The following is a 144,179-nucleotide window of genomic DNA, read 5'->3' as shown; positions in this document are numbered from 1 at the left end:
CATTGGCTACATGCCAATATTAACAAGATATTCAGAAATCTTATCAGACCATGCTCTTGGTGTTTGTTTTAAGTCATACAAGGCTTTCTTCAACCTGCAAACATGCTTGGAGTGACTCACATCCTCATAATCAGGTGGCTGCAACATATACACCTCTTCCTGCAAATCCCCATGCAAGAATGCATTCTTTACATCCATCTAATGTAAAGACCATTGCTTTGACGTAGCCACTGCTATCACAACTCTCATTGTTGCCATCTTGGCAACTGGGCTGAAAGTTTCCTCATAATCAATGCCATCTGTGTGCGCATATCCTTTGGCTAATACCAATCTACCCTTGTACCTGCTTATGCTTCCATCACTGTTATGTTTTACTTTGTACACCCACTTGCATCCAATGGCTTTCTTGCCTTCAGGCAATTGCACTGAATCCCAAGTCTCATTTCCATATAGTGCATCCATCTCCTCATCCATAGCTTTCTCCCAACACACATTTCCAACAGCCTCATCAATGCATGTGGGCTCTACAACCTGTACAACTTTTGCCATGTACGCATAGTGATGTGCCACATAACCATCATAGGTAGACCTCTGCACAGGATTCTTCACTCTCCCATATCTTCGCAGCTTTGCATTCATGGCTTCCATAGCCTTCTTTACACACCAGGTGTTCTCATAGCTGGTATCCCAAGATCCTCATCAAGGCTCATCACTGAGCCACTAGACTCTCCATCAACATGAGAATGCCCTACAGAAATGTCAGGCATACTAAGGGGCTCAACCACTTTCTCTTTGCCTTTATGTGATGTACTAATCACATTTGCAGGACTGGTATTATGACGCAGCCTGCCACTCCATGGTCTATCAACTGAACCACTAGATGAGGACTCTCCTGGTCCACTCAAAGACTGTGATTGTTGTTGCTGACTTGCATTCTGTGCAACCACATTTCCACTCACATCAGCCCCAATAGCTTCTTTTTCAGTAGCATACCAGCTGCTCATCTCATCAAAAACATCCCTGGTTACCCTCAACTCACGTGTAGCAGGATTATAACACCTATATCCCTTTTGCTCAAGGGAATATCCAATAAACACACATTTTTCAGCTTTTGGATCTAGCTTATTTCTTAGCTCATCTGGCACATGCACATATGCAATGCATCCAAAGACTTTCAGATAAGACAAATCAGGTTTTCTGCCAGTAAATCTCTCCTCTGGAATTACATCATGTATGGCTGTAGTTGGAGTCATGTTCATGATGTAAACTATTGTAAAAATAGCCTTAGCCCAATAGCTATGCGGCATATTCTTCTCTCCCATCAATGCTCGCGCAATCTCAGCAATGTGCCTGTTTTTTCACTCAGCAACTCCATTTTGCTGCGGAGTGTATCTGCATGTAAACTATCTCTGAATACCATTCTTCTGCAAAAATTTAGAGAACTCATTGGAGAAGTACTCTCCCCCTCCATCTGACCTTAGGCACTTTCCAATCCGTGCGATGAGCTTCAACAGTCTTTGTCAAAACAGAGATTAAAGTCTTGTTGGTACTCTCGGCTTGGCCATTTGCTTGCGGATAATAAGGAGTAGATTTATGATGGGATATCATGAAATTTGTTGTGAGCTCCTTAATCACTTCATTTATAAAATGTATACCATTTTCGCTCACAAGTTCAAAAGGACAACCAAAGCGTGTGATTATATTTTCAAAGAGGAACTTCATTGTTGTCCTTGCATCTGCCTTACGTGTCGCTTTTGCTTCAGCCCATTTGGTCATATAGTCAGTGACCACAATAATATAGCGAGATTGTGTGTTGCGGGTCGCTAGGCTAATTAGACCTACAAAGTCTAAACCCCACTTTTCAAATGGTTGGTTTACTTTGATTGGATGTAGGGGCATCTGATCTTTCCGCTGGGTTTCTTGTATCGTTGGCATTCATCACAACCCTTCACAAAAAGTGATGCATCTTGGAACATAGTGGGCCACCAATACCCCGATTGTAAGATCTTTCGCGCAGTTAAGTCTCCTGAGAAGTGACCACCGGCTACGCCCATATGTGCCTCTTGCAAAATGTATAGATACTCATCCTCTCGGGCACAATGCCTAAGAACGTCATCCTTTCCTCTTTTATAAAGAGTCCCGGCTATCAGGCAATAGGGTTTGCATTCCTTGATCAGTTTCGTGCTAGATCTTTATGAAGCTCCTTGGGTGAAAAGCCATTAACCAAAAAGTTAACAATATTCTCACTCCATTCAGGCATTGTCTCCACCATGAACAAGGAAGTGTTAGGTAAGTCATTATCAACTCCCGTAGGAGCCTCACCATTAGGTATGCGAGACAAATGATCAGCCCATGACATGTTTTTTGCCAAGTCTCACAACAACAGTGAAATCAAACTCAAGAAGAACCAATAGCCATCGTGTGATTCTTCCTGTGGAGCATGGTTTGTTTACCAGATACAACAATGCTTGATGATCCACATAGAAAACAAACTTGGTGGGGCAAGGAGGTAATAACAAAATTTCCTTACTGCATATATCATTGCCAACCCTTCTCTCTCCGTAGTGGTGTAGTTCATCTCAGCATCGTTCAACTGGCGACTGGCAAAGCTAATGGGGTAGTCTAGTTTGTGTTCTCCAGGTTGAGTTAACACACACCCAATAGCAAAGTTTGATGCATCAATATGCACATGGAAGATTAAATTCTAGTTAGGCATTCTCAAGATTGGAGCACTCGCCAAGGCCTTCTTTAATAGCTCATAGGCACGGTCACATTCTTCGGTCCAAATAAACTCGACGAGAAGCTTATACAATGGTCGAGCTATCTCGGCGAAGAATAGAATAAACCTTCGATAATAACCAACGTGGCCCATAAAGTGTTGGACTCCCTTATAGTTGGTGGGTGAGGGCAATTCCAGAATGACCTTGATTTTACTCTCGTCAGTGGAAATCCCATTTTTGGACACTATATGCCCTAAGATAACTCCGTGTTTAACACAGAATTGGCATTTGAAAGGATTTGATGAGATGCGATATAATCTACACCTTTCAAATATTTTTCGTAAACACATCAAGTGCTCATCCCAAGAGGAATGGACACAAAGATCATCTAAGAAAGCTTCACAAAAGTCCCTTAGATATTCCTTAAAGACCATGTTTATCAATCTTTGGAATGTTGCAGGTGCATTGGTCAAGCCAAAGGCCATGACAACACGAAAGGCAAACACTCCAAACTCCGTGATAAATGCTGTTTTAGCTTGGTCCTCTACTGCAATTGTGATTTGATTGTAACCAGAGTACCCATCTAAAAAGCTATATGCCTCCTTACCTGCAACTCTTTCAAGCACATGTTCAGAATACGGCAAGGGGTAATGATCCCTTCTGGTGGCTGCATTAACCTTTTTGAGATCAACGCACACTCTGAGTTTCCCATTCTTCTTTAGTACGATGACTATCGGAGAAACCCATTCTGAGTGCTCAATTGGGTATATGAATCCACATTTTATAAGCTTTTCAATTTCCTCTTGTACAATCTTTGCATACTTAGGATTCATTGGGTAGGGACGTTGCTGGACTGGTTTAGCAGTGCTAATCATTGGAATCGTGTGTTGCATCACAGAGGGTGGAACACCCTTCATATCATGATATGTCCAAGCAAATATGTCCTTGAATTCTTTAAGAAGCTTCTTAAGTGCAGCTTCTTCCGTCTTGGTGAGGTCTTGAGCAATAAAAACTGGTGAGGTCTTGGTGAGGTCTTGAGCAATAAAAACTGGTTTAGACTCCTCACCCGGATCTGCTAAGTCTATCTCCTTAACTACCGCAGGGCCATCGTAGACACCGCTACTCCCATTGGTAGGCGTTCGTTGGGCTTTTGTGTAGACCACTTTACGTTCCCCTGTGGTAAATGATTTGAAATGCTCGGGTGTGCGGGGTGTAAGTCTACTGGTTCTTGTTGTGCCCGATTTTTTTCTTTTAATTCTGCCTCCTTTTGTTGCTGAGCTAACTCTTGGTTTTGCCGCCTTCTTGCAGTACGACTTAGTTTTGGCTTCTCTTCGATTTCTAATTGGGTGATGTCATGAGGTTGCGGAATACACCACATGACACTTTGGAGGTATTGTCCCCAATTATCCGCTAACTTTCGATGATGAGCGTCAATAGCTCCTACATAACTAAGCCATTCTGCAGTGCATCTCTCTTTGTTTATTGCAGCTTGTACATTAGCTCGATAGCGTTGTCGCTTATGTCTCGTTTTCTTCTTACCAAGTTTTTTATTTTTGTTTCTTTCATATTCGGACTCACTTGGTCGATCTTCACTTGTGTCACTTTTAGATGAACTGCAGGAGGTCACCGTCCTAGGCCTTGAGCACCTTGCTTCCACACTTGGGTGAATATTTGATTTATCCCCCCCATTAGGCTCAGAGTCAATTTCTTCTTGAGATTCAGACGACTCAGAGTTGCATTGGTCAGAGCCTTCGCTACTACTGTCAGTGTCAAGGGAGTTTACCACTTTCTTGCCATCAAGAGTCAAGTGCATAACACCTATCATGTTTATTGGCACTAACAGTGACATATCTTGCCCCTCAGGTGTTACCCAACTTGTGCTTCTATTTCCCCATGTGTCTATGGTTGTCGCTAGGTGTACCCAATCCACGTTATCTGACTCAGCCATACCCGGTAGGACATCCATATAAGGAGAATCTTTCCCATCATCAGTCTCTTTTTTGCATGTATAGCAATACCTTAATGGGGCAGAGTGAATAGTGGTATCCGATCGATTATCGATGATAACCTTGCTTCCTAAAGGATGCACGCAACCATTCTCAAGATCAACCCGAATGACAGACCCGAATGACAGAGTCCTGGAATTGTAGGTAGACATGGTTTTTCGACCAGTCATGTACCATTTGTGCTTCCCTCATAAATAGGTTTCACATAAAAATACAGTTTCAAACAAAATTCCCATCTTTCCTCATCATTCCACATCATTATTCCTCATCATTTCTCATCATTCCACATCATTTCTCATCATCCCATATCATTCCATGTTATTTCTCATTGTCCCACAATTTTCTACATCAATTCACATCCACTCACATTATCCCACATCAATTCACATCCACTCACATTATCCCACATCAATTCACATCCATTCACATCATGCCACATCATCCACATCAATTCACATCCATTCAATTCCTTTCACATCAACCAGATTAAAAGTACAGTTACCCTACTTTTTATACTCACACAGGACTTTCTAAGTTTCAGCCATTACTTGGCTCAGTTATTAAAGACAACTTTTCTTGACTCAATTCAGTTAAGTCTAAATTTCCATTCTCTTTTGGATCCTCAATCCGTTCAAGAGTTTAGGATTCCTTTCCCAGGGAATCTAGGAATAAGTCAGTCATCCTCACAAGTATTCATATTCATCCAACTAAGCGTGTTTCTAGTCTTTTTCTTGGAAACCCTTTTCCCGTTTTTAGAATGTACCCCAAGATTCTATTTTTTGAGAATTTAGACATATACTTTGAAATTCCAGAAGTTAATTATATTCGTGATTTCTCTTTCTGATTAAAATTTTATCCATATTTTCACGATGCATTCCCTTTTCTCATTCTTATCTCAATTTTCCCAAAATAAAATATACTCAATATTCTTCTTTTTGAATAAAAGATTTATGCATACTACCTCATGGGATTTACAAAATCAATTATACCCATATTTGATAAACACTAACTCATTTTTATCTAAATGAATCATTTCCATAATTCTCATAAATTGAATGAATCTAGAAATTTGTGCATAACCTTCTTTATTTTTTAGGCAAATGAATAATGCTCAAAACTCCACTTTTAGCATAAAATTTATTATGCATAAATTCATTCTCTAATGATATAAATTTTTGCATAGCCTCCCTACATTTTTTACCATAACTTTCCAATATTTTTATGAATTGAGAATACTTAAAATTCCACTTTTAGTATAAAAATTAATTATGCATAAAAATTATTTTTTAAATAATAAAAATTCTGGATTAGTTTTTTCACATTTTCTATGAAATAATAGTACTCAAAGTTCCTCTTTTAGAATAAAAGTTATTTATGCCTAAACCTTCATTTTTTACTGATAAAATTTTGCCATAACTTCCCCGCATTTTTTATGAATTAAAATGGTTAAAATAACACTTTTAACATAAAAATTGGTTTATGCATAAACCTAAGTTTAAACATAAACATAATTACATTCAAGCACCTTATTTATTTAAGAAAAATACCCAAATATGATTTCCATATGAAAATAATTATAAGAATGTTAGCCCAAGCTCTCTTTCACTTTAGAATGAATAAATATGAACTTTCTTAACATAAAACAAGCATAAATGTACTAATCCTCATTTTAATTAGATTAAAAATCATAAAAATGCTTAATCTCTATCTCTAGCTTGTTAGGTCTAGAGATTTGGTTAAGAAAATGAGATTATGGCTAAGATCTATCCTTCCAAGAAGGATTAATCCATCAAGGTGAGTATTCTTATGAAAAGAGAGATTTAGAAATTAAAACATTACTTTTAAGCATAAAAGATTAGCATTAATCCATTTTAATAATATAATAAAAAAACATGGTTTTAAAGAAGAAACCATAGATTAAAATGCTTCCCAAGCATTAGAGTGGCTGGGAAGAAGATTACCATTTAGAAGAGAGTAAAACACCATTGTTTAGGCTTACCCTTGGTTTTTGGCTTGATTCTTAAGGGAAATAAAGAAGAAGCTTGGCAACCAAGTAAAACAGGGTAATCTCCAAGAGAAGAAGAGGATTAGTGAAGCCCCAAACTTCACAATGGAGAGGCAAGGTAGAGAAATAATAGAAAAATACTAAACTGAAAATTACACTAGCATAGAGTTACTCCAATATAAAAATACAAAGGAATGGGGGTCTATTTATAGGAGAGGGAGGCCACCAACCAAGTCCATCTAGAGGTTTCCAGCTCCAGTTTGATCCATTTTGGAAGACAAGTTTTAGACTAGTTTGGCTCACTTGTTTGATTTGGTTTGATGGAGGAGAGAGGAGAGATAAAAATATCTCATTTTTTTGAATTAAAAATGACCTCTTGATGTGATTTCTAGACGCCTCCTTCATGAACCCTTCTCCCCATTCTTCTGAGGTGTCAAAAATTTTATTTTTAAACTAAAAAATTCTATTTTTAAACTAATAAACCCAGTACTAGTCAACTCTTCATTGTATGTGAGAATTTACTCATTTTTGGGGATTTTTTGCTCATGTCCCCTTTTAGTGAAAAGTGCCTCCATCTCCTTTAGGGCATCCCTATAGTTCTTGTCAAAAAATTCTACATCCATCATGTATTCTCTACTCCCTCACTCAGGCAAGCTGCTAATCTTGGCCTGGAACGTGGCATCGAAGTCCGATTGCAATGCATTTATATTTATTTAAGAAACATACTTCGAAATGAAAACATTAAGAAATATATTTTGAAATGAAAACATACTGTAATGCGCACACACCTTGAAAACTAATTGTGACAAGAGTGCCATGGGAAGCTTTAACCACTTGGATCTATTGGCCCCCCGATGAGTGAGCGCTTTCTAGGCCCATGCACGATCAGCATCACTAAACTTTGACAACAACGATTGTGGATCGGCAAGACCCACACGCTGTATTATAAATATATCATGTGCCATTGTGTTCTTCGGTACACGAATAGTGGTGACCCTGAAAAATTTGCATGCATTATAAACAAGGTAAAAGATGAAATACACAATGTTTCTTCATTTCATATACACATTTTATAATGCACTTACTTGTTGATCATGCACAACACCAACAAGAACTCTGCCTCCTCTTCCTCAAGGAATCGGACCAGTCTGCAATTCACCTTGGGAATCCTCTCTTTTTCGACTCGATGGGTATTCACCCATTCTTGCCAAGCTTTGAGGCGATGGTTTCCATCCCAAACAATGAACATCTTGCCAACCATGTGTTTCCAGCCTTCGGTCTCCTCTAATATCATGTCAAATTCACCTGACAATGAAAGATCGTGGCACCAACTGCACTTTGACGGTCAAATGGAATGGGGGATTTGCCTAGGAATGCCTTTGAGAGACAATGAATGCCACCATTGGTACTTGCAAATCCTCATTCAGGCGGATTGTTGGGTTTGCGAGGCGACAAAACGGCACTCTAGGAAGGCGATTTTGGTTTTCGACCAAGTGGTCCTCCACCCAATTCGCAGAGACGTTTCGATCAACCACTTGGCCGAAACTCTCTCACCACAGACTCCTCTTCTTCTACAATCATGGCACTATTGGTGGCCACACAATTGTCGGTAGCCGTTGAAGAACCAACTTCCATAGTCAATTGTAATTGTGAGGTATTTTTCACCTCACTTGATGTGGCCACTTGTGATATGCCCACATCTTGTGAGAGAATGATCTCATCTTGCGATCTGGTGAACCCTTTCGATTGCAAACAAGTCCGTGGAGGCATTTTGTCTTGAATACGCATCCATATTACCATGAATAGTTCTTAAATTAGTCTTTTATCATTTAACATGTGATGTAATTATCTTAAATTAGTATTTAAACTTCATTAATTTTTTATTCCAATTACATGTGATGCTATTGGAATTGTTATGCTATCCATATGAAGTTTACCTGGAAAAGTTTGATGATTGAGAACTCTTCCTTCGGCGTTGAGGGCATAAGTGAGGATTGTTATTGCTTGAGGGCTTCCAACTGTTGAGACCGCTTCCAACCATAGAGGCGCCCTTGTTGAGAGAGAAAGGATGACTCTTTGTGGTGGGAGAGAGAGAGCTCGACTCTTTGTGAGAGGGGTTGAGAGAGAGAGAGAGAGAGAGAGAGAGAGACGACTGTTGAGAGGATGAGAGAGAGAGGGAGGACAGTTGTTGGGTGGTTGAGTGAGAGACAAGAGTGAGAGAGAGAGAGAGAGAGAGAGAGAGAGAAGGGTGAGTGAGAGAGGAGGGCGAGGGAGAGAGGGGGGAGAGAGGAGGGTGAGCAAGTGAGGAGCAAGAGAGGAGGGTGAGCGAGTGAGGAGCAAGAGAGGAGGGCGAGCGAGAGAGGAACAAGAGAGAAAAGGGTGAGCGAGCGAGAGAGGAGGGATTTTGAGGATGTTGAGGGCTCTTTTGTGAGCCCTCAACAGTGATTGTGCAATGGCTTAATATCCGTTGCACAATCGACCACGTGGCCATGCAACATGGCCTGCGTGGCCCACATTGTGTGGCCACCTGGCTGGCCTGGCCTGCATGCCCAGCTGCATGCGACCATGCGGCTGGCCTAGGTGGCCAGTTACATGGTCTATGTGGCCTTTGCCACGTGCCACACATGCGGCAAAGGCCACCCACAAGCCTCGTGCCTTTGCCACTCACGTGGTAAAGGCCATGCGACGGTGCCACGTGGATAGTCCACGTGGACTAGCCAGGTGTAATGCCCGAGTGCGAGCACTACACTTGGCCATGCCACGTGGACTAAACAGTCCACATGGGTTGTCCACGTGGTGGTAAAGGCCATGCGACGATGCCACCATGTGGATAGTCCACGTGTACTGTTTAGTCCACATGAACTGGCCAGGTGTAATGCCCGAGTGCGGGCATTACACTTGGCTACACCACGTGGACTAAACAGTCCACATGGGTTGTTTAGTCCACGTGGCAATGCCACGTGTAATGCTTGCGCTCGGGAATTACGCGATGTGGACTATTTAGGCCACGTGGACTAAACACTCCACATGGCACTATCACGTGTAATGCCTGACCTTGGGCATTACACGTGGTGATGCCCACGTGTACTTTGCTAGTCTACGTGGATTGCCAAGTGGACTTAGCAATCCACGTGGTGTGCCCACGTGTACTTTGCTAGTCTATGTGGTGAGCTATTGGCTTGCCACGTGGACTAGATAGACCACGTGGCATGCTACGATTGGCCACATGGCCTGCAAAGCACACGTGGCACCAATTAGTTGGTGCCACGTGTGCCAAGCATGGCGCCCACGTGGACTGGGCCGCCATACAGTCCACATAGGCACCACGTGTAGTGCACCGTGCACGTGGTGCCACGTGCATGCGCACTACACGTGGGTGTCACGTCCCGCACTTGGGCATCACACATGGTAGCCATGCGTGGCACGACCACATCACGCATGGCTATTTGATGCCTCCCGCACCCCCTTTGACACCCTCCCTTTGCACCCCCACCACCTCCTCTCGCGCGCCGAAATCAAGCACCCCCTCCACCTCCTCTCTCGGCCCACTCCACCTCCTCTCGTGCCTTCCTCTCAGTCCCCTCTGCCCTCCTCTTGCACCCTTCTCAAGTACCCACTCCACCTCCTCTTGCACCGTCCTTAAGCGCCCCCCCTCCACCCTCCTGAACCTCTATCAAGCGCTCCCTCCTCAAGCTCCCCCTCCTCAAGCCCACGCATTCCTGAAGCACCTCCTTAGCTTCTCCTAAAAGCCCACTTTTGTGTTTATTTACATGTCACCACGCCATCATTAGAGGAGCTTACCATGGAGTGTATCATCTTGCAAGAATACGTGGCGCTTGATGAGATGTACAAGAATGACTTAATCGATCCCAACTTATCCTAATCTAGAGAGATTTTAGAGAGTTTATTGTTAGAATTGAAGCAAATAATCAAAGGAAAGGTGGCAATGATAGATATGTTTGAGCTCAGAATATTAAGTGCAATTATTTATTGTAGGAAATACAGAGTTATAACGACGATGAGAATGAGCAATTAATTAAGAATACAGCCCAATCAATGGTTTCCCATCATAGAAACTTATGAGTGTGTTTTCTACTAAGTATTGAGGTTTGTAATAATATTGGCATTACTTCATAATGTAACTTCTTTGATGTAGAAATAATGTTGGCACTACTTCATAATGCCAACTTCTTTGACGTAGTAATAATGTTGACACTACTTCATAGTGCCAACTTCTTTAATGTATTTATCGAGTTTTTTAGATGGTTATGTTTTTTTGATGTTCATCTTGTAAACCATGATGAAGGAGATTATGGAGAGAAATAGGAGAGAGATGAGGAAGAGGGATGACTGGATGCTAATTTTGGGAAAAATAAAATTTTTAATATATATTTAGTTTTTGGATTTTTTTAAATTTATTTTTTAAAATAATAAAAATATAATTAAATTATAACGGTCTAATTAAAAATAGCCAACTTTTTTAAGGGTTTTAATCACCATTCAGTACTTGTGTACTCCCTACCTATTGTACCATTCTTTTTTGTTCTTGTGTACTTCATTTTTGCTCCTCTTTACAATGAGTTGCACAATCACATTCCCATCTTCTAAGAAAGAACTGAGTTTCAACAATGGACGTGTTGGTGAGTGCAAAGTTTTTACATAAGTAAGTAGCTCCCCACTCATTTTGTGTATTGCAAGCCCTAGTAAGTATTGGGACCCAAGAGTTGCACATCCCTCTTGAGGCAACCTCCAATCATGAGGGGGAGGAGTTCTACATACTTAAGGACTCTCTATCAGTTAACTGCTTGGCAATAGTTGATTCTTCATTGAAGTCAAACCTAGAACCAATAGCCATCTTAGACAACCCGCCCAGAGGTCTTCCAAACTCTAAAAAATGTGATAAATTCATGCAGTCCCTTTCAAGATAACAAGGATACCGATGCATCAGGTTCTAGTGTTGCAAGAGGACAAGGTAAGAGCATCATTAGGGGAAATCGGGACTCATTTTGGGGCCCTGTAAGATAATCCACATCACCCTATTTTTCGTGGCCCAAAAATTAAAAAAAGGAAGGATTTTCGACCCTTTTGTGTATTTTTATAGAGACAGATAATCAACACGGTGGTCCATACCTTTTTAAATGCTCAAGAACAAAGAGTAATGTCGTCCTATGGGTGCATAATAAATATCGAAGGAATAAAGGCGTAATATGTATCTATAGGTAAAGGAGCTCTCATTAATGCACTTTTTAAGCATGTTTATTTCCAATTTGGCAAAGGATTTCCCTTCTAGTGTCTTTTCCCTCCCATTTTAGACATTCAAGTGCATTTCTCATGAACTCAGGCTATTGTGCATTTCTCATGAACTCAGGCTATTGTGCATTTCTCATGAACTCAGGCTATTGTGAGCTCATCATTGTGCTACATTGTGACTTAGTTGCATCACGTTGATATGGGAGAGAAGAGGAAGCCATATCATATGCATATTGATCAAAGAAGAATATGCACTGTTAACCTATGACGGACATTGAGACGTACTATGTTTTACGTCATGTAATTAATTTAAATATTCTGAGTCATGGGCCGGGCTTGTCGCACCATATGTAAAGGATAAAGGGATTGGGTGATCGCCGATGAGAGGCGCACCTTGAATATCAGCAGGATAAGGGTTAGGATCCGTCGGCCATGTATGGGCGCCCATGTGTGAACGGCCAAGTCACCTATAAGAGTCAAATGTAACCCTAAAACCCTCATTCTCTATGTGTTGAATACAAGTGTGCTCTTGCCTTATCTTCTCGTTCCCCTTCTCCTACGTATGTGTGTGTGTGTGAGAGAGAGAGAGAGAGTGATCGAGCACTGTGTGGCAGCACGACGGCGGACGAGGCGATAGAGCGGCGACGGCGGCTCCTTCTTCACAGAGAGCGACGCGAGAATCCTTCAGACGGCGGTGGTTTGAGCGGTGAGTGACACACCTTTGCTTTCTGTTTGAGCTTGCTAGGTTTCTGGTTGTATGCTTGCAGCCATTCGTGGCTCGCATACGGTGTTTGGCAAGTCCCCAGCTCCGACTGGTGCGACAAAAGCGCACATTTTTGGCGCCGCTGCCGGGGAAATGCCTTGCACCAAGCTCCAGTTTGCAGCTCGGGCTACTGCGTGAAGTGAAATTTACATTGTGTAGGAAAGGCGATTGTGTGTATGTTTTTGGTGTTTTTTGTGTTCTGCAATTTTGGTTTTCTTGGTTATTTTCTTGTTCTGCGCCCTGTTGTCTAGCTTTCTACGCTGTGTGCGAGAAGGCGCCGTGGTCGAGCCCAAACCCTAGAAAACAAACCCTAGAAACTTTTTTTGTTTTTGTTAAAAAATAAATAAATAAATAAATAAGAAAAAATATTTCATCAAAAAAAATATCAATTTAAAAAAAGAAAAAAAAAGTTGAAAAGGAAAAAACCGTGTGAAGAGAAAGAAATTTTGAAAAGAAAAAACTCCCAGTTGACACCGACACCGACACCGGCCTCGGTCTCGGTCTTTTGATATATATATATATAGGAGAGTGAGGCTCCATAGCTTTCTTTCAAGTGAGAGCTTAAGGGAAGTGGAGTTCTATATGTAGCCCACCCCCCAAGGAGTGAAGTGAGCATGTGGGATAAAGCCTTCACCCTTCCCCCACAAGGAAACAGACTGTTTTGAGGACCACAGGAGCTCAGGATAGGCGAACACGGTGCTGTAAAGCACACTAGGACCCTTTAAACGATACGCTCATCTCGAGCTATTACACGCCCTAGTTCAGGCTTGACCATAAGTAAGGGGGTTAAAAACAGGTTAAAAACAATACAAAAACAAGTAAAAACAGGGTGCGGAACACCCGAGAAACCACTTGTGTGAGCTTCAAGGGTAGTTACCCACAACACATGCATCTACGCTCTGGTCGGGTGCTAGAGTCTGAGCCACTAGAAAGCGTTTCAGTTTACGCAGGCTCACACCATCCCTCCACGTTAGCAACTTGGCCTTCAGCTGGAACCCAAGGAAGTGCAACCCAAGATCCACGAATAGCGGCTAGTGACTCGTCCTCTGACTCAGAAGCCATGGAAGGGCACCCCACCAAGAACCCTGAGGAGGCAAGCCAAAACATACCAGTTTGGGCCCCACAACCCGGATCTAGCATGTTTAGTCATCTGATAGAGCTACACGCTCTGAACATGCGACAAGTGAAGTAAACGAAGAAGGAGGGGTAGTAGATTCGCCATTCACATCTCATGTAGACCCTACCCTCCCAAAGAGTGTCCATGTGGATATTCTACCCACTTCGTTTAATGAAGGCCTTACTGAGCTACCACCTTTCGATGCTCTTCCTAAAGTAGAGGTCCCTAGAAGTCGATCCATAAGAAGTGACATTGCGTCCACTTCAAGAGAACCGTTTGGCACTCCAAGTCTAGATGGGATATTTCTCAATGAAAATTGGGAATATGATCTACACACGGAGACTCTGACTGACCTATACACGAGTTACACATACCATGTAGGTTGGTTAGAAGTCATACGATCTACATCTAGCGCCACTAATCTAGAGGAGCAACAATAAATGATATATGAGGTTATTCATAGAATTATCCAATTTGAGAGGCAAAATAGGGGAGTGAACCTAGTTTCCACTGGCCCTATGAGATTTTTGGATACGGGCAAGGCCAAATAACCAACCCTATCACAATTGGAGACTCCCTCGGTGAGTCCCATAGACCCTTCGTATGTTGTTTCGCCTGGAGTCTCAATGCAGGTTGAGCCCACGAGCAGTAACTTTAGCTTCCCAACCTTGGCTCAACTTTCCATTAAGGAATCCACAATGCCTACTCCTATGAGCATGATGGAAAGTGCACCTATTACCAGTGTAGTTAGTACGACACCGCTACCTAGTGGAACAGTACCTACAATAGTGCGTGCCAGTGCCTATCGACCATATGTACCTATCGCTACTCATGCTCATGTAGCTCCTACACCTCTTAGTATGCCAATGGCGTATGCTCCACGACCGCCTTATCACAACCCTTATCCAAGAGGAGCTAGGCCTAGTCACATATCATATCCTACGTCACATATTATATCCTACGTCAGCTGCATACATACCAAGAGGAGCTAGGCCTAGTCACATATCATATCCTACGTCACATATCATATCCTACATCAGCTGCATACATACCAAGACCAACGCCAACTCCTATCAACCAGGCTATTCCAAAAGTGCCTCCACCAGCTATGCCTGCTCACCTAGGTGATCTCGCAGCGCTTGCTCAGACGATCGGACGATCCATTGCGGAAAACATGCGGGGCATGCCTGAGAGAGAACCTAGAAGCAAGGTGGTACAAGTGGCTAAGCTCACTCAGAACTTCAGTGGTGGTAATGAGGATGTTAGGAAGCACATTGAAGTTTTTGAACACGTGTGTGATTCCTTGGAAGAGCACAATGAGCTACATAAATGTAAAGCCTTAGGCTTAACCTTGAGTGGAAAAGCCAGAGATTGGTATCGAACTTTAAGGGTTGAAGAGCATACTCACTATCCCACTCTCAAGAGATTGTTCTTGAAAGAATACATACGTGAGGGTGTGCTTTGGGGAGTAGCATCTCAACTCCAAAAAGCTGAACGCGAGGAAGGGGAGTCAGTGAGAGACTTTATTAGTCGATTGAAGCATCTAAATTCTTGCTGCACTCCCGATGAGCGCTTCAATAACAACCAACTGCTCGATAGATTCATCCGAGGATTGCGCCATGAGGATATATACAATGACCTAGTCATTAGAGGTCTTACAACGTGGGAAGCAGTCATCACTGCCAATGCAATCCAGTTAGAAGACAACTTGATGATTGTAGGTACGGATCCAAAGGCAGAAAAATATGTGTTTATTGGGTACTCCCTTGAGCAAAAGGGATATAGATGCTATAATCCTGCTACACGTGAATTGAGGGTAAGCAAGGATGTTGTATTTGATGAGATGAGTAGTTGGTATGCTACTGAAAAAGATGCTGCTAGGACTGATGTAAGTGGAAACGTGATTGCACAGAATGCAAGTCAGCAATCACAGTCATTGAGTGGACCAAGAGAGTCCTCATCCACTGTATCTGTTGATAGACCATGGAGTGGTAGGCTACGTTATAATACCAGCCCTGAAAATATAGTTGGTACATCAAATAAAGGCAAAGAGAAAGTGGTTGAGCCTCTTGGTATGCCTGATATTTCTGCAAGGCATTCTCTTGTTGATGGAGATTCTAGTGGCTCGGAGATGAGCCTTGATGAAGAGCTTAGGATTCTAGCAATGAGGACACCTGGTGTGAAGAAGGCTATGGAAGCCATGAATGCAAAGTTACGAAGATTTGGAAGAGTCAAAAACCCTGTGCAGAGGTTGACTTATGATGGTTATATGGCACATCATTATGCTTATATGGCAAAAGTTGTGTAGGTTGTAGAACCTACATGTTTTGATGAGGCTATTGGAAATGTGTGTTGGGAGAAAGCTATGGATGAGGAGATGGATGCATTGTATGAAAATGAGACTTGGGATTTGGTGCCATTGCCTGAAGGCAAGAAAGCTATTAGCTGTAAGTGGGTGTATAAGGTGAAACATAACAATGGTGGTAGCATTAGCACCATGTACAAGGATAGATTGGTAGCCAAAGGATATGTGCACACACATGGGATTGATTATGAGGAGACATTTGCCCCAGTTGCAAAGATGATAACTGTGAGAGTTGTGATTTGGTGGCTGCACAGCTAAAGGCTAATTTTTACATCAAATGGATGTAAAAAATACGTTCTTGCATGGTGACTTGCAAGAAGAAGTATATATGGATCAGCCACCTGGTTTTGAGGATACAGCTCACCCAAAGTATGTATGTAAGCTTCGTAAGGCTTTGTACGAGCAAGCTCCACGAGCATGGCATGACAAGATTGCTAAGTATCTTGTCACTATTGGTTTTCATATGACAGATTCATATCACTCTTTGTATGTGCACAAGAGTGATAAGGGTATTATGATCATCACCATCTATGTAGATGATCTTAATGTAGAAAAAAGGAGGAGGATCACTACAGTGTCATATGAGAAATGGAAGGCATTTCATAATGTAGTAAAGGATCATGAGGATGATGGCAGTGCAAGAATGAAGAAGGCAGATGTGTGGAAATCCATAGACAAGATCTTCCATTTCTATAAGAAGAAACGTTGGGACAATACTAAACTTAACATCTTCGAAGCCACCATCGACAAATTTTGGAAATCGATGAAAGATACATGGAGCGAATTAAACGTCACGCATTATATGGTTGAATTCATTTTATTCATTCAGCAACAAGGACTCATTTCATTCATCACATGCATTGTAAGGTTAGAACTCATTTCATTCATAACTGTCTTTCTGCAGCACATAATATACAACCATCTACCATGGTTTGTGAAAGAGTATGGAACTCCATCAATATGGTGATGAACACAAGGAATGGAGAAGTCTCACTATCATGCAAGAAACACATACTTTTGCCACACTAGACATGCATGAGGGAAATTGAGAGCAAACAGTCCACATGAAGTATTTCAATGGTTCTACTGGAGGATTCTCCAAAAAATTTTACGAATAAGAAGTGAATTGGAGTGCATGAGGCCTTACAAAGCACATCGAGTAGCACAAAAAGCAAAAAGGCAACAAGTATACAGAGGGTCAAATGCAGCACAAAAACACTCAGAGTGGCAATCACAAAAAGTGTGCATCAATCAATGCTGGGTAGACCGCACAGAATGAAGCTGCTCTTTTGAAAAATTTTTGTACGTTAAAATAGCAAGAGGAAGTATGTACAAGCCTTTTTGTATCTGGATGAAGATAATACCAAGTTTGTCATCATCTTTTTCCTTGTCTATAACACGATTCTATTAACAAGACATGTTTATTACAAAAGACCATAACAACACAAGGACAGGGGGTAGTCATGTGTTGAAAGAGAACCCGTATCGCGTTGTTGTGGTCGCTCCACAAAAATCATGTTTAGTGAATAATGATACGAAAAAATCATGTTTAGTACCTCATGTTTGCATTCTCTTTTATAGCTAAAGAAGTTATGTTGCCATATACATAGGCAGTGATGTGTGTGAACACACTTAGGACCGCCGGGGCACTTTTTCCCTCTTTAGGAGGTTTTCTCCCCCGGCTTGTATATACGCCCATCCTTCTAGGGCTAACTAATCTTTTGTACATTGACACAATCTAATACACTTTGTGTTGTGTGCATTCTTGCTTCTTCTTCTCCAAGCTTTGTGTGCTTTCCTGCAACCCTAATTCCAACAATTGGTATCAGAGCAGGCATCGGCTCCCAGGGCTACGCCGCCAGCACCCTCCGACTCACGTTCTCCGATTGAGGTGAGTTTTCACGAGCGCTTGCAAGCCCGTAAGGCTAAGCCCGTAGGGCTTGGCGTCCTCAGAATTTGCATCTGAGGTCGTTTCGGGCTCCGTTTTTGCATTTCAAGTTCTGCACAGGTGTTCGTCATTTTTTGCAGAAATTTCGACAGTGCAGTTTTCCGCAAAACAAGCATATGTACTCTATTGTGGACCGTGCTACATAGCACGAGTTGTTTTCTGTTCAGTCTTTGCTTCATTACAGGTAGCTTTTGCATCAGTTTCAGTCAGTGGCCATGGCTGATAACAGCAATGATGTATTTCGCATGTTATCTGCTGATGACAAATTGGATGGAGACAGCAACTACCCACTTTGGGCATACATGATGCAGCATGTTTTGGTTGCAAAAGGAGTGTGGAACATTGTGCAGGGTATGGATGTACGTCCAGGTTCTGTGGATGTAGGATCTGTTGAGGATGTTGCAGGTTCTAGCAGCTCTACTGTTGCTGCTGTTTTACCCACTGCTGAACAAGCTCGTTGGGATGGTAAAGATGCGCAGGCTCATGCCTTGATTGCACTTTCTGTCAAACATAACATCACCCCACATATTCGTTCAGCTAAAACAGCAAAACAAGCTTGGGATATTCTAGCTGGTTTGTATGCAGGTCGTAACGAGGCAAAAATCGCTTACCTACGTAAAGAGCTAGAATTGAAGATTATGCAGGAAGATGATGACATGAATGTTTTTCTTGCTGAGATTAAAGATCTCAAAGAATAGTTGATTTTTGGAGGTGAGATTATTCCTGATCATTCTCTTGTACAGACTGTTCTTGATGCTTTACCTGAGACATATCAGACTTTTGCTTCCACGTGGAGACTTCTTAATGAGGACAGACCTGATGCTGTCAAGTATGATACTTTAGTCAACAAGCTCTTGCAAGAAGTGCAGTCCAGGCAAAACAGGGCCAGGCAGCCGTGCAGTTGATCAAGCATTTATGGATGCCAAGCAGAGCAGAGAAGAAGTGGTAAGGCAGCCCCTTCCACTGTTTCTTCTCCTATTAGTAGGTCTGCAACTTCTTCACCTTCCACAGATAGCAACAATAAGTCTGAGAAGGCTCTTAATAAAGGCAAGAAAAAGACTAGGTGCAACTATTGTAAGGCAAATGATTATGTCATTAAGAATTGCCCTAAGCTAAAGGCTAAAGAGGCAAAGAAGAAAGAGTCAAATGCAGCCACAATAGCGGATGCTTCTACAAATGCAGATTCTGCAAATGTTATGCAGGATACAGAATGGACGTTTAGCGTGTATTGCCAGTATGACCCTTCTGTGCATGATGCATGTTTGGCAGTTTCTGTTGACTCTCATGTTTGGTATTTTGACAGTGGTGCTACAAAGCACATTACCTCGCATCGTGATATGTTCACTTCTCTTGAGGCTGTCCCTAATGGGAATACTGTCACATGTGCCAATAATGCGTTGGTAAAATTATGCTTACGGCTGCAAATGGCAGCGCTTTCACACTTTCAGATGCTTTGTATGTGCCAGGGATAAAGAAGAATCTATTGTCTGTCTCTGCGCTTGCTAGACTTGGACTTGTAGTCAAATTTGTGGATGACAGATGTACTGTTCATGATTTGACTTCTGGTGATATGATTATTGTATCTCGCACCTTGTTTCGTGGGCTGTATAGGCTCAATTCTTATAACAAGAGTGTGGAAGATTCAGCAAATGCAGTTTCTGATGAAAAGGCAGTTTCAGATGCAAAACTATGGCATGCTCGTTTTGGTCATCTGAACTTTGCTAGTTTGCTGCGTTTGCAAAAATTTGATATGGTTGTTTCATTGCCCCCTCTTGAGGCACCATTGAAACATGTTTGTGAAGGCTGTATTTTGGGCAAAATGCAGCGTTCTACGTTTCCAAAGGATGGTTCTGTGCAGGCCACTCGCAAATTGCAGCTTGTACATAGTGATGTATGTGGGCCTATGCAAACTCCATCATTTGGTAAACACTTGTACTTCGTGACTTTCATTGATGATTACTCAAGGCATGCATGGGTATATCCACTGAAGGCAAAGTCCGAAGTGTTTTTGTGCTTCAAACAGTTTATGCTTATGGTTGAAAATGTATCCAATTGTACTGTGGGCACCCTCCGTTCTGATCGAGGGGGGGAGTACATGTCTAAAGAGTTTGATGCATTTCTGGCTAGTCGTGGGATAAAACACCAATGTACAGTGCCGTATACCCCTCAGCAAAATAGTGTTGCTGAGAGAAAAAACAGGTCACTTATGGAGATGGCACGATGTATGGTCAAGAGCCAAGCTTTGCCACATGCGTTTTGGCTTGAAGCTGTCATGTGTGCTGCATATGTACTCATCAATAGGTGTCCCACTAAGGCCTTGCAGTCTATTACTCCATATGAAGCTTGGCATGGCAGGAAACCTTCTATTGGTCACTTGCGTGTCTTTGGTTGCTTGGCCTATGCTTTAGTGCCTATGCAACAATGCAGAAAATTGGATGATAAGGCTGTCAAATGCATTTTTGTTGGTTACAATGCTGAAAGCAAGGGTTACAGATTGTATCATCCGCAGTTAAAGCGTATCTTGATTAGTCGAGATGTTGTTTTTGTGGAAGATGCTGTGCAGCCCTTGTTATCATGTACCAAAGAGACAGGTGTGAGCTCATGGGATGTATTTGATACGTTGTTGCCTCTCTTTACAGGTGGGAATTCAAATGTAAGTCCTAATGAGGCAAATACTCACCCTATGCAGATTTCAAACGACATCATAGATCAGCCTATTTCTGATGCAGATTTACAGGATGTAATTCATGAGGATAGGGCTGAAAATGAGCAGGCTAGAGGTATGCCTAAATGGCTGGTGCAAACCTTGCGTGATAGTAAGATTGATGCACCTATGACTAGTCGTACTCGTTCAGGTTTTCAGCATGCCTCTTATACATCAGATTGTTATGATTTGGTTGTGTCTAGTATGTGTGAAGAGGAAGAACCTCTTTCATTTGATGAGACACAAAATTCAAAAAATTGGTTGGCTGCAATGCAAAGTGAATATGATGCTATAATGAAGAATGGTACATGGTCTTTGTGTGATTTGCCTATTGGTAAAAAGGCTATTGGATGTAAGTGGGTTTTTAAGTTGAAACGAAAGCCAGATGGCAGTGTTGATCGCTATAAGGCTAGGCTTGTTGCAAAGGGTTATGCTCAAGAAAATGGCATTGATTTTGATGAGACCTTTGCTCCCACTTGTCGTATGACTACCATTTGTAGCATTTGTGCATTGGCAGCTCATAATGGTTGGAATGTACATCAGCTGGACATAAAGACTGCGTTCTTGAATGGAGATTTGCATGAGGAGGTGTATGTATCGCAGCCTCGTGGTTTTGTTCAAAGAGGGCAGGAAAACAAAGTGTGCAGGTTGAAAAAGGCTTTATATGGTTTAAAGCAAGCTCCACGAGCTTGGTATGAAAAGATACATGCATATTTGACTGCACATGGGTTTCAAAATAGTCCAACAGAAAGCACTTTGTATGTTAAACGTGTGGATGGTGTACATCTAATCATTGCTCTCTATGTCGATGACATGCTGCTCACAGGACCAAATGAGAGTCATATTGCTGATTTTAAGGCTGATTTGAATGCCTCTTTTGAGATGTCAAATTTGGGGCATTTGCATCATTATTTGGGAATACAGTTTAAGCAGTGTGATGGAGGTATTGCTTTGTGTCAAACAAAGTATATTGAGACATTGTTGTGGAGATTTGGCCTTGAAGACTGCAAGCCTATTGCTACTCCAATGGAGACAGGTTTGAAGTTGAGTCTTCATGATGCTGGAGATTACTTCGATGTCACACTCTATCAGACAGCTGTTGGTTGCCTCATTTATGTATGCATTACGAGGTCGGACATTCAGTTTGCAGTCTCACAGGTGAGCAGGTTTATGCATAGCCCAGGGTCTCAGCATCATTGGAAGGCAGTTAAACACATCTTTCGCTACTTGAGTGGCACCATACATCTTGGGTTGTTTTATCCCAAGGGGGGATCATTGCCGCCAGATTTACATGCCTTTTCGGACTCAGATTGGGCTGGTTGCTATGACACAAGAGTGTCCACAAGTGGTTTTTGTTTCATGCTCGGTAGCTCATGCATATCTTGGTTGAGCAAGAATCAACCTACTATGGCCACTTCTAGTTGTGAAGCTGAGTACAGGGCATCTTTCACAGCTACGGTTGAGTGTGTGTGGCTCAGACGGCTTATGGCTGATTTGGGTGTTGGACAGGATCCTGCCACCTCTATCTACACTGACAGTTAGAGCGCATTGGTGCAGTTGCGAGAAACCCAGTTTTTCATGCTCGCACAAAGCACATTGAGGTGCATTATCACTACGTCAGGGAGAGACTCTCAGCAGGAGAGATCAGCTTGGCCTATGTGCCAACACAGGACAACCTCGCCGATCTTTTCACAAAGGCGCTTCCTCGTGAGAAGTTCGAAGCTTTCCGCAAAGCTTTGGGCTTGCTCCCCTTTGTGGATTGATCTACTTCGGGCATGGCACTCCCCTATACATGAGTGCCAGCTCTCGTTCACACCATCACTCCCAGGGGGGATTTGTTGCCATATACATAGGCAGTGATGTGTGTGAACACACTTAGGACCGCCGGGGCACTTTTTCCCTCTTTAGGAGGTTTTTTCCCCCGGCTTGTATATACGCCCATCCTTCTAGGACTAACTAATCTTTTGTACATTGACACAATCTAATACACTTTGTGTTGTGTGCATTCTTGCTTCTTCTTCTCCAAGCTTTGTGTGCTTTCCTGCAACCCTAATTCCAACAAGTTAATCATTTTGTCCTTGTCTATAAGACGATGCCATTAAAAAGACATGTTTATTACACAAGACCACAACAATGCAATAGAGGGTAATCTTGTCTTAAAACATAAGATCTTGCATTCAAACATCTTCATTTACCAAAACATAAGATTTTGCATTCAAACATCTTCATTCAAACAAAACATACCTTCACAACCAAAAGGACCACAACAACGCAATATGGGGTGACAAAGGAGTGTGTGTAATCTTAACCAGGGCTCAAGCGTGTGTGCCCGTGTAATGTGTAAGTTTGTCTTTTAACCACTGGCTCAAGTATGTGTGCTCCTGTGAATTTATGATGAATATAAGTGGGGGATGATTGTAAATACTATTTGTTGATGTCATCATGATGATTGTTATTTGTTGATGTCATCATGATGATTGACAAAGCGAGAGAGAGAGAGAGAGAGAGAGAGAGAGAGAGAGAGAGAGTTATAATCTCTCTCTCTCTCTCTCTCTCTCTCTCTCTCTCTCTCTCTCTCTCTCTCTCTCTCTCTCTCTCTCTCTCTCTCTCTCTCTCTCGTAATATTTTGAGTGAGATGAAGGTAATCTTTTTCTTTGCCTATAACACGATTCTATTAACAAATCACTCACAAAATAGTGTTAGCATTGACTTTTACAACGCAGGAAGTTGATCATCATTATTTCCTTGTCTATGACACGGTGCTATTAACAAGAGATGTTTATTACAACAAAAAGACCACAACAAGAGATGACTCGTACAAGGAATGTATATTTCATTGATAAATTTCATACAGAGGTAAAAATTACAAAGCCCCTATGATGTTTGGGGTGATGGAAAATCAGAACTATCAGGAGGGGACTCCACATGACTGGGAGGAGGATGATCGAGACTATCGAAGAGGGTACTTCCCGTAACATCGCATCGAGGGGGGGCGAGAGTGCATCTTCGCGGGGCCGGTGGTGCAAAAGGATAAGGGGCGTCCCACGGCCGAATACTAACTTAGTTGATTATCTGTTCAATAAGCTCTCTTCGAAAAATGTCAAAGTTATCCTCCTCGAAGCATTCAGTGGGGGGTTCCGCAAAAAACAAAAAGAAAGGTCAAGGATTAATAACAGACATAAAACAAAAGATTGTTAGAAAGGTATTTAGAATGTGATGTACAAAACTATACCTCTGATGGTATTTCAAGCAGAGTGTGCATCAACAAAAAGGCATGGAATGCGACATGCCAACCACAAGATCTACCATCCAGTTGACGTGGAACCCTACATATAATATATCTTGTGTAGCTTACAAAATCATGCTGCAATGAATTTCCTCAAGGATCTACATCCCAAACAATATATATATATAAATACAATGTCCATATGATAACCAAAAAATTGAATTATCTTTATTGCATGAACTCACAGCATAACGTTAGCATGAGTGCCCACCGGTGGAGTTGACCAAGTAACATTTCCTGGTCGACAAGTGGTACATCACCAAACTCCAATGGGCACTACAAGCAGCAAAAGGATGGAGTGAGAATTATGTATAAGAAAAACAAACCCAAGGGCCAAACCATGAACAGTAGCAATGAAAGAAATTAAGCAACTTACTCCTTGTGGTATGAAAAGAAAACGATTTGCATAGATCGATGACGCAGGTGTAGAACCAGTCTCCACAGATATCGATCATGTTGGCGATCTCAAATGCAAGGACCATTGAGACCAAAGAATTCACCATGTACACCAATGACTTTTGATTTTCTGGTAGTCATAAAATGACAAGGCTGTAACCACAACCCGAACATGAAATTGGAGAAAATTACAATGGACCACACAAGCAAAAAGATACATTAGAATGCCACCAACCTAAGAATGAGGGATATCAAATCGTCATTAACCTCCCTAGAAGAGTCAGACATAATATTCACTTCGTCAGTGGTGTCGACAATGAAAAAATAGTCGCATTGCGAATCAAGACCCAGCCTTTGAAGTACGGCCTCAAGTATTCAAGGGCCTACGAGTTTGTTGCAACAAGAAGCTCAGAAGCCTACTCATGTTTCTCCCTTCGTTCTCAATCTCTTCTTTCCTGCACTCTTCTCCTTTCAGCTTCAGCCCTCCTCTCCTCCTCCAGTTGTCGCATGGTCTCTTGTATCTTCTCCTGCGCGCCTGCTCAGCCACATCCTGTGCATTTTGAAATTCTGATTGCCCAAGGGTTTTAGCCCTCATCTTTGAGCGAGTGTCTCGATTATGGGTGATTAGCACCTCCTCGACCCTGACCCTTTGCCTCAGAATAGGAGGGACCTCCAAGATCTGCCTCATTCTCCGATCAGGAATAACGACAGGCTAAAGAGTTTTGTCGTACCTAAAATGAAGACGCCGAAGAGAACCCATGTCCCTGTGCATGATGGTAACACGATGAGTGTGTGCTGCAAGGACATAGCTATCCTCAAAGAACTCCACAAGGAAGTCTTCTGCGAACTCTTGGAGGCAACCCACCATGTGCTTCTACACCTTGCAAATATCTCTCAGCATGCTGGCACAGTTCCTCTTTCGGATCTTGCGAGCTTAATTCTTAATATCTATGTTCTTGCCCTTTCCTATTCGTCTCGCCATGCCAGGATCGTTTGGTGAGGTACAACGGGCCGTGGAATTTGTTCCTTGCCATGACAGCTGAAACCATGAAAACACAAGATAACATATTATAAATGGCAACAATAATGATATGATGACGAGCAAGTTAAGAAAATGACATAGAAGAACCGAATACACGAAAAAAAGAAACAACCACAACAACGCGATGGAGGTCATCCTCTGACCAAGATTGGTTTGTATCGTGTTGTTGTGGTCATTTACCAAAACATAAGATTTTGCATTCAAACATCTTCATTCAAACCAAACATAACTTTGCACCCAAAACGACCACAACTTATGCGATATTGGGTATACTTGTGTGGGAAGGATGTCCTAGCATCACGTTGTGGTGGTAGTTCTGGGGGATGGATAGGACTTCTCGTCTTGCATTTCTTTTTGCTACGAAAACAACCAAAACAACGTGACACGACATATACTTGTTTACCAGTATAATGCCATCCCCTCACGTTATTGTGGTAGTTTTCATTAGATAGAACCGAATACATGAAAAGAAGAAACGACCACAACAATGCGATGGAGGTCATTCTCTGACCAAGATTGGTCTGTATCATAAGATTTTGCATTCAAACAAAACATACCTTTGCACCCAAAACGACCACAACTTACGCGATATAGATTATACTTGCAGGAAGGATGACCTAGCCTTGTGTTGTCATGGTAGTTTTGGGGGATGGAAAGGACTTCCCGTCTTGCATTTCTCTTTGCTATGAAAATGACCAAAACAACGCATTACAACACATAATTGCCGGTATAATGTCCTCCCCCCCTCGCGTTATTGTTGTAGTAGATAGAACCTACATGAAAATAAGAAACTACCACAACAATGCGATGGAGGTCATCCTCTAACAAAGATTGGTCTGTATTGTGTTGTTGTCGTCATTTACCGAAACATAAGATTTTGCATTCAAACAAAACATACCTTCACACCCCAAACAAACATCTTCATTCAAACAAAACATACCTTCACACCCCAAAGAGACCACAACAGCATGATACAAAGTATAATTGCCAGTGGGATGACCTCCCAACCCGTTGTTGTGGTTGTTTTGGTGGATACAATGTTTTCTAAGCTACCTACATTAGACGAGCACCTATGTTAAAGTCGTATATCAAAGAAGCATGAAAACAAGACACGACCACAACAAAGCGATGGTGGTCATCCTCTGACCAAGATTGGTATGTATCGCTTTATTGTGGTCATGTACCGAAACATAAGATTTTGCATTCAAACGTCTTCATTCAAACGAAACATACCTTCACATCCAAAATGACCACAACAACGCAATATGGGGTATACTTTCTAGCATCGCGTTGTGGTGGTAGTTTTGGGGGATGGAAAGGACTTCCCATCTTGCATTTCTCTTTGCTATAAAAAAGACCAAAACAACGTGATACGACACATACTTGCCGATAGAATGCCCTCCCCTCTCGTTATTGTGGTAGTTTTTGTAGATATAAGGGGCCTCACCTCTTAAACTATCTATCCCCCAAGCGACCCCACAACGGCGCGATATAGAGTATAATTGCCGATGGGATGACCTCCCAACAACACGTTGTGGTCGTTTTGAGATACAATGTTTTCTGAGCCACCCACATTAGACGGGCACCTATGCAAAGGTCGCATCTCTCAAAGAAACACGAAAACAACACAAAAATCAGAAGGCGGCCCCAATAATGAATACCGAGACGACAGAGAAATCCGAAAACTATGGCATTAGCCAAAAACCCAATGCACATCACTATAGTACCTCTGCGAGGTTGTGGAATCAGCCCCACGGAACAGCATAGTCGTAAGGACGAAGATGACGAGACGAAGACAACATCGTAGTCCTGAAGACGAAGACGAAGACGACGATGAAGACACATAAGCAACAGTGGTCCGAAGGCCCAGGTAAGAGAGAATGTCTACTACGCTCAGCTTTTTGTCATGTTCTTGTTTGCTTAAGCTTCGAGTAGCTTTCTACTAATCTTCCTATAAGTATGGCCACCGTCGCGTTTTGGTGGTCATTCTAAGTTGTAGCGTTGTTATATCTTGCTTTTTGCCATCGTTGAGGGTTATTTAGTTACTTGAAAAAATAACCATTACAACGCGATAAGATATATTTCTTCGCGTACGACTCGCTCCCATCACGTTGTTATGGTCGTTTCTGTTCTATCGCTATTTGCCGATAAATTCTTCACATTGTTTGACTTTGGTGCTCATGGACGGCTTGTTTGCTTCTATTGGTTTTTGGACGAATATAGGCTGGCCCTAGCAATTTCGCAATTGTGGAGGAGGAAGATGAAACTGTTGCTGAGACACCTAAAGTTAGGCTAATTGACTTTATCTACAAAGTCAAACAACACCATCACCAGCCAGAGATTATTAAAATGTTCAACGCCAAGTTTGTTCTTGCAGACATGCTGAGGTCCCTTGATTCCTAACTTGCTACTCAGTACCTTGAGTTCACAAATGTTACTTCTGCTGGTCAAGTGGAGTTTGAAGGTGTTCCATTCGTTCATGCCCTTGGCCTGAAGAAGTGGACAAAGGAAGTTGTACGAAAGCTTAGATGCCTTCTTTAGCAGGTTGCGAGGAGTAGAAATTCCCACTCCACAAAAGAAAATGGAGCTTTGTTTGCTTTTATGAGGGATTCATCATCTACCTCCATCTGCAACTACATGAGAACTCCGAGGATTTGCCTGGACCTCAAGGTGAAGGTTCTCTTCTCCAAGATGGAGCTCAAGAAGCTCCGAAAATAGAGGACGATATTGATTGGGAGGAGGAGAGGTGGGACCCCCAAAATGTTGACATTCAGGCTCTTTGCTGTGTGATACCATCATTCCTGTCAAGCAGGACACACTAGCATGCGGACGGGGATGTCGGGGATGTGCCCTTGTCAATTTTACCCTCATTTCCAATTGAAGGCAAGCATTATGTCCTCTTGTCAAACATTCAGGCTCTATTCAATTTGCGGCAACACTACTGCCTTGCCATCATTGCTCAGCATCTCGATGAAGATGAAGGGTTTATCAAGCATGGAGATGACAAATACCTCCAAATAGATAGAAAACCTGAGGAAAGGGAAGTCTTGTATGTGGGAGATACCCTTTGTCAAATGTTTCAAGATACGGTTGCTTATACGAGTACACTCTCCTCTCCGAAGAGACGAGTTTAGGGCTATCCAAGAGAGGCTGAACATTTCCCGTATGGTAGTAGATGCTGCAGCGGTGAGTTGCACGGTTGAAAACACAAGTGTCAATCTAAAGAAACCAGACATTGTTGTTGAAGATGAAAATCAGAAGATATGCATTGCTAGTAGCTCTATTGATTTATAGCAATTGAGTTTGGCAAGTTCTAATTATTTCTAAAATTTTGTCTTCTAGTTGTATGTGGAGTCGGATCCATTTATCCTTCACGCCTCTAGAGCTCGTCATGCGGTAGGACTAGGAAATGACTCCTCGTCTCACTAGGCAATTACCTGAAGTCCCTCAGATATCCCTAGGTGCTGGTCTACCATTCAAGGTTCTCGAAGGAGAACGCTACTATGGTGCTTAGTGTATTGAAGGTTCTTTCAAGGTATCTAGGGGGATATCCAATGAGGTGGAACGCAAACAAAGCTTTTCTTTTGGATTAGTAATTTGCTCTGCGGACCTTTGGGGACAGGGCCCCAGATACCCTTTTTTAAGAAGTAATTATTATTTAGCCTATGCAGCCTATACACTGGCTTATGGGCTGAAGGATCCCAGGATGCTTCCCCCTATGGAAAACAAGAGCTTCTCCGTTTCCAGCAACCTGTTTCAAGAGCGCTCCCTCAACCAACTAACAGAAGATCCCCCTCCCCCCACTGTAGAAGAGCTCGCTCCCCCACTGTTGAAGAGCTACCTTCCTACGCAAAAAAGACAAGGCTTGATGTATAAATGCAATCATAATAAATCATGTCTTCCTTTGTAATTTTTACTTTTCTTAAGTTTTCAATGTGTTGTACTCAAGGTCTCACTTTACTTTTTCTTTTTTATTACATTAAGATATTATTATAATCACATTTAGCATATCTCTTCCAATTTGCGAAACTAAAAATTGGAATACCATTATATACGGATAAAAAAATTTGTTACAAACTCTCCATCGAGGAGGAGTGATGAGCACATTGCATAAAACAACTGTGACCTAATACACATGTTGGACAAGCATCTCTCTGATACTTGATTTGTTGCTTCCGTGTCTGAATCCTTGGTTTCTTCCTTTCCAGCATGATATAAAATCGTTTGCTGATGATCCTCTTTGCTTTCTCTTCCATGACGACTGTAGAAAAATCCAACTCCCCTTCAAAATTGTTAGAGGATTCCATGCGTTTTGTGCATCTAGCATGTTATGAATCATAATAGATTGGATTTGTGAAGATGGCCTCTTGGGGTGCGTCGATATTTCAGTCGGAGGGTTGTTTGCTGGTGACGAGAGAGCAAAAAATTGAGAAATCATAGTGAGATGGTATTTTGTCGCACGAGGAGAGCGTGAGAAATTGGGTGTGTTCCCAAATGTATGCAATGGGCAGGAAAGGCAAATTTATTGCTTCAAACTTTAATGTTGACAGCATCTGACATACGGGAGGAAAAAGAAGAGAGAGAATGTCATTTTTCCTCTCTTTTTTGAAGAATTTCTACGTTACGTAGCCTTCACACTCAATAGTTGGGCGCCTTTTTTTCTTTTCTCTAAAAGGCCCAGTAATGAGTCCCATTTCCCCCCAATGCATGGCTTCGCAAACTTGATCACTGAATGGGACCTCCAGTTTCATCAAATTCGATCATCGTCCTTGAGATGTGGATTGAATTCGTTTTGTCCAATTGTGAGCCTCTAGGTGTTATATCCGTTGGACCCCCCTTTCCATTTCAAACCTCATCCTAAGCATGTCTTTTGCATACTCATGTGGCAATGAAACATGGAAATGGAGCATAAGGGAATGGTTGCACAAAACCCTCTGTCTGAAAGTTTGGATTTTCTTGCCCCATGGGGTTGGGTTGTGCGATTTTTAGTGCGATTTTCAACAGTACTTATCCTAGGTAGACCCGCTAGCTTTTGAGGCTATAGGATTACGATAGGGTCGCTTGAGGAACCCTTGGATTTGAGGCAATCCTTGTCATTAGCTCTTTACTCTCCAAAACTTCATAATTGCTACTATCACTGAGCCTCACAAAGGGCCAAATTTGGGGGGTGAAAAGTGTTGAAGCCCCTAAGAGAGGTAACCTTAAAGAGTTTGATGGCCCTTAAAGATAGGTAACAGTTGATGCAAACCCATGGAAAATTGGATCTGAGGAGGATCAAAGCCAAATGAACTCATGTGGTCTTTCTCTTAAATGCACTCTCAAGTCAGGGAAGTGGTGTGAATGGCGCTTGTCCTTTCAAAGCTTTTGCATTGATGATGGCACCATTTCTATGATGGAGTTGTTGGAATCCTCACTAGATTGCAGCTCATCACTATTTTAGAGGTTGGTGGACATACCGGATGGAGCACCCCAAGGCTCTCTATTCCCTCATTCTTCCATCCAATTCATTCAATTGTTACCGCATTCCCAAAGTAGAGTATATTGTCTCTCAAATCCATGTGCATGCCATCCAAGTCTTTTCGTCTTATGAACACATTTCTATGAGTAGGGACCATCTCTTGTATTCAATTTGTGAGGAAAGGAAACTTCTTCTCAACTCTTGTGTGACCTATGCCCAAGTGTACAGCATGTAAAAGGGAGTTGTAGACGTGCGACATTACGAGACAAGGGGCTAAGGTTCAAAGTTGTTTTATCCATGTAAAATCATCATTAGATGAGTAAAATATTAAACCCTAGCTTTATGGATAGGAGAAGATGAAGGAGTTACTCCCTCAAATCATGCCCAAGAGTTTCCTTGATGAACCAGTGTATACATGAAGCCTATTTAAGAGACAAACTGGTTAATACAAAATGTGCATGATTATGTTGATTATTCTTGTGATTCATCATTCATGCCATTAAGGAGTTGTTACAAGCTTCTATTAGCTTCACAATGTATTTACTCTTTAATTTGGTGGCTCATTCAAACTCCTTTCATTGCATCCTCAAAGTGCTAAGTTCTAATTGGAAAACACTTGATGTACTGTTTGGGACACAAAGCAAAAACTCCAAAATCTCTCTTCTTATAAAGTTTTTTGAGTTAAAAATGAATGTGGGGGATTCTCTTCCTACTCACCTAAATTACATGAAGATCATTTTAACCCAACTTGCAAGAATCAACAAACACATTGAAGATGATGAGATTACTGCAATGCTTCTAAAGAGCTTACCACAAGATGAGTATGATAACATTGTTACCACTTACCAACCTACTCTCTCCAAAACTAGGCTTCTCTACTCGAAGAACAGGTCTCTCAAGTCTCTTTCTTGAAAAAAACAAAAAAAAAGATCAAGCAAAGACAAGGTCACTATTACAAGGACGAAGCTAGCTTCAACCAACGAGACCATAAGAAGCATGGACCAAAGACATCCTTCGAAAGATCATTTCAGAGAAAAGAGTTTCTAAGAAGTCTTGTAACTTTTGTGAAAAATCTAACCATGAAGAGAAGAATTGTTTTGCCAAGAAAAAGGCCCAAAAGGCCTGACTTGCAAGGGAAGGAGATTCAAGTGGTGCTTAAACAAAGGAAGAAGGAGCCTCAATTGAGACCAACTACCTTGAAGATAGCTGGAATTTCTAGACAAAATAGGACCTAACCTCCTATAGTCATCCCTTTATCCTAAAGTAATTGTAAACATAACTTGGGTCTAGCATCTAGCATCTAGCATGGCATTGTAAACCTAACTCAAGTAAATCCTACGAACACACTAGTATGGTCATCATACCCATCATTGTAAACAATAACTAGGACTGGCATTGTCATCAACTTTAGTCATGGATAGAGTGTTGGATTAAAGACACCAAAATATCTTATATGACATTAGTCATGGATAGAGTGTTGGATTAAAGACACCAAAATATCTTATATGACATTACAAGACAAGGGGCTATGGTTCAAAGTTGTCTTATCCATGTAAAAGCACCAATAGATGAGTAAAGCATTAAACCCCATGAGTTATGGAGAGATTCTAGGCTTTATGGAGGGAGGTTTAGGAGATGTAGGATTTACTCCCTCAAATCATGCCCACGAGTTTCCTTGATGAATCAATTTATACATGAAGCCTATTTAAGAGACAAACTGGTTTATACATGAAGCCTATTTAAGAGGCAAACTGGTTTATACAAAGTGTGCATGATTATGCTAATCATCCTCATGATTAAATTAATCTATGTATTAATCTCTCTAGCTTACGTTCTCCATTATGCATAATTATGATGCTCCTTGATCACTATGAGCCTCCATGATGTTATTAGAGAGGTCCTGGGTTCAAGTCCCAGCTGGTGTTCCCCCAACGACACCCCACATGGCTTGAGCACCTTTGGAAAAATCGCTTTATGGGGCGAGCACACATGATGCATCTACGGACAGACAAAAAAAATTACTACTTGAAGGATCTACCATCCGGAAAAAACCAACCAACCCAGCCCTTGCAAACAATTGAAAGAACAGCTTATCCACGCAGGAGAACTGAAAGCCTGTCATGAGAACATATGTGGAGGAACAGCCAGAGCACCAAGCTAACATTTGAGCAAAAGCTAATGCCAATGCACTTTTTCAAGCCACTAAAAGCAGAAAAGAAAAACGGGACAAAAACTTAATTTTGCAAATGACTGAATTCATGACTAAGGCAAGCCTTTGAAATAAATAAAAGTTGAGTTTGTGCACTCCGGTAGCAAGGTAGTTGAAAAGGACCCTAAACTAGATGATATGGTTTCAGGGCTTGGAGACCCAGTACTGGCTGGCCGCGAAACACCGACTGATACTAGCTTGCCAAGTTCATGCCATGTTTCGAGCTGATATCCAGATGTCCATATTAGCACTTGACTTTAGACAAAACCTTAATCTTACAAGGTGAACAAGTCTGGGTGAGCACATGGTTAACTTTTCTTTGTACTCAACAATTATGTTGGCTCATCAGAGGTACTCAAATCTGACATCCACGCGTGTCTCAAACCCAAAAATAAAAGGTATCATGAAGGCCATGACTGAAAACCATAACAAGGGATCATATACGGTGGAGGCCTCTCACAATACCTCTGATTCTGCTCATCTTCTGTGATCATTGTTTAACACTGCTCCAGGTGAAAGATGCTAATGTGGGGAGTGAAGTCCTCGGTCCTCTTCAGTGTTCATTTGAAAACAGCAGCAGCAACGACTCTATGTGGGGAAGAACATAAACATGCACATTGCAACACCGTTAGGCATACTTCATGGCGCATGTCCCCACTGTGACATTTGCCTGTGCATGGGCCATATTTGAATTGATTGTTGACTGTCTCTCATTCCCCATGCTTTCACGCTTCCGAAAACAAGGCGTCAAAGCCTTCAGACGCTCTTTTTTGTTTACCTTCTTCACAGACAAATGTTCACTGTCATCATTGGCTAAGGGCTGAACCTTTCTATCAGCTTTCATCTTGTTGGAAGTTGATAGAAAGATCCCTGCACTTGCATTTGCACCACCGTTCAGCACATTACTGCCTTTAGCTCGATGATCGTGCCTTCCAGAAGAGTCTTCCTTAGCAGGTGTTCCCTTGGTCTTTCGAGACTTGGTCTTATCAAGGCAAACTGCATCACCTTCTGCATTGCTGGCCATCTGCTTACTTTCAAGGATTTGAACAACATGAACCCCCTCCTCTTCATCACTCATCAAGTCGGAGGAAACAGTCAATGGGTCTCTCACTTTGGCCTTCGTGTCATCAAAGAAACCACTGGCAACAGCAGTTTCCATATCCAAGAGGTCAAAGGCACTGCAAGCCGAAGGGGACTTGGGGTCTGAAAGCTTCTCTTTAGGTGACTCGGACAGAAATCGTCCACTGATAGGCCTCTTAGTGCAGTCATCATTTCTTATTACCACCTCCAGATCATTCCCTTTTTCAGGCTTCTGTGAACTTTCACTGCCACTGTGCTCTGTGTCGCACTGGATGGAGTTGCAGAGCCTAGTAGAACCACTCCCAGAACCCAAGTGGCTACGTCGCGTGGAAAATTTTGGTGCTTTGGCTCGTGTGGTTGGAATCTGCATTAACAGAAGCGCAACAGTAACCAAGATGTTTTCTTTGCTGCAAACAGAAGGCACCACACGATCTCAATCCTACCAACACAATTCCATGCAGAAAACTCATGCAAAAACACCAAGAGAATATGAAAAGAAGCTAGCACCAGGGCCACTGACCTTCTGTAATTCAGCTTTTGGTGGAGGTCCCTCTTGATAAAAGCTAGGCATAGGAGATGCCCTGAATGTCAGACTTTTACGAAGCAATTTGATTTCCTCTTCGTTTTCTTTCTGTATACCAAACTCGCGATCAAGATTGCAGGTTAAGTAATAAAACAGAAAATTACCAACATCCATAATAGAGAGAAGGCATATGCCCCAACATCCATAGGCAGAAAGACGAGCATGATTCCACACAAAGTAACTTCTGGTGTGCACCTTTGTTTTAGCTTGAATCTGACTCTTTTCCTCTTCCTTGGCATTCACCTTCTCTTGCAATTTTGAGTAGTACTGCATGAATTTTAGAAAAAAACAATACCCTTTTACTTAACCAGAAACTTGAGTTGACTGTGGTAACTTCAGTTGAATGTGCTTTAGGAAGGAAACCATGTCGTGTGAGAAAAAAATGCAGAATGAAAGTGAGATAAGCACCTCCTTTCTTTTCTCTGCTCGCACATCAGACTGGAAGTTGAAACCGCTTGTACTCGTAAATAGAGTAGCTTTTGCTTTGGGAGCTTGTGAGCTGGATTGTCTATGAAAAGTTAATTTATACTTCAAAACTGAGTCATCATGATGTGATTTCTCAGCTCAAAACATAAAGCATAGTCAGAATCTCTGCCTACTTAAAATCTGACAACATCTTTCAGTGAGCCCGCTGGATTGAGAGCTCCTTGTACAACTGAGGAGCACGCCTGTGTGGGCCCCCCTCTCGCTTTCTTTCTCCTGGCAGCCCTCTCTTCACCTCCCTCCTGCCCACTCTTCATCTGCCTCCTGCTGCTGCCTCCCTTTCTCCTGCAGCCCTCTCTTCGCCTCCCTCCTGCCCACTCTTCATCTGCCTCCTGTTTCACCTCCCTCCTTCCGCCTCCCTCCTCCTTGCATCCCACCTCCCTGCCTCCTCCTGCCCTCCACCGCCTCCCCTCTTCCTCACCTCCCACCACCTCTTCCTCCCACCCTTCACCTCCTCCCGCCTCTTCATCGCCTCCCGCATTCCCATCTCCCTTCTTTCCCGCCTCTCCTTTCTTTGCTTAGCAGTACATTTTCTTTTAATCTGTGTTCAAGTCAGCCCTTGATTGGCATTATGGATTCTGCCCAAGCCAATCCTTCCCCCACCCCCACAGGCTGGAGAACTATCAATTTTTCACAAGACGAGCTCCTCATCCTCCAAAGTAATGAAATTAAGACAATTCTCATTGAGAGATTATATGGCTCTCACCGCTCCAAAGCTAGAGATTGGCTTTTGGCAGCCCTCCCACTGGAACTGGCTGTGCACTCCCTCGACCTCGGGCCTCTAGATCCTACGGCCTAGCCGTGTATGCAACAAGCAGGGTACCCAGAGTCTCCCGCCTGCATGCAGGATCACACCAAGTCCACTCCCCCGGGTCCACTAGAGGCGCATGATGGGGCGGCTCTCCCAAATCCATAAACGCCAGTCTCTCTCCCTGGCCACCTTGGCTAGTGGTGGCATAGTCACCAGAAACGTGAAACGGGAACGGGAACGATCGAGGAATGGAAACAGGAAAACGAGTTTTTAGGGGTGGAAACGACCGTATCTTGTGACAAAATCACTTGGGAAATGAGAAACAGCCATGGAAACGGATGGGAACCTGAAACGAGAAACGCATTTCTAGGGATTGAAACGACCATTTCCTGTGACTATGAGCAATGGGTCTATGTGCCACTCATGTACAGGGAATCCAATCACCCTCACCCTCTGTACCGTGCATCCCCTAAAGTCCTCCAAGAGGGACTCTGATCCCACTAAACTACCATGAGATCCAATCGAAAAAGTAAGCAATGCGGAGCTCTCATCCGCGCCATGAACTACCAAGGTCCACGAGAATATCATGCTTGGTAAATACTCCCAAAAAACCACTATAGGGGAAGCGGGTCCGGGGGGGTCGGAGTCGGCCACTCTGGAGGAATGGTAGAGTCCATGTCGAAGTTGAGTCTACCTGTGCCCCGGATCCCAGAAATGCCTCTCTCCTGAGCCACTAGGGGGGAGCTGTGAAAGAAAGAGCAAACATAGATTGTAGGCAAAAGCACAAACTGAACAACTACAAAAAAAAGAAACCTTGAGGTCGTCCAAACTGATGCAGACACTCAAACATATGGAAAGGATGAGAATGAAGCGTTCCGAAGCATTTAAAAACTCAGATGCCATACAAGCACAAAACAAATGGAGAGAACAAAAGATTTTTGTTAATCATCGTTGGACAGATAGATGTAACGCAAGTCTTTTACAATGTATCTTTCCATTGTAATGACTTTTGTAATTCCTATGGTTCTGGCTTTCGTTTATACCTTAGCAAACGGTGTTTGCCATACTCTTCTGTGGACAGCTGATTATTGCTCAAAATGAACACGAGGGAAGCCCGTAGGTGCTTTGTCATGTCCCTGTGAAAATGGAACAGCACAAGTGTGGGCATGGTGGTTGGTGAGCAAGATAAATATTAAATGATTCATATTTGGGGTGCCCGAACAAATGGTATGATGTGTGGACATGAAGGGGGACCAAGGACATTAATATTTTTAATGTTTGAACCTTGGGGTGGCCCCTAGGCATAAGTGACCTTTAATAAGTTTGATAAACTTGAGAAAGGGGCCTAGGATATTTTTGGAGAGATGGCAACTCCACTTTTGGTACACGCCTCCCTCATCTCTCTCTCTCTCTTGCTTTTGGGGAAACGTGCAAGCTACATGCGTGGAAGAGAGGAGAAAGACTGTCGACTGTATAGTTGTGGGATGCTGGAATTGCTGTGAGCAGACCAGGCCGTACAGAACTGGCCGTACAGTCCACGTGGCTGTAGGCCGTACAGAGCAGGCGGCGGCTGTGGTTGCAGGCAGCGCTGGCAACCAAGGTACAGTCGGCTGGATTTGCTGCAGGTACAGGCGGCGCTAGCAAGTACGGACAGCAAGTACAGTCCGTACTTTTGGCTGCAGTACGACTGCAGGTATGGGGTTGTTGCGCACAGGCTAGTTCAGGCGATGCTGGCAGAGTACAGATAGCAGCAGGTACATGCGGTGGAATCTGCACGTACAGAACTGTACGGACAGGTACAGTAGGGTTTTACTGACCTGTACAGACAAGCACAGCCGGCTTCCGTACTGTTCAGTCCTGAACAGATTGCAGGCGGTGGCAGGCGGTGCTTTATCAGAGCATGGTTGGTACATCAGTCAGGTGGTTACAGGGAGGAAAGTACAGACAGTCTTTGTCAAGTACAGACTGGTACGATCAGTCCCACGGGTGCAAAACCACGCATTGAATTGGTAAGCTCTGAACTTGTCCATCTTTCTTTCTTTCCACTGGCTTATGTCTGCTGCCTGCAGAGTTGTGCTATCTGGCCCCTTGTGAGAGGAGGGGTATGGCAGTTTGAAGGGTGGAAACAGAGACTGGACAGTGGATGTATATTTGAACTGAGTTGTGGAATCATGTTCATGGAATATGCCAGATGTGTGCTCAAGGCTGCCCTGCTGAATTGTCTTGGTTGATCAGAGGGAAGCACAGTGTGTTGCTTTTGTAGGACACAGATCTGTGTGTGAATCCTCTGTGCTAAGAGGTTTTGAGGGCTGCCAGATTGGACATACAGGTTTATTCTCCTGGCTGGCTTTGTTGTACTCAGTTTTACATCTCATTGAATTTGAATAAAGAAATACCGAAAGGGGCGCCAAGCTTTGGGGCCAACAGGTGTCGATTTTGTTTCAGTTTTGGGGCATTCTAGCTCCAATTAATTTTGTTATTTATTTGGACTACAAGTGGAAGGGTGACTGCTAGTCTACCGCACTTTGGTTTCTACCAGAGGCCGGTTTCAAGGTTCCGTTAGGTGGAGAAGTATTATTGTGGGCTGCCCAAGGAAGTGCGTGACTATTGTATAAAGACTCGAGTAACAAATATGTCACAGATGATAGAGAATGCTATGACAGCAAATGCGTTACTCATTGGAGTCTCATCTGGATTCAAAGGAAGTAAAAGCTCAAGCAAGAAATCTGAAAAGTCAGGGCATGCTTCGCGTGATGCAAAAGGGTCTACAGAGAAGCGGTATAAGAAGTTGCCAATGCCCAAGAGAACTCCTGAGGAGAGACAGGCTTTGATGGATGCTCGGAAATGTTTTTACTGTACAGAGGAAGGACATATGTCTTTTAATTGTCCTAAGAGAAAGTCCCAAAAGGACTTTGACACCAAAGGGGAGCCCAAGTCAAAGAAACCAAAACCTTCTGTAGGATTAGTTCCTGATCTTGTTGGGGAACAGCCAAGTGGTGAAGAGACTGAGTTGTGCAGGGCATGGGGCAAAGTGAGAGATCAAAATGCCTTGATAGTCTTTGACACAGGTGCTAGAGCCAACTTTATTTCACCGGATTTGGCTGGCCGATTGGGGATCCGTGCAAAGGAGATGGGGCCTTTATATGAGGCTAACATGGCTTGTCCTGGGTATGCAGAACCCGTCACTCCTATTATTGGGAAGCTCAGGCTTCATTTGCACGGTTATGTGGACAGCGAAGAGTTTTTCATCATGCCACTTGATGGATGTGATGTTTTGTTGGGAATGCCATGGTGCCACAGAGTACATGCGGTGGTGGATACATACAATAGGAAGATTACTTTGACTCATAGAGGGAAAGAACATGTTTTGGATGTAAAGCTAAAAGGGGAATCTGTTCCTATTGTATCAGCTTCGGCAATTTCATCAGTAATGAAAAAGCATCTTTCCGCGTACTTGATTTATGTAAAGGATGCAAAAGATGATGAGTAATTTGTCTACGTTAGATAAGGACAGGACTGATTTCTTATGTGAGTTCCAAGATTGTTTTTCCGAGTCATTGCCAGGAGAACTTCCTCCGGAAAGGCCAGAAGATCATGCCATTGATCTAATTCCGGGCAGTACTCCACCAAATAGACCGCCGTACCGTGTTAGTGCAACCCAACAAGAAGAAATTATGAGTCAGGTACAAGAGCTGTTGAATAAAGGGTTGATACAGCCTAGCTCATCACCCTTTTGCTCACCTGTACTCTTAGTGCAAAAGAAAGATGGTTCTTGGCGCATGTGTATTGATTACAGGGCGCTGAACAAGAATACCATCAAGAATCGATTCCCCATTCCGAGGATCAATGACATTTTGGACCGCTTACAGGGCTCCACAGTTTTTAGTCGGATTGACTTGAAAAGCGGGTATCATCAGATACCTATTAGACCTGAGGATGTGCATAAGACAGCATTTCGAACCACGTTTGGGTTGTATGAGTTCTTGGTTATGCCCTTTGGTTTGACAAATGCACCTGCCACATTTAACAGAATGATGGACAGGATTTTCCAGCCTCATAGAGCGTTTGTGGGCACATTCTTTGATGATATGATTGTGCATTCACAAACTGAGGAGGAGCATAGAAGGCATTTGGCCATTGTGTTTGCAGAACTCCGGAACCATAGGCTGATTATTAATGGCAAGAAGAGTGAGTTCTTCTTGCAAGAGATACACTTCTTGGGGCATATTGTGTCTAAGCATGGAGTCCGTATGGATCCATCGAAGGTGGAAGCAATTCTTAATTGGCCAGATTTGAGGACCGTGCATGATGTACGCAGCTTTTTGGGATTGTGTTCCTATTACAGGTGGTACATACGGTATTTTGCAGAAATTGCTTCACCCCTTCATGCCTTAACAAAGAAGGCAACTCCGTTTAAATGGGCTGATCAGGAAATTACAGCCTTTAAAAAGCTTAAAGAAAAGCTTACTTCGGATCCAGTATTGGTATTACCGGATCTCCGAAAGGCTTTTGTTGTCCAGTGTGATGCATGTGGAAACAGCATTGGGGCAGTTCTCATGCAGGAAGGACATGTGATAGCCTATGAGAGTCGAATATTGCAGAATGCCGAGAAGCATTTACAGGTTTATGAGAAAGAGATGTTGGCTGTAATTCATGCTCTTTCTACATGGAAACACTATTTGCTCGGGACTGATTTCACTGTGCAGACAGATCATCAAACCTTGCGTTATTTCCTCACGCAAACTAAGCTTTCAGAGAAGCATATGCGATGGGCAAACTTTTTGTCTATGTTCCACTTCCAGATTGTGCATGTGGAAGGCAAAAAGAATGTTGTGGCAGATACTTTGTCACGCAAGCCACCCACAGGTCTCAGCAGTTTCACTTGCTTATCATCATGAGCTTGATGAAATGAAAGAGCAGTATGCCCATGATGAGGACTTTGAAAGGTTGTATGATCAGTTGTCTGAGGGTCAGCGGCATGACCATTATACTCTCAGAGATGGGTTTTTGTTGATGCATGGTAAATTGTGTGTTACCAAGCAATTGCGACTCAAGGTTATGATTGAAAGTCATGCCCCACCGTATGCAGGTCATAGAGGTATTGACGCCACGGTAAAAGCAGTGGAGACTTTCTTTTATTGGCCAACCTTGAGAAGAGATGTTGATGCTTTTGTTAGGCAATGCATCGTATGTCAGAAGGTAAAGTTTGACCGTTAAAAGACACCAGGGTTATTACAGCCTTTACTTATTCCCGATAGACCTTGGGAGAGCATTGCCATGGATTTTATATTTGATCTTCCACGGACACAAACGGGCAATGATGGCATTTGGACTATCATATGCAGGTTCAGTAAGCAGGCTCATTTCATTCCCGTGCGTAAGACGATTAAAGTTGATCATATGGTGAAGTTGTTCATGGCGAACATCTTCAAGTATCATGGCTTGCCTTCGTCTATCATCAGTGACCGTGATCCACGGATGACGAGTTTATTCTCGAGAGGGTTGTTTGACAACATGGGTACAACTCTCAAGTTTTCATCTTCATTTCATCCACAAACAGATGGACAATCGGAAGAGGCTAACTCTACAGTGTTAGATCTTCTTAAGTGTTATGTGTCAGAGCACAAGCAACAATGGGAAAAGTATCTTCCTTTGGTGGAGTTTGCATATAACAACACCGTTCATACCTCGACGGGCAAGGCGCCTTTTGAGATTGTGGAAGGAGGAAAGAAGGTACCACCCATTTTGCACACAAAGGATAAGATCTTTGAGGCTGATCAGTATGTGGAGAATATGGATGAAGCTTATCGGAGAGTTAAGTTGGCACTCCAAAAAACTCAACAAAAGCAAAAGAAAGCAGCAGACCGTCACAAACGTGCATTAGAGTTTGCATTGGGTGATTGGGTTCTTTTGCGATTTGAAAAGGCTAGGCTCAAGAAGATGAAGGGTAAAGAGCGCTTATTCCCTAAGTTGAGCATGCGCTATTATGGACCTTTTCAAGTATTGGAAAAGATTGGTGAGGTGGCCTATCGCTTGAAGCTACCAGATCACTGGAGGATTCACAATGCATTTCATGTGAGTCTCCTTAGACCTTTCCATCGGGATGTGCCTGAGGATGTATCAGATGAGGCTCAGCCGAAAGTTGAGGAACTTGATGAGGTTCTTATTCCAGAGCAGATACTGGCACATAAGGAAAGAAAGGTACGAGGTAAAGTTTCCCGTCACTATCTTGTGAAGTTCAAGAACTATTCACCGATGGATGCGAAGTGGATGGAGGAAGGTGACTTAACAGATTCACCTCAGGTTTTGCAACTTTATCTCGATGCCTTTGAGTTGGAGCCTTTTTTGGCTCTTGGGAGAAGCAGGGTAACAGTGCAAAAACACTATTGAGTTTCAACAAAGGGGAAGGCTTCTATTTATAGGAAAAAGTGAGCTTCTAACCAAGCTCTCTCATCTCTCTCTCTCTCTCTTGCTTTTGGGGAAGCGTGCAAGCTACATGCGTGGAAGAGAGGAGAAAGACTGTCGACTGCATAGTTATGGGCTGCTGGAATTGCTGTGAGCAGACCAGGCCGTACAGAACTGGCCGTACAGTCCACATGGCTGCAGGCCGTACAGAGTAGGTGGCGGCTGTGGTTGCAGGCGGCGCTGGCGACCAAGGTACAGTCGGCTGGATTTGCTGCAGGTACAGGCGGCGCTGGCAGGTACGGACAGCAAGTACAGTCCGTACTTTTGGCTGCAGTACGACTGCAGGTATGGGGTTGCTGCGCACAGGCTAGTTCAGGCGATGCTGGCAGAGTACATACAGCAGCAGGTACAGGCGGTGGAATTTGCACGTTTAGAACTGTACGGACAGGTACAGTAGGGTTTTGCTGACCTGTACGGACAGGCACAACCGGCTTCCGTACTGTTCAGTCCTGAACAGATTGCAGGCGGTGGGGCAGGCGGTGCTTTATCAGAGCATAGTTGGTACATCAGTCAGGTGGTTGCAGGGAGGAAAGTACAGACAGTCTTTGTCAAGTATAGACTGGTACGATCAGTCCCACGGGTGCAAAACCACGCATTGAATTGGTAAGCTCTGAACTTGTCCATCTTTCTTTCTTTCCACTGGCTTATGTCTGCTCTGCAGAGCTATGTTATTTGGCCCCTTGTGAGAGGAGGAGTATGGCAGTTTGAAGGGTGGAAACAGAGACAGGACAGTGGATGTATATTTGAACTGAGTTGTGGAATCATGTTCATGGAATATGCCAGATGTGTGCTCAAGGCTGCCCTGCTGAATTGTCTTGGTTGATCAGAGGGAAGCACAGTGTGTTGCTTTTGTGGGACACAGATCTGTGTGTGAATCCTCTGTGCTAAGAGGTCTTGAGGGCTGCCAGATTGGACATACAGGTTTATTCTCCTGGCTGGCTTTGTTGTACTCAGTTTTACATCTCATTGAATTTGAATAAAGAAATACCGAAAGGGGCGCCAAGCTTTGGGGCCAACAGGTGTCGATTTCATTTCAGTTTTGGGGCATTCTAGCTCCAGTTAATTTTGTTATTTATTTGGACTACAAGTGGAAGGGTGACTGCTAGTCTACCGCACTTCGGTTTCTACCAGAGGCCGGTTTCACGCTTACAAGCATAAGAGACTGTTGCAACAGCCAATAAGCATATATGCAAGAATGAGATGAAAAGTGAGGGGAAGGGTGTACACCCTTATATATCCCTCCTATGAGCTGATCGGCCAGTAGCAAAAAAATGCTATAAAAAGCCTTAAAATGGTAGAAAAATCCTAAATAATATCTGCTAAATATGCCAATGCAGAGCCTCATAAAAATGACCAATACAAGCATGAAAAGGTACATGTAGACCCTCTGGAGATGATATATTCCAACACCTCCTCTTCAGCGCCATAGGAGTGGCACGCTAAAGTAACACCTCCAACGTAGCTCTCGGAAGTGGTTTGGTGAAGAGTTCAGCCACATTGTCCTTGGTAGAACAGTAGGCCACCTGAAGAAGTCCCAACTCGATCCAGTCACGTACAAAATGATAATGCTTCCCCACATCTTCACTATGGACAGGGCATTGACCCTCGACCCAGATCATCACTTGGGGTACTGTCGCTTGGGCCACCGAGACTAGAGTGGTCAGGACTTATGAGGAGGATGGGGAGGGGGCTAGCCCTTCAGGTCTCCCACCATCGTATTGCAGCAGTACCAATCACAGCCCCACCGACAGGTGATTGGCGACCAGGCTCATGCCAAAGATGGGAGATTTCCAGTAGCATAGCAGCTTGGCACATCTGGCATGCTAGATACAGCGAGGCTACCCACACTCCGCCGGCTGAGACCATCAGGAGCATATGGATCGATATCATTCACACCCTCCGCAATCAGTGGGGGAAGCTGCAGGGAGATTCTGACCGCATGCGAAAGTGGCGGGAAGCCTTCTTGAGACTTTGGAGGCCTGGCCCTTTCCTCACAGATAGAGGCGGTGACCCCATTTGGCATTAGAGACCACTTGTATGGTTGTCCCCCCCCCCCCCCCCCCTCCCTCCCTCCCTGTATGAGATAGCCTTCTCCTCATCGAGCGGCCAGCCTGAGGAGAAGCATCTCTTCTCCTTTGATCATATGTACCCCGTCCTTATATGAGGTGAGTCTGTATCTAGCCCTTCATGGTTGTACTTAGCCTTTGCGGCTATTTTTTCTTTAACTAATTGAAGGATCTTTTTCCTTGAAAAAAAAATGATAATGCACCTCAATATGCTTGGATCGTCCCCATATCACACGATTCTGAGCTAGAGCAATAGCACTCTGAGAATCCAAGAAGATGGTAACCAGACAAGTGTCAACACAACACCAATGCTCCAGAATATGATGAATCCAAAGTGCCTCAGTGAAGGAGAGAAGGTAGGATTTGTACTCAGCCTTGGTGGAAGAAGAAGAAACAATCCTCTACTTCTAAGACTTCAAAGAAACCAATCCAATACCAAGCATGAAGCAATATCCAGATGTAGACCTCCGAGTATCAATGCAGCCTGCCCAATCAGAATCTATGAAACCAACCAAATCAGCACCACTAGAATAGGTGTTGCCATAATCTAAAGTAACCTCGAAGATAACGAAGAACTCTAAAGGCTGCCTGCCAATGAGACCTTCGTGCGGCTAATGAGAACTGGCTAAGAACACTCATAACATAGGAGATATCTAGATGGGTGTTGGCAAGGTAAAGCAATGAGCCAACAATCTACTGGTACTCTGTGTGGAATCCACCAAGGGTGTATCATCCTCCTTGGATAACTTGGCATTGGGATCCATGGGACGAGAGAGAGGTACAATCTCACAACCCATAAAGTGAGAGCAGCTTCTTCACATACTTCTGCTTAGAAATGAAGATACAGTCATCTTTCTGCCAAACCTCCAACCCAAGAAAATAATAAAGAAGGCCAAGATCAATCATCTCAAATGTCACTGAAAGCTTGGACTGAACCTGTGTGACCACCTCAGTATCTGAGCCAGAAAGGATGAGGTCATCAGCATACAAAACAATGTCACAAATATCCCCATCAAAAAGAAGCACATAGAGATTGCTGTCAGCATATGCCCTCTCACAGCCAAGAGATAACAAGAAGACATCAATCTTCTGATACCAAGCACGAGGTGCCTGTTTGAGACCATAAAGAGCCTTCTGCAGAAGATACACATGGGTGTCCTGTCCCTTAATCACAAAACCAGGAGGCTGCTCAACATAAACTTCCTCCTCTAAATCTCCATTCAGAAAAGCAGATTTGACATCCATCTGGAACACCGGCCATCTAAAGTGTGCAACCAGAGCCAAAACAATCTTGATGGTGGTATACATGGCTGTAGGAGCAAATGTCTCATCAATGTCTTCACTTGCCTTTTGAGCATATCCTCAAGCAACAAGGCAAGTTTTGTACTTGTCCAAAGTACCATCTGCATGAGACTTGACTTTGAAAATCCATTTCACACCAATCAATCACACAACGATGTAAAGGCCGTGGCACCAAAGACCAACTGTGATTCCTCTCAATAGAGGACATCTCTGCTTCCATGGCTTGCCCGCCACTGCGGCTGTGAAAGAGCCTCCTCGGGACTCTCACGCTCATCAATCTCCTAGAAAGAACCCATGAGAGCATAACTCACTGTGTGATAAGATGTGGAAGCCTGAGATGAACAGCGAGGTCAAGGGGTGGTGGGTAGAGATCTGGTTATGGAGCTGTGCATCAGTGAGACTAGAATCTCTAAGAGTTACTGAACCCACCGAGGTAGGCCAGCCTTTCTCTCAAAGCGTGAAGAAGAAGATCTAGTTGCAGTAGAGGACTCATCCGATGCTGCTGGGAGAGGTGATGAAGTAAGCACTGGTGGGGGTAATCCCAGAGTCTAAGCAGGACTCGTAGAGGGACTAGGAGCTACAGAAGCTGGTGCAACAGGAACTGGTGGCTATATAGTAGCAGCTAGCACCAGAGTCGCAACAAGACGAGGAGGAGGAGGAGGAGGAGGAGGAGGAGGAGGAGCAGAGGTATAAGATCACTCACATCCGCCAAGAATGGATCATCCAAAAAATCTGTAAATGCATGAAGTGGAGAGGAGTCGATGCCAAACAAGCTCTCATCAAACCGAGCATCACAAGAAATGATGATGTCATCAACCTCCGGATCCCAAAAGCGGCACCCTTTGGATCTCAGACTGTAGCCTTTGCAGATCATCCTCTTTGACTTCGGTGCGAGTGTGGTCTTCTTTTGATCTGGGACATGCACATAAGCAACACAACCGAAAACACGTAGATGAGAAACAGAAGGCTTGTATCCTGTAAAAGCCTCCTCCGGAGTCATCCCCTCAACCGCTTTTGTGAGAGAGCGGTTGATGAGATAAATTGAGGTAGCCACAGCTTCACCCCAGAAAGCAGGAGGGAGACCTGCATGATGCAACAAAGAACGAGCCATCTCTTTTACGGTCCGGTTCTTCCGTTCCACAACTCCATTCTGTTGAGGAGTGTAAGGAATTGTAGTCTGTCGGTGAATGCCCTTCCACGCAAGGAAGTCATCAAACGGTACAAACTCGCCACCATTATCAGTCTGGAGAAATGAAATTGTATCCCTAGACTGATTTTCCACCATCGCGATCCAAGTCCTGAAACTAGCAAAAGCATCTGACTTGCGAGCCAGAAAACATACCGTTTCTTTGCGAGTGAAATTATCCACAAGAAGAGAATATCCAACCCCTCCAAGAGACTCAACCTCCATGGGTCCAGCAAGATTTGCATGTACAAGCTGCAATCTTCGGGTTGCTCGATGAGTGGCCTCCTCTGGAAATGCATTTCGATGATGCTTGCCCATCATGCAGGATGAGCAAATATGTGAAAGAGACCTGCGCTGAGGTAGTCCGCTGACAACCTGCTAAGAATGGAACTTTTGTAAGGCATCAATGGGAACATAACCGAAGTGAGAATGCCACAAAGAAGTATCTACCTTAGAAACCAAAGCCATCAAGGAGGAGATAACCTTACGAATATGTGAGTCAGCACGAGGGATCTGGAAAGAAAAGTTGGTGATCTTGTAGAGACCCCATCATGGACTCCATTGGCAACAACCGAGAGAGTCTTCCTGTCGATCACTTCAACGACCTCATCATCAAAGAACACACCAAGTCCCTTCTAAGAAGCTTTGTACACTGAAAACACATTTTTGGAAATCCGTGGTACATATAAAACATCATGTAAGGTGGCAGAGAAACCCAAAGAAACATTACCAACACCGGTGTGACAGGAAGCGAGGAGTTGTCGCCGATACGAACGGAAGAAGAGAGAGTCTGGTAGTTCTCCAAGATATGGGCTTGATTGGTCATGTGGGCAGAAGCACCACTATCACCAACCCATTCCACTGCTTCAGGTGTGTCATTGACCTCTTCTGAAGAAGTCATCTCTGTGATCACGAGGAGTGAATCCTGTGAAGAAGTGGATGAATCTGAGACTGCCATGTATGCAACTTTGGTAGATCCCTCCTCTGAAACTTTATCCTTGCCCTTATCTTTGGTGTTGTCCTTGTCAGATGCTTTGGAAGCATCCTCGCCTTAATACTTGGCTTTGGCTGCTCAAGAGCTATCGCGACGAGCAAAGCAGCGAGCCTCAATATGACTTGTCCTGTCACAGTAATCACATTCATTGCTTTTGGGGTGGGAGCAAGACCTGGATGAGAGAAACTCAGAGAAGAAAGATTGGGAAGAGGAACCACCTAGGGAACGGGAGCAGGAAATCCAAGCAGTGAAGGTGCTGGAGTATCAACTGGAGAAGGAGCAGCACTAGAGAAATCTTCTGAAGCCATGTTCTCTGACAAGAAACCTTCTCTGAATCAAGAGGGCTGTAAACAAAACAGCAAATAGCCTCCTCACAAACTGTGCACAGCAAGAAGAGAGAGAAGGAAGGGAGAAAGAGAAATAGAGAAAGCAAATCTCTCAGAAACCCTGTCCTAAGCACCTAGAAGAGAGCTTCAGCCTCCAACAGCAAAAATGCAGCAATCCCAGAGTACAAATGCAGAAAACGCAGCAAAGTTGATGAAGCCTCTACTCCAATCAAAAAAACGCAGCAATTTCCTGCATGTAGATCAGCGTTTGGCTCTGATACCATGAAAGAAAGAGCAAACACAGGTTGTAGGCAAAAGCACAAACTGTAGAAGGCTGTGGACAGTTCATTATTGCTGAAAATGAGCACGAGGGAAGCCCGTAGGTGCTTACAAGCATAAGAGACTGTTGCAACAGCCAATGACCTCCAGTAGATATGCAGCAAGAATGAGATGAAAAGTGAGGGGAAGGGTGTGCACCCTTATATATCCCTCCTATCAGCTGGTTGGCCAGCTATAGTAGGCCGACAGCTATCATGTAGCAAAAAACTGCTATAAAAAGCCTTAAAAATGGTAGAAAAATCCTAAATAATATCTGCTAAATATGCTAATGCAAAGCCTCATAAAAATGACCAGTACAAGCATGAAAAGCAGAGTCACAGGGGACGGAAGGGACGGACGCTTGGAACGGCGGGACACCGAGTCGGGACGAAACAAGAACAGGGACGGCGGGGGACGGTCGGACGTCCCCCTGGAGGCATCCCTCACAAGGGACGGGTACAGGGACAGATGCAAGAGCGGGGACCACTGTGGGGGACGGCACTGTGTGGGGATGGCAGGGAGCCGTTGCGCGTTGTCCTGACTGTTTGCTCTCTTACTGTCACCGGCGAGCTCCACACCAGATGTCACATGGTTGTAACTTTGGTCTCATAGGTCACTTTGGCCTTTTGAAGACGTTAATATAACATTTCATTTCATTTCATTTCTCTCTCTCTCCCACATGTTATCCATTAGGAGCTCCTGGTACCGTACTTTTCCTCATAGTTGTTTCAGTTTCAGTTAGTTGTTTAGTTGTTTTTAGCTTTCCTTACACAGACATTGTATCAGATCCACCAATTGTTGTAACCTTTTTGGTCTCATAGGTCATTTTGGCCTTTTGAAGACGTTAATATATCATTTCATTTCATTTCATTTCTCTCTTCCTCCCTCTACGTTTTCAGAGCCCCGCCATCCCTCCCCCGCCCCTGCATTTTCAGCCTCCGGCCATCTCTTTAGCCCCCTCCCGCCACTCTCTCTGTGTTCCGTCTCATCGCATGTTGTGCCCAGCACACCCCGCCATCTCTCTCTTTCCGTCTCTCTATTCGCTACTGCCGCCCACTAGCCCCTCCGCCTCGCTGCAGGCTGGCGCTATGCTGGCCCATCTGCCTGTCCGGTGGCCCCTGTGTCTCCTTTTTCCCATCTACCCTTCCTCAAGCCCCCAAGGCAGCAACATAACTCTCTCTCTCTCTCTCTCTCCTCCCTGCTTGTGGGAAGGGCTGCAGAGTAATCTCGAGGAATGGCCCTGAATCTCCAAGAGAAACTCAAGGCCCTCCAGACGGCAATGAAGGCACTAATCAAAGAGAACAAGAAGACATCCGATTCCAACCTCAATGAGGTGGAGAACAAACTACACCGGCACATCATGGCCCTCGAAGCACGGGTCACGGACCATATGGGCCTACAGGGTGAGCATCTCATATATACAGTAGATTCCTTGGCTCCTTTTCTTGCACACCTGTTTAACAAGGCACTAGCAGAGGGTTTGCTTGCGGAGTGGACGATGCACACCATTGTGCTGATCCACAAAACAGGGGATATGCTCGATCCGAGCAACTACAGGACGGTTATGGTTGGCCACGTGTTGGCCAAACTCTATGGTGCAGTGTTGGAGCAAGAGTTTAGCTTATATGCTGAGCGAGCAGGTTTACGCTCATCAGGGCAGGCAGGCTTCAGGAGAGCTTTCTCTACCACGGACCATGTATTCACTTTGAGATGTATGATTGATCAGGCCAGAGTGAGGAAGAGAAAGCTCTATTGCTGCTTTGTGGATTTCCACAAGGCATTTGACACAGTACCATGAGAGAGGCTCTTTCAGCGCCTGCAGTCTCTTGCCATACCAGCAGATATGACATGGGGAATCTATGCATTATATGAGCAGGTTTTTGGGCGAGTCAGATGCCCAGGAGCTATGTCCGAGACTATTGCTAGCACCAGTGGTGTGAAGCAAGGATGCCCACTTTCCCCCACGCTATTTGAGTTATGCATTGATGAGGTGGCTAACTTCGTTACACGGAGAGGCAGAGATGGAGTTGATCTATCACGTACCTCAGTACATATTATGCTTTATGCTGATGATATTGTATTAGTGTCTGAGTCTCCAAGAGGTCTACAGCAGCATCTACATGCACTCGATGATTTCTACACACAGAGGGGTCTTTCTGTGAACCTTGGGAAATCCAAGGTTATGGTCTTTCATACATCGAGACAGGGCAGGAGTCAGCTGGCATTCACTCTCGCAGGACGCCAGGTGGAGGTGGTGACATCATACGTGTACCTAGGGGTTACCTTCTCTCTGCAGCAGCCACGCGCTTCACCATGGGTTCAGCAGCCAGAGCTAGATTGACACGGGGACATGCAGCATTGGCTATGCTAGAGAGACAGTGCCACCAGGCGCATTTTCAAGAGCCCCGGACGAAGGGGTGGCTATTTGACACATTAGTCACACCGGCACTGATGTATGGAGCAGCGGTATGGGCGCCAGGCCTTGCTACCCATTGCTGGACACAGATAGAGAGACCACAGGCCCTCATGATGGCACGCATGATACGCAGCAAACCGTCAGTACCTCATGACATTATCCGTGCAGAGTTTGCTGCGCCTTTTATGATGGTAGAGGCCATATTCCAAACTATATCCCTGCTAGACAGATTTAGAGAGATGCCACAGGACAGATTATCATACAGAGCTTTTGACACCTCTACAGAAAGAAAGAAAGAAAGAAAGCTGTATTAACGTCTACTAGAGAGAGAGAGAGAGAGAGAGAGAGAGAGAGAGAAAGAGAGAGAGAGCCTAGAGGCCTAGAGGCTTGGAAGTTGGAAGACTCAAGAGGCTTGAGGGAGAGGTGAGAGAGAGAGAGAGAGTCTAGATAGTAGAGAGTAGGGCCTTGTGTGAGACTCAAGCCTCAAGGGCAAGAGAGAGAGAGAGAGGGCCAAGCCTCAAAGGCTCAAGGCTCAAGGGCCAAGGCCCAAGGCCAAGCCAACAGCCATAAACGGCTAGAAACGGCAAGCGCAACGACCAAAAACGGCGAACGCAACGGCAAAAAAAACAGCCAGAAAAAAACGCAACAGCTGTCTGCCGTCACCCACCGGCGTCCCCGTTCCTGCGGCGTCCATGTTCCTGCGGCGTCCCTGTCCCCGTCCCTTGTGAATGGCGCGTCGTGGGGGACGTCCGTCCGTCCCCGTCGCTGTTCCGTCCTGATTCGGCGTCCCCGCGTTCCAAGCAGACGTCCCTTCCGTCCCCTGTGACTATGATGATTGTATACTCCATGCATATAACTTTGCATTCTCCTAGTAGTAGAGCTCCATCCCCCCCCCCCCCCCCCCCCCCCACTCATTGTACTTATTGCACACCCAGATTCAGCTTTTTAGTTCAGTACTTTTTCATTTTGTTGGGATGACAGAGGATACCCCACACAGGTACACTGATTTGTCTCATAGGCCGAGTTCGGTCTTTTGGAAGACGTTAAAAAAATCTTTCTTTCTTTCTACTTCACCCATGACTTGGCAGACATATATGAGCATCATGTATATGACGGGCTACTCCAGATGGATCCCCTGTCACCTCTAGACACACTCACCACCCAGCTGTCATCTCTACTACATACGGCCGCGACCCGCAGCTTCCCCCATCATACACACATTGCACACACAGATAGATCTCGGAGCATGCACCGGAATCGGTGGTATGATGATGAGTGCAGAGAGCTATATAGACACCTCCGTGCCCAGAGAGCACTGGGGACCATTACACAGAGACAGGCGAGCCGACAGATGAGGACCCTCACACGCCATAAGAGGCGTGCATACGAGGAGGCACAGTACTGGGATATATACCACCTACTCATGAGCAGAGATGCAGCCACTGCATGGCGCAAGATGAGAGAGCCTCGCCCTTGTACCCCGATTGAGGATCCACACACATGGCACACATATGCAAAGAGCCTCTACCATATCCCTCAGCAGCCGCCCATACCATAGCCATAGGAGTCCCGCCTTACCACCTCTACTTTCTTTACCGCCTCGATGGTAGAGAGAGCTATCTGCCGGATACAGTATGGGAGATCGAACGAGCATCTTATTTATGCAGCTGACACACTGGGACCCTTTGTTGCTCACCTCTTTTATAGGGCACTAGGGAAGGGCCTAACAGCTGAGTGGACTATGCACACCATCGTGCCTCTCCACAAAGCGGGAGACATGCTAGACCCCAGCAACTACAGGACTATCATGATTGGTCATACATTGGCCAAACTTTATGGCGCAGTGCTCGAGGCAGAGTTGAGCTCATATGTAGAGGAGGAGGGACTGCGAGCACCAGGGTAAGCTGGATTCCGACGAGCTTTCTCCACTATTGACCATATATTCACTCTGAGATGTCTGATTGACTAGGCTAGGGCGCGGGAGAAGAGATTATACTGCTGCTTTGTGGATTTCCACAAAGCATTTGACACGGTACCACGAGAGAGACTCTTCCAGCACCTATAGTCATTGGGGATCCCATCAGAGATGGTTTGGGGCATCTATGCTTTATATGATGCAGGTCCTCGGGCGCATAAGATGCCCCGGGGGGCTATCTGATGTTATTGCTAGCACCATAGCTGTGAAGCAAGGATGCCCACTCTCTCCTACACTATTTGGGCTATACATCAATGAGGTGGCAACATTGGTCACGGTGGTGGGGACGGGGTAGACATCTCAGGTACCACAGTCCACACTATGCTATGTGCAAATGATATTATTCTGGTCTCTGAGTCGCAGATGGGACTACAGCACCATCTCCATGCACTCCACAACTTCTGCACACAGAGGGGGCTTACAATGAACCTTGGGAAAACCAAGGCCATGATTTTCCACACCTCAGGGCTGGTTCGACGACAGGCCATCTTCACACTAGCAGGAGGACAGGTAGAGGTGGTAGACTCATATGTGTACCTGGGGATTACATTAACGACTGCGCCAAGAAGATTTACTATGGCACAAGCAGCCAGGGATAGACTCACACGAGGGTATGCGGCTCTGGCCATGCTAGAGAGACAGTGTCACCAGGCACACTTCCAGGAGCCCCGCACGAAGGGGTGGTTGTTTGACTCACTAGTCAAACCTGCTTTGATGTATGCTGCAACAGTATGGACACCTGGGCTCGCCACCTCCACATGGTCTCAGATAGAGAGGCCTCATATTCTCATGCTCTCACGGATGATCCGCAGCAAACCCTCCGTCCCACATGACATTGTCCGGACGAAGTTTGTTGCACTTGTAAGAAATTACGAAACAACAGAAGCCAAGATCTTTGTAGACAAGAGAAAACACAGAGATATGGAGAATCAAAAATTTTTGATTACTGTATGCAATTACAATAGATAGCTACCGCTTCCCAGCCGTGTGCTTCAGTGAAGAAGCTTTGATAGCTTACTGGAAGAAGTGAGAGCGAAGGCTGTATGCAAAAAGCGTGGGTGAAGAGTGATTTTAGTGGAAAAGACCGTCTCGCTAAATAGAGCTTTGCATGCATGATTTTTCATCATGCAATCATATATGACCACCGAATCTATATTCCGGTTGGCCCCCCGGACCCCCTACGGAGAGGGGCTCACGCCCCCCTCCGCACCTTCCCCCAAGTAGGCTGGTGTGAAACTGCACGCTGCAACGGACCCAAAATTTACAGCCCATATGCAATAGGTGTATAATAACTCACCGCATATGCATGTAGCCTGGTTGGCAGTGTGCCAACCTTCTCCAGAATCGTCTCATGCTATCTGGCCACAATCGGCCACCATTCGGTGTTTAAACCGGGACCTACCAGGCGACCCGTGCTACTCATAAATGCCTTCTCCTCATATAGGGGGGGCTCACAAAGTAGAGTTAGCCGGTGCCTGCGTAGTTACCTGAGGGTGGAGCAGTGATATCCAACACCCCCCCTCAATGCCCACCCGAAGGTGAACTACCATTTCGGCCCAATGCCGAGTTGTTGAAGATGTCGCTCCAGGGTCTTTCTCCCAAGAGCCTTAGTGAAGATGTCTGCACAATTGTCCTCTGTTGAACAATAAACCAAATCCACCACTTCATCCATGATAAGCTCTCGCACAAAGTGATACTGAACTTCAATATGTTTTGTACGAGCATGAAACACAGGATTTCGTGCAATCGCCATGCAACTCTGGTTGTCACATAGTAACTCTGTAGGTTGCTCCTGGACTGCTCCCATGTCTGCCAAAAGCCTCCTCAACCATAATGCCTCACATGAGGCAAAACATGCTGCTTTGTATTCAGCCTCGGTAGAAGAAAGAGCAACAGTAGGTTGCTTCTTACTAATCCATGAGATAACTCCAGATCCAAGTGAAAAAAAATAGCCTGTCATTAATCTTCTGCTATCTATGTCTCCTGCCCAATCTGAATCACAATATCTTGTCAAGGTAGCTTCTCCGCCTCTCCTGTAAGTGATTCCATAATCCAAAGTACCACTGATGTACTTTAGAACACGCTTACCTTCTTTCCAATGGCTTTCCCGAGGCTTATTGGAAAACCTGCTTAGAACACCTGTAGCTTCACAAATGTCAGGGCGAGTGTTACACAAGTAGATAAGACCTCCCACAAGTCTCCTGTACAATTCATTGTCTACCAATGCGGATGCATCTTCCTTTGAAAGCTTCAAGTTAACTTCAAAAGGAGTACTTACTAACTTACACTAAGACATACCAAATGCTTTTAGTAATTCAATGGCATACTTCTTCTATGAGATGAAGATTCTATCTGGCTCCTGCCAAACTTCAATTCCCAAACAAAAGTGCATAAGTCCGAGATCTGTCATCTCAAACTCCATACATAATGCTGACTTTGTTTGAGCAATCTTCTCTTCATGATCTCCAATAAGAGTAAGATCATCCACATAAACAGCAATCAACATGTACCTGCCATTCTCTTCAAAAATGTACAAACTTGCATCAGAAAGACTTCTTTTAAAACTGATACTTATCAAGTACCTGTCAATCCGCTGATTCCATGCACATGGGGCTTGCTTCAGCCCGTACAATGCTTTCCTGTGTCTGCAAACTTTATCTTCTGAGCCTGGGACCTCAAAGCCTTCTGGTTGTTCTACATACACCTCTTCCTTGAGGTAACCATTCAGAAAAGCGGGTTTCACATCCATTTGCATGACTGACCATCCACTCTGTGCTGCTAATGCTAGGATGGTGCGGATAGTAGTCAATCTGGCTGTGGGAGCAAAAGTGTCCTTGTAATCAAAACCTTCTACCTGTGCAAACCCTTTAGCTACAAGTCGAGCCTTGTACTTATCCAATGAACCATCAGATTTGTACTTAGCTTTATACACCCACTTGGATCCAATTACCTTGCGTTTCTTTGGACGATCCACAAGATCCCAAGTGTGGTTACGCATGATGGAATCATACTCTATTTGCATGGCTTCCATCCACTTTGCATCTATTTCAGCTTCTTTAAAGAAGGTGGGCTCCTGAACTTTCTGCAACTCTGCCATAAGAGCATAATTAACAAGATGCTCCTGAGCCCTCCTTTGCTCCTCTATTCTCTTGGAACGGCGAATTTCAGAAGGCCCCTCATCAATGGCTGGAGGCTCCTTCCCGTCCAAAAGTTGTGTCACCCATTTAGGCAATGGCTTCTTCCTGTTGGGTTCTTCAGGCTCATCCTCATCTTTTTCATCACCATGTTGAACTTCTTGTGGTCTCCTCATCGCTGCAGGGACCGGTTGACCTGCTACTAGTGGTCGTGGTTGATGGGCAAGGGTTTCCTAGTTATCTGAAGAAGGACCCTCCTCCTCCATTTGATGTGGTTGCTCCACAAATACCACATCTGGACTCACAATGATCTTCTTATGAACAGGATCAGAGTCGGTAACCCTTCGACTCTTCACTGTATCCCACAAAGATACATTTCTGGCTTTTGGAGTCCCACTTGGTTCTTGAAGCATCTGGCACATGCACAAAACAATCACATCCAAAAATTCTGAAATGTGCAACTGAAGGCTTCTTACCACAAAAGACTTGTAGAGGGGTCATCCCTTTCACTGCTTTGGTGTAGCTTCGATTCAAGATGTACACAGCAGTGTTTACTGCTTCAGCCCAAAAAGTACTAGAAGACCTTTAGCCTTGATCATACTTCTTGCCATCTCAACAATCACCTTGTTTTTGCGTTCAGCAACTCCATTTTGTTGAGGTGTATGGGATGTAGTGAGCTGTCGCTTAATCCCATGGCTCTTGCAATACTTTGCAAATTCACCTGATGTGAATTCTCCTCCTCTGTCTGATCTGAGTGTCTTCAGCTTCTTGCCAACTTCATTCTCCACCAAGGCATGCCATTCTTTAAACTTCACAAAAGCTTGGTCTTTACTCTTCACGAAATATACCCATATCCTCCTACTGTAGTCGTCGATCAGCGTCATGAAGTAAGAGGAACCACCCAGTGCTGTCATGTTCATCTTTCCGCAGAGATCTGTGTGGACGAGTTGAAGAGGAGCTTGTGCTCTGCTTGCTTCTTGCGGAAAGGGTTGCCGATGATGCTTGCCCATCATACAAGCTTCACATGCATCTGGCAAATCACTAAAAAACGGTAGATCTGCCACCATCCCAAAATTGCACATCTCTTTCAAGAGAACAAGACTAAGGTGACCAAATCTTTCATGCCATAGCTTACTTGTATTCACATTACCAACTACTGCTGTGAAAGTTGTAAGCTGATACAGGTTGTTGCTTCTAGTTGCCTTGCCGACAACTGTACCATCAGAATTCAGAATTTCTGCACCAGTCTTGTCAAAGTGAACCTTCAGATTACGATCCGTCATGGCCGCAACTGATAACAGATTCGTTTTGATATCTGGCACATAAAGCACATCTGACAGCTTTTTAGTAACACCATCATTTGACAAAAAAGAAATAGTACCTGAACCTTTTGCTGGGGGCATTTGGCATCATTCCCAACTGCTACCGTGATGTCATCTCCCACTGGTTGTAGAGAGGAATACCAATCTTTATGACTGGTCATGTGTCGGGTCGCACCACTGTCGATGATCCAATGATCATCAGTTCTAGCTGTATGAGTTGCACAGATTTCTTCAATAGCAACCCATAACTCCACCTCCTTTGTTGAAGTAGAGGACTTCAACGTTCCATTCTTCTCATCTGCAGCCTTCTTTCAACATTCTGTTTGAATGTGACCAGGCTTCTTGCAGTAGAAGCACTTTATCTTCTTCTTCTTTTTATCCTTTGCAGAAGAAGAGGGGTTACTAGACTCTTTACCTTTCCTTTCTTTGAACCTGCAGAGAAGGCGGAATCCTCTCCTTGCAACCTCTTCTTTCGCAGCTCTTCCTCTTGTAGCATGGCACAAAAATCCTCAAAACTCAGTGGAGGAACTCTCACCTGAGTATTCAGAGAAGAAGTCAAACTGTCATACTTTGGAGGAAGAATGCGAATACACCGTCTAGCAAGATCTTCACTCTTGATAGCAACACCAATTGCTGCCATCTGATCTCTCAAGTTCTTCACCCTTGTGATGAACTGCTCCACAGACTCTGTCTCGGACAATTTCTCATTCGCCAGTTGATTTTCAAGATTCTGCTGGGTTCTTGAGAATTGTCCACGCTTCTGCAGTAGTATCCACATGTTGAATTAACGTCAAAACATTAGCTTTGACGCTTGTGACAATTGAGCATAGGGTGTTTGCATCCCTTCGACTCCAGGCCTGGACTTCAGCCGGACCAGGTTGAATGGTTTGACTGGGGTCATTAGGATCTTGCATAGGAACAGGCTTCTGATCTGCTCCAGTAGCAGTATCCCAAAGCTCATAAGCATTGAGAATCGCCTTCATCTTGAACCTCCATAGAGTATAGTTAGATCCATCTAACTTTCCTTCAGTACCCCATGCTGGGCGCCGCACACGTGAAGGTGCGTTTGCTGCGGGTTGAGCCATCTCTCCTAATCTCCTTAGACAAAAGCTTCTTGTCTAGAACCTATGCTCTGATACCATGTAAGAAATTACGAAACAGCAGAAGCCAAGATCTTTGTAGACAAGAGAAAACACAGAGATATGGAGAATCAAAAATTTCTGATTACTGTATGCAATTACAATAGATAGCTACCGCTTCCCAGCCGTGTGCTTCGGTGAAGAAGCTTTGATAGCTTACTGGAAGAAGTGAGAGCGAAGGTTGTATGCAAAAAGCGTGGGTGAAGAGTGATTTTAGTGGAAAAGACCGTCTCACTAAATAGAGCTTTGCATGCATGATTTTTCATCATGCAATCATAAATGACCACCGAATCTATATTTCGGTTGGCCCCCCGGACCCCCTGCAGAGAGGGGCTCACGCCCCCCTCCGCACCTTCCCCCAAGTAGGCTGGTGTGAAACTACGCGCCGCAACGTTTACTTCATGTTCATTTTGTCCTTTTTTTTTCTCGACATCCAGAAGACATTGACAGTTGTACATTGATTTGTCTCATAGGTCGAGTTCGGCCTCTAGTAGACGTTAATACAGCTTTCTCTCTCTCTCTCTCTCCTTACATGTACGAGTGTCCGGTCTAAAAGATCGTGATGATGCGGAAGGGGAAACCAAGGAGCTCTTCTCTATGATGGGCATTGAAGCCACGCACACAAAGGCATGGAGAGTGGGAAAGAAGAGAGAAGGTAGTGGCGAATCTTCTAAGGAGAGAGCACTTATCATTCGTTTCCCCTCCATGGAAGCGAAGAAGAACTTCTTGAACAGCTGTCCTACACTCAAGAAGACGGGAATATTTCTTGGAGATGACCTCACACTCTCGCAACTTGCCCACATGAAAGAAGTTATGCCAGAGATAAGGGCAGCCCAAGAGAAAGGGAAAGTGGCCTTCTATAGAGATGGTGGAGTGATGATTATGGAGAGGCGCTCTTCATGATGGCGCGAGACCTATGGGACTACACTCAAAGTTGCTACTTGGAATTGTAATAGATCTCTACGCCTTGATGTAGGGGCTTTTGAGGATAGTTTCACTGGGAGGGACATCATCTTCTACTGTGAGACGCATCAGGCTCCTGGACAGTCCATGCCACATGTTAGTGGATACCGATGGGAGACAGCTTGTAGACAGGAGACTCGTTCAGAGCATAGAGGACGGGGCTCAGGAGGAGTGGCAATATTGTTTAGAGAGGAGCTACAGCCACTGATACATATAGTCCGCAGAGATGAGCAGGCTAGGTACATGTGGGTTAGACTGAGGGCAAAGACGGGCAGATATCTCTACATTGCTATATGCTATTTTGCTCCTAGCACATCAGTGTATGCATCACCTAGCGGGCAGTCTCCCTTTTCTATTTTGGATGATGACATTTGGGAGTTCTCCAAGTATGGTGACATCATTCTCCTGGGGGACTTCAATGCCAGGACCGCCCATAACTAGACAGTATTTTATGATACCTCAAAGGAGATGTTGAGGGAGCTTGATGTTAGGGATATGGGCCTATCTAGACTCTCACAGGATGAGGAACATACAGTGTATGGGCGGTATTTGATAGACATGGGGACTGCACATGGATTGGCCATCCTGAATGGCCTACAGAGATTCCCGACATCGGGCGGTTTCACTAGCTTTCCACATAGGCATGGTGCTAGTACAGTGGACTATGTTATGGCTGAGCCCAGTCTCATTCCCTCTTTTCAGGATTTTATGGTAGGCACTAGGCCAGTTGGAATAGCAGTGGATCATGCTATCTTGTCCTTCACTCTCACATTTCAGTTCAGCACCGCTCCATTGGGACAGGTCTCCACACACACTCGTTATACCTTTACAAGGGAGACTGACACCGTGTACACGGATGAGATATACAGACGCTTATGTGCCGAGAGGAGCCGGGACGGCCATTAGATGAGCTCACTCAGATATTGATAGAGACGCTTCATGCTGCAGCATCAGAGGCATATCCCCATAGTCAGCCTACACGGAGACAATCTCGGAACATACCCCAAAACAGTTGGTATGATGAGGAGTGCAGAGAGATGAGGATCAGATTACAGAGAGAGGTGCTCATGGGTGTTACCACTCACAGACAGTCACGGATTACCTTCCGGCACCTAGTGCGACGGAAGAAGAGAGCTTATCTTGCTCAGTTAGAGAGGGATTTGTATCAGTTATTTATGAGTCAGGACTCAGGCGAGGCATGGAGACTATTCCATGAGCATTCACCATCACCAGCCATTACCTCCACAGAGATTTGGGGTGAGTATGCAGCATCCCTGTACACAGCTGCTGGACAGCCGCCCCTGCCAGACCCATCGGAGCCATGCCCAAAGACATGTGCTTTCTTTACTGCTGAGATGGTAAGGAAAGCTATTGACAGGATGAGGACTGGGAGAGCATATGATCATGATGGTTTGGTAGCAGAACACTTTATTCATGCCAGAGATATGCTTGCAGAGCTTATTGCTATGCTATTTAAACGAGCCATGTGTGAGGGTTTTCCTGAGACTTGGAATATGTCCACGATTGTGCCTATCTTCAAGTCAGGGGATCCCATGCTTCCTGGGAATTATCGTACCATCATGATTGGTCACACATTGGCTAGATTATATGCATCTATTCTTGAGCAGGAGTTGAGTAGATGGGTAGAGAGAGTAGGCATACGAGCATCAGGGCAGGCAGGGTTCAGGAGAGGTTTCTCCACTCTTGACCATATCTTGACACTCAAAGCTATTATTGAGGAGGGCAGATTATATGGCAGGAGGATTTATTGTTGCTTTGTGGATTTCCGCAAAGCTTTTGACACAGTACCGAGAGCCAGACTGGTGCGCAGACTACAGGAGATGGGAGTGCCCACAGAGCTGATTTGGGGAATCATGGCTTTATACAGGACAGTTGTGGGGCAGGTACGTACTACTTAGGGTATATCTAAGATGGTTCACTCCACTATTGGGGTGAAACAGGGCTGCCCCCTTTCTCCCACCTTATTTGGGATGTACGTGGATGAGGTTTCAGACTATGTAGAGCGGGAGGGTGACAGAGGAGCTCAGCTAGCGGGGACATGGATTCCGCTGTTATTGTATGCTGATGATATTGTGCTGATCTCAGATTCTCCAGAGGGGATGCAGCATCATTTGGATGCATTGCACACGTTTGCACAGGACAGTGGATTGTCAGTTAACCTTGGTAAAACCAAGGTGATGGTGTTTAACACCACAGCACAGTGGGTTAGGAGGTCAGTACCCACCTTTACATATGGTCAGGAGACAATGGAGTATACAGATGCATATACTTACCTTGGTGTGGTTTTTAGTGGCCCACTATTTTCATTGAGGAGAGCAGCGGAGACCAAATTGACCAGAGCTTATGCAGCATTGGGGAGACTAGAGAGGATGTGTTCGCAGGTTCAGTTTCAGGAACCTCGAACAAAGCTCTGGCTCTTTGACACTTTGGTCACTTCAGCCATGTTGTATGGAGTGGAGATATGGGGACCCTCACTGGATCACCACAGCCGAGCTGGTAGCACTGATGGATGGAGACGTATGGAGAGGCCCAAGGTTTCTATGATTTCCCAGATGATTAGGGCCAAGGCCTCCGTACCACATGATATTATCCGCGCAGAGATGGCTGCCCGCCCATTGGTAGTAGAGGCACTCACTCGATCAGTCTCCTTTATACATAGCACTTGGGCTCTCCCTAGAGACAGATATGCTCGCTTAGCCCTGGAGTCTTCACGACAGTTGGCATCACAGGGAGACGGATCATGTTGGTATGCACAGATGACAACTTGGTTCCAGCTGCATGGCTTTAGTATGGACAGGCTACCTCCATTTCAGTACTCCCTGGATGCACCCTCGAGATTACCAGACTTATCAGGCAGGACTTGATTCAGCTGGACACTAGGAGGACATGGATACAGCCGACACACGAGCTTGGTACGAAGATGGCTTTCTATAGAGATCATCTTCTCCGGCTCACGCAGGATGGGTTTGTGATTAGACCCAGCTACATGGATACTCATCTTTCTCATGGGGTACGGTGTGCTATTGGTCAGATGCGCACATCCTCACACCAGCTAGAGATTGAGACTCGCAGATTCAGAGGAGTACCAGCTGAGGCCAGGATTTGTCAGCTGTGCCAGATGGAGCCAGAGACAGAGTTACATTACATCTGTCACTGTCCAGTATATTATGAGATACGAGGCCATTTTCACTGCCTGTTTAGAGAGGGTTTCGGACCGGTTTCTAGAGTCATGCGATACCAGGATCAGAGATGCCTCGGATTATACTTGCTGGAGCTTCGTCGACATAGAGAGGGTCTCTTGAGAGGGAGGGGATCAGAGAGGGAGAGACACCTACAGAGGCAGATTACAGACTTCTTTCGACCAGAGATTGAGCAGTCACGTCAGCAGGCATTGCAGCTAGCCCCAGAGTATAGCCCACCAGAGGTACACTGATTGATGGGCTATAGAGCTGGGGCGGTCCAGGCGCCCCAAGATGAGAGGCCCATCTCGACACCGGCGGAGACTACAACAGAGGATCAGGACCATACTAGCACGGCATGGGAGACGTCCATTCAGAGTACTCACCATGGAGGACATTTCAGACTATATGCCTGCTAGACAGATTCAGAGAGATGCCACAGGACAGATTGTCATATAGAGCTTTTGAGGCATCTAGACAGCTGGCTGAGGCAGGAGACAGAGGATCATGGTATGCACAGGTCACACATTGGTTCTCACAGCATGGCCTAGACATGGATCATCTACCACCATTCCAGTATGACAGGGATGCACCACATATCCGTCTCTCTCATAGTGAGAGGAACAGAGTATTGAGACAGGATCTATGGCAACTCTATACACGAGAGACATGGATATCGCCTACACAGCCTCTTCCACCGAAGATGCTATACTACAGAGATCACTTCATGAGTATCACTGATGATGGATTTATAGAGAGGCCTAGATACATGGAGGGCTTTTTACCACACGGCTCCCGAGTGGCTATTGGTCAGCTCAGAGTTTCATCACACCGATTGGAGATTGAGACTGGCAGAGCAGCACGGATCCCCCGAGAGGAGAGGGTATGCAGATTGTGCAGAGAGGAGGTGGAGAGTGAGGAGCATTATGTATGCAGATGCAGAGCATATACAGCCATCAGAGAGAGATATCCCATTTTATTCAGAGAGCCACATTCCCTACGCCAGATCTTTGAGGCAGCAGACCAGCGCATACTGGGGAGATACATTCTAGACATACAGCGCCACAGAGAGAGATTATTACAGGCTCAGACAGCTCCAGAGGGGGGGCGACAGACACAGATTACTACATTTTTTCAGAGATCCATCCCCCTCCCAGCCCCTACACGGCAGGGAATTACTCTCCAGAGAGCAGAGACACTTAGAGCCCGCAGGAGACAGAGGACACCTGGCTTTCGGACACCACGCCTATACCACAGAGAGATGACAGAGATCAGAGCTCAGTTTCACAGAGAGGGTGCGGAGCGACTGGCTCGCTTCAGAGCACACCCAAGCATGTTCTTCAGGGAGCTGTGGACACCCCCTTCACTGATGTATACCATTTTATACCCCCAATATGGTACAGGATGGAGCTAGCTAGGTTGCATATCATGATTGTATACTCCATGCATATAGCTTTGCATTCTCCTAGTAGTAGAGCTCCATCCCCTGCACACCCAAATTCAGCTTTTTTGTTCAATACTTTTTCATTTTGTTGGGATGACAGAGGATACCCCATACAGGTACTCCGATTCGTCTCATAGGCCGAGTTCGGTCTTTTGGAAGACGTTAATAAAATCCCTCCCTCCCTCCCTCTCTCTCTCTCTCTCTCTCTCTCTCTCTCTCTCTCTCTCTCTCTCTCTCTCTCTCTCTCTCTCTCTCTCTCTCTCTCTCTCTCTCGTGAAATGGTGTTTTATATTATATGTAAAATGTACATCAGCCACATGGCTCACACAGAACCTATGGCCCCAAACAAAACCCCCACAAAAGATCCTCTAAAGGATCATGACCATGCAAACCTGTACACTAATAAGAAAGCCTCCTAGCCAAATAAGCATCCCAGATAGAAGCATCAAAGATGAGCCAGCCGAGCCGCCGTAGACCATAAGGAAATAACATCTGCATCCAGTAGCTGAGCTGAGAGAAGAGAAGAAAACTGCCAAAGCAGCAAACCGCGGATACGTAGAATGTGCCCATGTATTCCAGACAAGGAATCAAAAATGAACCCATTCCGTGTAGTCCAAATATGCCAAAGTCCTGTCCATCTAAGGAAATGGAATATCACAAGGTGGCTGTCTGAAGTAATGACTTGAGGACAAATCCCAAATATCCACTGATGAGCCGAAACAGTAGACCTCTCTACTGCCTCCCAAACGCGAGAGACAAAAGACCAAATCTGACGGGCCACTGGACAACTCATGAACAGATGCATAACTGTTTCAGTGCATGTCGTGCAGAAGAAGCAAGAGGCCAGTGTAATTTTACGACGGCTTAGCTAATCCCGTGTAGGTAACCCTCCCACCAACATCCTCCAAATGAAAACCTTACCTTAGTAAGGGAGTTTAGACTGCCAACCACGCATAAGAGTTTTCTGCCACCATGATTTAGACTTGTGCAATCCCCACACCTTATTGGCCTTGGCTGAAACCCAATCTTTCTCTGATACAAGCTTATGATAGACCTGGTTAGCTGAGAGTGATATCAAGTCACCAGATTTACATAGTGCCCAATCAAGCCAAGGCTGATCTGCAGATGGCCGAGGCAATGGAGTAAAAGGCTCAACTGCATGCATGATGTCAGCCCATAGTGGCTGAAATGTCCGAGGAACCCTAAAGTGCTGCCGAATACGACGAAATGAATATGGCCTGTCACGACCAGGTATCACAGCATCTCGGATTCTAACCAAGCCTAGCCTGACCATGCGGTTGAGTCGTATGCGTGAAGCATCTCTGTCTGGCCAAACAATGACACGCGACTCCACAAATGTTTCGAACTGCAAAGAGTTCAAAAGTAGTCTTTCATGACCAGGATCCCACCGAGCCAACAGTAGAACTTCATGCCGAGAAAGGAGAATATGCGATAAAATGTGTGATGAGCGAATACGGACAAGATGAGCCGCATTCACAATGTCCCACCATGAAGCCTGCACACGTGTCCGCCCATGTGACAATCCCTCCAACTCAATCAAGTCACGAGCCATGAAAACCCAAGGCTGCTCTTGCAAACACATATCCTGAAAAAGCGCCCACCTACGCCCCACCATATGCAAGCGGACATCCAGTAAAGCAGCCCCACCCATTCTTTTGGGCGTCGTAATGTGATTCCAAGCTATCCATGTTTGACCCATAATATTTCCTTGCCTCTTCCACAGCATAAACCGAATGGGAGCAACCAAACGGATGAGAGATTTGTGCGTCCAAGGTAGCAAAGGTAAAAAATAGGAAATCATGCTAAGCATAATAACCTGAGCTACCTTAACCCTCACATGCATAGGCCACCCTTGAGCTTTCCAATACACAAATTTATCTGAGATCCGAGCAGAAATCCAAGCAAGAAGCGCTTGGGGGTCCACATCCACACCCACCGGATATCCAAGATGACGAACAATGTCTCCTGTATGCACCACACGGCCTTGCCACCCTAATGCCTCAAGATCAAATTCCGTGCATACAATGAGGGCTGATTTTGATGAATTTATTTTCAGCCCAGAAGCCAATGCAAAATTATTCCAAGCTTCCATTGCTCGATCTATATTGGCTTTTTCGGCCCTGAGAAACATAAAAGTATCATCCGCAAGGGCTTGAGCAACCAATTGCTTGCCATGAGGGAGATGCAAACCAACCACTTCACCATGCGATGCCATAGCATCTAGGCGAGATAACATAGGATGAGTGGCAATGGCAAAGAAAAGAGGGCTAAGAGGACAGCCCTGCCGGAGAGAACGGGTGAGAGAAATACCATCCGAAAGTCCTCCATTGAGCATAATCCGCGTGATAGAGCCAGAGCCAAGTAAATGCACCAAATTAGCCATTTTGGGACCAAAGCCCATGGCTGTCATTAACTGAGAAAGGAAAGACCAGCTGACATGATCAAAAGCTTTTTCAAGATCCAGCTGCACCATCACAATCTCTTGCTTCTTTGCCTTGGCATAATCCACTCCAATTTGAACATTAAGAATATTATGCAAAATATTCCTGCCATGCACAAATCCATATTGATATGGATGAACAAGAGTAGGAAGCACCTTCTGCAAGCGATTGGCAAAAATCTTTGTAAAGATTTTATACATAATACCCATAAGTGAGATCGGGCGCCATTGAGCCAAAGAAGTAGGCGAAGGGACTTTGGGCAACAAACGAAGTATGCCCAACTTCCAATCGGCAGGCATATATCCCTCATCCCAAACCCTTTGACAAATAAGCGTCAAAGGCTCTGCAAGCTGATCAGCATATTTTCGGAAAAACTCATTTGTCAAACCATCCCAACCAGGGCTCTTTCCCATGGGAAGTTTGGAGAGAACAGCTTCCACTTCCCCTTGAGTAACAGGAGCATCAAGCTGAACCGCCACATCAGGGTCAACTTGATATCGTACTTCAGCAAACAATGACTCCCTTGCAGCCAGGACAGCCGGTGAGACATCCTCTCGAGGGGCAAGCAAATCTTCATAAAACCTGATGCAATGCTGAATAACCTCAGAAGGTTGAGTAACAAGGTTGCCTTTGGCATCCATCAGCCTAACAATATTCTCACGCATATGTTTTTGATGCAACTTATCATAGAAGCGATGAGATTGACAGTTAGCATCCCGCAAAGCATCAAGACGTGCAAGTAGTTTAAAGCGAACATATTGTGCTTCCTGCACCCTAGATAGCTCCTTTTTCAGCCATTCTATGGCATCCGCAACTTCAGCATCCATAGAGTCAGTAAACATGAACGCCTGCAAGCCCTTTAAAAGCGACTCAAGGAGGGCCACATGCTGTTTTTGTATAGAGGCATTAGCAAGACCATAATGCCGTGCTAATTTCCGAGTGTTGGTAAGGAACACTGGCCAAGCATGATAATCAGCCATGGACACTCTTGTGGAGAAATGTCGTATCAACTGACGCATATAAACATCAAAAACTTCATGCTCCAAAAAAGTGTGATTTAAGCGCAAAGGCAAGCGTCCCAACAAGCCTTTATATGCATCCACAGGATGATAGACCATTTCAAACACAAGCGGCCAATGATCTGACAAAACCTGTTGCTGATCAACCATCATAGTAAGAACCTCTGGCAAAAAGAGATCTTGATGTAAAATATACATCCTATCCAATCTAGCATAAGTGCCCCGAAACTGTTGTGAGGCATAAGTGTAACCCCTTTCATCTGAATGCAACCAAGACCACATGTCTTGTTTTAGCGACCTTGCTGCAAAAGCTTCCCACGCCTTTCTCTCCGGGCCATCCATTACAGAATGAGGCGACGTGGCTTGCTCCCTGGAGACACACATATTAAAGTCCCCCATCACAAAGCCAGGATGAGAGATTGAAAGAGCACACAAGTCATTCCACAGCAAACAGCGTGCACGAGCATTATTTGGAGCATACACCCCTAACAACCATAAAGGCGTATCATCCCAAACAATCTGTATCACTAGAAATCTTCCATGAACATCTTGAATCACAAGAGAAGGCTGAAACTGCGAACGAACAGCAAACATAACACCTGACTGCGAAGCAGGATGTCCGCTGTAGAAAACATGAAATCCCTTATATACATAGGCTTTGCCAGCCAACTTATGCTGCTTATGTTCAACTGCACACAAAACATCCCAACCATGACAAAAAGTTGTACGCCAAAGCCTGAACTGCTTTTGGCGCGAAGAAATACCCTTTACATTCCATTGTACAATTTTCATAAGCCTTCCCAGAAAAGGAATCAACAAGGCCGTGTACTAGGCCCAGGACAATCTGCCAAATCACGAACCTTTTGAAGCATTGCATTTTTAGACATGGTATTTGTGATCTCAGATTGCCCTTGGAGTTCCCGAGCACGTGTCAAAGGGTAATGACCATCCCATGGCGAGATGACCTCACCCTTCGAACCAAACACAAGAGGCAATTGTTGTTGTGCTTCTTTTGTTAGGCGATTTCTAATAGGATAGCGTTCTACTCTATCCACCCCAAGAGGCCATGTACCCTGAGAAAGTTGGCCTCCCGGCCTCTCAATCCTGGTCTGTTGCTGGGCACCTGAACCCAAAGGGCGACGAGCATATGTATGTAAGGGCCCCTGATGAGTACGCAAAGGCCCCCGCCAAACAGCATCTAAGAAATCCCCCCGCGGGGCAACAAATCGTGTCTTTTTACCACGTACTTCCACCCATGGCTGCTCAACCTCATTCTGAACATCCACATGTACATCCATGTGTTGGGCATCATGTGAAGGAGCATCATGCTCATCTTCCACGGGCAACTGCCCATCAAGCATATCCTTTGTAGCAGCAACTTGTTCTTTCTTAGGACATTCGGAGACAAAGTGGCCCATCTCACCACATTTGAAACAGTGGCCAGCAAATGTATCCCACCTCAATTCATACATAAAAGGTTGCAGCCTAGCCATATTGACACGCAAATGTGTCGGCCTAGGTCTCCCAGTATTTCACAACATGCATAGACGATTTCGGTTTCTAGATGTCATTCGAGGCACCACCAAGACATCACCGATACCTCGCATGAGACTTGGTAAAACACGCCAAAACATTGGTGGGAATTGTTTCACTTCAACCCAAACTGGGCAAGCCTGGCGCAACATATCTTGGTACTTTGCCATAGGCTTCCACGGAACCACATGAACCAACTGCCCATCCAAAAAAAGTGGCACCTGCTCCAAGACTGCCCTACGGGCTTCCGAAGTGCGAAAAAGTATTTCATAAAAGCCTCTCGGACCATCGTAAATCTCCTCAAGTGCCTCAGGCGACACCAAGCGGCCCAGCCATGCTCTAAGACGAGGCAGCAATGGAATACGCCCAGTAAAGAAAAAGATAGCAGCACGATCATGAAAATCTGCTAGCTGTTGTAGCAGCAAAGGAGTCTCCATGCATACATCAGCCACACCACTATTATCCACTGCAGCCATTTGCACGCTATTTGCCTTCACATATTCTTGGAGAAGCTCACCAGTGATCTGCAGCAAACGTGCAAACTCCGGAGAAGGTGCCTGAGAACTTTCCTCTGCATTCTCTCCAACATTCACCGGAGTATAGCTTGCATTAACATCAAGCCTTTGACGTTTTTGTTGCTCTGAGGCATCTGAAGCATAACCCACATCCTTCTCGATCATCTCCTCAATAAGATCCATGTTAAGGCTATTGGCAGCCATGTCGCCAACAGCAGCAGCCGGGTCATCCAAATCCATGTACAAAAGCAAAGAAAACTCGTTCTCTCAAACCCAAATTCAGCACCTGCTGCAGTGCTGGCTGGAAACTCTTCTGTACCTGCTGAAACCCTACTGTACTTGCAGTACTTGCTGGAAACTCTTCTGTACCACCTGCTGAAACCCTACTGTACCTGCAAGTCACCTGCTAGAAACCCTACTGTACCTACAGTACCGGCAGCTGGAAACTCTTCTGTACCTGCAGTACTTGCGGAAACTATTGCACCTCGAAGAAACCCTACTGTACTGCAGCACCTGCTGGAAACCCTACTGAACCTGCAGTACTTGCTAGAAACCCTAGTGTACCTGCTGTATTTACAGTAATACCTCTTGTTGCAAGCAGCTCCACTGATAACGAAAGGCGGTGTGTTGTCTTCTCTGCAAGGATGTCGATCACACAAAGGGCAAGCGTATCTCTGCTGAACGGCCTGTTGATGGCGACTATCTGCTGGGGGTGACGACTGCCTGCTGAAGGCGACTATCCGCACACACACACTCTCTCTCTCTCTCTCACACACACACACACACACACAGAGGGTTGTACAGAGAAGAGGATCTCTCTCTCTCTCTCTCTCTCTCTCTCTCTGTGCATACCAGGCAGGAGACCTCTCTCTCTCTCTCTCTCTCTCTCTCTCTCTCTCTCTCTCTCTCTTTTGGAAGACGTTAATAAAATCCCTCCCTCCCTCCCTCTCTCTCTCTCTCTCTCTCTCTCTCTCTCTCTCTCTCTCTCTGTTCGTCTCTGCTCGCCCCCCTTTCGCATTTCGCTCTTCGTCCGTCTCTGCTCGCCTGCGTCCCCCATCTCTCTCTCGCTGTTCCCCCCTTTCGCCCCTGCCCGCCTGTTCGCTCTCTCTCTCTCTCTCTCGTGCCCGCCTGTTCGCTCAGGCCCCCAAGGCAGCAACATAACTCTCCCTTGAACCTGTAGCTGAGCATCTTGTAGGTCGCATTTTTTGAGTCTCCCCCAAAGGGGAGAGGGTACCCTTGAGGGGAGGCTCGTTCCACCAACAACCCTCTCCTTTATCAGCAGCAACACATGGGAAGTAAGAAGTCTTTTGCCTCAATCACCGCTTCACGATTACCGCCCATTCCTCAACCCGTGAGCAAGCCGACACCATGGGAAGCCTACCTCATGCAAGAACTGAAGAAACTCCAAGGAGAATTAGCAGCACTGAAACACGAGACTATCAAGAAAGATGAACAAATCAACGAACTGAAAGTGCAAGTGCAAGCCATGAAGACGAAGCAAGAGGAAGCACAAGAAGGACCCATACCTACAACACTACAAACAGAAACGACAAACCATGTTTCAAAGGTAAATTCAGTTAACTCACAAGATTTTGTTAAAGAAGTCATATCAGCAGTCAAAGAAAAGGAACGAATGGAAAGTAACAAAAAGGTAATCAGAGTCGGTGGTCTTCCTCAAGGCTGGGATAGGGCAGACATAGCTCAAGAGCTTCGAGAAGACTACATATTAGATACAGATGTACTTACAGCACAACTGAGCAAAGTAGTCCCCTTCGTGGACTTAAGAGACCCTATCTCTATTATAGTAAAGGGTACACAAGCAAAAGTCTCCTATATGGACAACAATGAGAAAATAGCAGTGATGAAGCAAACAAGGTCTCTCCAAGGGACAAAGGTATGGATAGCTGATGAACTCACCCCGCTACAACTCAAGAACAGATCGGCAGAGCTGAATAAAGTTAAAGAAGCAAGAAAGAATGGCAAATGGGCAATATACAGAGGAGGACAAGCAATCATTAAAGAATTCCGTACCCCACCCCCCTCAAGAGCAAATCCATCCATGGATGAAATATAGCTATTTTTATTTTGAACCTCAATTTCGAACTAGATGCAATAGAACCCATTGTAATTTAAACTCTTAAGAGTCTTAAGACTTCATTTTGAGTTATTTTTTTTCAGTTTTTGCCTCTTTGGCATCGATACCCAGAGTGGAATGTAAATGGATGTACCTGATCTGTCCCCATAGGTCGGATTCGGCCTCCCGTGGACGTTAATATAACTTTCTTTCTTTCTTTCTTTCTCTCTCTCTCTCTCGACACATTCTAAGATTAGTAGAGTCATCAGACAGGACCTCATTCACTTGGACACTAGGAGGACATGGCTAGAGCCCTCACAGGAGTTGGGGACGAAGATGACTTTCTATAGAGACCATCTTCTCCGCACCACTGAGGATTGCTTTATACTTAGACCGAGCTACATGGATACCCATCTGTCTCATGGATTGAGGTGCGCCATTGGGTAGATCCGCACCTCTTCACATCAGTTAGAGATAGAGACAGGCAGATTTAGAGGCAAACTTCCAGGGGACAGGATTTGTCAGATTTGTTGGATAGAGCCAAAGCCGGAGGAGCACTACATCTGTCGTTGCACAGCATATTATGAGATTCAAGGGCGCTACCATTGCCTTTTCAGAGAGGGATTTGGACCACTGGCTAGAGTCATGGACTATTGTGATCAGCGATGCTTGGGTTTTTATCTCCTGGAGATCCGCAGGCTCAGAGAGTCCATTATCAGGAGCAGACACCCGACTGGCAAGGAGTCCACACAGAGACAGATTATTGACTTCTTTAGAGGGACTACCCGGGAGGACACACAGCCGACAGCCCAACAGTGGGCACCCCGTGGGACTCTAGTTGAGAGAGCTATCCAGTTGGGCGGATCCAGACGCCCGAGGGTTCGCGGATCCTCACATCGGAGACGGTGCCTACACCGGAGGATTCAAAGCATCATTGCAAGGCATTGGGCTCGTCCGACCAGGCATCTCACTATGGCCAATATCCAGGCCATTCGGCAGAGACCCATGCTAGAGCTCCTAGGATGATTACCACTCCAGCCATATACTGTTGTACTCACTGTCACTTTTGTACTCCCCCATATTCATGTATTCATGTACCTCATGTACCCCATTTTGACTAGTAGCATTAGCTTCCCACTCTCCCTAGTTGCTGCTTCCGGATGCTCCCTACTAATGTATTGTAGGGCTAGATACTTACCTTCAGTTCTTTCTTTTCTTTTCCAGACAGTGTATCAGATGTCACATGGTTGTGGTCTCATAGGTCACTTTGGCCTTTTGAAGACGTTAATATAACATTTCATTTCATTTCTCTCTCTCTCTCTCTCTCTCTCTCTCTCTCTCTCTCTCTCTCTCATTGCTCAAGGCTCAAGCGATCTTCAACCATCATACCATGGCATCCTCCTCACGTGCTGGGGCTTCCCGTAGAAGGACAACGGGATGGCCATGGTAGGAGGAGGTTAACTACACTCGATCCGCTCATGGAGGTGGTTCTCGGCCATGGGCATGCAAGCTTTGGCTGTACCAGCGAACGGGTCGCGCCAACAAAGTGCGAGCCTACCTCTTGCATGAGAGTGGGCATGTGGTGAGGTTTTGCACAAATGTCACGCCCGAGAAGAGACGGGAACTTCTTGACAAGCTTGTCGTCTACGAGGTGGTCGAAGCGGCAAGAAGGACACCACGAGTGGCCGTGGATCCCGCGACGACGGGGAGATGAACTCAAGCCTCTACAATGGAGTCATGTGGTGGATCGGGATCATGCACGCCATCACCTTCACCATCGAGTCAGAACGTTGCTCCATCCACGACGCTGGCACCCTCCATCTCCACGGCCTCTCAACCATTACATGGCCCACGGCAACAATCTACACTTGGGGAGAATTGGAACCCCAAGTTGAAGGAGGAGGTGGATATGGCGGTGGCCGCTTCTTCTTCCACGACCACATTGCCTTTCAAGTGGCTAGGTAAGTGCAATTGATCATTGCGAATTTATCATTCATGTTTTCATCATCCTAGTCCCCTTCTCATTAGTGAATTGCTTTCTTGAATAGGTCGGAATACTTCAAGGTCATGGTTAAGAAGACTAGGAAGTATGGCTCAACCTATACGCCCCCCTCATCCAAGAGCTTGCGCACTACATTGCTCGAGAAGGAGAAGCGCATTGTAGAGCAAGCGGCCGGCAACACAAAGCGGCAGTGGGAGAGGAACAGAGTCTCTCTCATTGTGGATGGATGGAGTGACACCCGCAAGAGGAGTATTCATGGCGCGGTTGCATATTCCCGCAGAGAGATGTACTTCATCTCATCTCATGATGCATCCGGCACCGGGAAGCGCGCGGATGTGCTTGCGGCAGAGTGGGCTACCACCATGGAGATCATTGGCCCAGAGCATGTAGTGGGCTTTGTTGCGGATGGGGAGCCTTCCAATAGGGCGTAAGGGAGCTATCCTCCAAGGTATGTATGGGCATGTCACGCTGTCCTTTTGTATGGCTCGTTGCCTAAACAACCTCCTCAAGGACATAGGGGCATTGCCATGGATCAGCCCGCTCATTGAGGTGGCCAACACCATGGCCTCCTTTGTCCTCAACCACCAAAGACTTCGGCATGAGTTCAACAAGAGGTTCTCTCTCTCTCCTCAAATATTTCGACACCCGGTTTGCCTACAACTTCCTCATGTTGGGCCGGTTGAAGGATTGTAGCAGTGCTTTGAGGGGGCTTTTCCTTAGCGACGAGTTTGTTGACATGCAAGAGTCCCGTACAAACACTAGCCAAGAGTGTAGGTTACGGGCGGATGACGCCTCTTGGTGGGAGCGTGTGAAGACCACGGATGCTATGGTGAGGCCCATAGTCTACCTATTGAGGATTGTAGACGCTATGCAACCATGCATAGGCAAGGTTTACGAGGCCATGGATCGCATGACAGAGAAGTTGAAAGACTTCGTGCCTAATGAAGACAGATACGAGGAGATCCATGCCTTGTGTCTAGGAAGGTGGAATTCCTACTACTCTCCATTGCATGCAGCAGCTTATGTGGTGGACCCAGAATTCCAAGGTAACAAGCAGGAGAGCGACCGGGAGGTGAGCGCTGGATGGAGGATCTTCTTGGACCGTTTTGTGCCTGATGCATTGGTTAGGCGCAAGATCAGGGACCAACTTTCCATGAACAGGTCATTTCATGGCTCCTATGGCTATCATGATGCAAAAATCGACCGCTATAAAGTTGGTGCTGCTCTATGGTGGGGGGACTTTGGTTTGGATGGACCGGAGCTACAGCTACAGTAACTTGCCATCCGCATACTTAGCCAGGCCGTCAGCTTCTCTTGCTTGGAGAAACTTTGGAGTACCTACAGCCACATTGCCTCTAGGAAGAGGAACCGACTCGGGGTAGAGCTTGCCAATGACCTTGTCTTCGTCAGCGCGAACTTGCGAATGCTTTGCAGGAGCGTGACCAAGAAGGCAGATCCCTTCACCAAGTGGGAGATAAGTCAACAAGAAGAGCAACAAGAGGATGAGGTGCAAGAGCAGCATGCGAGTGAGGATGAGCTTGATGCTCCTTTGGCACAAGCTACCCATGACCATGAGGTGAGCACTTCACGTGGATGATCATTCATGGATCATGATTCATGGGCCTTACTACTTAGCTCTAGCCTCTAGGCTTTAGCACTTTTTCTCATTGACTCATTTGAGTCCGTCCATGTATTCTGCCTCCTTAAGGCTTAGTCCTGACTCTTGAGTCATGACTCATTTTGTATCTACTTAATTATTAATACAATCAACCGTCAACGCCTTCACTCTTTGATTGGCGTATTTTGTTAATATCACTCAAAAGCTTACCATTTTCGTGTAAATTTGTGCTCATTTTGATGTACTTCCAAAGTAGAATAAGTGTAGAGTAGAAAAACTCAAAAAAAATATTTTTTGAGTGTCGTTCCCTACTTATGGCCGTCCCCCATCCCGTCCCCGTCTCCCGTCCCTTTTGACTATGATGAAAAGGTACATGTAGACCCTTTGGAGATGATATATTCCAGCAAGCTATTTGAATGCAAGCGAATCTCCAAGGGATCTAGGGTCGATGATGCCCATGCCCCCTCTGTGGCATAGCTATATGATCACTCTCCATGCCACCTTGGCCCGAGTAGGCCTCCCATCACTGCCAACCCACATAAAATTGCGGATCAACCACTAAACCTGACCGATGCAAGAACAGGAGAAGGCCCAACAAGAAGTAATATACCACATGGTGGCAAGAAGAACCTAGTTTGCCACCACCACTCAAGTCAGTTAAGGAAAGCCTCACTAAACTCCAATATAGAAGCTTCTTCCGAATGCTCAGAAGACAAGAGACTAACTCTTGCTCTGAGGAGATATCGATGCCCCCCTAGCATCCAAGATAACAGACTGGAGTGCCCCTCCGGATTCACTGGAAAGCCTCAACTAGACGCCGAGTCAAGGCAGTTGGAGAGCCAACCCAAAATCCACACGACTTGTGCCGGATATGCGCTCCTGATGCACGACAGAAGATGTCTATCACCTCTGTAGATCTCTAAAGATTCCCCACATTCGGGATAAGTATGTTGCTGCGTCATCTGCAAACTCTGAGTCTAGTAACTCCTAAATACAGATGGGGAGACGCAATCCCTGGAGCCTAGTCTCCTGAGCTGAGAGAAAACTGCTCATGGCCTCAACGACAAATAGAAAGAGATCGGGTGCTAGAGAGAAACCTTGCCAGTTACTGCCACTTCTGCTGGGGTACCCCAAGTTTTTGTTCTTGTTCCTCACCTATCCATTACAAATGGTTACATCATGTTACAGAGATCAAATGGTTCGCATTTTCAACAAACGATGGAGATTTGTTAGCAAATCTAATCAATGTCATATTTGCTACCAGCAATGTCATCTTGCTAGAGAGACCGCATTAGGTGCTAGCGTGGATGTGCACATCAGATATCGCCCTCTACAACTTCACCTACAGCCCCTCTTGCACCTCAACAAACTACACAACGACGGGTGAAGGTTAGGGATGGCACACATCCCTCGACTGTTACGTACCTGGTACTAATCCTCAAGATTACTGAACTAATCTCGCAGGGTTAGGGAAGCCTTGCAATTTACAAGAAAGCAAGCTAATACGAGCAACTAAGGTTATTATAATCTCACTGGTTGAATTTGCCTATAATAGTGCTAAGAATGCGACTACTGGATACATGCCATTTATGCAGATATACAGATACTAACCTAGATTTTGTTACATGCACTAAGCTTGATCGTGATAACACACAACAAGGCCTTCTTTATACCTTTATGTGGTGAGAATCTTTAGCATCAACTTTAGAGAGCAGAGAAAGAGAGAGAAGAGAATGAGAATATAGAAGACGAAACAGTATTGGGTCCCAGTACCCACTGAAGGGCCCCCCTTGCAACAAGCAAGATTATTTGCTTATAATATTCTTTGGAGAAATTTTGTACAATGCTGAGTACAAATGATATGAATGCCTAGTGCAAGGATGAGGAAGACCGTACGTCGGCTCAGTATCCACCTATCTCGAAGCTCTGCTGAAGACTCTCCTTGGCCACTGATGCAAGTCCAGATAGCTGCAGGACTGCACATATGCTGGCTGAATGTGAAGAGTATCTTCCTTCCTTAGCCTGGAGTTGATTGGATGCTGCAAACTGTGTGTACTTTGCTGAATACCTGAATGAGTGATGTGGAACTGAGTTCATGGTTTTATACCACCTCCTGAGTCGGCTCCCTGTAGAGGGCTGTCGGCTGATGCAAAAGTCCCACGACTGACTTAAATGACCAGTTGGCTGTTCTAATGCCTGGTCGGGTGCTGTCGGCTGCTGTGTAAGTGCACAATTGCAAATTGTGCCCAGTCGGCTGCTGTGGGGCTGGTCGGGTACTGGCCGACTGGACCCCAAGCCTCATGGGCTGGCTGACTGCATGACCAAAGCCACATGAGCTGGCCGACTGAATGTAAAAGGGTCTTGGCTGCCCCTTGTAAGGCTAGCCCATGTTGGGCTGCCTTGGGACTGCCCCCTTATGTGCAGTGAGACCTAAAATGCCTTGACAACTATATGCTTCTCAATGATCCTTTCTCCAAGTGGGTTAAGAGGACTAACATCTGACTGACCTCTAAAGCTCAGAGACTCACCTACGTAGCTCATGCCTGACTGTCCCTCAACTCAAGGGTCACAATGGGGTCACGCCGTACGACAAATAATCCTAGAAAAGGCTCTACTTCTGTACAAATGCTGCACTGATGATCATGCCAATGTGTCACTATGTACGCCAGTGCAGGGTGCACGTGACATTCCCACTTGCTTAACTTGGCGGCAGGTTCAGGGCTTCCAAGTAGTCCGCCAACACCTGGGGTACTCCAGAAAGAACTCTTCATCCAGCCAAATTGCTTCATGGGTTCCACGGTCTTTAAACTTCGTATAGAACTGTCGGATTCTTCAACCGGATCCATGCTTCCATCTGTGGAGGAGAATTCGCTTTGGCTCTATGACTTCAACTTCATCTATCATATATGGTTGTTGCTCTTCGGATATATGCTGCAATGCTGGACCTACATATGGCTTCAACCAAGAAACATGAAGGACATTGTGCATAGTCCAACTTTCCGGCAACTTTAACTTTAAAGAGACATCACTTAACTTTTGAATGACTAGAAATGAGTTGAAACTTCGGAATGGTAGTTTGGGACAACGCTTGCCCACTTGCTTTAGCCGTTGTTTCATGATGCAAAGATATACCCAATCGCCTTCTTAAAGTTGACATCTCGCCTGTATTTGTTGGCTTGCTAGGTATATGCTTCCTGAGCCTTAGCCAAGCGCTCCTTAACTGACTCCATGATTTCCAACAATGTCTCGGTGGTTTTATTGGCCTCAAGAGATGGTGACACCTGTCTCATCAAAAGAGATAAAAACCGGCGACCAAATGCTACCTCATACGGTGTCCGGTCAATACTCGATGAGTTAGTATCGTTCAGGATTGCCTGAACCAAAGGAAGATCTTGTTCCCATTTCGACTACTAGTCATGGTAGTATATTTGAGAACGTCAAAAGCCAATTGATTGTAAATTTCTATTTGGCCATTTGTTTGAGGATGAAATGCGCTGGACAACTGCAACTTAGTCCCAAAACTGTCAAACAATGCTCTCCAAAAATGGGACATAAATTTTGAATCTCTATCTGATGTGATAGTCCGTGGCAAACCACCAATGGGGTACCAATACCGAATGAACAAGCGAGCTATGTCCTCGGTTATGGCTGTCTGCTTGCATGGAAAGAGCATGCAAAACTTACTGAATCTATCAACTATTATTATACACTATGTTTCTAGATCCAATTGAGACGGGAAGACGACCTACGAAGTCCATACTGATATCTTGAAAGGGTCCCTCAGGAATAGGCAAAGGCTGAAGCAACCTTGCCTATTTGGTATGAGGAACTTTCACTTTTTGATATATCTGGCATGATTGGACATGTTGGTAGACATCCCGTCGCATCTTAGGCCAATAGAATGACCTCTCAACTTCTCCATGGTACTATTGATACCCCTATGACCCCCAACAAGAGAATCATGGGCATCGTGGAGAAGGACTTGGCGCTTTTCTTTAAGTACACAAAGACGGTTCTTGATAAACGACCAACCATCCTGTATACTGTAGTGGCCTGGTTCTGAACTGAGGGCCAAATGATATTGAGTCCCAAACTCTTCCGAATCCAGACATTGTGCCTTCATACTATCTAAGTCTTTGCCTTGAATTTCTAGCACAGTGGACTCCTACAATGTCTGAATTGTGTCCTTTCGACTAAGAGCATCGGCAACGGGGTTATTTTTACCTGGGACGTATTCAATCATTCCCCCAAATTGTTGAAACAATTGACTCCACCTTGATTGCCTGTCACTCCATTGGGCACTGGGCATGGTTTGCAACCATTTAAGTGCCTGCTTTGAAGAAAAAAGAAAATCTCCCCAAAAATTATAACTGTAGCAACATCAATTAGATGGATTTGCCCTTTATTTGAAAAGCCCCAAATTGATTTTTGAAGATGTCAGGTCTGAGCTTGGCTTGACTCTTTGCTTGGAGAAGAAGTCAACATAGATGGGTGGACAATGTAGAGCACTATCGAGAAGAAGTCAATGGAGATGAGTGGACAGTGTGGAGCAGTGTCCAGCAGCAAACACCTATTGTTGATGATGTTATTAAAGCCCTTGAAACACAACGCCGACAAGAAGAAAGAAACGGGCATAAGACATGTGGCTATTATTAACCTTGTAATATAATGCTCATAAAACCTTCATCGCGAGCTGACGTGAGCGAGCATATGGTGCAGCCGAGAGCGTGAACAATGTGCGGCGACATGCCGCAAGATGATGGAAGACGGGCTGGGCAGTTGGGTTTTAAAGGAGTGATGGCGGATTGCACTACGGGCGCGCCAGAAAGGAGAGGTGGAGGTGTTCATAGATGAGGGCTCTAATACCAATTGTTGGAAATCAAGGCTTACACAGGTAAGCAAGACACACTATGGAGGCTTGAACTGAACCATGGCTAAAGCATGTATGCATAGAAAGAAAGAAAGAAAGAAAGAGAACAACATGACTCAAGAGTCAAAGAAAAAGTACAAATGTATGAAAATGCTCGCTTGATTTTTCATTGAAGTGAGTGCCTTTAAATAGGCTCATACAAGATGCTAACACAACTTGATTAAATCTAATGACACTTGATTAGGTGCCCCTGATTCTCTCCACCTCCTCCTTGACTGTAGGCATCCCTAAATCAGCTCCCTAAATCTAGCAGAGGTAGATGCCCTGTTGACTTTTGCCTTGCCCTTTGTAAGAGGCTGTTCACACAAATCTACTGTACTTTGATAAGGCTTGTATTTCAACAGTTTTTCTCGGGACTGGCTCAGAGGAGTTTCATGCTTGTATAGGGACGATAACAATAGTGTGCTCAACAATTTTTCTCAGGACTAGCTCAGAGGTGTTCCATGCTTGTATAGGGACGCTAACAATAGTGTGCTCACATGTGCTCGTAGAGATGATCAATTCCAGATCTCTTGTTCTATGCGATACGGATGCCCCTTAGCCCCCCTAGTATATCTCATTGTTGCCGAGGCTGTGAGCAACTTTCTTCGATCCGCTGTTGGAGTTTCTGATTTCAGTCTACCTTTGCGCAGTGAGAACAAGCTTTTAGACTTTGAGCTTGCTGATGATACTGTTATGTTCCTTGAGGCCTCACACATAATGCATGGGAGGAGTTTTGCCTTGCTACAAGGGCTCTCATATATTGGCACAAATTCGTTCGTTTTCAATTAGTGACTTGCAAAGAGTCAATTGGGGTGAGCAGCTCATGTTTACTTGGATTAACAGAGGCTGTATCGCCAGATATTTGGGGTGTCAAGCTGGGTTGATATATCGCATGTACAGAAGTTTGCACCAGTACTTATGAGCATTAGGAAGAAGTTTCTGCATTGGATTTCTAGGAGATTGGATCTAGCCCATAAAGACTTGGTGGTGCAGAGCATTGCTTCTCAAGTTAGCAGTCAGAGGCTTACTTCTAGGCACTGAGCCTTGGAAGAATTTCTTTATGTTTCACATCTCTGGATGTACGCCTCATGGCGGTCGTTGTGGACATCAGATGCTCAGTTCACATTTCATCTTTACTGAGGTAAAGTACAAGGCACCTTCCTCTCCACTTATAACAGCCATTATTACAACCTAGAGCAGCATGAGACCTTTTTTATGGCTATGGCTTCGTAGATCAAAGGATGGGACAGCCCACTATGTGGAATGACCTCATTAGAGATGAGGTTGGGTGACCTTTGGGTGCGTATGGATATATGCAGTGGCCAAGCTGGGAGAGATGTGCATCAACAGTTATTGCTTGGAAGACTTTTAAATGTCTTCCTGTGGATCAGAGACTTGCATCCACCCAGCATCTCAGAGGGAGTTCTAGACAAATCGATCAAATTGATGCAACTATACCTCACAAGTGAATTTTTTACACAATTCACAGTCAGCATCATCCTAGGTTGCTGGGTTTTTTCTCTAGGACAAGATTGTCATTACAAGTGTTAGCCTCGCTAGAATAGGATTAGGAGGGAGATCGTGTTTTTTATTCTAGATAGAGATTGATGAGATGTAACACAAGAGATTATTCCAAGCATATGTAACACACAAGAGATTATTCCAAGCATTGCCCTTCATCCAGTGAGAGTAGTTAGTTGCTCAAGGAAGCACTGGCATATTGACCCTCCCCCTGATATTGTGACCCATGGGTCTTGGTGCTTATGGCTGTATGGTGGATGTCCTATCAGATATGTTCACTGGGATCACTCACCTATCAGATATGTTCATTGGGATCCTGGTGAGTGGGCGTGGATTGATGCAGCCAATCCAATGAAGAGATGGCCTTTTTTCACCTACATTATCCATAATGCCAAGCTCCTTTTACTTGGACAGATTCAAAGGACTCCTACACTCAGGCTGCACTAGGAGAGTTATGGCATTACCCCATTGCATCAAAAGAGATTTTGGCAGACTCTAGCACTCATGCAGAAGGAGACAGTTATCCCAACTCTTTTGGCTATTCTTACATGGTGCCCCCCCTATTAATCAGTGGAGGGCTATTTTTGGTGCACCTCCCTCCTGACCCAAATGCCTGGTAGCTTCTGAGATAGTACAACATTGCATATGGGGCTGTAGAGCTGCTCACTAGATTTGGGGCTCTATAGCTCAGCTTATGAGCAGATTGAGCAGAGATACCATCTATGATACTTGGGGTGCTACTGCCTGGTCCACATATATTTTGATTTGGATACCCGCCATACTGATATGCAGAGGTGTGGCCCAACGTTGCATGCTAATGGATATTCCTTATACACAGTATACACCACTTCTGCTGAGGATTGATACCCCTTGGGAGATCTTGCCGGTACCACAGCTTGCCAGATTTGCAGGGCCAGATGCACAGAGGTTCTAGAGGGCATTCAAATATACGACACTCGGTGCATTTGTACCTTGTGGGGAGATATTATTCACATTATTATGGCCACATGGGCTCGTATACACGGACCATCCAAATCAACCAAGCAAAGCGCACTGTTTTCATGAGAGAGTGGGATCATGGGATCTTTTTCTCATTGAACCCTACAGGACTCTCTTGGCGCCATTGTGCCCCAGATTGGTTGAGATCATCATACATTTTGGGATGACGATTTTTTGCTCCCACTTCTAGCCGTGATTTTGTATGGTCTAGTCATTCTTAAAAGAAGTCTCTTTTGTGGAAAATTTAAAATATAAAAAATTTGACAACATGCATAATAAAGGGATGTCCAAATAACACCATTTCTTTGAGGGATACATGGAGGAGATAGACATGACATCTTCATCATCATGATCGGGATCTGCACAAATTGTGAGCTTCTTCAAAGCTTCTTCTCGATGCCTGTAACAAGAGCAAATAAGCCATCAATTGCAAAGCAAAGCTGTTTGAGACTAAGAACACAAACTAAGTTATCCCTCAGCCATTTTTTTGCTAGCGAGTTATCCCTTCCTAGTCCATATGGCACCCCCTCTTAATGACAAGCGGTTGCCTTGTTTACATACAGTAGTGTAGGCCATATACCCAAATAATTTTTTAAAAAAAGTAAGGCCTATGCTTGCAACAAACTTGACATCCTTTCTCCACAGATCCTTTATGTGTAACAGTGGACAGCCTGAACACATGGCAAGCCCATTGCAAGGAGCCCATTGATGTTGATACTTGGCAATCCACCACCCCTCTAAAAGGGGAAGACAGGAACCTAACCCTATATATAAAGGGCTGGTGGATAATTTGAAACGCATCAAAAAGTGCATTGATGGAAACTCCTCAGCTGCAGTTTCTATGGAGATTTTTCTTCGTCTAATTCTTTTCTTTTTAAAGAGAGAGAACTCCCACTAAGGTAGTGTTTCATGTGATAAGTGCACACAACAATTCAAGGACTCACTTGATACTCTCTGAGTGTACTGACTTTGCCACATATAATTTTGAGCCAAGCTTTTTGGAGAGCTGCATCGATGCCAACCAAACAAAAAATCATACCCGCATCAAGATAATCAACTTGTATCAAAAAACCTTCCTGGCAAATACGATTGAAGCAAGGCGTCCAACTCCAACTTTAAGACAGCACTGACAAGAGAGTGTCAATAGCACTCCACTCCAATGCTCTCTAGAAAACCAATAGAAAACAACTTACATGGGGAGTCTTTGAATGTTCATCTCCAAAAGCACCACTCAGCCGATGACCCTTGTGTAGCTGCTGCGCAGCTTCGTCAACTCTCAGCCTCCCTCCAATTGAAGTCCTTTTATCGGTAGCAAGAGAAAAAGGTCGAGGGATAGTGAAGTTTGACCGGGACAGTCCAACCGTGACTGGCGTTAATGATGAATTCATAGCGTCTTTCCTGTCCTCAGGTGCACTTGTTTGCCCATAATCTGCCAACTCCTTGTTCAGAAAAGCTCTTCCTTCTGCACTTTTTGAAGCAGATTTTGAATGAGGGAAAGAATCGGTGGCAGAATTTTGCTTTTTTAATCCATAAGCTGCAATTTTCTTCGACTTTTCCACTTTACGATGAGAAGCCTCGATGTCTGCTCCTGGATCATCAGCCTTCTCATGGTTTCCTTCCTCCTAATATAAGCAACAGAAATGGAAAATGTAAATTGAAATTGCACTCAATATGCCAAAGATTATTCAAATGGACCAGTCATTCATGACTTCAATATGTAAGCTTACAACATGAAAAAAAGAGGCATTTTGAAAGAGAATCAGCTGGATTGCAATAATTTGAAGAAAATGGTTTACGCTGATTGAGGACTGGTTTGGCAGTGTACCATTCAACTGGTTGGGGACCTATACAGTTAACCTGAATCTTCAAGCAAACTTATATCAAACAACTCAAAAGGTGTGGCAGGTCTAGTGGATGACCCACTTTTCATTTTCCTCCAATCAATCCATCCAGACATTCTCGTGAAATAATTCTTCCCCAAATTTTGTTGCCTAACTTCAACCATTGTTTCATAGACAAAAACAAGAGAAAATTAATTCTTTGACAAATTCTGTTGCCTGACCTTAGATCAGTTCTGTCATTGTTTTGTTGACAAGAACACTAGCATATATTCCAGATATCATGTCAAACCTAGACCAAGTACCTGCAAAAAGAACAGACGCCCCTTTTCTACTAGTAGTATGGATCATGAACTGTGTATATGTCCACACAATAAGGAGTTTAAATACCAATATGGGCCTGCGGCCTACTACACTGAAGGCAGATTAGAGTTAGGGTTTCATGTGGGAGACATACGCAGAGAAGAAGGGAGAGAGTGAGAGAGAGAGTTGTGGGGATAAGTTGTCACATGCACTCTGCACTCAGTGCATGGTGACAAGATGGCTCATCATCAGAAGTGCAGCAATTGTACAGTTTTAGAACCCAATAGGATGATAATTGTCGTACGCCGTGACCCCATTGTACATCCTCAGTCCAGGATAAGTCAGGCACGAGCTACGTAGGTCATTCCTCAGCCTTAGCGGGTCAGTCAGTCAATCAAGTCCCTTAACCCACTTGGAGAGAATCATTCATGCATGTAGAGTCAGTAGAAGCCTTAGGGTTTGCATCAAAAAGCACTCTGCATCTTGCATAATATGCATACATATGCCTGTGCATCATTTAGAACATCCCCAAAGCCTTAGGGAATTTACTGGGATTTATCTGGTATTTTTCCCATATTTATTAGTATTTATTTATCATTATTTGCATTATTGGGCATTTATAAATATTAACTTTATTAAATGACCAACCTCCAGTTAGTATAAATAGGCTTGCCTAGAGCCTCTTTTCCTCATTCAGTCTTCATTGTGCTAAGAGCTCTCCTCTCTCTTGCTTTCAGCCCAAGACTAATCCAGCCCTAGTGCCCATAAGCTTTCTTCTCCAGCCCCTTGAGATCCATAGCTTCAGCCCAGCCCTAGGTGCCTGCCTTCAGCCTCTTTCAGCCCTGAATTCAGCATCAGTTCAGGCCCACAGTTCAGCCCACAGTTCAGCATAGATTAACGCCAGCAATCAGCAATCATCTCTGCGTTTTTGCACAGCCATACAGCAGGTCTTCAGCGTTTCTGTTCCAGCCGTACAGCAGCCCTGCAGTCATCTGTTTGCTCATGCGTTTCAGTCCACAGCCCTCTCTACACCTCAGCGTTTCTGTCCACAGCAGATTCCAGCCCTGAAGGTTCAGTCTACAGCAGTTTCCAGCCCTGAAACAGTTGTTTGCATCAGTGTCCAGCCTTCTGTGCATCATCCACACATTCAGCAGTCATCTGGTGAAGGTAACACAGCATTCATATGTGTTTTCAGCATTCTAACAGTGTGTAGAACAGTCCACTTTCTTCTTCTTTGAGCCTCAGGTGTGCAGCCCTTCCTCATGCCCTTGGGAGGAGTGCATAGGCTCGAGATCAAGTCATCGAGGTGTTTCTACAGCAGTGTACAGATCAGCCGCTCTCCGATCTTCCGAGATCTTGCGTTTGGCTTATCTACAGTCCAAAGTCATTCTCTCTAAAGTAATAAAGCAAATACTATCGCGTTATCGGGATAGGGGGCCCTTCAGTGGGTAATTCGGGACCCAATCTGGTGTACAGTTCTCATATCTCTCTCTCTCATCTCTTTAAAGTTTGAAGTAATGAAATGGATTGCTAAACTCACGAAACTCAAGATTCAGAAGACGGTGTGGGCATATTGTGTGACAGGATCAACCAATACAAAGACTTCCGCTGCATATCACATTGGTATCAGATTCTGATAGTCCACACACACCGTATCCTAGCGTGGGGGCATCCTCGGATGGTTAGATTGCGTTCCGGCACGACCACCGACTTCAGCATCATGTCTACAGGAGAGAGTACTCATCAGCCGGAAGACGTCTCCCCCGAAGGAGACCTTGTTCTTCCGCCTACAGCAGACACCATAGCTCTTCTTAGAGCTCAGAACCAGCTACTCATGGAGCGTCTCCAACTCTTGGAGAAAGCAGCAGCACGTCCTTCTACACCTCCAGCAGCACCCGACTGCATCTCCCTCTTCTTTCAGATGGAACAACAAAGGAGAGAGGACGAGGCCCGAAGGAGAAGAGAAAAAGAAGAAAGACGCGACTATGAGGAAGCCCAACGCAGGATCGACGAAGACCGGCGTCAAGCTGAACTCGCCGCTCGGGAACACCAACGTGAGCTTGATCGAGAACGTATGTTACTCGAACACCAACGGGAAAAGGAGGCCATACACTTGAGGTATCAGCAGCTCTCCTCAGTCTCCCCAGTCATAGGTGTCTCCAGCCAGCATCCCGCAACAGCATCAACCACCATCATTCGCAGTCAACCGAATTTCAGCAAGTATGATGGTAAGTGTGATCATTCTTCAGTTAATCAATTTGTTCATCAATTTAATGCTCATTTTGTGATCACAGACCCTCAAGACAAAGTCCACTTAGCGGCTCCCCATCTCACTGGTGAGGGAGTCACTTGGTGGCAGCATTGGTCTAGTATTCATACTGACCAGGCCACAGGTGTCACAGCCTTTGACTGGGACATCTTTGTCCATGACCTGAAGACCAGATTTCTCCCTCCCCAATACATGATCGGTCTGAAAGACGAGTTCTATGGACTCAGACAGAACGGATCCCCAGTGCTTCAGTTTTCCGGTAAGGTTATTACTTTAGCACATCAATTTTAGGGTTATCTGAGCAGGCTAAGATGGAGCAATTCATTCGTGGATTGGACTCTTAACATTCGGTTCACAGTTCGTAACTTTGAACCAAGTACATATGACCGGGCTCTGACTCTCGCTCAAAATGAAGAAATGAAGATGAACGGAGGCAAGCCCAAGCAATCATCTCAGTCCACTACCAAACCCCAACAGGGGAAGGGTAATTCATCTTCTAAAGACACTAAGAGAGACAACAGTCCTAGCTCTAGTTCAGGGGGTAAGGAATCCAAGCCTAAGAAGACCCCTGAGGAAAAGGCTCAAGCAGGCATCACTGGAGGCTATCTTCCTCCAGAGGAGCAAAGACAGTATCAGTCAGAAAACAGATGTTTTTTCTGTCATACCATTGGGCATGGTAAGAAGGATTGTCCAAAAAGACAAGCGGAGCAAGCCTCCAAAGAGCCTTCTGCCACAGTTGCCGCAGTATCCCCTGCTCCTCTAGACCTACCTGCTATCACCAATGCGGTTCAGATCTTACCTTCTATGCATTCCATGCCGTCCGTGGTACTTGATGCTCAGCAGGAGGGTGAGGCAACAACCACACAGAAAAGCCTGATCCGAGCTTATGGCTCTGCCAAGGGCCAACAGTTCATAATCCTTTTTGACATGGGCAATTCTGAGGACGCCATCTCTCCCCAGTTGGCTACCAACATGAGCTGTACCTTAGTGCCCTATCATTTGGAGGTAGACGGGTTTACACATGGTCTCCGCACCCACATCTCTCAGAAGGCACAACAGTTTTCTTTTCAAGTTCAAAAGGCCTCATTCCAGCGAGATTTCATTCTCTCTCCTCTTTTGGGATGTGACATGATCTTAGGAATCCAGTGGTTTCGTCAATATGAACCTATTCCCAATTGGGGGCAGGACACCTTTATCATCTCTAAAGGTTTTCCTGAGCCTGTCATGATTCGTGGGGATAGGAGCATTCTTGGCGTTCCTATGATTTCTCATCTCCAGGCCCGACGAGCTATGTGCAAGGGAGCAGAAGGAGCATTAATTTATGCTCAGACAGCTTCTATCTGCAATCTCTGCCACATTCCCCAAGTTGTCTTCTCTTCACGAATGCTGCAAGTTTGAGATTTGAGCTTCTCGTAAGGAAAGAGAGTGCTGAGCAACGCACAGTACTGCACAGAGGGCAGGGCGCCAGGCAAGAAGGCGTGGGCTGCTCAGCTCCTGCCCAGGCACAGCCACGCTGCCCAGCAGGTGCAGCCACGCTGCGAACCAAAACCAGGCGAACCAAAACCAGGCGTATACCTGGTGCGTGCAATCGTGGAGTTCCAGCGCACAGTACACGTGACGGAAAGTTGCGAGCGTTAGCCACAGGCGAAGCCAATTAAACCCGTAGCGCTGCCAGGCGGTTAGGCGAAGGCGTTGGCGAACGTGGGCAAGCGTGTCAGCGCATCTAGCGAACCTAGCCACAAGCAAAGCCAATTAAACCCGTAGCGCTGCCAGGTGGTTAGGCGAAGGCGTTGGCGAACGTGGGCAAGCGTGTCAGCGCATCTAGCGAACCTCCCTCTAACGCCCTGCGCTTCACTGCTAGCTCGACTGTGTGCTCCAGTTGAAGGCTCTGATACCAGTTGTGTGGGAGAGAGAAGAATTAGGGTTAGGTTAGAGATTCATGTGGGAGACATACACAGAGAGAACAAGGGAGAGAGAGAGAGAGTTGTGGGGATAAGTCAACTCACCAAGTGAGAGTGTGTGACTCCCCTATCACACATGTATATTGCACTAGTACACATAGTGCACTTAGTACATTAAAAGTACTAAGTGTACTATGTACTATAACTTATGGGCTTGTACACACTATAAGGGTGGGCATAACGCCTTTACCCCAACAACCTCCCACTTAAAGGCAAAGTGCCCTTAAATGAAGGAAAAGAAAAAATCAGCATGTACATGATAATATACAAGGCCATATCAAGGCTGAAACTGGCCTCATCCAATGCCCATCAAGTGTCTGCAATGAGCAAACCGCTCCGGAGGCAAACTCTTTGTCAACAGATCAGCCGGGTTGTCATTAGTATGAATCTTAACAAGCTGAATTTGCTTGTTCTCTATCACCTCTCTGATGAAGTGATACTTCACATCCACATGCTTCGTCTTTGCATGAAAGACAGGGTTCTTTGCCAACTGGATGGCACTCTGACTGTCACAATGCAACAATGGAATATCCCCTGTATAACCCAAATCAACCACTAACCGAGATAGCCATAATGCCTCCTTGCAAGCCTCTGTGGCTGCAATATACTCGGCCTCTGTAGTAGATAAGGCTGTGCACTTCTGCATCCTGGATATCCATGACACAGCACCTCCTGTGAATGTAAACACATAACCGGTAGTAGACTTCCGTTTAGCTGGATGACCGGCATAATCCGAATCCGTGTAACCATGCACTAATGCATCCTGTTTGCCAAAGCAAATGCACATATCCTGTGTGCCCTTCAGGTATCTCATAACACCTTTCACTGCTTCCCAATGCTTCTTGCCACGGTTGGCCATGTATCTAGAAACCACTCCCACTGCAAATGCAACGTCCGGCCTAGTAGCAACCATGGCATACATGAGACTGCCACAAACTGAAGCATACGGAACCTTGGCCATATCAACCCTGTCTCTATCCGACTGTGGGCTGTCCATAGCACTGAGTTTCACATATGGAGGCAAAGGAGTACTAGTCTTCTTCCCCCCGTCCATATTGAACCTCTGCAAGACTTTGCCAATGTATTCCTTCTGAGACAAATACAACACATGCTGATTTCTGTCCCGAAGTATCCGCATACCCAAAATGTGATTTGCATCACCCAAATCCTTCATATCAAAGGTTTCATGCAACCTCTTCTTCAAGGCATCCATCTCTTTACGAGATTTCCCGACAATCAACATATCATCAACATACAAGATGAGGATCAATAGACTGCCATCCAAAGCTTTCTTGGTGTACAAGCAGTGATCTATGTCACTTCTCCTGAATTTCTGGGATTTCATGAATGTATCAAATTTATGATACCATTCCCTTGGTGCCTGTTTGAGCCCATAAAGACTCTTTTTCAGCTTGCATACAAGCTTCTCCTTTCCACTTACTGCATAACCCTCTGGCTGCTGCATATATATCTCCTCATGGAGATCACCGTGAAGAAAAGCAGTCTTCACATCCATCTGAATCAAGTCCAAATCATCATGTGCAACCAAAGCTAACACAGCTCTAAGTGTGGTCATTTTGACCACTGGAGAGAAGATCTCCTCAAAGTCCACACCATATTCCTGCTTGAAGCCCTTAGCCACCAACCTGGCTTTGTATCTTGGCTTTGCATCTGGTGCAACTTTGAGCCTGTAAACCCACTTGCATGGCAAAACCTTCTTGCCTGCAGGCAAATGCACCAACTTCCATGTTCCATTTTTGTGCAGAGAATCCATCTCTGACTTCATAGCACGCTCCCAAAGAGCCTTGTCTGCCCTCTGTAAAGCCTCCTTATAACATGAGGGCTCCCCACAGTCAGTAAGCATCAAGTAGTCAACCCCTAGAACAAACCTGTCAGGGGCTCTGGAGGGTCTTGTGGACCTCTGTACCCAATGACCATCATTTGCAGGTTGCTGTCCAGCTTGCATATCACCTATTGGTGGCTCCTGTTCCATGCCATAAGGTTGAAAGATCATGCCCGGTATCTCCTCTAACTGTGGGATATCCATAGGGATATCTTCTGCCATCTCTGGCTGTCCATTGGGACCATTTTCAGCACCATTTAAGGGCTGGTTTTGCTGCTGTAATGGCTGATTTACAGCCCTTGGTTGTTGTCCATGATCATCAAAGATGACTCTGCCAGGCTCCTGTTGCCTTGCAGGCTCCTTATACATGCATGGTTCATCAAAAATGACATCATTGCTGCGTATGATCTTTCTATTCACGGGATCCCAAAGTCTATACACCATTTCACCTCTGTCACCATATCCTAGGAATATGCATTTGTGAGACTTAGGATCAAGTTTGGTGCGCATTTCCCTGCGTATGTGCACGTACGCAACGCAACCAAACACTCTCAAGTGCTTGTATGACGGAGGCTTATACTTCCTCTGGCACTTTCCCACCAAGCCTCGTGTTAGGTGACCTATTTATAAGGTGAACGGCTGTCATAACAGCTTCAGCCCAAAAACCATGAGGTAATGCAGCATGTGACAACATAGAACGGACCTTCTCCTGAATGGTCCTGTTCATCCTCTCTGTTGTCCCGTTTTGTGGAGGATCATAAGGAGTAGAGAGCTCCCTCTTGATGCCTTTAGCATCACAAAAGTCCTGAAACTGTTTGGACATGTACTCTCCACCATTGTCGGAACGCAAAGCTTTTAGTGTTTTGCCAGTTTGATTCTCAACAAGAGCAACAAACTTCTCAAACACTGAGAATGTATCACTCTTCAAACGAAGAGGATAAACCCACACCTTGCGTGTGGTATCATCTATAAAAGACACAAAGTATTTTGCCCCTCCCAAAGAAAGCTGAGGCATCTCACATACATCTGTATGCACAAGCTGTAACTAAGCATCTTTCTGTCCAAGAGCTTTCTTGTGGGGGCACTGTAGTTGCCTACCATATATACAATGCTCACAAAACTGAAAACTTGAAAACTTTAGAGAAGGCAAGTAACCCAAACGAGACAATTGCTCCATTCCTTTGACACTCATGTGTCCCAACCGGCTATGCCACATAGAAATTTCCGGCAGCTCGGTTGCATTTACATTAGCATGGTGACAAACACCTGCATGCATGAAGTAAAGAGTGTCCACCTTAGAGCCTCTGGCAACAACCAGTGAGCCCTTACTAATTTTCCACTTTCCACTACCAAATGTGGTAACATAATCAGCATCATCAAGCTGTCCAGTAGAAAGCAGATTCTTCTTGATCTCAGGCACATGCCTGACATCATGGAGCATAAGCTGTGAGCCATCTGAAAATACAAGCCTCACATCACCTCTGCCAAGAATCTTGCATGCATGGTTATCACCCATATAAACCACTCCTTCATTGCCAGCAGTATACCTGACAAACAAGTCTCTGCAACCTGTGACATGAAAGGAGGCACCTGAATCAATGATCCATGAGTGCATACCATGACCACCTGTAAGAAGTGAATGGGCATCAAGTGAAGACGTAAATAGGACCTCATCCTCACTGCCACCTGCATGTGACACATTGATTTCTTCAATCTTGACTCCACTTTTGCCCTTTGGCTTTACATCTTTGGCTTCATCTTTCTCTTTGTCTTTGCCTTTTCCCTTTTCCTTTTGATCATTTTTCCATTTGTAGCATTGCTTTTTAATGTGTCCCTTTTTGCCACAATAATGGCATTCCAAATCCTTTTTGGAGCGAGACTTGCTCCTTCCCCTTTCTTGGCTTTTTCCCCTTTGTTGGGATCTCCCACGTGCATTCATTGCATTTGACTTTCCAACAGAGTTGTTTTTCCTATTCATCTCTTCTTGAAGAAGAGCACCCTCAACATCTGCATATGACAGCATAGCATGCAAATTGCTAGTGGCTGTCCTGAATGTGTCCCAACTCTCTGGCAAAGTGCATAACAGAAAAGTGGCTTTGAACTCATCGTCCATTGCCAACTTTTGATTGATGACCTGGCTGACAATACCATTAAACTCATTTAGATGGGCTGTCATAGACGCCCCTTCCTTCATCTGAAGACCTATGAGTTTCTTCAACCAATACACTTTGCTTGAGGCACTTTGTTGGGCATACAAGTCCTGCAATCTCTGCCACATTCCCCAAGCTGTCTTCTCTTCACGAATGCTGAAAAGTAAAGAGTCTGACACAGACAACATGATAGTAGATCTTGCCAGCTCATCCATATCTTCCCACTCTTCAGCAGTAAGAGAAGCGGGCATTACACCCCTTTCTTTGATAGGCTTGTGCTGCTTTTTCTGGAGCAACACATTGTAGCACTGGGTTTGCCAAATATCATAATTATGCGAGCCTTCAAGCTTCTTGATGTGAAGCAATGAAGAGCTCTCACCTGTGGTTGCCATAGCAATATGCAACCTGTCAATGCCTGACTCCCTGCAAAAATGTGCAAACACTGCACCGAAAGCACACAAAGTGCTCACAGTTGTTCTCCCAAAGTATATCTCCCACTGCGGAAGCACAAATGCAACTTTTCTCCCACTGTATGTGATGAAATCACCAAAATCTGGTTGCTGCAGATTTAGGACAGCACCTTAAATGTGCTCTGTTGCCCTTCCAAAGTTGCTCACCAATGATGTACCAAACCTGTACCGGCAAGTACAGCAACTGAAATTGAACCTTTTTCTCACTCAAATTAGTGTACAGCCATGCCAAAACTTGCAGCCAAATCTGTACCAGCAGGTACAGTAGCAATAAATGCTCTCCTGGCTGTCCAAATGAGTGAAAATCAAGCTTTTACAGTCCCGAATACTGCATACAACAGTTCCGAACAGAAATTGGGCAAAAGCCCCTTGACTGCAAGCTGATTTCTGAGGATTCAAGGCATAAATGTCTTGCCTACTGCTTTGCCGAGCTCAACAAGCATAAAATCTTGAAAAGCCCCTTGATTTAAGATCAATTGCTGATCATACATGGTACATTGACGCACATGAAGGCATCCAGAGTGTTCACGATGCTTCCCCCTGGCCACATATACATCCAAATAATGAAAGCCCCTTGATTTACAGGCACATTGAGTGCTTGTAAGGCATCAGCATATTATCCACAGCATCAAATGCGATCGCCTGCATGCAAATCAATCCAATCGGCACAAAAGCCCCTTGATTTGCACTGCAATTTGCTGCAAATTTTGCAAATCAATACAATCGGCACAAAAGCCCCTTGATTTGCACTGCAATTTGCTGCAATTTTGCCCAAATGTGCGATTTCTCACATCATACAGCATGTATGAGTGCTTAATTGCACAATTACATCAAAAGCCCCAAATTTCGACATCCAATTTCCTGCAAATTGATCCTGATTGTGACCAATTTCCTGCAAATTGATCCTGATTGTGACCAATGTCACCCAATTTTGCCAATTTTGCTCAAAAATTGAGCAATTGGGCACCTATACCTGCTCAATTGATGATTGTACTTGCTCAATTGCAAATCCCAAAAAAATTTGAGGAAAGTACCTTGTAATTTCTGATTTTTCTTTTTGTTGCAGGAAAAGGGGTTGATGATTTTTGCTGTTGCAGAAAAAGGGCGGTGGCTATGGAGATCAGTCTGTGCCTGGTTTGAGGGTTTACGAAGGGGCTTGCCTCATCTACAGCTTGTCTGCTGGCCCGTTTTCAGGCAAGGCGTTAGAGGGAGGTTCGCTAGATGCGCTGACACGCTTGCCCACGTTCGCCAACGCCTTCACCTAACCACCTGGCAGCGCTACGGGTTTAATTGGCTTCGCCTGTGGCTAGGTTCGCTAGATGCGCTGACACGCTTGCCCACGTTCGCCAACACCTTCGCCTAACCGCCTGGCAGCGCTACGGGTTTAATTGGCTTCGCCTGTGGCTAACGCTCGCAACTTTCCGTCACGTGTACTGTGCGCTGGAACTCCACGATTACACGCACCAGGTATACGCCTGGTTCTGGTTCGCCTGGTTCTGGTTCGCAGCGTGGCTGTGCCTGGGAAGGAGCTGAGCAGCCCACGCCTTCTTGCCTGGCGCCCTGCCCTCTGTGCAGTACTGTGCGCCGCTCAGCACTCTCTTTCCTTACGAGAAGCTCAAATCTCAAACGTTGCTGCGCTTCACTGCCAGCTCGACTGTGTGCTCCAGTTGAAGGCTCTGATACCAGTTGTGTGGGAGAGAGAAGAATTAGGGTTAGGTTAGAGATTCATGTGGGAGACATACACAGAGAGAACAAGGGAGAGAGAGAGAGAGAGTTGTGGGGATAAGTCAACTCACCAAGTGAGAGTGTGTGACTCCCCTATCACACATGTATATTGCACTAGTACACATAGTGCACTTAGTACATTAAAAGTACTAAGTGTACTATGTACTATAACTTATGGGCTTGTACACACTATAAGGGTGGGCATAACGCCTTTACCCCAACACTATCTCATCAATAACCGCTGTCTCATCATCTTCAGTCCCTCGGTTGGCAGAACTCCTTTCTCATTCAGACATTTTTAAGGATGATCTCCTACCCAGTATCCCACAGTTAGCAGAACCTCCTAGCAAGTTTCCCTCTTGTCTTTCCAAGACTTTCAAGGGCAAGCTCGAACAGCAATCAGTTCTCAAACATTTGAAACATGTTCCTTATGGACACATTTTCACAGTCACCACCACAGACCACCAAGCACTTAAGTGGCTCCCGACGATGCCAAGTGCCCAGTGGAGTGCTCAACACACTAGACAGGGTCAGCTCTTCCACCAGGTTGGAGGAATGATCAAGTACATCCCTGGTCAACATAACCCAGTAGCAGATGTTCTTAGTAGAAAGACCAGCATCCCGACCAATCAGGAGTCTAATATTCTCAACATCTCTGGAAAAGACTTAGAAGATCAGTATGTCGATTCCGCAGAGTTTGGTACTCAACCCAATTTGGCCCTCAATTTTGAGCCTGGCCATCATTCAGTTCACAGACAAGCATGTAAGTTTAGACGAGATATCCACTTCAAGGAAGGGGATTGGGTCTCTCAGTGCATCATGAAACAAAGATTGAAACAAGTGGGCAAACATTGTCCCAAGCTTTCATTCCATAGTTTTGGCCCTTTTCCAATAGTTAAGAAGATAAGTGATGTCTCAATGAAGTTAAAGTTGCCTGCCAGTTGGACAATGCATGATGTTTTCCATGTTTCTTGGCTAAAACCATATGTTGGTCCAGAAGTGTTTGATATTTCAGATGAACAGCAACCAGACGTGGTAGACAAGGCAGAAGTTATTGAGCCTGAGCAGATCCTTCTTCATCGATGGAAGCATGGTTCCGATCGACGGATTCGTCAGTTCTATACGAAATTCCGAGATCAAGGCACCCATGAAGCCGTATGGCTCGACGAGGAGTTCTTCCAGGAGTACCCCCACTTATTGGCGGACTACTTGGAAGCCATGAACCTGCCGCCAAGCTAATCAGGAGGGAATGTCACATGCACTCTGCACTCAGTGCATGGTGACAAGATGGCTCATCATCAGAAGTGCAACAGTTGTACAGTTTTAGAACCCAATAGGATGATAATTGTCGTACGCCGTGACCCCATTGTACATCCTCAGTCCAGGATAAGTCAGGCACGAGCTACGTAGGTCATTCCTCAGCCTTAGCAGGTCAGTCAGTCAGTCAAGTCCCTTAACCCACTTGGAGAGAATCATTCATGCATGTAGAGTCAGTAGAAGCCTTAGGGTTTGCATCAGAAAGCACTCTGCATCTTGCATAATATGCATACATATGCCTGTGCATCATTTAGAACATCCCCAAAGCCTTAGGGAATTTACTGGGATTTATCTGGTATTTTTCCCATATTTATTAGTATTTATTTATCATTATTTGCATTATTGGGCATTTATAATATTAACTTTATTAAATGACCAACCTCCAGTTAGTATAAATAGGCTTGCCTAGAGCCTCTTTTCCTCATTCAGTCTTCATCGTGCTAAGAGCTCTCCTCTCTCTTGCTTTCAGCCCAAGACTAATCCAGCCCTAGTGCCCATAAGCTTTCTTCTCCAGCCCCTTGAGATCCATAGCTTCAGCCCAGCCCTAGGTGCCTGCCTTCAGCCTCTTTCAGCCCTGAATTCAGCATCAGTTCAGGCCCACAGTTCAGCCCACAGTTCAGCATAGATTAATGCCAGCAATCAGCAATCATCTCTGCGCTTTTGCACAGCCGTACAGCAGGTCTTCAGCGTTTCTGTTCCAGCCGTACAGCAGCCCTGCAGTCATCTGTTTGCTCATGCGTTTCAGTCCACAGCCCTCTCTACACCTCAGCGTTTCTGTCTACAGCAGATTCCAGCCCTGAAGGTTCAGTCTACAGCAGTTTCCAGCCCTGAAACAGTTGTTTGCATCAGTGTCCAGCCTTCTGTGCATCATCCACACATTCAGCAGTCATCTGGTGAAGGTAACACAGCATTCATATGTGTTTTCAGCATTCTAACAGTGTGTAGAACAGTCCACTTTCTTCTTCTTTGAGCCTCAGGTGTGCAGCCCTTCCTCATGCCCTTGGGAGGAGTGCATAGGCTCGAGATCAAGTCATCGAGGTGTTTCTACAGCAGTGTACAGATCAGCCACTCTCCGATCTTCCGAGATCTTGCGTTTGGCTTATCTACAGTCCAAAGTCATTCTCTCTAAAGTAATAAAGCAAATACTATCCTGTCAGTGGGTAATTCGGGACCCAATCTAGTGTACAGTTCTCATATCTCTCTCTCTCATCTCTTTAAAGTTTGAAGTAATGAAATGGATTGCTAAACTCACGAAACTCAGGATACAGAAGACGGTGTGAGCATATTGTGTGACGGGATCGACCAATACAAAGACTTCCGCTGCATATCACATAAGTCAACTCACCAAGTGTATGAGTGTGTGACTCCCCTATCACACATGTATATTTTGTTGGGGTAAAGGCGTTATGCCCACCCTTATAGTGTGTACAAGCCCATAAGTTATAGTACATAGTACACTTAGTACTTTTAATGTACTAAGTGCACTATGTGTACTAGTGCAATATACATGTGTGATAGGGGAGTCACACACTCATGCTTTTCATGAGTTGACTTATCCCCACAACTCTCTCTCTCTCTCTCCCTTGCTTCTCTGTGTATGTCTCCCATGAATGAACTCTAAACCCTAATTCAGGTTCCTTCTCCCATCAACTGGTATCAGAGCAAGGTCGCCTGTTGAACCTCTCTTGGAGCTGGTCGCCTGCTGAATTTTTCTTGAACTGGTCGCCTGCTGAATCTCTGACAGAGCTGCCTGTATCTTTTCTGGCTGCTGCCCAGCCAGCTGCGTGGGGTGCCCCAGCTGCCCAACAGCCGAGCGAGGAGGGCAGCATAGTGGCGCAGGCAAATACGTGTAGCGCTGGTGCACAAAGTGAGGCGAAGACAGCAGCTGCAGGCGAACATGCGCTAGGCTTGAGCGAAGGCAAACACAAGTTAGCTGGCGAATACGTCAACGAGCAGGAGAGTCGATTAGCGAAGGGAGCCCGTCGACGTGTATGCGGTGCTAGGCGAAGCTAGGCGAAGGCAGGCGAGCTGACTGCTAAGCGTGAAGCGAAGGGAGCCTGTCGACTTCATTAGCGAGTAGCGCTAGGCGAATACGTCAGGCGAACGTGAAGCGAAGACTATCACGTCATCTGCAGTTCAGCACTACCAGGCGAAGCGGGTGGCCCTTCAGCGTGAGCAGCGAGCGAATACATTCGCCTCTTCGAGTTCCTTCAGTCCCCGTGAAGGTCAAACACACGTTAGGAGTAACCGATGCGGCGGGTCCTGCTGCTCCTGAAGAGAAGCGCATTTGATCTCTACGTCAGGCGGCATCTAGAAACCTCCATCACAGCTCTGCACGAGGGGCTGGCCAACCAGCATACGTGGCTGCTCCAGAAGCTGCCCAGCATCGAAGTCGCGGCCACCACCGCCTCCGTCTCATCCTGCAAACTCAGAAAAATCAGAAATTTCAGAGGTATTCTGCTTCAATTTTTTTTTGGGATTTGCAATTGAGCAAATACAGTAATCAATTGAGCAGGTACAGGTGCCCAATTGCTCAATTTTTTGAGCAAAATTGGCAAAATTGGGTGACATTGGTCACAATCAGGATCAATTTGCAGGAAATTGGTCAAATCAGGATCAATTTGCAGGAAATTGGATGTCGAAATTTGGGGCTTTTGATGTAATTGTGCAATTAAGCACTCATACATGCTGTATGATGTGAAAAATCGCACATTTGGGCAAAATCGCAGCAAATTGCAGTGCAAATCAAGGGGCTTTTGTGCCGATTTGGTTGATTTGCACGCAGGCAATCGCATTTGATGCTGTGGATAATGTGTTGATGCCTTACAAGCACTCAATGTGCCTGTAAAACAAGGGGCTTTCATGTATTTGATGTATATGTGGCCAGGGGGAAGCATCGTGAACACTCTGGATGCCTTCATGTGCGTCAATGTACCATGCATGATCAGAAATTGATCTCAAATCAAGGGGCTTTTCAAGTTTGTATGCTTGTTGAGCTTGGCAAAGCAGCAGGCAAGACATTTATGCCTTGAATCCTCAGAAATCAGCTTGCAGTCAAGGGGCTTTTGCCCAATTTCTGTTCGGGACTGTTTTATGCAGTTTACAGGACTGTAGAAGTCTGATTTTTACTCATTTGGACAGCCAGGAGAGCATTTATTGCTATTGTACCTGCTGGTACAGATTTGGCACAGCTTTGTGCATGTTTTGGCATGGCTGTACACTTGTTTTGAGTGATCAAAAGGTTCAAATTCAGCTGCTGAAATTGCCGGGACAGGTTTGGTACATCATTGGTGAGCACTTGGTACTGCTGTACAGTACTTTGGAGAGGCAAAAGAGCACATTTAAGGTGCTGTCCAAAATCTGCAGCAACCAGATTTTGGTGTTTTCATCACATAAAGTGGGAGAAAAGTTGCATTCTTGCTTCCGCAGTGGGAGATAAAGCTTGGGAGAACATTTGTGAGCACTTTGTGTGCTTTGGGTGCAGTGTTTGCACATTTTGCAGGGAGTCAGGCATTGAAAGGTTGCATTTTGCTATGGCAACCACAGGTGAGAGCTCTTCATTGCTTCACATCAAGAAGCTTGAAGGCTCGCATAATTATGATATTTGGCAAACCCAGTGCTACAATGTGTTGCTCCAGAAAAAGCAGCACAAGCCTATCAAAGAAAGGGGTGTGATGCCCGCTTCTCTTACAGCTGAAGAGTGGGAAGATATGGATGAGCTGGCAAGATCTACTATCATGTTGTCTGTGTCAGACTCATTACTTTTCAGCATTCGTGAAGAGAAGACAGCTTGGGGAATGTGGCAGAGATTGCAGGACTTGTATGCCCAACAAAGTGCCTCAAGCAAAGTGTATTGGTTGAAGAAACTCATAGGCCTTCAGATGAAGGAAGGGGCTTCTATGACAGCCCATCTCAATGAGTTTAATGGTATTGTCAGCCAGGTTATAAATCAAAAGTTGGCAATGGACGATGAGTTCAAAGCCACTTTTCTTTTATGCACTTTGCCAGAGAGTTGGGACACATTCAGGACAGCCACTAGCAATTCGCATGCTATGCTGTCATATGCAGATGTTGAGGGTGCTCTTCTTCAAGAAGAGATGAACAGGAAAAACAACTCTGTTGGCAAGTCTAATGCAATGAATGCACGTGGGAGATCCCAGCAAAGGGGGAAAAGCCAAGAAAGGGGAAGGAGCAAGTCTCGCTCCAAAAAGGATTTGGAATGCCATTATTGTGGCAAAAAGGGACACATTAAAAAACAATGCTACAAATGGAAAAATGATCAAAAGGAAAAGGGAAAAGGCAAAGACAAAGAGAAGGATGAAGCCAAAGATGTAAAGCCAAAGGGCAAAAGTGGAGTCAAGATCGAAGAAATCAATGTGTCACATGCAGGTGGCAGTGAGGATGAGGTCCTCTTTACGTCTTCACTTGATGCCCATTCACTTCTTACAGGTGGTCATGGTATGCACTCATGGATCATTGATTCAGGTGCCTCCTTTCATGTCACAGGTTGCAGAGACTTGTTTGTCAGGTACACTGCTGGCAATGAAGGAGTGGTTTATTTGGGTGATAACCATGCATGCAAAATTCTTGGCAGAGGTGATGTGAGGCTTGTATTTTCAGATGGCTCACAGCTTATGCTCCATGATGTCAGGCATGTTCCTGAGATCAAGAAGAATCTGCTTTCTACTGGACAGCTTGATGATGCTGATTATGTTACCACATTTGGTAGTGGAAAGTGGAAGATTAGTAAGGGCTCACTGGTTGTTGCCAGAGGCTCTAAGGTGGACACTCTTTACTTTATGCATGCAGGTGTTTGTCACCATGCTAATGTAAATGCAACCGAGCTGCCGGAAATTTCTATGTGGCATAGCCGGTTGGGACACATGAGTGTCAAAGGAATGGAGCAATTGTCTCGTTTGGGTTACTTGCCTTCTCTAAAGTTTTCAAGTTTTCAATTTTGTGAGCATTGTATATATGGTAGGCAACTACAGTGCCCCCACAAGAAAGCTCTTGGACAGAAAGATGCTCAGTTAGAGCTTGTGCATACAGATGTATGTGAGATGCCTCAGCTTTCTTTGGGAGGGGCAAAATATTTTGTCTTTTATTGATGATGCCACACGTAAGGTGTGGGTCTATCCTCTTCGTTTGAAGAGTGATACATTCTCAGTGTTTGAGAAGTTTGTTGCTCTTGTTGAGAATCAAACTGGCAAAACACTGAAGGCTTTGCGTTCCGACAATGGTGGAGAGTACATGTCCAAACAGTTTCAGGACTTTTGTGATGCTAAAGGCATCAAGAGGGAGCTCTCTACTCCTTATGATCCTCCACAAAACGGGACAGCAGAGAGGATGAACAGGACCATTCAGGAGAAGGTCCGTTCTATGTTGTCACATGCTGCATTACCTCATGGTTTTTGGGCTGAAGCTGTTATGACAGCCGTTCACCTTATAAACAGGTCACCTAACACGAGGCTTGGTGGGAAAGTGCCAGAGGAAGTATGGACAGGGAAGCCTCCGTCATACAAGCACTTGAGAGTGTTTGGTTGCGTTGCGTACGTGCACATACGCAGGGAAATGCGCACCAAACTTGATCCTAAGTCTCACAAATGCATATTCCTAGGATATGGTGACAGAGGTGAAATGGGGTATAGACTTTGGGATCCCATGAATAGAAAGATCATACGCAGCAATGATGTCATTTTTGATGAAACATGCATGTATAAGGAGCCTGCAAGGCAACAGGAGCCTGGCAGAGTCATCTTTGATGATGATGGACATCATGGACAACAACAAAGGGCTGTAAATCAGCCATTACAGCAGGAAAACCAGCCCTTAAATGGTGCTGAAAATGGTCCAAATGGACAGCCAGAGATGGCAGAAGATATCCCTATGGATATACCACAGTTGGAGGATATACCGGGCATGATTTTTCAGCCTTATGGCATGGAACAGGAGCCACCAATGGGTGATATGCAGGCTGGACAGCAACCTGCAAATGATGGTCATTGGGTACGGAGGTCCACTAGACCCTCCAGAGCCCCTGACAGGTTTGTTCCAGGGGTTGACTACTTGATGCTCACTGACTGTGGGGAGCCCTCATGTTATAAGGAGGCTTTACAGAGGGCAGACAAGGCTCTATGGGAGCGTGCCATGAAGTCAGAGATGGATTCTCTGCATAAAAATGGAACTTGGAAGTTGGTGCCTTTGCCTGCAGGCAAAAAGGTTTTGCCATGCAAGTGGGTATACAGGCTCAAAGTTGCATCAGATGCAAAGCCAAGATACAAAGCCAGGTTAGTGGCTAAGGGCTTCAAGCAGGAATATGGTGTGGACTTTGATGAGATCTTCTCTCCAGTGGTCAAAATGACCACACTTAGAGCTGTGTTGGCTTTGGTTGCGCATGATGATCTGGACTTGATTCAGATGGATGTGAAGACTGCTTTTCTTCACGGTGATCTCCATGAGGAGATATATATGCAGCAGCCAGAGGGTTATGCAGAGAGTGGAAAGGAGAAGCTTGTATGCAAGCTAAAAAAGAGTCTTTATGGGCTCAAACAGGCACCAAGAGAATGGTATCATAAATTTGATACATTCATGAAATCACAGAAATTCAGGAGAAGTGACATAGATCACTGCTTGTACACCAAGAAAGCTTTGGATGGCAGTCTCTTGATTCTCATTTTGTATGTTGATGATATGTTGATTGCCGGGAAATCTCGTAAAGAGATGGATGCCTTGAAGAAGAGGCTGCACGAGACCTTTGATATGAAGGATTTGGGTGATGCAAATCACATTTTGGGTATGCGGATACTTCGGGACAGAAATCAGCATGTGTTGTATTTGTCTCAGAAGGAATACATTGGCAAAGTCTTGCAGAGGTTCAATATGGACGGGGGGAAGAAAGCTAGTACTCCTTTGCCTCCATATGTGAAACTCAGTGCTATGGACAGCCCACAGTCAGATAGAGACAGGGCTGATATGGCCAAGATTCCGTATGCTTCAGCTTGTGGCAGTCTCATGTATGCCATGGTTGCTACTAGGCCGGACATTGCATTTGCAGTGGGAGTGGTTTCTAGATACATGGCCAACCCTGGCAAGAAGCATTGGGAAGCAGTGAAAGGTGTCATGAGATACCTGAAGGGCACACAGGATTTGTGCATTTGCTTTGGCAAACAGGATGCATTAGTGCATGGTTACACGGATTCGGATTATGCCGGTCATCCAGATAACCGGAAGTCTACTACCGGTTATGTATTTACATTCACAGGAGGTGCTGTGTCATGGATATCCAGGATGCAGAAGTGCACAGCCTTATCTACTACAGAGGCCGAGTATATTGCAGCCACAGAGGCTTGCAAGGAGGCATTATGGCTATCTCGGTTAGTGGTTGATTTGGGCTATACAGGGGATATTCCATTGTTGCATTGTGACAGTCAGAGTGCCATCCAGTTGGCAAAGAACCCTGTCTTTCATGCAAAGACGAAGCATGTGGATGTGAAGTATCACTTCATCAGAGAGGTGATAGAGAACAAGCAAATTCAGCTTGTTAAGATTCATACGGATGACAACCCGGCTGATCTGTTGACGAAGAGTTTGCCTCCGGAGCGGTTTGCTCATTGCAGACACTTGATGGGCATTGGATGAGGCCAGTTTCAGCCTTGATATGGCCTTGTATATTATCATGTACATGCTGATTTTTTCTTCTCCTTCATTTAAGGGCACTTTGCCTTTAAGTGGGAGGTTGTTGGGGTAAAGGCGTTATGCCCACCCTTATAGTGTGTACAAGCCCATAAGTTATAGTACATAGTACACTTAGTACTTTTAATGTACTAAGTGCACTATGTGTACTAGTGCAATATACATGTGTGATAGGGGAGTCACACACTCATGCTTTTCATGAGTTGACTTATCCCCACAACTCTCTCTCTCTCTCTCCCTTGCTTCTCTGTGTATGTCTCCCATGAATGAACTCTAAACCCTAATTCAGGTTCCTTCTCCCATCATATTTGCACTAGTACACATAGTGCACTTAGTACATTAAAAGTACTAAGTGTACTATGTACTATAACTTACGGGCTTGTACACACTATAAGGGTGGGCATAATGCCTTTACCCCAACAACCTCCCACTTAAAGGCAAAGTGCCCTTAAATGAAGGAAAAGAAAAATCAGCATGTACATGGTAATATACAAGGCCATATCAAGGCTGAAACTGGCCTCATCCAATGCCCATCAAGTGTCTGCAACAATGAGCAAATCGCTCTGGAGGCAAACTCTTTGTCAACAGATCAGCCGGGTTGTCATCCGTATGAATCTTAACAAGCTGAATTTGCTTGTTCTCTATCACCTCTCTGATGAAGTGATACTTCATAAGACAGAGTTCTTTGCCAACTGGATGGCACTCTGACTGTCACAATGCAACAATGGAATATCCCCTGTATAACCCAAATCAACCACTAACCGAGATAGCCATAATGCCTCCTTGCAAGCCTCTGTGTGGCTGCAATATACTCGGCCTCTATAGTAGATAAGGCAGTGCACTTCTGCATCCTGGATATCCATGACACAGCACCTCCTATGAATGTAAACACATAACCGGTAGTGGACTTCCGGTTATCTGGATGACCGGCATAATCTGAATCCGTGTAACCATGCACTAATGCATCCTGTTTGCCAAAGCAAATGCACATATCCTGTGTGCCCTTTAGGTATCTCATGACACCTTTCACTGCTTCCCAATGCTTCTTGCCAGGTTTGGCCATGTATCTAGAAACCACTCCCACTGCAAATGCAATGTCCGGCCTAGTAGCAACCATGCCATACATGAGACTGCCACAAGCTAAGGCATACGGAATCTTGGCCATATCAGCCCTGTCACTATCCGACTGTGGGCTGTCCATAGCACTGAGTTTCACATATGGAGGCAAAGGAGTACTAGTCTTCTTCCCCCCATCCATATTGAACCTCTGCAAAACTTTGCCAATGTATTCCTTCTGAGACAAATACAACACATGCCGATTTCTGTCCCGAAGTATCCGCATACCCAAAATGTGATTTGCATCACCCAAATCCTTCATATCAAAGGTTTGATGTAGCCTCTTCTTCAAGGCATCCATCTCCTTACGAGATTTCCCGGCAATCAACATATCATCAACATACAAGATGAGGATCAGTAGACTGCCATCCAAAGCTTTCTTGGTGTATAAGCAATGATCTATGTCACTTCTCCTGAAATCCTGGGATTTCATGAATGTATCAAATTTATGATACCATTCCCTTGGTGCCTGTTTGAGCCCATAAAGACTCTTTTTTAGCTTGCATACAAGCTTCTCCTTTCCATTCACTGCATAACACTCTGGCTGTTGCATATATATCTCCTCATGGAGATCACCGTGAAGAAAAGCAGTCTTCACATCCATCTGAATCAAATCCAGATCATCATGAGCAACCAAAGCTAATACAGCTCTAAGTGTGGTCATTTTGACCACTGGAGAGAAGATCTCATCAAAGTCCACACCATATTCCTGCTTGAAGCCTTTAGCCACTAACCTGGCTTTGTATCTTGGCTTTGCATCAGCAGGTGCAACTTTGAGCCTGTAAACCCACTTGCATGGCAAAACCTTTTTGCCTGTAGGCAAATGCACCAACTTCCATGTTCCATTTTTGTGCAGAGAATCCATCTCTGACTTCATAGCACGCTCCCAAAGAGCCTTGTCTGCCCTCTGTAAAGCCTCCTTATAACATGAGGGCTCCCCACAGTCAGTAAGCATCAAGTAGTCAACCCCTAGAACAAACCTGTCAGGGGCTCTGGAGGGTCTTGTGGACCTCTGTACCCAATGACCATCATTTGCAGGTTGCTGTCCAGCTTGCATATCACCTATTGGTGGCTCCTGTTCCATGCCATAAGGTTGAAAGATCATGCCCGGTATCTCCTCTAACTGTGGGATATCCATAGGGATATCTTCTGCCATCTCTGGCTGTCCATTGGGACCATTTTCAGCACCATTTAAGGGCTGGTTTTGCTGCTGTAATGGCTGATTTACAGCCCTTGGTTGTTGTCCATGATGTCCATCATCATCAAAGATGACTCTGCCAGGCTCCTGTTGCCTTGCAGGCTCCTTATACATGCATGTTTCATCAAAAATGACATCATTGCTGCGTATAATCTTTCTATTCACTGGATCCCAAAGTCTATACCCCATTTCACCTCTGTCACCATATCCTAGGAATATGCATTTGTGAGACTTAGGATCAAGTTTGGTGCGTATTTCCCTGCGTATGTGCACGTACGCAACACAACCAAACACTCTCAAGTGCTTGTAGGACGGAGGCTTCCCTGTCCATACTTCCTCTGGCACTTTCCCACCAAGCCTCGTGTTAGGTGACCTGTTTATAAGATGAACGGCTGTCATAACAGCTTCAGCCCAAAAACCATGAGGTAACGCAGCATGTGACAACATAGAACGGACCTTCTCCTGAATGGTCCTGTTCATCCTCTCTGTTGTTCCGTTTTGTGGAGGATCATGAGGAGTAGAGAGCTCTCTCTTGATGCCTTTAGCATCACAAAAGTCCTGAAACTGTTTGGACATATACTCTCCACCATTGTCGGAACGCAAAGCCTTCAGTGTTTTGCCAGTTTGATTTTCAACATGAGCAACAAACTTCTGAAACACTGAGAATGTATCACTCTTCAAACGAAGAGGATAAACCCACACCTTGCGTGTGGCATCATCAATAAAAGACACAAAATATTTTGCTCCTCCCAAAGAAAGCTGAGTCATCTCACATACATCTATATGCACAAGCTCTAACTGAGCATCTTTCTGTCCAAGAGCTTTCTTGTGGGGGCACTGGAGTTGCCTACCATATATACAATGCTCACAAAACTGAAAACTTGAGAACTTTAGAGAAGGCAAGTAACCAAAACGAGACAATTGCTCCATTCCATTGACACTCATGTGTCCCAACCGGCTATGCCACATAGAGATTTCCGGCAGCTCGGTTGCATTTACATTAGCATGGTGACAAACACCAGCATGCATGAAGTAAAGAGTATCCACCTTCGAGCCTCTGGCAACAACCAGTGAGCCCTTACTAATCTTCCACTTTCCACGACCAAATGTGGTAACATAATCAGCATCATCAAGCTGTCCAGTAGAAAGCAGGTTCTTCTTGATCTCAGGCACATGCCTGACATCATGGAGCATAAGCTGTGAGCCATCTGAAAACACAAGCCTCATATCACCTCTGCCAAGAATCTTGCATGCATGGTTGTCACCCAAATAAACTACTCCTTCATTGCCAGCAGTATACCTGACAAACAAGTCTCTGCAACCTGTGACATGAAAGGAGGCACCTGAATCAATGATCCATGAGTGCATACCATGACCATCTCCTACAAGAAGTGAATGGGCATCAAGTGAAGACGTGAATAGGACTTCATCCTCACTGTCACCTGCATGTGACACATTGACTTCTTCAATCTTGACTCCACTTTTGCCCTTTGGCTTTGCATATTTGGCTTCATCTTTGTCTTTGTCTTTTCCTTTGCCCTTTTCCTTTTGATCATTCTTCCATTTGTAGCATTGCTTTTTGATATGTCCCTTCTTGCCACAATAATGGCATTCCAAGTCCTTTTTGGAGCGGGACTTGCTCCTTCCCCGTTCTTGGCTTTTATCCCTTTGCTGGGATCTCCCACGTGCATTCATTGCATTGGACTTTCCAACAAAATTGTTCTTCCTGTTCATCTCCTCTTGAAGAAGAGTACCCTCCACATCTGCATATGACAGCATAGCATTTGAATTGCTAGTGGCTGTCCTGAATGTGTCCCAACTCTCTGGCAAAGTGCATAAGAGAAAAGTGGCTTTGAACTCATCGTCCATTGCCAGCTTTTGATTGATGACCTGGCTAACAACACCATTAAACTCATTTAGATGGGCTGTCATAAACGCCCCTTCCTTCATTTGAAGACCTATGAGTTTCTTCAACCAATACACTTCGCTTGAGGCACTTTGCTGGGCATACAAGTCCTGCAATCTTTGCCACATTCCCCAAGCTGTCTTCTCTTCACGAATGCTGAAAAGTAAAGAGTCTGACACAGACAACATGATAGTAGATCTTGCCAGCTCATCCATATCTTCCCATTCTTCAGCAGTAAGAGAAGCGGGCATTACACCCCTTTCTTTGATGGGCTTGTGCTGCTTCTTCTGGAGCAACACATTATAGCACTGGGTTTGCCAAATGTCATAATTATGTGAGCCTTCAAGCTTCTTGATGTGAAGCAATGAAGAGCTCTCACCTGTGGTTGCCATAACAATATGCAACCTTTGACAATGCCTGACTCCCTGCAAGATGTGCAAAACACTGCACCAAAGCACACAAAGTGCTCAGAGTTGTTCTCCCAAAGTTTATCTCCCATTGCGGAAGCACGAATGCAACTCTACTCCCACTGAATGTGATAAAATCACCAAAATCTGGTTGCTGCAGATTTAGGACAGCACCTTAGATGTGCTCTGTTCCCCTTCCAAAGTACTGTACAACAGTACTAAGTGCTCACCAATGATGTACCAAATCTGTACCGGCAAGTACAGCAGCTGAAAATGAGCCTTTTCCTCACTCAAATCAATGTACAGCCATGCCAAAACTTGTACAAAGTTGTACCAAATCTGTACCAGCAAGTACAGTAGCAATAAATGCTCTCTTGGCTGTCCAAATGAGTGAAAATCAGACCTTGACAGTCCCCACCACTGCATACAACAGTCCCGGACAGAAATTGGGCAAAAGCCCCTTGACTGCAAGTGGATTTCTGAGGGTTCAAGGCATAAAAGTCTTCCCTGCTGCTTTGCCAAGCTCAACAAGCATAAAATCTTGAAAAGCCCCTTGATTCAAGATCAATTTCTGATCATACATGGTACATTAACGCACATGAAGGCATCCAAAGTCTTCACAATGCTTCCCCCTGGCCACATATACATCCAATACATAAAAGCCCCTTGATTTACAGGCACATTGAGTGCTTAACAGGCATCAACACATTGCCCAAAGCATCAAATGCCAATGCCTGCATGCAAATCAACCCAATCGGCACAAAAGCCCTTTGATCTGCACTCCAATTTCCTGCAATTTTGCCCCAAATGTGAGATTACTCACATCATACAGCATGTATGAATGCCCAATGGCACAATTACATCAAAAGCCCCAAATTTTGACATCCAATTTCCTACAAATTGATCCTGAATGTGACCAATGTCACCCAATGTTGCCAATTTTGCTCAAAATTTGAGCAATTTGGCACCTGTATCTACTCAATTGATAATTGTACCTGCTCAATTGCAAATCCCAAAAAAAAATTGAAGCAAATACCTCGTGGCAATTTCTGATTAATGTTGCAGAAAGGGAGGAGTCAAATTTGCTGCTTCGTATTTGCTGACTGTGCAGGTACGGATGGTTGCTGCTGCTCTTCAGACGTGCTGCGACGGCCTCTTGGTGTCTTCAGTGGCAGTAACGGTAAGTTGTGGCTGGGCGTAGGTTCTCACGGTGAAGACAGAGGCAGACGACTCTGTCAGAGGCATGTGTGTGTGCCCAGCGCAGCTTCTCAGCAGCAGGTGGTTGTGACTGGCTGTTTTTACGTGTTCGCCTTGGGCTGGCTGTAGGCGTGGATGAAACCGCAGGCTGGCAGTGTCGGGGATGGAACTGCAAGCTGGCGGCATTTCGCTACTACAGGTGCCCCACCTGCTGCGAGCGCTGCCCCAGCGAGTCGGGAGACGAGTTGCGCTATCGAGGTCAGCGACGCACGGCGCCCGACTCCTCCAGCTGCGCGCTAAACTCCTACCACGTAAGCCTCAAAGTGGGCTGAGCGCCGCCCGTTGTGGATACGAATGCTTATAGAATCTCCACAGCTTGTCGGCTTGCGTTCCCATGCTGGCTCTTGCCTCTTGCTCGAAATGCTTCTCCGCCTTCTTCTTCACCAAGAAGACTGCACACCGCACTCCGGATACACACGCATAGCTTCCATGGCTGAAAACGCTGTAAACCAGCCCTCGGCTGCAACTGGCTGACCCCCGCAACCAGTTCTGACGCAGGCAACTAGCGGCCAGTTCTGCACACGCAGCACACCCAGGCGACCAGTTCTAATGCAGCACGCAGGTCCGTACAGTACACGCAGGCTCTGATACCAGTCGAAGGGAGATTAGAGTTAGGGTTTCATGTGGGAGACATACACAGAGAAGAAGGGAGAGAGTGAGAGAGAGAGTTGTGGGGATAAGTCAACTCACCAAGTGTATGAGTGTGTGACTCCCCTATCACACATGTATATTTGCACTAGTACACATAGTGCACTTAGTACATTAAAAGTACTAAGTGTACTATGTACTATAACTTATGGGCTTGTACACACTATAAGGGTGGGCATAATCCCTTTACCCCAACATACACTATGTCCACCATTCAAACAAAGTGTGCCAGTCCAAGTACCTTGTAGAGTTGCAGATAAAGACTCCCAGTGGTTGCAGTCACACTGCAAACAAATGAGTTCACATCTGAATCCCGATCAAGATGATGCAGAGGTGGATGCGTCAGCCCCATATAACTCAAATGCATGTGCCATGACCATGGAACATACTAGGATTAGGGATTACTAGAGAATCACACCATCTGTGAGCCCTAGTTATAAAGGAGAAACATGCCGTTTCCTTTTCCTAGTTTCAAGTTGTTTCCAGTGCCGAGACATCATCCGTTTTCGTGGCCATTCCCAAGTGAGAATATGTGAATATGAAGCAGAAGCAAGTAGAGATCAAACAAGAGTGTGTAGACAGCCAAGAGAGATCCAACACTTGAGACAGCAACTGAAAAGTATTGATTGAATTATGAATGAACAATGTCCATGCTTATATACATATCTGTAGAGCTAGTCAGCTCTTGTAGGGCTAGAGGACAAATGTCCACGTCTGATAAAAATGCCTAAAATAGCTAAAAAAATATGGGAATGTCACGTGCATCCCGCACTTGGATGCCACGTAGACATTTCTGTACAGAAGGTGCAGGACCTGGGATGGTGAACTGGTCCCATGTGAGCCCAGTCCGGGACGAGTCAGCCAGGGATCCATCTCAGTCATCCGAGGTCAGGTGTGCATTGTCCTGCACAGGAGTCTAAGGTCAAGTGTGCACTGTCCTGCACACGAAACAGTGCCAGTCCGCGCTGTGAGTCTCCCTCTAGAATGATGTCAGTGGTTCTGTGTATCTGGTATGGTACCGGATGCCAGATCACTGAGTAGATTATGTTTAGGACAAGGGGCCAGCCCATAGGGCTACCCCGGAGCTTAGTATGGGCATGGGAATGGTGTGAAACCATCCCCATGAGGGCCAGGAAGGCCCAGGCTGGACCCCCCAGCCATGGAAGGGCTGTGGGACAGTCCTAGGCCAAAGATAAGGCTATTTTCAGGAGATTACAGCCTTTATATGGCTGTAGGGCATGTATGGGGCAGCCCATACAGGCTGCCCAGCCTTGGGATTGTGGACAAAAGTGGTGTCCAGCCAATCAGAAGCAGGCGCATCACTTTCAGCCTGTTAGGAAAAAAAGGCAGTATTTTTTGAGATTTAATTCAGCATTTATTGCTGAATTTCCACCAGTCGTGGGACACAGCCTGATTTTCAGCTGGCCGACTGCTCCTGAGGAGGAGTATAAATAGTGGAGGCCATAATCCCATCATTCATCTCAGTTTTCACCAAGTGCTCAAGCCAATCAAGGGCCAGTCAAGCCAAGGAGATTGCCAAGCAAAGGGGTGGACTTCTGAAGGTCAAGGGCAGGATTTTCCATCCAAGAAAAGGTCAAGTTTTCTGTATTTGTTTTCAGATTTACATCATTCTAATAAAGCAAATACACCATCCGTGGTGGGGGCCCTAGAGAGGGTAATTGGGACCCAATACTGTGTCCTCTCCATCTCCCCCTTCTCTCTCTATTTTCTGCACATCACCTTTCAGTTTGTGCGTTAATTCCATCGCGAAAAGAGTGCTGATTTCTGAGTTTTGAAGTACCGATCCTTCTCCGAAGCTTCCGCGTATTACAGTGGTATCAGAGCCTACTTCAAGGACAAAGATTCAGCAAAGAAAACCAGAAAATTTTTTCGCTCGTGTGGTTGGTTTTTAGACGCCGGTGGACTACCCCTTTCGGAGTGACTCCTGTCCCTCGAAGGACGGTTGGTTTTTAGCCTCCGGAAGTCTCCCACACATATAGTGGATGGTCAGATTGCGTTCCGGAAAGGAATTGCATTTTCCCGCTATGGCCAACTTCGGCGACGAGAGAGAACCAGAACCATGGGACCAGAGTGCACCAGGCAACCCAGCTAGGGCACCAGGCTTGAGTGTCACAGACATGTTCCAGCAGATGATGCGAGCAATCGCAGACCAGACAGCCAAGTTGGATGAGCAGAAGGCGCGGATCTTGGCTCTGGAGGAGCGTTCTCGCTCTCCAGCGTCGCGTTTTCCATCTCCTCCTCCCTCTCCTTCCATATCCCAGATACCAGATCCTCGTCACAGGGACCCTCTCGCGGGGTCACAGCCGCAGCCAAGCTCCTTGCTTGAGTTGCAGATGCATGCATTGGAGATTCGACAACGAGAAGACGACGCCATGCGACGCGTGGAACACGAGCATTACCTCAGAGCTTTGGACGCCAGATTAACACCGGCGGCGCCCTCGAATCATTTTCCCGAGAAAATGAATTTTAGTAAGTATAATGGTAAACTCGATCCCACAACTCTTTATTCATGGTTGCATCAATTTGAAGCTTACTTTGCCGCAGTTAGGAAAACAGATACTGACAAAGTGATCTTAGCTAGTTGGTACTTGGAAGGTGAGGCCATTCCTTGGTGGACTCAGTGGGCTCATGCCCACACCAAAGCAGGTATGGCAGCTTATGGGTGGGACGAATTCGTCCGCGACCTTAAGCAGCGGTTTCTACCGCCCCACTACCTTGAGCGACTCGAAGACGAGTTCAGGGGAGCGCGTCAGAACGCGCAACCAGTCCTTCAGTTTGCCAATAAAATTTCGACCTTGTGTCTGCAATTAGGCTTATCTGATACGGACAAGAAAGGGCAGTTTTTGTATGGCCTGGACACGCAAATCCAATGGGAGGTGCGTATGTTTAGGCCAGCCACCTTTGAGGACGCACTCTCGCTTGCACAGAGTGCAGAAATGAAAAACAATGGTGGCAAGCCCAAGACTTCCCAGCCGGCTTCTCCCAGGGCTAACACCTCGGGGGACAAAAGCCAGAACCAGACAGGGTCTTCCCCAGGACAAAGCCCGGGAGCCTCTAGCTCCAAGAACTCGAACAATGCGTCTAAGCTTACTCCAGACCAGAAAGCGGAGGCAGGCAAGACAGGTGGCAAGTTGAGTGCTGAGGAGCTTTCTCAGTACAAAGAGGAGGGTAGATGTTTCTTTTGTCACACAAAAGGACATACTTCTCGGGATTGTCTGAAGAAGCCTCCAAAGGCCGCCGCCGCCTCCACAGCTTCCGTGGTGAGCACAGCTCCCACACAGACCCCAGCGGCTACCCCTAGTTCTTCAACCCCCGGTGCTTCAGTTGGAGCAATTATTAGCCGGGAGCTCGAAGATAAGCAGAAGGGCGCCCATGACCAGGAGTGTGAACGCAACGAATTGCTCAAGTCTTTTGGCTACATAGGTGGCCAGAGAGTCGTTGTCTTGTTTGACAACGGCAGCACGGAGGATGTGGTCACGGAACAGGCCGCTAGGCGTGCCCGTTTCGAGCTGACTCCGGTGGACAAACAGGTTGAGGGTTTTAGCACAGGTATGACAACGAGCGTCGAGTATGAAGCTCTAGGTGCTAAGTTAGTGATTCAAGGCATAGAGTTTGTGCGTGACTTTATGGTTGCCCCTCTTGTAGGAGCAGACATAATTTTGGGTATCCAATGGTTTCACAAGTTTCTTCCTGATGTCAAGTGGGACAAGCACACGTTTCAAATCAATCGGAATGTGTCGAACACCCCGGTGACCATTAAGTGTGAGCCAGGTATTCCAAACTTTCCGCTCATAAGCCACTTGCAGGCTAAGCGAGCAGTCAGAAAAGGCGCACAGTGTGCGATGATTTACATCCAGACAGCCCAGACAGTGGCCAATGCTTCCGAGAAGTACTCGGTCCTCCATGAAAAGTTCCAGAAGATTTTTCTTCGGGACAGTCTCCCTCCCCAGCTCCCCCCGTCCAGACCGGAGGATCACAGGACTGACCTCCTCCCAGGCTCAGAACCCCCGAGCAAGTTTCCGTATCGCCTTTCTAAGGCAATGGAATCGGAGTTGGACCGCCAACTCCAAGAATTGTTGCAAGCTGGATTCATCCGCCCCAGTGTGTCGCCATTTGCAACACCGATCTAAGATGGGTCTTCTCGATTGTGTGTCGATTATCGTGCACTCAACAAGCTGACTATCAAGAGCAGATTCCCGATGCCTCGAATTGACTATATTCTCGAGAGGCTGAATGGAGCTAAGGTGTTCTCCAAACTAGATTTAAAGAGTGGGTACCACCAGGTACGGATTGTAGAGGGGGACATCCCCAAAACAGCCTTCCGTACAGAACGGGCCCACTATGAATTTGTGGTCATGCCATTTGGTTTGACGAACGCCCCAGCTACATTTAACCGCATGATGATGCGTGTTTTCCGGGAGTTGATTGGAGAGAGTGTGTTCATATTTTTGGACGACATACTCATATTTTCAGCTACAGTTGAGCAACATGACATTGATGTGGAGAAAGTCCTTAAGTTGCTGGAAAGCAACGAGCTCTACGTCAATGAAAAGAAGTCAGAATTTTATCTGTTCCAGGTACATTACTTGGGATATATAATTAGTGCTGAAGGCATTCGACTGGGTCCGGCTAAAGTGGCCGAGTTCGAATGACTCCACGAGCGTTGGAGGCATTCCAGAACCTCAAGGTGGTTTTGTCAGAAGCGCCTTGTTTAGCCCTTGCCTCGTGGGACGAACCATTTCAAGTGATCACCGATGCGAGTAACATCGCAATTGGCAGTGTATTGCAACAGAATGGTCATCCAGTAGCTTACATGTCTCGTAAGTTACTGCCCGCCGAAAAGAACTACTCAGTCTATGATCGTGAACTCCTGGCAGTTATACAGGCCTTGAAACATTGGAAACATTTCCTGTATGGCCGTGACTTCGAGGTTCGCACTGACCATCAGGCATTGCGCTGGATTCAGACGATGCCAAGTGCACAGTGGAGTGATCGACAACACCGCTGGAGTCAGATATTCCAGCAGTTCGGTGGTATGATTGAGTACCTTCCAAGAAAGGCCAATCCAATGGCCGATGCTTTGAGCAGGAAGGGACAAGTATCTACGATTCAGACCACTAGACTTGACCTTGTTGGTACAGGACTAGAAGACATGAAGCACACGTACGCGGATTCCGAGGAATTCGGTACTCAATGGGAACAGGCATTGGATGCCACAGAACCATGGAAGGGCTGTGGGACAGTCCTAGGCCAAAGATAAGGCTATTTTCAGGAGATTACAGCCTTTATATGGCTGTAGGCATGTATGGGGCAGCCCATACAGGCTGCCCAGCCTTGGGATTGTGGACAAAAGTGGTGTCCAGCCAATCAGAAGCAGGCACATCACTTTCAGCCTGTTAGGAAAAAAAGGTAGTATTTTTTGAGATTTAATTCAGCATTTATTGCTGAATTTCCACCAGTCGTGGGACACAGCCTGATTTTCAGCTGGCCGACTGCTCCTGAGGAGGAGTATAAATAGTGGAGGCCATAATCCCATCATTCATCTCAGTTTTCACCAAGAGCTCAAGCCAATCAAGGGCCAGTCAAGCCAAGGAGATTGCCAAGCAAAGGGGTGGACTTCTGAAGGTCAAGGGCAGGATTTTCCATCCAAGAAAAGGTCAAGTTTTCTGTATTTGTTTTCAGATTTACATCATTCTAATAAAGCAAATACACCATCCGTGGTGGGGGCCCTACACAGGGTAATTGGGACCCAATACTGTGTCCTCTCCATCTCCCCCTTCTCTCTCTATTTTCTGCACATCTCCTTTCAGTTTGTGCATTAATTCCGTCGCGAAAAGAGTGCTGATTTCTGAGTTTTGAAGTACCGATCCTTCTCCAAAGCTTCCGCGTATTACAGGGAAAATCCCTAATTACCTAAGATAAATATCTAGATTAAGAGTGGCATAAAATGGAGATTAAATGCTAGAGATGACATGTCCAACACCTCCTCTCAACTGGAGTACAGGGGTCTGACTCCCATACGGGTAAGGAGCTGATCAATAGAATCTCGAGGAAGAGGTTTGGTAAAGAGATCAGCAATGTTGTCCTGAGAAGGACAATACTCAAGTGATGATGTCGTCGACGAGACCAGCTCACGAACAAAGTGAAAGTGGACCTCAATATGTTTGGTCCTGCCATGGAAAGATGAAGTTCAAGCCAACGCCAAGGCACTTTGGATGTTTGTAAGAATACGGATTGGATAATCCGAGAGTACATCAAGATTGCTCAACATCTGGAACAACCATAATAGCTCACAACAAGTATCCAGATAAGCACGGTATTAAGCCTCAGTAAAAGATAATGAAACTATATTCTGCTTCTTGGATCTCCAGGAAAGAAGACCAAAACCAAGAGTGAGGCAATAACCAAAAGTGGATCTTTCAAGTATTCTGATCACCTGCCCAATCAGCGTCAAAGTATCCAACAAGCTCAATGCCTCCTTTGAAAGAGAGACCATGGTCCAAGGTACCGAATAGGTATCGGAGAACCCTCAAAGCGGCCTACCAATGAGAATGTCAAGGAGCGAAAGAACACTAACACTGTAAGAAATGTCAGGCCTGGAGTAAGTCAAATAAATAAGCGGACCAACAAGCCTCCGGTACTGTGTACTGTCCTCAAAGAGGGGAGAGGGATCATCACAGCCCATGGGAGAGCTTGGAGTTAGGGTCCATCGGACAAGAAATTGCATGGCAGGTCTTAAAGACCCATTTGACACCAATGACTGACCGTTTCGACGGCCTCGGTACCAACTCCCATGTGTTGTTCTTCTTGATGGCATCAAGTTCCACCTGCATGGCTTTCCTCCAAGTATCCTGTGAAAGGGCTTCCTTAACGGAAGTGGGCTCCTTGTCCCGCATAATACGAGACATCAAAGCATAGTTTACCTGAAGAAGCTCCGCTGCATTGCTTTTGTCGCGGACTCTATGCGATCTTTGAGGGCCGTCCTCCGTGGTCCACTCGGAGGGTAGCTCCGTGACACCTAACTCCCGAAGGGTGTCCATCAACCACCTGGGTACTCGAATGGATCGTGGAGTCTCCTGCCGTTGCGGGGGCTCTACTCCAGCTGCGGGCTCAACCTCCTGTACTGACTGAGGTTGATCAACTGGAACAATGGTCTGGGAATCATCATCAGACTCCTCTGGATCTCCAAGAAGTGGCGGCTCCTCGACATTGGATACTAGAACATGCTCATCAAAGACCACATCCCGGCTGACAACAATCTCATTCCTCTCTGGATCATACAATCTGTATCCCTAAATCTTCTGATGATATCTCCTTCCCAGCCTGGAGGACTTCCTGCTGAAGGGGCAAGCAGCTTGTTAATGTGCTCCCGCATCGTCGACGACTTTGCAGGGTTCATAACCCGCATCTGTACTTCCAAGGAAATCCTCTTCATGGGCGATACCCTGTTATAAAGAGAAGCCAAGTGTTGCCATATGCCTCTGGCCAGCGTCATATGCTTTACGTGATTGATTACTTGCGGTGTGCAGTTGAGGAAGATAAATGACCAGACCCAGGCGTTGACACGATCCCACATCTGTGCCTGTGCCTCGCGGTCCTTCCTCGACAGTAACTCCCCTTCCTCTGCTTCCGGCCGTGGAACCCCGATAACGATGAAATCAACAAGGTCATATGACTCCAGCACAGACTCCATCATAACCTTCCCGATGCCGTAATTGTTCCCGTCCAACTGACGGTCCACTGGGAACGTGGGGAGTGTTGGGATCTTCACATGCTTCTCAGCCAGCTCTAGCAAATCTGCCATCGCAGGGATGTAACTGAAAAGGTGGGTGGGTGGGTGGGGAAAAACAACTTTGAACCTGCAAGTGGCTGTCCAGCAACTCAGCCCGCCTTCCTCTTGCTTCTTCTCTTCGCGAACAGTCCCTAACAGTCCACCAATCAGCAACGCAACAATCCCCCTCTTGCTCAGAAAACTCCCAAGATCTTTCAAGAGCCTAGGGCTCTGATACCATGTCAAAATACGCAGCGGAGATGATAACCAAATCTGAGACCACAAGAGCAAGTAGAGTAAAAAATAGACAGCACAAGAGAAGGAGAGAGACAGGCGTGTATATCTTCTCTATACACAAGATCCCGAAGATGAAAACAAGATACAATGAGTGGGGAGCCATGGGGCCATTTTATATATGGCCCCATATATGCAGTCGGCCTGCAGTAGGGACAGCCGACACAGGACAAAAATGTCCACGACCAGTGAATATCACCAGTGGGCCAGCTTCTCAGGGTCAGCCCTCACACGTGTGGAGTCGGCCAGCAGCAGAGAGAATATGGGACTGCCAATGACCAGTCGGCCAGCATCTGGTATAGCCGACACGTCCAATACTACCTCCCACACCCTGAAAAAATAGGGAAAAATGGGAAAAAAATACGGGGAGTGAGGAAAAATGAGAAAACACCTACAAAGGGCGGGCACACCCACAACAGAGGCCCTGGTGTCTGATAAAGACAGGAGATGACTTCTAACAGAAGCACCCCCTAGAACACTTGGATTAATATTTAGAAAGTACAAAAGAGAAATGGGAGCAAGCCTATTACCCTCCTGTACTCCATCCTCTTGTTAGAAACTATGAGCATGCCCTTCAAAATATCTGCCTTGAAGACTATGTACAACTATATTACAAACATGAAGCTCATGCCTAATGACAGACTGCGAAGGCTTGCATGGGAAGGCTCCAAACCGCAAAGGACCATCGAACTACTAACATCAGGATGGGTTCACAACACACAAGCGGATGCATGATGGCTACTGAACATTCCTCCAGAAACAATGAAGTTACAAGCCATAGGACTCCATTTGTGTCATGTCTTGCATAAACAATGGAAAGGCTCCAATATATTCAAAGTTTGAGTACTTTTGTTTGCACATCAACAATAAGTATTGGGCAACACACACAAAAGCTCCCAAACAGGCACAACCACACCAGCAAACACCAACCCTCTGTGGGCTAGCCGCTAGACAAGCAATGACATTGATTTCCACTAGATCCCGCTATCTTCAGGTTGTGGCTGAAGTTTAGAAACAGGAGGCACAAGAGAATACTCAGGTTGCAGTTGACCTCAATTATGTGTATGGTATGAGTGGATGAGATTCTGGTAAGAACAAAAAAACCTTTTTGGCTATGCGAACAGTGATATACAAGGAGATAGAGACTGGAGAGCAGACTCCTTGTTGCTCAGCCTATGCACACATCAGACAAAAGTTACCACACGTTTTGGAGGGGTTTCTCACTTTGCCCAATATGCTTAGGCAACCAACAACATGTAGCGGCTATGGGCTCTTACTTTGCTCGAGAGCTCGATCATGGAGACAGCTTGCTCACGCATGACTCAGATCAGTTATGAAATTTGACCAGCCCTATATAAGCATGCACATGCAGATGGTTTGCGCAACAGGACAGCCATCTCACAGCCCTTCACCAACCCTTGGACAAGGAAAAGATTCATCTGCCCGAAAGTCCTTTTAAAGAGCTCATCTTGTGTGTTGGTAGGAAAGATAGCCCTGGTTTTTTATTTCTCTGGAATCCCATAGACCAAACCCTACTACCTTTTCTAGCTCTCGTAAAGTCACAGCTTTATCAAGATATGAAGGCTTACAAAGAGGAGAGGAAGGGGGGGCGGCAGGGGGCAGGGGGCGGGGGGCGGGGGGCAGCAGTTCAGGAATCTCACAAAGATTATGCACAAAATTAATTTGACATACTAAAGATCCAGGAGGCCTACACCAAGCAAAGTACACTCACCAACCGATCCACCATGGCTTTGATGAACTCAAACATGACTAGTATCAGTTTCAAAATGCGTCGGTTAATTCGTCTCAAGAAAAAAATAAACATTTGGCATTCACCTTTACAGATGATCCTCCTTCAGGGTACCCATTGATGAGATCCTCATTGTTACTATCAGGTTCATTATCCATAGGAGGCTCCTCTGACTCATACTCTTGCGCAAGCTGTAAAAGCTCTTGAAGCCCATCTCTTTTATGGCAATCATCATTATCATTTCTGACCTCTACCTTTGTGAACTCATGCATGTCCTTAATCTCAGCCTCCTCTACATCCACTTCCGCACCTGATTTATTTTTTTGTTGCTCAGGGCTGACAGACCCAATTTGGGACAAAGGACTTCCTTCTCCATTGCCGAACTCAACAGCTATAAGAGTTTTACACTCCTCTTGTTTATCTGTAGGTTCAATGTCCTTCACCTCTCCATTTGCACCTAAGCCATCTGGCTTAGAAAATACTTTTTGATGCTTGGTGACACGCAGATCACCCATCTCTTCAAACTGCAACCAAAATTTCTGCACTAGTTTTCATGGAGAAGGGTTTCTGCACAACATAACAGACAAAAAACTTTCTTTGAGAAATGTAACGAAGATTGTACAAGTGTTGTCAAGTTATGAGAAACAGAAAATCTCCACAGCATATTACATGAGTATAAAATGTTGCATGTTGCACTTAAAAAAGCATTACCCAAGGCAGCTAAGCCAGCCAGAGAAATTTCAAAAACGGCATCATTCATGAAGCCTGCTTCATAGAAAAATCAAAGGCAACAAGGGAGAAAATATCTGCAAACTCAAATCAGAGGAACCATTGAGCAGCTAATATGATATTGACTTAAAACTTTTAGTGATTTGGGACACAAATGGCTTAATGAGCCTTATCATTTTCAATAAAAGGGGGAGACAACCCTTGCTCTAAAGCTTCTTGTATGGCAGCTAATCTGGAGGCAGTAACAATAACTTTGCAAGTTTTTTAACCTTTAACTGTTCTAGCATTCCACAGGATCTGCAAGCCTACACAGAGACCCAACTTTGGAATTGCAGAAAAACAGAGACCGCAGGGAAACAACACCCATCTCCTGCTCCCTTGAAGTGGAATTTTTATGAGACCCTAACAAACAAGTTTTTTTTTTCTGAAAAACAAAGACGGAATTCTGGACTGAAGCAGAAAGCACTTACCATGTACAAGAATCTCTGCACAAGTCCAGTCCTCTGCAGCTCAAGGCTCCTGCCCAAAATGGGGATATGTTCTGTGGGTTCAAGGGAGACTACTGTAGAGATTAATCAAACGTTGACTGAAACAGACACACGAAGGCGAGAGCGAGAGAGAGAGAGAGAGAGAGGCGGGGGCGGCGAGGGGTGTTGCGGGCAGATCACAGCAGCATATTATTTCGTATGTTGACCTCGGACAGAACAGCCGACGTTGTATTCGAAGAATGACAAAAGGCACAAAAGTTGAATTTTGATTCAAAGAGAATTGCTCATGATTCGGGGAAGAAGAATGATGAGCACAAAAAAGGCCTTTTCTCAAGTAGTTCATTGAAGTTTTTGGTCTGGCTCTTATACACTATTGCACTAAATCCTTCTAATCTTTCTAAAGGGGTGGAGAAAGACAAGTATAATAAATACAATTATGTAGAATGAACTAAGGAGCTAGATAAATGTTTCAATGAGTTGAAACATTTATGTAGAATGAACTGAGGAGCTAGATAAATGTTTCAATGAGTTGAAACATGAGGCTACCACCACAGATCCTATGCTTTAATTTGTGGATCTAATGAAACAGATACTAGTGATTGAAACATATACTAGTGATTATTCTAATATATCAATATTGTTCCAAGATGGTAGGCTAGTTACTTTTGAGAGTAAAGCTGATTGGTCCACAAATGAAATGGCCAACTTGTAAAAAAGAGCTTAATTCTATGATTCATTCTTTGAAAAGTGGACATTATTTGTGTGGCTCTACTTTTTTCCTTTATGTGGATAACTCATCTTTCAAATACTTTTGCAACTATCTAGAGTTAGAGGCTCATTGGTCTGAGCTTATGTAAGAGTTTAATTTTGAGATTCATATATCGAATAGGATTTACTAATAAAGTGGTAGATTGTTCACATAAATGAAAATTCTCCTTGCATGAGAGAAGAAGGAGAGAAGAAAAGAAATAAGATGCAAGGGTCAGCGGTTCATGAACATGCACTTAGTCAACCCTAAGAGGGTTAACTCCTCAATGTAACGCCGCTAGGGGCAAGCTAGGGGCTCACTCCACCACCACTTGTGTCGTCTAAGTGGAACTTTCCATAAGCTAGGTAGAGAGAAATGAGAGAAGGAGCTATGGAAAGTTCAACTTCTATCTCATTGGCTTTATGTGTGCAAGGAGGGGGGAAGAGAGAGAGGTAGAGAAGAAGGGGATGGAGAGTAGATAAAGAGCATCGCCTACAAGCACACACTCACAAATCAAGCAAGCAAGCATGCATCAACACACAAGCTATTCTCCATAACCACTACAAAAGAGCAAGAGGGAAGAAGAAGAAAACTCCAGTGTGAATGGGATTGTATCCTTTTTATATTTCATTAAGTCACTTATATATATGAGCTCCTTTTTTACAATGGCCGGCCACCCATTAATAATTAGGGGCCCAAAACTAGTTCTCGAGCTATGTGTACACCTAGGCTTTATAGCTTATGGCCAGCATTACACATGTCGTAAGCTCATTCATGCCATATCTTTTTACATAAAGCACTTAGCACAGTTTTATATAAAAATAAATTACATGAAGTATAACCATGCTTTGATAAAAAATGGTAGGATTGATGTTAACCATTGTGGTTAACATACCCCCGCCCTAATTTGGGTCTATCCTCAGAACCAACAAGAAATCTCAGTGGCGGTGGTGGAGGGAGTAGGTGTGAACGAAATCATACCACAATTTGGGATATTGGGGGAAGCAATGCAAAGGTTTGTAGCTTGTCCAGAAGACTGCCTCCATTGTCTTCAAAATTCTAGAGGCATCATACTGGCACCCACCACTGGATGCGCTCATAGTATCTGATAGTTGCTTGAGGGTAGGGCCGTTGTTAACATTGAAGACGAGACCTTGGGCTCCTTCTTCATATTGGTGCCATGTAGAAAATTCTACCAAGAGGGTGATGATTATGTTGAAGAAGCGGATGGTGGAAATGATGTGACTGGGTTGAGCATCTACTCATACTTGGCATTTAACTTAGTCATCTAGGCGATCATGCTTTGTTTATTGTATGCACTGCCGGAAGTGGGGGGTTTGAACCAAGGGAAGCTAAATTGAACCTTTGGGTTCTGCTATTGTTCATTGTGGAACAAGTCCCATGCCCATCGATGTGGAGAATGGGGAGATATGTGGGATTGATACAAAGGTGGTGTGGGGCCTTGCAGTATTTTGCCCAGATGTGAGGCTTGAGAAGGAAGGGGCACCGCCAGACATGTTGTTCACCCATAAGGTTGAACTTAATAGGTTGGGCCACATGTATCCTTCGTACTATGGGTGTGAGTGCTACCTTTTCTAGGCATCCTTCTTGGAGTCTATGTAAAGTCAGAGGACATGGATGTCCATGTAGTCAATGACTTTCATCAAAGGCATTTGTTGGAGTTGGCAGAGCAGAATTCAGATTGCTTGTTCAAATTCTGTATGATCCAGAGGGTCACCAGTTGAGGGGATTGAGTGGATGATCCACCTCTCCTTTTCTTGTGGAGGTTGGGGAGGAATTTTGCCTTCCTCTAGGGGAATAGAGGTAGGGAGTGCAGAGGGTTAGGGTTCCTAGTGGGGAGGGGTTTTTGAAGTAGAGGGTGCGATGCCGAGTAAGGTAGCAAGGAGGGTGGGTGGGTGCGTTGGTGAAGAAAGTTAGTCATGGGGGAGCAACGGCAGACCCAATCCAAGATAAAGGGAGGAAGGTGGCGTCGAGAAGGGGGTGGTGAGGGTACGTGAGGAGGGGTGGCATGTGGTGCGTTGGTGAAGAAAGTTAGTCATGGGGGAGCAACGGCAGACCCAATCCAAGATAAAGGGAGGAAGGTGGCGTCGAGAAGGGGGTGGTGAGGGTACGTGAGGAGGGGTGGCATGTGGTGAAGGAAATAGGGGAAGGGTGGTCATGGGAGGAGGTTGGGTGGAGGAAGCTTATGCTAGAGAGGAGTTTGGCATGTAGGGTGGGGGGTTTAAGTGGATGTTGGGTGCCAGTGGGGTGGCTGTTTAGAGGGGAAAGCTCCATGCCCACGTGAGCGAGGAGCGTGATGAGGGTGCTAAGGGGGAAAGGTTATGGAGCATGTGGATCATCTTAGGTGGGGGGATCATTGATGTGGCTATCATCGTCGTCGGCCGTCATCTCCCACTAGGGCAACAACATGTCGTTGGAGAAGAAGAAGGCTTTGGCTCGTTGAGCCTCTTCAACGGTGAAGTCTTGGGTGAAAGCCACATGTGAGTTATCAAACTGTATTACAACAGTCGTTTTGCAATGATCTCTAGTTGATGGTAGATCCTACTGTACAATACAAGGAGGCCTTAGGGGGAGTATGGTTTGATGGCGCACCGGTGAAGAGCTTTGTAGGCCATGTAGATGTCAGCCCATCCTTGCCATTCCATGTAGGTGAGGGTAGTAAGTGACTCGGCGAAAGCACATGGGTACGGACAAAGGTGTTAACCTTTATTGGCCGCCTCTCTAGCATTGACGCCATCCTTTAGCAAAACTGTCACTTTATTTGGCCATTAGCATTAAAAATGTTAATATTGTATATTTTATGTGTGCGATTGCCACTTGTCTATGAAAGGCGCACCACAAGATTAATTATGGAGATTGCATGCTTAGATTAAGTGTTTGCACAAGCCTAGGCAGCCTTGGATAGCCATGGACCTATATTTTAGGTATGGCCGACCAAGGTGTGAATGCTTGGGGCCAAGATAAGGGTCAATTTGTATTCTCACCATTCATTCTCTTATGCATAATCAATAGAGTGCTCTTCTTCTCCACTCTCTTGCTCTCTTGTGTATTACTTACCTATTTCGATTTGAGCTCTTGTGTGCTCATTGCATGTGTGTGAGAGAGTGAGTGTGTGCGAGAGAGATTGAGTAAGAGGAGGTTCGAGCTGCATTTGGAGTGTGGAGGCAGTGGTGGAGTGGAGCTCTTTGGGTGCTCTTGTGGTGGCGCAACCTATGAGGATCCCGAGAACAAGTATTCACAAGATGAGTGACACATCGTGTCCTTGCATTTGTGAGCTATAGCTGGTCATATTGGCTTCTCGGTTGAGCTATTTTATGCTCTCCCGAGTGTGGTTGGGCAAAGCCCCACGAGACAAGTGGTTGTTTCTTGCGTCTTTTCTATGGCACAAGGGGTTTCCTTAAGTGGTGATGCTATCAGGGAATAGCCCCACCGTATAGCCACAGTGCATCTTGAATGTGTGTGGTTCATTTTTGTGAAGAAAGGAATATTGAAAAAAATCTCAAAAATTTATCTATTTTGTTGCATTATTTATGTTTCTTGTTGCATTTTGTTGTTATATTTGCAAATATTTTTTTTATATGGTCGATTTCTACAAAAACTATGTGTTTTTCAATTCTGCATTTCATATTTTGGTTGATTTCTGCATTTTATGGTTTTTTTAAACATTTTTTCACTTTTAAAAATGAAAAATAGTAAATCGGGCATGAAATTGTATTAATCTAGGTAGACCTCAAAATTGATTTTCGGGCATAGGATTTATTTTGATTTAGACTCCTTACATGGAGAAATTGGGATTGAATATAAAAATTTGGGGAGGATTTGTAAACGGATTAAATTCTATGTTTTGTAGGTTTTTTTGTATTTTTGTATTAGTACCACTAGGTGTTAGACTTGATTGGCTGGCCACATTTAATGCATGGAGGCTTTTAGGCCACTAGCAAAAAAAAAAGTCTAAAAGCCTGTCAATACCTATTTTTGAGTAATTTTTGAGTGGCTGGATATATTTAATGTGTGTAGTCCCAAGGCAAAGATTCCGAGAATACACTTTTTCGGTGGTAAACGTAAACCGTAAATCGAAAATCATAAACAAAAAATGTAAAAAGAAAAAAAAGAAGAAAAATAAAAAAGAAGAGAAAAATAAAAAAGAAGAGAAAAAGAAAAAAGAAGAGAAAAAGAAAAAAGATTTTTTTTTAAAAAGAGAAAGTAAAAGGGAAAAAGATAAGATCTGGGGACAAAAGTAGAAATTTAATGAGAAGTGCACGCACAAGTTTACCTATTATATCTTTTAGGCGGTTGCGATCATTTTAGTGCACTTGATACAAAGGCTAAAAAATTTACAAGTTTCCATAGTTAAGGGACCCACAACTATAGGAACCTCTGGTCAGCCTAAAAAATGTACATGTACAACCCTTCCCAAACCGTTTAGAATTATCTGAAACCCACTTTGGACAAGTTTCTCTAACATCAAAAAATATTTTTTAATTTAAAAAAAATGGTCATTTAGCTCCTTTGTTCCTGACCATCCTTTTACGTCACATGCACCTATGGTCTTGGCGTGTATTAGAGGCCTATTTAGACAATAGTGCATCTATCAAGCTAGGTGCGTACCAGCCTACACTAGGCTCAAGATCTTCGGTCGGAACCCAGTTTAGCATTGTACAAGGACTTGGAATAGGGGCCAGTGATACGTCTGATTTCGAGTCAATGGAAGGATCCAAGAAGTGAGAACCCTAACTAGGCTTAACCAGTTTGACCAGCTACCAGTCTTTTTGATTACGTAGCTAGTTACCTCAGAGGTTCGGCCTCAACCCCGCTACCTCTGAACCAAATCTTACTATATATACATACCACATGATGAAGGAGTTGAGGTAAACTCCAGAGAGACACTTGGGGTAGTGTCATTGTTATAAGTAAGGAACATTCACATTGATATCTGTGTCCATATAGCTCCTGTTGCACATGCTGCAACTATGACCATCGAACCACTTCCTGCAGCACAAGTGCTTATGCTTGATGGTAGAACATTAGAAGAAGTGTAGGTAGTAGAGACCCTAATCCAAGCTGCTAGAGCACAAGAAGAAGAGACTTTGCAAGTAGCACAACAATGATTAGCAGCAAAAATAGCTCAGTACGCCTAAAACAAGTCCCAAGCTAGGACTCCATAAGTACTACTCTCGATAGTCTTGACACAAGCAATAACATTACGTCTACCTTGAGGAAAGAGCTAGGCTTGCAAACCCTAGATCAATGTCTTCTCAACAGATGATTGAGAGTATGACACATCAACAGAGACTCTTGTGGATTTTGGTACAGGCCAAGCTTATGGTATTAGTTGGGAAGAGATTGTCCAATTAATATCTGGGGCCATAATAGAGGAGGAACGATTGCAGGGTATCTACAATTACATATATAGGGCATAAGTCATGACATCTAAATTAAGAATGCACATAATGAGTGAAATGGTAACACCTCCTGTGAGCCCAAAGGATCCTACTTTTGTAGTTTCCCCTGGCTATACCATGGACCAGCCCACATCTTCTAACCCATAAGGCCATGCAAAGACTCAAGGGCATACTAGCATGAGCTTCACCTTTACTACAACTAAAACAAGAGTTACGTACTATGGAAAAGAAAAGCATGTCTATCAATGTGAGTATGATTTAAAGATTAAGAGCATTGTTGAATCCCTTGGGTCTATTAATGTACTGGTGGAAGATGATGATTTGGTGAGTGTCTATTTGAATGGGCTCGGCAAAGAGTAGAAGCCATTTAATACCTCCATCCCAGGGAGAATGTTCCCAACTTTCAAGACTTAGTGTGTATACATATCAGAAAGACAAAAAGTCTTTTGGTGACAACTTAGTATCTATGCTGATCAAATAGAAGATAAGTCTCTTGGTTACGACTTTTGGGACTTAGTGTCTATCCTAATCTGATAGAAGAAAGTCTCTTGGTGACGACTCTTCTTCACAAAGTAAGAACACATCAGAACAGGCCTTTTACTCTAATTAGGTGTAGAGGTAGAGGTAGAGGTATAGGTCATGGTCAAGGTGAAAGGCAAATAAGGAAAAGAGAATTTTGGACAACAACAATCTAATGATTTGTAACAACAGCAATCATACACAGGTGGAAGAGTCCAGTCTAGAGGCAGAGGAGCCAAAGAGGCCGAGGTGGTTGGCAAAGAAATTAGAGTGTAAATAGCATAGAGTGCTATTATTGTGGCAAACTAGGGCACATGGCAAAGGACTGCTATAAAAAGCAAGATGACATTAAAAGTGGAAAATTGCAGTAAGGCAGCTATGCATTATCTAGTAAACAAGGTGGTTTGATGAGACAGAAGTGAGTAGCTATTTGTGATACAGTCCATGCTCAGCTCCACAATAGGAGATGTGTCAGGATCTCAAGATATATGGTATGTGGATTCTAGCGTCTCTAACCACATGACTAGTCATGGTAAGTGGTTTAGAGATATGTAGAAAATGGAGAAACTAGGTTATGTAGAAACATGTGATGATACTGCGCATACCATTGTGCATGTTGGTAAAGTTCCATTGTCTATGCAGGATGGAAAAGTGAGTTACTTTTTGGTAGATGTACTTCATGTTCCAAATATTACAAAGAACATGGTTTCTATTAGGATAGATGGTTGAGCAGGGTCTGCAACAACAAGTGAGGTTTACTTCTCAAGGATATTTTGTGGAAGACTTCAAAAATTAGTGTCGCTTAGTTGCAATGGGTAACATAAATGGAAAAATGTTTACTTTGGATGTGAACATGCTTGTGGTAAAGGCAGTCATGTTTGCTCATGGAATAGGTGTCATTGTAGATATTGACATATGGCACAAGCATATTGGTCATGTGAATATACAACGACTGAAGTCTATGCAGGCCCAAAATATTGTTGCAGGTTTGCTAAAGTTTAAGGTTGATGGTATGCATAAAATATGTGAAGCATGCCAGCTTGGTAAGCACGCCAAACATGCTATCCCACATGAAAAACATATCAGTGCAAGGCCATTAGATGTTATGCATTCAAATGTATGGGGATGGACCAAGACTACAACAATTGCAGTTTGTAGGTATTATGTTACATTCATCGATGACCACACTAGGAAAGTGTGGGTTTACTTCATGAAGGAGAAAAGTGAGGTGTTTTCTCATTTATAGAGATTTAAAGTCTTGTTTGAGAAGGAAAAAGGCATGCAAATAAAATTCCTGAGATCAGATGTGGGGGACAGTATTTCTCTAATGAGTTTAACAATTTCTTGAGAAAGCAAGGAATCAAGAGACACTTTACATGCAGGTACACTCCACAATAGAATGGTGTTGCAGAAAGAAAAAATAGGCACATTATAGAAGTGGCATGTGCCTTGATGGCTGAAAAGAATATGTGCCTTGATGGCTGAAAAGAATATGTTGGGCAGAAGCAGTAGCAACTGATGTGTACATTATGAACAGGACACCCACTGTAACTATTCATGGTATGACGCTTGAATAGAAGTTTACAGGCATAAGACCAGATGTGTCTCACTGGAAAGTGTTTGGGTGTATTGCATATGTGCATGTTCCTGAAAGTAAGAGAAAAGTTGGATCCAAAGGTAGAGAAATGCATCTTTTTTGGTTATGCTATGGAGCAAAAAGGTTATAGATGTTATAACCCTACCACTCGTCGTGAGATGCGAGTAAGTAGATATGTTGTCTTTGAATGAGATGAATGAGATGAATAGCTGGTATGCATTAGCTCGATGAAGGAAACAGAAGATGCAGTTGTAAGAAGTGTTGATACTGCACCACATGTAGAGTAGCAATCACAGGTGCTTAGTGGACCTCGAGAGTCCTCTAGCAGTGGATCCAATCTAGTCCATGGTCAGGAAGGTTGAGGATATATGTAGGTACACATGTATCATGCAAAGGGAAGGAAAGGTTAGATCAACCTTTTGTGCTTGACCTGTCACCCATATGTGGATGGTGATTTTAATGGCTCTGAGCAGAGCCTTGATGAGGAGCTTAGCATTCTGTCTATGGTTACTCCTGCTCTATAAGGAGAACGAGGGCTGTTTTGAGCAGTGATCTAGGTGTACACAGGTCTACAAGGGCTAGGTACCCTATTGACAGGTTAAGATTTGATGAATGTATAGCCCATCTATATGCTTACATGGTTAAAGCAATACAGGAGTTGGATCCCACTTATTTTGATCAGGTACTTGGAAATAAGAAATGGGAAGATGCCATGAATGAGGAGATGGCAACATTGGATGCAAATGTAACATGGGAGTTAGTGCCTTTCCCTAAGGAATAGAAGGCAATTGGATGTAAGTGGGTGTATAAAGTCAATCATAAAGCTGATGGTCCAATGAGAAGGTATACAGCAAGATTGGTTGCCAAGGCTATGCATAGACTTATGGCATTGACTATGAGGAGACATTCAGATCGGTCACAAGAATGGCGTGAGAGCTGTCATTGCTATGGCTGCAGTAGCAAAGGGTTGGTCTTTGCATTAGATGTATGTAAAGACTACCTTCTTGCATGGTGATTAGTAAGAAGAAGTATACATGATGTAGCCCCACCAGGTTATGAGAGTGACGCACACCCAGATTCTGTGTGCAAGTTATGCAAAGCCTTGTATGGCTTGAAGTAGGCACCGAGAGCAGGGTCAAACAAGATCGGGGAGTGTCTTGTTACCATTGGATTTCAGATATCAAATGTAAAATTTTTAACTTAATGTGAAAAAGATGGATAGAGGGATTATGCTATTAGTCATCTATGCGGATAACTTGAGCATCACTGGTGATAGTGATGTTGGCAGGCATGATGTCAGGAGGATTTTGAAGCAGAAGTTTGAGATGAAGGATTTGGGTGAGCTGCGGTATTTCTTGGGCATAGAGGTGGTGAGATCACTATTGAGAATCATGGATCAATCTCTCTTAAATGACAAATGATATGGTAATCCTACTCTACAACACAATTAACATGACTAGTCTAAGGTGGGTGTGATACCTAAGTGAACTCATCACATATAATGAGTAGTGCCAATGAACTCAAGTACATTAGGTTACAAGATTAGAACTTGTACTCATAGAGAGACTTTATATTTGTGCAACTAATATGATTTCATTGCTTGAAATGGTCCCCTTTTATACAAGGAGATACGCCCTTGGGCTTGTATATCAATGTGGGATAAATCCCTTTGCTCATGTGGCTTCATGCTAGGCTTTACACTTTCTTGGCTTACTCAACTCACTCTCTACCTCTTCCTTGTTCAATAATCACCTCATGGCATTTTGTATTATAGAGCCAGTATGGCTTGGACATGTTGGACATGTTATACAAGTATGTTATGACAGTATGTAAGCCTATTTTAGTGCCATTGGAGCAAAACACAAAAGCTTTCCGTAGATATAAGTGAGCTTTTTGTGAGGACCCCACTACATATAGGCGCATAGTGGGTAGCTTGATCTACATGACCATTACTAGGCCAGATTTGTTGTTGGACTTGTGAGTCAATTTATGCAGGCCCCTAGGAAGCCACACTTGGATGCGGCGAGATCGATTCTTAGGTACATAAAGTCCATAGTTGATTATGGTCTTTTCTATGAGGCTGGTATAGAGATACAACTACATGGGTACAAAGATGCTGATTGGGCTAGTAGTGTTATAGATAGGAGATCTACTAGTGGTTTTATGTTCTCATTTGGGAGTGTTGTTGTGAGTTGGAGCAGTAAGAAGCAGCCACAATAGTTGCCTTATCGAGAACAGAGGTAGAGTAGAGGGGTACTGCTATGGTGGCAGCTTATGGGATAGCTTAGTTTCACAAGCTACTTGGTGATATGGATGAGCCTGTGGATAGGGTAGTTGTCATTTTTATTGTGACAACATGAGTAGCATACAGCTGGCCAGTAACCCAGTATACCATGCTATAATGAAGCACATTGATGTACACTATCACTTTGTGAGGGAGAAGGTTCTAGCAAGTGATGTAGATCTGGTATATGTCAGCACAAAGGATCAGGTGGCTGACATTTTCATGAAGGCATTGGGCACAGAGAAGCTCCACGCATTTAGGAGCTTACTTAGAGTATAGTGTGTAGAGTTGAGCTCGAGGGGGAGTGTTGAGATATCAAGATCAACTAGTGTTATGACGGACATTGATGACCCACTTGGGTGATAGCTTTTGCACTTATGCCACTGGTATGGTTGGTGAGATTATAGTTGATATGCCTCCAGTGGATGAGAGGCTCTATGACTGCCACTTTGGAGTACTAGAGTTATGGCATAGTTATAGTGCCAGCTCATAAAGTCAAGTTCACACTATAGATCAACCATTTGTATGTTGTTATAGGAGCGTACTTTCCCATTACGTATGTACTCTTATCTTTTAGTTATATGGCTGTAGAGAAGAGAAGGAGATAGAAGAAAATTCAGCCATCCATCTCTCTCTTGTGTTTTACTCTCTCTTGTGTGTACGTGTTTGCTTGTAAGGAACTCAAGCTCTGTCTCTTGTGTTTTACTCTCTCTTGTATAAACGTGTTTGCTTGTAAGGAACTCAAGCTCTCTCTCTTGTGTATATGTGTTTTCTTGCAAGGAAAAGATCTCTCTCTCCCCCGCATTTTTAGTGAGAACGAAATGAGATTTCCAAGACCAATCTCTTTAGTATAACATTAGACGATACGGTTGGGGATTGGTATAGAACTCTCAAGGTGTCGAGGAACACTTAAATTTCACCACCCCTTAGGAGATTGTTCTTGAAGCATTCTCTTTAGTGAGAATGAAATGAGATTTCCAAGACCAATCTCTTTAGTCTAACATTAGACGGTAAGGTTGGGGATTGAAAAGATGCAGGGGAGAAGAGAGCTTGAGCTCTTGCAACAAGCACACACACACACACACACACAAAGCCTAGGAGAGAGCACACAACGTGAGAGGCTGAAAATTCTTCTTCTTCTTCACACAACAAAAGAGGTCTACAAAGAAGATAAAGTGACTAACACACATAATAGAGTATATACAAGCGGTCCATAATGTGAACACACTAAGAGGAGTGGATAGATGTGGACTAATTGGTGTAGTCCAGCTGTAAAATCTCTGGCGAAGATATGTCGGTGCCAGCTATCAAACCCGTAAGTGATATAAGGCGTCTCGTGAGTGTCAGCTCATGTTAAGCTTGACATCTCAACACTCCCCCTCAAGCTCAACTCCAAGCATATCTTGAAATCTACGGAGCTTCTCAGCTCCCAAGGTCTTCGTGAGTGAAGATGTCATCAACCTAATCCTGTGTGCTGACATAGGCCAAGTCGATGTCACATGCCAAGACTCTCTCCCTGATGAAGTGGTAATGTACCTCGTCCGCGCATGGAAAACTGGGTTCCTGGCCAATTGTATACTGCTAAGATTGTCACAATATATGACAACCTTTCTCTCCACATGCAACCCCAAATCAGAAGTAGCTTGCGTAACCAAGCTACCTCACATGCTACCACCGCAGCTCCTTTGTATACTTTGCCTCTGTGCTGTTCGACAAGGAAACTGTGGGCTGCTTCTTGCTGCTCCATGTCACAGCACCACTCCCCAATGAAAACATAAATCCACTGGTAGATCTCCTATCTGAGATGCTACCTGCCCAATCTACATCCGTGTACCCATATAGCTCCAATGGTACACCTGCTACATAAAATAATGCATAATCAACAGTGGCCCTCAAATACCGAAGTGTGCGTCGCACACTATCAAGATGTGGTTTGCGCGGAACCTGCATAATAAATTGGCTCTCTAAGCCAACAGTGTAGCTCAAATCTGGCTTGCTGATCGTGATATAGATCAGACTCCCTGCAATCTTCCTGTATATAGTGGGACCTCCAACACATAACCTGCATCGACACTAAGCTTGCCATTTTGATCTAATGGCACCGAGATTGGCTTACAATCAGCCATCCCATACTTGGACAACATGTCCAATGCATACTCTCTGTGACGTTAAATACCCTCAGGTGTGCTAATGACCTCATTTCCCAAAAAGTAGTGCAGATCTCCCAAATCCTTCATCTCAAACTTCCTTTTGAGAAGACTTTTCACATGCTCAATCTCTTCCAAGTTGTCACCCCCAACAATAAGATCATCTACATATATGGTGATAATCACAATACCCTTATCACTCTTGCGCACATACAAAGAGTGATCTGCATCTGCCATATGAAAATTAATAGTGACAAGATACTCATCAGCAATCTTGTCATGCCATGCTCGTGGAGCTTACTTCAGCCCATACAAGGCCTTACGAAGCTTACATACATACTCTGGGTGATCTGTATCCTCGAAACCTGGTGGCTGATCCATATACACCTCTTCTTGTGCAAGTCACCATGCAAGAACGCATTTTTACATCCATCTGATGTGTAAAAAACAGCCTTTAGCTGTGTAACCACCGCAATCACAACTCTCACAGTTGCCATCTTTGCAAAGCTCTGGGGAAAATGTCTCCTGATAATCAATTCCATGTGTCTATGTATATCCTTTGGCTACCAATCTAGCCTTGTACCTGCTTATGCTACCATCACTATTATGTTTCACCTTATACACCCACTTACAGCCAATAGCTTTTTTGCCTTCAGGCAATGGCACCAAATCCCAAGTCTCATTTCCAGACAATGCATCTATCTCCTCATCCATAGCTTTCTCCCAACACACATTTCCAAATAGCCTCATCAAAACATGTGAGCTCTACAACCTGCACAATTTTTGCTATATATGCATAGTGATGTGCCACATAACCATCATAAGTCAACCTCTACACAAGATTTTTGACTCTTCATAACTTTGTATTCATGGCTTCCACAGCCTTCTTCAAACTAGGTGTCCTCATTGCTGCAATCCCAAGCTCCTCATCAAGGCTCATCTCCGAGCTACTAGAATCTCCATCAAGAAGAGAATGCCCTGTAGAAATGTCAGGCATACCAAGGGGCTCAACCACTTTCTCTTTGCCTTTATGTGATGTACCAACTACATTTTCAGGACTGGTATTATGACGCTCCATGGTCTATCAACAAAATTGCTGGATGAGGACTCTCATGGTCCCCTCAATGACTGTGATTGCTGACTTGCATTCTGTGCAACTACATTTCCACTTACATCAGTCCCCCACCAACAACATCCTTTTTAGTAGCATACCAGCTACCCATCTCATCAAATACAACATCCCTGCTTACCCTCAATTCACGTGAAGCAGGATTATAACATCTATATCCCTTGCTTTCCAAATTGACATGCTTCACAAACTTTCTGCATACCTTCAACTTTAAACTTAGGCAACCCTGTCACAATTTGTTTAGTCTGCATAGACTTCATTCTTTGCACATTGACATGTCCAATTATCTTATGCCAAATGTCTATATCTCTGCAACAACTCCAAAACCATTTGCAAACATTCAGCACTCACTTCTTCGGGCATATTTACATTCAATGTAAACATTCTGCCCACTCTGTTGCCTTTTGCAACCAACCTGCACTTATCTTTAAAGTCTTCTACATAATAGTCATCAGGGTTAAGACGAACCTGCAAACCCTACTCAATCATTTGGCCAACAGAAACTAGATTCTTTGTAATGTTCGGAACATGAAGTACATCTGCAAGGTACTTCACTTAACCATTCTGCATAGACAATGGCACATCTCCAACATGGGCAATCGGATGAGCAATGTCATCCCCTATTTCAACAAAACTTGGTCTTTCAAGACTCTTCATTTCCTTGAACCACTCACCATGACTTGTCATGTGGTTCAAAGCACTTGAATCAACATACCATACATTATCCTTACATGCTGCTACATGATTTCCAGACATAGCATTAACCACATGTTGCATAACAAACAACCTCTCATTATCCTCATTATTTCTGCTAGAGGATGCATAGGTTTTACTGCATTTTTCCATTTCGCATGTCACTTTGCTTCTTATAGAAATCTGCCTACACATACCCAGGCGGCTTACTACATTAAAAATAGCCTCGTGTATCATCATCCTGCCTTTACCAATTACCATGACCTCCTGCCTCTAAAATGGCCTCTTCCACTTGTATGTTGTTGTTGTGAATCATGGGACTATTATTGCTGCTGACCATAATTCTGATTACCTGTTCGGCCACCACCTTGGCCATGTCCATAACCTCTACCTCGTCCTCTACGTGCACTTGTTTAGAAGGCCTGTTGCTCTGAACTATTTTTGCTTTGTGAAGACTGTTGATCACCAAAGTTCTTCTCTTCAATGATCAACATCGACACCAAATCTGTGAAGTTGGGAATGTTCTCCTGAGCTTGAATAGATGTCTTGAACGCCTTATATTGTGGCCCGAGACCACGAAGACACACTTCCACCTTATCATCATTATCAACAGAAACACCAATTTATGCAAGAGATTCCACAATGCCCTTGATCTTCAAAGCATAATCATTCATATACATATTCTTCTTTTCCATATAGTATGAAGCTCATTCTTCAATTGAATTTTTCGTGCCTTTGGTGTTGGTTTCATACAGCTTTACCAAGGTGTCCCATACCTCCATAGGTGACTTGGCATCCTGTATATACCCAATCATAGTATCCTATATGATGATAGAAAGCTAATACATGACTTTTCTTGCTCCTTGATTCCAATCCTTGAACTCTTTTATATCTGCAGCAGTTGGATTAATCTCCGGTGCCTCCTTATGTTCACCTTCAATGTAATCCCAGTAAATCAGGAAATTTGTCAACCTAAACCTCCAAGCATGGAAGTTATTCTTGTCAAGCTTCTCTGCAACAATCTGGTTTATTCCATCATTCGATATTTTTTCTACAACACAAATTTACTAGCACGGACAGCACTCTTGCTTGACCTGCACAAACTATTGTATTCTCTGCAGGCGGTACTATACTGCACCCAAATTGTCACAACAACCAGTGACATTACTTTGCATACATACATCCAATGGTAACTTTGAGATCTCTTTGTAGCACAGCACTCTTGCTTGACCTGCACAAACTATTGTATTCTCTGCATGCGGTACTATACTACACCCAAATTGTCACAACTAATGACATTACTTTGCATACATCCAATGGCAACTTTGAGATCTCTTTGTAGCACACACAATGTCTACACAACCAAACGCCCTTCCTGCAGTTTCAAAAACAGAGTTTTGCAGAGAATCGAAACTTACCCGCAGTGCTGTGGTGAACGCATGTGAACTGAAAAATGGAGGTCCGAACGCGCCTGAAACGTATTTTTCATCCCAAAAAACTATGTCCAATAGAACAGTATAGTTTTCCTATAGCTTTCCTCCCACGAAGAAAGCTCCTCAATCGGAGTTCGTTTGCCAGTGCCTCCCGAAGAGCTCCCGAGACAAGGGTGTAGTAGCCAACACAAAGGGGGAAGAGTAGATGAAGCTCTTACCCTCGTACCGCTTCTTGTGCTTCTCTTGCTTGCTGCTCAGCCCTTAGTATGAACCAGGCTTTAATATACCATGAAAAGATACAGGGGAGAAGAGAGCTTGAGCTCTTGCAAGTGCACACACACGCACACACACACACACACACACACACACACACACACACTCCCACAAACCCTAAAAGAGAGCACACAGGGTGAGAGGCTGAAAATTCTTCTTCTTCTTCACACAAAAAAAGAGGTCTACAAAGAAGATAAAGTGACTAACACACATAATAGAGTATATACAAGCGGTCCATAATATGAACATGCTAAGAGGAGTGGATAGATATGGACTAGTCGGTGTAGTCTAGCTGTAAAATCTATGGTGAAGATATGTTGGTGAGAGCTATTAAACCCGCTAGTGATATAAATGTTGAACGGTCATGCAGGTGGCTAGTGTGAGTGTCAAGTCATGTTGAGCTTGACATCTCAACAGGGATTGGTATAGAACTCTCAAGGTCGAGGAACACTTGAACTTCACCACTCCTTAGGATATTGTTCTTGAAGTAATTTTTGTGTGAAGGAGTCTTCTGGGGTGTAGTTTCATAGCTACACAAAGCCGAGACAGAAGAAGAGGATTCGGTTAGAGATTTCATTATCCGTCTCAAGCATTTGAGCTCTCGTTGCCTTTCCCATAAACGCTATTTGAATAATCAACTGCTTTTACTAGATTCATCCATGGGCTTAAACATGAAGCGATCTTCAATGTCTTAGTCATTAGAGGGATCACTACATGGGATTAAGTCACAACAAATGCCATCTAACTAGAAGCCAAAGCGTTGGATTCTAAATCAGTTGCTTTTGGAGTCACGAGATAACATTTCTACAGTTAAACCCCTTGCTAAAGATAACACTTTAGCGGAGATGAATTTCACATATTTCATGAAAGCAATCCAAGAGGGAATAAAGTTTCAATAGAGCTCTAGAAAATTTTCATATGTATCCAAAGAGAGAGCTTTCAATGGTGCTCAATTTGCCGACAAGGGTATTCGACTAGTGAGTGTCCAGTCCTAAGGGAATGCTATAATGGAAATTGTACTTTTTTGTGGACATTATGGTTATGAGGCTTCACAGAGCCACACGCGGTTGCAAACCCTTACTAATGCTTACAGACCTCATCAGTTGGCTTAACTAGCTCCATCACAGCCACAAGCCAAAATGAAAACGGCACAACAACCTATTGCAAAGGGGATTTACAATGCATAAAATGTGTAATTACCTCCACCAGTTTTGAGACCTCAGCCTCCACCCCCAAGGATTACACCATTGAATCAAATAGGTTTTGAGGAACTTTTGGAGTGTCCAAAATATGAGATTGACTTGGACAATGCCTCACATGTCACTAAGGACTCCATAGAGCTTTATTCGAACTACTATATTGTCAATGCAAGAGGCAGAGTCAAACTAGCATACTAGCTAGCTGCAATGGAAAGAGGTCGAGACATCAACTCTACTGTCAAGAGAATGCGTCTTCAATGATATCATTGTTAGGGACCACACCGAGTCTCTGAGTGTCCCATCAGAAATCAACCAATTACCCAAGTTGCATCTTCCATCATGCCACCGACAACTTGTAATCATTGTGGCATAGATCATTGGATCAAAGATTGCCCAATGAAAGTGGTGTTTGCAAATCAGCAGAATGGTCTTACCATCACACCTCTTAACATGATTAGAGTGGGTGGTCAAACTCAAAGATCAATTTTGAGAAATCCTAACCCATTTGTGAATGCAATAATGAGACTCATGGCTCAAAACACACTTAATGTGGAAAAGAAAGTACAAAACCATGCTACTTCAGTAGTGGGATCCAAAAAGAAGAGGGGCCATAGAAGAAACAAATCCATAAAAGGGGCCAGTCTACATGAATGATAGTGATGAGGATTCCAATTCAGTGGATGCACATGCTGGTTCTGAGCAAACTAGAGACACTCAAACAAAAACTAAGGAGACTTAAAAGGAAAGGATGCAGGTCCTCAAGAAACTAAAGAAAGAGAAACTTGGTTTATACCCTAACCCTTTAAAGAATTGGAACAACTTCATGAGCTCATGGATATGGTCCCACATACTCATAAGGAGTTACAAGTAAACATATGTGGCATTTTTCACCTAAAGCCTATTGTAACCCACAAACCCTTGGAGATACCTAGTGTCATCCTTAAGGTCAGGTTTGAGTATGAGAATATTGAACCCAATTAAGAGGTGGAAATTCTAATATCACTTGCACCCTCATATGGTAGAGAGGTGACAGGTACTCCCTTAAACATCCCTAAATTGTTGGAGTTCATGGCTTCTGAAAACAAAGACCACGATGACTACACGCTTGTGGAGATTGCAAACTCTTCAGAGAATTGAGAGCTATTTTAAATAGAGAACTCAACATAGGACTACCACCATTTGTAAAAACCCACGACTCAACCCTACTATGGAATTTCACCGACTTAAGTTATAGAAGATCCAGGAACCCAAGTAGAGGACGAGTATGCCAAATCAATGGTCAAAATTCCATTGAATAAATTGGGTTGATACTTTAAAAGTGATGAATCCAATGCATTACTACCAGTCTGCCAAGGGGCAGACAAAAACCATGTATTTGCTGATGAGGAAAAATCTGTGGGGATTAGTTGAAGGGAGAGATGAATGCCCAGAGAGAGGGAAAAATGAGTTGAAGAGTAGGAATGAAAAAGCATTGGGACTTATTGCACTCAGTTTAAATGATGAAATCATTCATCACATCACAGGGATACAATGGGCAAAAGATGCATGGGATGAACTCAACAAATTATTTGGTACACAAGCAAAAAATTCAAAGATAAATCTGTTAATGCAATTCTACAAATTGGACATGAAGGAAAGTGAACCTTTAATCACACACTTGAACAAATATAAAAGCATTAAGCAACAGGCTGGAAGCTATTGGCAAAAAGGTAGAAGATGATGAAGCATTAGCTGTACTTTTGAAAAGTGTGGACAAAGGTGATTATGAAAACATTGTAGCAACACTAAAGAATGTACCTGAATTGAAGCTACAAGAGATAGAAGCAGCTCTACTAGAGCAAGAGAGCAGAGGCAAAGAGAAGAAAGGGCTCGACTCAACAGCAGGAGGGGAAAAAGCATTCTTCACCCGAGGAGGATTCTCTCGAGGACGAGGACGAGGAAGAGGCAGAGACGGAGGAAGGACCTTCACTTGCCACAAATGTGGAAAGCCAGGACACATGGCGAGAGACTGCTACAGCAAACCCAGTGGAGAAGGAACGACATCGGCAAACTTCATGGAGGCTCCAAAGGAAGTGGAGTCGGATCATCTTTTCTGAGAGAGAGAGAGAGAGAGAGAGACCCCACAACCCAATGTAACCTACCCCAATAAAATAAAACAACCTCTGAGCCACCGATGATATAGGCCACATGGTAGATGTATGTGTGAGCACTTTAGTCAAGGTCGCGGGCACTTATAGTAGCCTTGGACACATAGAGAGAGAAAGTGTCAAGGACTATGGAGTTTAGGGACTTGAGGCACTGGTCGCGGGCTATCAAGTAAGAGGGAAACTTGGTATAGGGTCCAGGTGTGCTAGAGAGTATTCACTTGAGGGGAGGTGTTGAAAATACAAGTGAATAGGGTGTGTGCGGGAACAAGCCCTTGGTTAGAGGCTGTAAAAGAGAAGATGTAATTGTAAAGAACCTGTGAAAAGGTGAGAAGAATCTACTGGGAGAGAATAAAGGGTAGCATGAGAGAATTTAGGAAGTGTGGAGTTATTCTGGGAGATATTTAGGGAAAAGAGAAGAGGTGGAGAGAATCAGGCACGAGGTGGAGATATTATGGGAGTGAATCATGGAGAAATCAATGGGATTTGATGCTTGATGTAAACTCTATAAATTGAGGCATTGCCCTAATGAGAATTTGCTGGTTTTTGAGTATCCATGCCTACATTAATCTATTTGCTAATTATCCACTAATTATATCTTAATTATTTACTAATCACTTTGTTAATGATGTTGATTCTAGTGTTTGATCCACCATAGCTGATCATTATGCTCAAATTTCAACACCACTCCCACATGCTCGCAAAGTTTGGTCACCATCGGAGCATGTTTGGATTAGCAATTAGCGCCCAGTGTAGATTTTTCAAGGCTCTTGGTGCTTGAGAGGCCATGGAAAATCTTAGTCTTCCCCATACCATCATACCCAAACATGCTCCGATGGGGACCAAAATTTGGAAGCACGTGGGAGAGACCAAACTTTGGAAGCATGTGGGGGGACCACCCCCATATGCTTGCAAAGTTTGGTCACCATCGGAGCATGTTTGGATTAATAGTTAGCGCCTAGTGTGCAGATTTTTCAAGTCTCTTGGTGCTTGAGAGGCCATGGAAAATCCCACTCTTCCCCATGCCATCATACCCATACATGCTCCGATGGGGACCAAACTTTGCAACAATGTGGGGGGGATCCAGCCCCATATGCTTGCAAAGTTTGGTCCCCATCGGAGCATGTTTGGATGAGCAATTAGCGCCTAGTGCGGATTTTTCAAGTCTCTTGGTGCTTGAGAGGCCATGGGAAATTCCCGCTCTTTCCCATGCCATCGTACCCAAACATGCTTCGATGGGGACCAAACTTTGCAAGCATGTGGGGGGACCACCCACCCCCACATGCTTGCAAAGTTTGGTAGGTTCCTATGGGCCTATAGGATTAATCCAAGTGTGGGGATGAGATAAATCCAAAGAATAAAAGAAAATACCCAAAAATGAGTAAATGCTCACATAAGATGAAGAGTTGACTGAGTACAAGGTTTATTAGTTAAAAACTATGAGATATTACTTAAAAAAAGAGATATTTTAGAATAATGATACATTTTTGACACCTTGGTATAAGGGGGGGGAGATCAGTCGTTCCATTGTATTTGCCTATGATTTTGAAAATCTATATAGCCATATATTTTTGGATGTCACTGAGGCCATGTGTGGGTGCTAATGTGGTTTAGGATCTCATTTAGTCCTTGGGGAACCCCCCTTCCTAGATTAGTCAATGTGTCCGAGGTCGAGCATTTAGGGGTTGCAAAGGATTGGTACTTAGCACCTCTAAAGGTTTAGGACTTTTGGTAGTGCTAGGCAAGACACCAAATCCCAGAGAGATTGATGTGACATGGGATGTAAAACCTAATGACACGCTTGTGAAGCAAGTTTGGGTACGATGGCAAGGCGAAGTGCGGGATTTTCCATGGCATCTCAAGCACCAAGAGACTTGAAAAATCCACACTAGGAGCTAATTACTAATCCAAACATGCTCCGATGGGGACCAAACTTTGCAAGCATGTGGGGGTGGATCCCCCCCACATGCTTGCAAAGTTTGATCACTATTGGAGCATGTTTGGGTACGATGGCATGGTGAAGATCAGGATTTTCCATGGTCTCTTAAGTACCAAAAGACTTGAAAAATCCATACTGGTCGCTAATTGCTAATCCAAACATGCTCCGATGGTGACTAAAATTTGCAAGCATATGGGGGCGGGTCCCCTCCCACATGCTCGCAAGGTTTGGTCACCATCGAAGCATGTTTGGGTATGAGGGCATGGGGATTTTCAACAAACAATATGATAGCTAAAGTGTTTAAAAAATCCAAAATCCATGAACATCAACCAAAATGCAATGATCCTCAATAATGAAAAAACTCATAATGATAAAAACATCAACTAAGTACATCAGAATTTGAGCTAACCTGACCACTCTAGGTTTA

General features: G+C 44.7%; 1 protein-coding gene across 13 annotated transcripts; it reads right to left on the bottom strand.

Moving 5' to 3' along the window:
- Positions 1-33,298: 33,298 nt before the first annotated feature.
- Positions 33,299-122,560, bottom strand: LOC147638709 (uncharacterized). 13 transcript variants are annotated; one of them, XM_086798679.1, is made up of 10 exons: positions 122,207-122,560; positions 121,719-121,813; positions 121,094-121,574; positions 84,265-84,693; positions 84,016-84,077; positions 83,388-83,471; positions 35,341-35,440; positions 35,128-35,199; positions 34,870-34,980; positions 33,299-34,713 (listed from the first exon to the last, which is right to left on the bottom strand). In XM_086798679.1, the coding sequence occupies exons 3-10, from the start codon at positions 121,520-121,522 to the stop codon at positions 33,898-33,900; spliced, it is 2,103 nt and encodes a 700-aa protein (XP_086654805.1). In that variant the 5' UTR covers positions 121,523-121,574; positions 121,719-121,813; positions 122,207-122,560; the 3' UTR covers positions 33,299-33,897. The 13 variants fall into 13 exon arrangements, with proteins under 13 accessions (XP_086654805.1, XP_086654801.1, XP_086654807.1 ...); XM_086798675.1 differs by having other exon boundaries at positions 35,341-35,431; positions 83,370-83,471; positions 121,719-121,772; positions 122,207-122,533; XM_086798681.1 differs by having other exon boundaries at positions 121,719-121,772; positions 122,207-122,533.
- Positions 122,561-144,179: the final 21,619 nt, after the last annotated feature.

Source organism: Cibotium barometz, chromosome 5 (assembly GCF_041138505.1).
Source record: "Cibotium barometz isolate CiBa-2024 chromosome 5, ASM4113850v1, whole genome shotgun sequence".
NCBI classification, from domain to species: domain Eukaryota; kingdom Viridiplantae; phylum Streptophyta; class Polypodiopsida; order Cyatheales; family Cibotiaceae; genus Cibotium; species Cibotium barometz.
The sequence above is the reverse complement of the archived record's forward strand: the minus strand, read 5'-3'. Positions and strand labels throughout refer to the sequence as shown.

Bases quoted from the DNA above. Each gene is read 5' to 3' on its own strand.
- LOC147638709 (XM_086798674.1), bottom strand. From the start codon at position 121,522: ATGGGTGATCTGCGTGTCACCAAGCATCAAAAAGTATTTTCTAAGCCA. The intron at 35,432-83,369 runs GTGTTATTTGGA...TAGACAATCCAG, and splicing joins ATGTATCCCTCAAAGAAATG to CTCACAAGCTCCCAAAGCAA. The intron at 35,200-35,340 runs GTGCTTATCTCA...AAATTCATGCAG, and splicing joins GAGCAGAGAAAAGAAAGGAG to TACTACTCAAAATTGCAAGA.